Genomic DNA, 123,751 nt, shown 5'->3' on the forward strand with positions numbered 1-123,751 from the left:
AATGTGTTTTAAAGTCATATCATACTAAAGGAAAAACCTGACTTGGCGATTTTCCATGTTCTTTGTGTTTAACATGCTACCATAAAACAATTTTGAAAAAAATTTGGCCCCATTGCGGTCTGACCACCATTGCGTGCATGCTTTTGTCAGAGGTTTCAAAACCAGAATGGCCTTGAGCAGCGAAGCGTGCGATTATACAGTCCACGTCACCAGCATAGCCGTACGAGCCAGGGGGGCAGCCGCCCCTCCTGTTGTTTCAAAACGTCGCGAATTCGGGCAAAATCTTGCAATTATTAGGGCAAAAATTGCTATATGAAAAGCTACAAAATTGCATGAATTAAGAAAAACTATAAATTAATATCTTTTACCTATCAAACTAAGTACAGCCTCTTATTTGCACAAGAAATGTGCCGCAAAATCTTCATTTGGCCACACAATATTGATGTATTGTATTGCATGGTGATCAAACTGTAGTACGAAATGCATTTAACCAACAGCATCATGCCAATTTGGGCAGCCACCAAAATATGTCTCTAATACTTTTGTGAAACTGCCCAAATCAAAACGCAAAATTTGCTATATATATAGCTAATTTTATTAATTTTCACAAATGCATCGTGTTGATTTGGGCAGCTCAAAACATAAAATTATTTGATAAAACTGATTAGTCTGTTTATGCAACTGCCCAAATTAGCGTGAGGCAATTTCCCCAAAATGAACAAATTCATTAATTTAAGGCAGTGGCTTTTTCGTGAACAACCACAGTAATGTAGGTTATATATGATATCGGTCATATAGTGTTTCAGATTGAAAGACTGGAGCCGGTTAAATAGTGTTTCAGATTAAAAGACCAGAGCTGGTTAAATAGTGTTTCAGATTAAAAGACCGGAGCCGGTTAAATAGTGTTTCAGATTAAAAGGCCGGCGCCGGTCAAATAGCCACTGCCTTAATTTTTCCCATTTACATAACTGTATCGTTTAGATTTGGGCAACAAAAAAATATGAAATTATCTGATCATAGTCTATTTATAAAACTGCCCAATTGGCATGATACAGTTGCCTCGCATCAAAATTTACAAAGTCTTTGATTTTTTTTATAATATCTATAAATGCATCATCTTGATTTGGGCCTGGGTTTTTTTTTTCGCTGAGACTTTTCGGTCATTTGTCCGAAATGACTTGAAAAAATTCGGTCATTTTTTATTTATTTCGGTCATTTTTTCTGATGAAAATATTTCCTTTGAAGTAGCTAATACAAACGAAAATTTGCACTTCCTGACTAGTTACAACATTGAGTTTCGCTGAGAAACGTTGTCGTGTTTTATCTGAGAAAAGTTAGAACAGACAAACGTTACTTTCAGTCTTCGAAATTAACATATTTTTATTTTTGCAAAAACATTGTCAAGGCCAAACGGCAAAAGTTGAAATTGCCTCGGCAATTGCATGTGAACGTTTATTACGAAAAAATTGTACCAAAACATGTAAAGCGAAAAGAAAAATATATACTAGAGTAGTCTATCACGACCGCACTGTTTGATTTGTTGTGATGTAATAATACCAAAAACTAGCGATAAAGCGAGCAACGCGATACGCACGCTGTTAAGTAATAAACGTTATATAACTGACGGGGGGGGGGAAAGTAAGTTAATTTTTTGTTGATTCAATGTTCGAGGCAACACAAATCGATTTAATTTTCCCGGCGGGTTATATTGCGTAACAACAGTACCCAATAAGAAATTTACGTTTGTTTTACATTAATTCGACATCTAGTGGCGTTGAATTATCATAAAATAACGTTAATTGCTCAACCAGGTACCAGTAACAAATTAATAGCTCCCTGCGAAAAGATTGCCTCGATTTACGTTTACACTAACATAATTTCGGCACAATTGAGATACTGCGAGCAACACAAAGTCGCGAGGCGCGATAAGGAGTAGATGCTTAGACTAATTTGACGTCTACCATCGTTGAATCAATGCAAATAGGATGATATTTTTATGAAAGATTCAATTCTCTCAGCTGGGCAAGTGTCTAAGCGCCGGCGAAGTAGGAAGTAACCCAAATAAAACATCCAGCAATAATAAGAGTCTGGTGTAGTCCAAGAAAATTATTTTTTTTTTGTAATCTTTTGGTCCTTACAAGCGCTCTTGTGGCCTCAGCATTTTTATTGCCAACGCTAATGCGCCATTCACGCATCTGCGTCGGCAATCACCTCAGCAAGTGCCGATTGCCCACGCTAATTTCGAAGACTGACTTCTGTATTTGCGTTATCACATATAATAAGACATTGGATCAACGTTTAAACACTAAGTCTACGTCTTGTATTTCCGATTGACAAGAAATCGTACAGTGGCGCAAGAAGCTTCTTTGCAATCACTGAAATCGATTTGAGCGCGTACGTATTTTTTCGGACATTTTGACCGAATTGACTATATTTTTTTCGGACATTTTTCTAAAAAATCGGTCAATGACCGATAAATGACCGAAAAAAAAAACCCAGATTTGGGCGACTACAAAATATGAATTTATATAAATCAGGTGAACACTTTTATAAAACAATTCGGGTGGAGAGGTTACAGTACTTTTTCAACCATAAACAGACATAGCTATTAGCTAAGCAACACCACAACATTTAACAAAAAAATGTTATAGCCTATCTGTTAAAAGTAATGTTAAGGTGTAGCTTAGCTTTGTTTGGTTACTTTTATAAAAGGGTCTGCTACGGCACTATTCGGCGATTTTTTGAAAATCCAACGACGCCTTCTGCAAATCCGACGATTGAATATTATTCAATATTCAGACATTGAAAATGTAAATACGAACTGTTAGACTAATTGGGATCTTTGAACCCTACGTCACCGCAGTGTTGCCAGATTTTTAAAAAAAAAAGAGCCCAAAAATGCGCCAAAGCAACTTAAAAGTAGCCCAATTTGCCGTCGCGACGTCGACGGTTGAGCAACGAAGGCGCAGGCTTTCTAGGGGGGTTTTTGGGCATGCCCCCAAGAGTCATGGACAAAGCAACATCTTTGTCCATCATGCTGATTGTGTAGATACAAAATACATACATTAATACAACATACAATAAGTATATACAATGTTCAATATTGAATCAAGCATTGTTCAATAGAAAAAAAACTTAGACGAGCCAATGCTATACAGACTTCATACAAATTCCTATTTTCAAATTCAAGATACAAATGGTTCCATAGTAGATGCTAATGCATAGCATAAGCCCGTCAACTCAGATGAACTACCAAGAATCAACACCCAACAAAATTCTATCATCACTGCTGAAGCTTCATTTTCATATATAGAGCTGTCATGCTTCCGCATTGATGACCGGGGATCAAACAGCATTTTTCCAATTGTTGCAGCAAAGTTCTGATCCTCACAATCGCTGACAAAAGTTGAAGTCCGATACGATTTCGCAGTTTGGTTTTGATTGCAGAAACTCTCGAAAAGGCTCGCTCAACTACCGTAATGCATTGCTGATTGGTATAGGCTACATTGTTAGTGCCAATTGAGCAACTTCTCTAAATTTATACTCCCCTGCAGCATTTCTAAACTCGTACACCTTGGTACAAAAAATACAAAAATCTATCATTGTTTTTTAATCATACAAGGAAGACCAGTTTACATTCAGTAAGTTTCTCCACTGACATTCAATTTTTCCCACTTTAATTTATAGCTTAGACACCAATAAAAGCTTCAAAAATTATGGTACGGTACTAAACCAAGATCATAACTACCCTGTAATTTCCGATATTCGATACAAGTGCAATTTCGCTTTCGCCACTCGCCAGTCAGTCCTTCCATTCTCCCGGATGAAAATGAATACAGCATTGCTGTAACAACAGTTAAAGCTGCTAATGGTCAGCAGTAAAATCAATCCTCATGCCGAATCAAAAAAATAACGTCATTTTTTCCGTAATAAACCGAAACTTTACCAACATTTTCAAAGGCTGGTCGGATTCTACCAATTATTCAGTACTGCCAACTCAAAATTCACTGTCAAACAACTTAAAATTCTGCCAAATTTAGGCGCCGTCTCGCGCCAAATCAGAGACTGAAAGTAGCCCAAAAAAGCGCAAGTCGCAAACCAACATTTTTTGGCGCCAAGCCCAACTAAAAGTAGCCCAATTGCAGATAAATCGCCCAATCTGACAACACTGCGTCACCGTCTGGGTGCAAGTATAGAATCCGCCACCCTGGTCAACATGACGTCACAAAACGGACGCAACTATTATTGGGAGGGTGAAAAAAAGGAAGGTAAAAAGCGGCGGAATGGAGGTGATAAGGCGGAATGGATATGGATTTTTTGACAATTTTACTGTGTTTTTACAATAAAAACATTAAACCAACGTCGAGTGTTGAATATAACTACCTAGAATTCAAACGCAGCCGCTGGGCGACACTTTTTTCCAATGCATTGTAAAGGCGAATCGATCCTTATTCAGAATAAGCCACCCCCTGTTTGCAGTGATCGGTAAATAGTGCTTCCACTAAACTTGCTGTAGTTTTGTCGTTTCTTCTCGGATTTTAACAATTTTACCATCGTTGGAAAGCACGATCATACATCTACACGAATCAATTAAACAGTAGCACAAAATAAGTACTAGCTTTATCTTGTGATAACTTAAACTTCACCAACTTGTAACAATTCTCAGCAACTTAATTTTTACAACAAAATCATTAAATCTTTGCAAACTAAAAGAATATGTCTTGCTTTATGCACCTGGAAAGTTTCAGGTTTATATCTTATCTATAAAACGGGCAATCGTCGTTCAAACGTAGCCGCTCGGCGACACTTTTTTCCAATGCATTGTAAAGGCGAATCGATCTTTATTCACTATACGCCACCCCCTGTTTGCAGTGATCGGTAAATAGTGCTTCTACTAAACTTGCTGTAGTTTTCTCGTTTCTGCTCGGATTTTAACAATTTTGCCATCGTTAGAAAGTACGATTATATATCTACCCGAATCAATTACATGCAAGCACAAAGTAAGTACTAGATTTATCTTGTGATAACTTAAACTTCACCAATTTGTGCAGATTCTCAGCAATTTAATTTTTACAAAAAAATCATTAAATCTTTACAAATTGAAAGAGTATGTTTTGGTTAATTCACCTGAAAAGTTTCAGGTTTGTATCTTATCTACCAAACGAGCAATCGTCGTTCAAACGTAACCGCCCAGCGAAACTTTTTTTCAATGCATTGTAAAGGCGAATCGATCCTTATTCAGTATACGCCACTCCTGTTTGCAGTGATCGGTAAATAGTCCTTCCACTGAAAGTGCTGTAGCTTTCTCATTTCTGCTCGGATTTTAACAATTTTGCTATCGTTGGAAAGCACGATCATACATCTACACGAATCAATTAAACAATAGCACAAAATAAGTACTAACTTTATCTTGTGATAAATTAAACTTCACCAATTTGTAACGATTCTCAGCAACTTAATCTTTGCAATAAAGACATTAAATTTTGGCAAATTAAAAGAATATGTCTTGCTTTATGCACCTGGAAAGTTTCAAGTTTATATCTTATCTACAAAACTGACAATCGTCGTTCAAACGTAGCCGCTCGACGACACTTTTTTTCAATGCATTGTAAAGGCGAATCGATCCTTATTCAGTATACGCCCACCCCCCTGTTTGCTGTGATCGGTAAATAGTGCTTCCACTAAACTTGCTGTAGTTTTCTCGTTTCTGCTCGGATTTTAACAATTTTACCATCGTTGGAAAGCACGATCATACATCTACCCGAATCATTTAAACAGTAGCACAAAGTAAGTACTAGCTTTATCTTGTGACAACTTAAACTTCACCAATTTGTGCCGATTCTCAGCAATTTAATTTATTCAAAAAAATCATTAATCCTTTACAATTTGAAAGAGTATGTCTTGCTTTATTCACCTGAAAAGTTTCAGGTTTATATCTCATCTACCAAACGAACAATCGTCGTTTAAACTTAACCGCTCAGCGAAGCTTTTTTTCAATGCATTGTAAAGGCGAATCGATCCTTATTCAGTATACGCCACCCCCTGTTTGCTGTGATTGGTAAATAGTGCTTCCACTAAACTTGCTGTAATTTTCCCGTTTCTACTTGGATTTTAACAATTTTGCCATCGTTGGAAAGTACGATTATATATCTACCCGAATCAATTACATGCAAGCACAAAGTAAATACTAGATTTATCTTGTGATAACTTAAACTTCACCAATTATTGCCGATTCTCAGCAATTTAATTTATTCAAAAAAATCATTAATCCTTTACAAATTGAAAGAGTATGTCTTGCTTTATTCACCTGAAAAGTTTCAGGTTTATATCTTATCTACCAAACGAGCAATCGTCGTTTAAACTTAACCGCTTAGCGAAGCTTTTTTTCAATGCATTGTAAAGGCGAATCGATCCTTATTCAATATAGGCCACCCCCTGTTTGCTGTGATCGGTAAATAGTGCTTCCACTAAACTTGCTGTAGTTTTCTCGTTTCTGCTCGGATTTTAACAATTTTACCATCGTTGGAAAGCACGATCATACATCTACACGAATCAATTAAACAGTAGCACAAAATAAGTACTAGCTTTATCTTGTGATAACTTAAACTTCACCAACTTGTAACGATTCTCAGCAACTTAGTCTTTGCAATAAAATCATTAAATCTTTGCAAACTAAAAGAATATGTCTTGCTTTATGCACCTGAACAGTTTCAGGTTTATATCTTATCTATAAAACGGGCAATCGTCGTTCAAACGTAGCCGCTTAGCGACACTTTTTTCCAATGCATTGTAAAGGCGAATCGATCCTTATTCAGTATACGCCACCCCCTGTTTGCTGTGATCGGTAAATAGTGCTTCTACTAAACTTGCTGTAGTTTTTTCGTTTCTGCTTGGATTTTAACAATTTTGCCATCGTTGGAAAGCACGATCATACATCTACACGAATCAATTAAACAGTAGCACAAAATAAGTACTAGCTTTATCTTGTGATAAATTAAACTTCACCAACTTGTAACAATTCTCAGCAACTTAATTTTTGCAATACAATCATAAAAACTTTGCAAACTAAAAGAGTATGTCTTGCTTTATGAACATGAAAAGTTTCAAGTTTGTATCTTATCTACAAAACTGACAATTGTCGTTCAAACGTAGGCGCTCAGCAAAGCTTTTTTTCAATGCATTGTAAAGGCGAATCGATCCTTATTCAGTATACGCCACCCCCTGTTTGCTGTGATCGGTAAATAGTGCTTCCACTAAACTTGCTGTAGTTTTCTCGTTTCTGCTCGGATTTTAACAATTTTACCATCGTTGGAAAGCACGATCATACATCTACACGAATCAATTACATGCAAGCACAAAGTAAGTACTAGATTTATCTTGTGATAACTTAAACTTCACCAATTTGTTAACGATTCTCAGCAATTTAATTTTTACAAAAAAATCATTAATCCTTCATAAATTAAAAGAGTATGTCTTGCTTTATGCACATGAAAAGTTTCAAGTTTATATCTTATCTACCAAACTGACAATCGTCGTTCAAACGTAGCCGCTCAGCGACACTTTTTTCCAATGCATTGTAAAGGCGAATCGATCCTTATTCAGTATACGCCACCCCCTGTTTGCTGTGATCGGTAAATAGTGCTTCCACTAAACTTGCTGTAGTTTTCTCGTTTCTGCTCGGATTTTAACAATTTTGCCATCGTTGGAAAGCAAAATCATACATCTACACGAATCAATTGGCTACAAATCCAAAACAAACACCATCTTTTTCTTGTGATAACTTAAACTTCACCAATTTTTACCAATTCTTAGCAATTTAATTTATACAATAAAATTATTAAACTTTTGCAAATTAAAAGAGTATGTCTTGCTTTATGCACATGAAAAGTTTCAGATTTATATCTCATCTACCAAACGAGCAATCGTTGTTCCAACTTAACCGCTCAGCGAAACTTTTTTCCAATGTATTGTAAAGGCGAATCGATCCTTATTCAGTATACGCCACCAGCGGCCACCTCCTGTTTGCAGTGATCGGTAAATAGTCCTTCTACTGAAAGTGCTGTAGCTTTCTCATTTCTACTCGGATTTTAACAATTTTACCATCGTTGGAAAGCACGATCATACATCTACACGAATCAATTAAACAGTAGCACAAAATAAGTACTAGCTTTATCTTGTGATAACTTAAACTTCACCAACTTGTAACAATTCTCAGCAACTTAATTTTTGCAAAACAATCATTAAATTTTTGCAAACTAAAAGAATATGTCTTGCTTTATGCACCTGGAAAGTTTCAGGTTTATATCTTATCTATAAAATGGGCAATCGTCGTTCAAACGTAATACCAATCCAATCGTCGTATCACAAGAAAAATCTAGTACTTATTTTGTGCTACTGTTTAATTGATTCGTGTAGATATATGATCGTGCTTTCCAACGATAGCAAGTTTGTTAAAATCCGATAAGAAACGAGAAAACTACAGCAAGTTTAGTGGAAGCACTATTCACCGATCACTGCAAACAGGGGGTGGCGTATACTGAATAAGAATCGATTCGCCTTTACAATGCATTGAAAAAAAGCTTCGCTGAGCGGTTAAGTTTAAACGACGATTGTTCGTTTGGTAGATGAGATATAAACCTGAAACTTTTCAGGTGAATAAAGCAAAACATACTCTTTCAATTTGTAAAGGATTATTGATTTTTTTGAATAAATTAAATTGCTGAGAATCGGCAATAATTGGTGAAGTTTAAGTTATCACAAGATAAATCTAGTACTTACTTTGTGCTTGCATGTAATTGATTCGAGTAGATATATAATCGTACTTTCCAACGATGGCAAAATTGTTAAAATCCGAGCAGAAACGAGAAAACTACAGCAAGTTTAGTGGAAGCACTATTTACCGATCACAGCAAACAGGGGGTGGCGTATACTGAATAAGGATCGATTCGCCTTTACAATGCATTGAAAAAAAGCTTTGCTGAGAGGTTAAGTTTGAACAACGATTGCTCGTTTGGTAGATAAGATATAAACCTGAAACTTTTCAGGTGAATAAAGCAAGACATATTCTTTCAATTTGTAAAAGATTAATGATTTTTTTGAATAAATTAAATTGCTGAGAATCGGCACAAATTGGTGAAGTTTAAGTTATCACAAGATAAATCTAGTACTTACTTTGTGCTTGCATGTAATTGATTCGGGTAGATATATGATCGTACTTTCCAACGATGGCAAAATTGTTAAAATCCGAGAAGAAACGACAAAACTACAGCAAGTTTAGTAGAAGCACTATTTACCGATCACAGCAAACAGGGGGTGGCGTATACTGAATAAGGATCGATTCGCCTTTATAATGCATTAGGAAAAAGTGTCGCCGAGCCGCTACGTTTGAACGACGATTGCCCGTTTTATAGATAAGATATAAACCTGAAATTTTTCAGGTGCATAAAGCAAGACATATTCTTTTAGTTTGCAAAGATTTAATGATTTTTTTGTAAAAATTAAATTGCTGGGAATCGTTACAAGTTGGTAAAGTTTAAGTTATCACAAGATAAAGCTAGTACTTATTTTGTGCTATTGTTTAATTGATTCGTGTAGATGTATGATCGTGCTTTCCAACGATGGCAAAATTGTTAAAATCCGAGTAGAAACGAGAAAACTACAGCAAGTTTAGTGGAAGCACTATTTACCGATCACTGCAAACAGGGGGTGGGCGTATACTGAATAAGGATCGATTCGCCTTTACAATGCATTGGAAAAAAGTGTCGTCGAGCGGCTACGTTTGAACGACGATTGTCAGTTTTGTAGATAAGATATAAACCTGAAACTTTCCAGGTGCATAAAGCAAGACATACTCTTTTAATTTGTCAAAATTTAATGATTTTATGGCAAAGATTAAGTTGCTGAGAATCGTTACAAGTTGGTGAAGTTTAAGTTATCACAAGATAAAGCTAGTAGCCTACTTATTTTTTGCTACTGTTTAATTGATTCGTGTGGATGTATGATCGTGCTTTCCAACGATGGTAAAATTGTTAAAATCCGAGTAGAAACGAGAAAACTACAGCAAGTTTAGTGGAAGCACTATTTACCGATCACAGCAAACAGGGGGTGGCGTAGGCTATATTGAATAAGGATCGATTCGCCTTTACAATGCATTGGAAAAAAGGGTCGCCCAGCGGCTGCATTTGAATTCTAGGTAGTTATATTCAACACTCGACGTTGGTTTAATGTTTTTATTGTAAAAACACAGTAAAATTGTCAAAAAATCCATATCCATTCCGCCTTATCACCTCCATTCCGCCGCTTTTTACCTTCCTTTTTTTCACCCTCCCATTAATAGTTGCGTCGGTTTTGTGACGTCATGTTGACCAGGGTGGCGGATTCTATACTTGCACCACCGTCTGTATGCAACCTTAGAATACATTAGTTAATTTTTGTCATCAAGTTACCTAGCCTAACTAAATTTTTAGAAGTAGTGCTGCCAGACCTTTTTATTTTTTGTACTAAAATTCGCATCATCAAAACTACTTTAATTGATTTCAGAACAAAGTTTATTTGAACAGAAGTAGTATGTCTGTGTTTTATTACATTTAATTAAATTTCTCTATTGTTATGTACTTTTTTCTGAATCCGTATGGTCACACTGAGCAGGTTTCCTGCAATGTTTATATTTCTGAGTCTTTTATGACATCACAACTGAATATTTAAGTGGGGTTATTTTTTATTTGTGGTGTGTAAAACAATATTTGTTACTCCTATCTACCATGCCAAAGTGCAGAAGCATCGAGCAATGCACATGCACATTGCACAAGCAAGGTATCTTCAAAGAGGAATTCAGTTCTTCTATCTTGATTCCTTTGGTAAGAAATTCTAGGTAGCTGGTGGCGTAGCCAAGAGGGGGGGGGGTTGGGGGTTGCACCCACCCCCCTTTGGCACGTGTGTGACGTCACGATATTGAGAATGATGCTTTCAGTCTATGCCTCTAAAACAAAGTTTGCCTAATTTTAAATGAAATATGCAAAGAGCGAGTTTTGCCATTACCAAACATTCAAATATCTCAGCCAGGAATTAGCAACAAGAAAACATAGAGACTTGTAGCTTTATTTCCGAAAAATGCCGAAGAAAACATGATCTTATCCTTTTGCTATGCCACCGGACAGCACCATTTTACAGGAATATTCATACCCACATTTTTATTGAAAATATTCTCAGAATGCACCAAATTCAAAGTAATTTTTCAAAATTTTCTGGGGGAGGCCCCCCAGACCCCCCGCCGATGGGTGTCGCCATAAGCGAAACACGTCATCAAACCCCCCCCCTTTCAAAATTCCTGGCTACGCCACTGCTGGTGATCTTGTTATGTCAGTTTTTCACTGTTATCATGCACCGCATACATTATGTTTGGGCAATTTCTATAAAAGCGTGCACATTTGGGCAAATTTACGTTCTGCCCCCCCAAAATGGTTTGGTCTCGTACGGCTATGGTCACCAGCGACTAGCAATCAGCTGATCGGGCAACAGTTTTTACTGCGTGAGTTTCAAATGGCAGATCTTGTTCTTCAAACAGTAAATCAGCTTCTTTTACATAGATTCAACGTATTCAGGCCTTCAATCAATGTAAAATGAAAATGTAAAAAAACAAGTTTGACGATTTTAGCCCACTGTCCAAAAATCACCCCCCCGAATTCTAAAAGTGGATAGAGCCTCTGAACACAGCACACACTTGACTTACTGCGGGTTTCAAGCTGTACCTCTCTCACGCAGCTACTGCAGGTTTCAAGCTGTATCTCTCTCACCCAGCTACACGGATCGCAAATCGATCTCATGACGACGACCATGACTCTAATTTCGTCCCACCATACTAGACCACCAGACCTGTGGCGATGCGTTCGATCCCACTTATGTGGGATCGCTATGCCATCTCTGATCGAGCAGCAGCCGCTGAAGCGTCTGCTGCATTGCACGACGTAGGTATGGTAATGGTTAGTGCTGATAAAACTGGTATTATTGATAGAAACAAAGTTCGGAGATCAAGAAGTAGAAATAGAGAAGAATTACAAGAGGCCAGGTCGGACATTTTACACGGTTTGTATTTTGATGGCACAGAAAAGACAAGACACTAAAGATTGAAGTAGACGATCATGGGGTGTCTCATAGAAGATCTGTTGTTGAAGAGCATGTGTGTATTATTAATACCGAACCTGGATCTCAGTATTTTGGCCAGGCAAATCCAACCGCGGGAACAGCCAGAAGCATTGCCGACTCCATAATATCAGCAGTTCATGATAGAGGAACAGACACCAGCTTAATAACAGCCGTGGGGTGTGATGGTACTGTGGTAAATACTGGTCATGCAGGCGGTGTTATCCAACTGTTGAAATTAGAGTTTCGAAAACCGCTGCAATGGTTGGTATGTCAACTCCACGCAAACGAATTACCCCTGCGGCATCTTTTTGAGTTTTTGGATGGCAGTACAACTGGTCCTCGTGGATATTCCGGACAGATTGGAAAGGCTTTACTTACACGTCATAAAATGCCTATCCGACGATTTGAATCAAAAGCCTCCCAAGTAATTTTCCTCATATGAGGGTGACCGATTTAAGCACAGACCAAAGATACATCCGGGACATTTGTCATTGCGTTTGTACAGGAGAAATTCCCAGTTCACTCGCCACAAGAAGTCCAGGTAAGCTTAATCACTCACGCTGGCTAACTGCGGGAAATCGCATTCTGCGGTTGTAAGCTATATAGGGACCACAAAACCCTCTAATAATTTAAAACGCTGGCTACCTTTGTCATGAAGGTATATGCTCCTATGTGGTTTGAAATAAAGTGCAATCTACTCTGTATCAGCGGTGCTTTTCATCAGCAAAACCATCAGCAAATCTTGCTACCTGTCGGATAAACTAAAGGCCATTGTCGACCTTGTTTGTTTGTTTGTTTGTTATATCTTTACCCTGCATTGCGGGAAAGCGGACGAGCGCTATGCATCAGTGTACGCCTTCCGACGTACACCTGACCCACGCTGCAGCCGACGGCAATGTCTGTTTCCGGTTGTCTACTCTACTTATGACTTAAATTTGATACTACCCATTACTCGAAATCGATCACTGAGTAGAGGCAACTATCGTAAAGTTTCTTGCCCAGAGAAACAACAGCAAGTGCGGGTGGCTGGAGTCGAACATGCAGGCTCTCGACTGCGAGCCCAACGCGCTAACCACTCAGCCACTGCTGCCTGTTATTCAAAGAAATAGATTTTTGGCCACAGCGAAAACAGACTTTTATCAATGCTGTTTGACAAAGAATCACATGTGCGTGAGCTGGGAATACGCCGTATACTGCTTGCATGAGAAACTCCCGTTTACACTGAAATCCGGCGCTTTAAACTGCCAAAATTCAATTTTAATGCTGTCAGTTATGTTGATATGATATGCTGGCAAACCGATAACAACAAAATCGAACCTCTAATAACTGTGAAAATGACAACAGAGAACTGTGGTCGTTTAAAAACATCAACACAAGCCAACATTCTCTCAATTTCCCCTGCCACACGCAAGCAGTCGAGCGAGGTGTCAAAGTTGTCATGGAGGCCTCTGTTGCAGTATCTGGTGCCGCTAACCGCGTTGGATTTGTAGGGATTTGACATCATAAGTCGGCTACAGCAGTGGCGGCTCGTCTATAGAAACTGCAGAACTGCACATTTCAGATTTTTTTTTTCTTTTAGTAATTTCACGTTTTTTTTATTTTCTCTATAGATCCTACCGACTAGAAGTTTCATAATTTCTGAATTTTAAAAATTATTATGATTTTTCAAGGTTTATATTTGGAAGCTCTGAACTGCAAACTCTGCAGTTGCGATCTTATAAAAGAAGAACAAACAGGAATGGTGACGTCATATTTGGCTGAGGTTGCTTTAAAACTGCACAATTCCGAACTGCAAATTTTACAGTTGCCTGTCGGGCTAGCTATTGTTGCAAGTATACTTCATCGTTTTCTAGCACAATGTTATTGTTAGGTGGCTGCGACTGATGCTGTTACACGTTAGACTAATGTGCTTTGCTTTCTGCAATAAAAGATAAAGCTTAGACTAGGTTATCATTATCGTTCTTACTAAATTAAATTTAAGCTAGGTTCATTGTTTACTTGCGATAATAAGTTAAGGTCAAAAATCTAGGGGTGTAACTGTAAGAACAACGCAACTTCTTAATTGGCTAGATTTTTATCAGCATTTTGCTGAGCAGGGTCTGCCATATTTACATTAATTCCACATCGCATTGTTATTTTCAGGCTGTGTGTTGATGGTTTATAAGTGCTAGTCTACTTGTGCAGCAAGTTGTAGACTGGTAGAAGGATAGGTTATGACATGGGAGGCTGCAACGTGGTGCTGTCAATGTGAACTTTTATATACGAACAGTTAATAAAGTTCATGAACATTTGGAACCCTTAAAATTCTGCCTTGATGAAATACAGTCTACATCAACTACGGTACTGATCATACCATTTCAGAAGGGGTGCAACCTAATTCGTACCATAAACAATTCGTACCGTCAGTTCGTACCTTGAAAAGATTGAGAGAAAAAATTAAAAAAAGCCGAAGTGGCTGATCGCAATTTCCGCAAACATTTTAAAATTTTCCCTCTGAAAAGATCGAGAGAAAAATAGCACAAAGCCGAAGTCGCTGATCGCAGTTTCCGCAAACAAACAAACTGGAAAGATCGAGAGAAAAAAAATAGAACAAAGTCGAAGTCGCTGATTGAAGTTTCCGTTTTTTCGCAGTTTTCGCAAACATTTTAAAATTTCCAGTAATGATCCTAAGAGTTTGCCGAAGTCGCTAATCGCAGTTTTTGCAAACATTTTAAAAGGGTTAGGGTTAGATCGGGGTTAGGTTAGGTTCTGATCGGAGTTTCCGCAAACAAACAAACTGAAAAGATCGAGAGAACAAAGCCGAAGTCGCTGATCGCAGTTTCCGTTTTTCCGCAGTTTCCGCAAATATCTTAAAATTTCTGGTAATGATTCTAAGAGTTTGCCGAAGTCGCTGATCACAGTTTCCGCAAACATTTTAAAAGGGTTAGGGTTGATCGGAATTTATGCAAACATTTCAAAATTCCCGGTAATGATCCTAAGAGTTTTTGTTTGCTTGCAGAAACTTTGATCATCGACTTCAGCTTTTTTAATTTTTTCTCTCGATCTTTTCAAGGTACGAACTGACGGTACAAATTGTTCATGGTACGAATTAGGTTGCATCCTATTAACAGTGGCTTAATGTTAGTAGTTGCCACTAACTACTTTGTACAGTACGAGTTCTAAAAAAAATGCCTCTATCTAGGAAGTAAAATTCAATTTTAAAGTGATCTTGATCTTACTGTTCTTCAAGATCAAGATCACACAAAAAAAAAGTGATCTTACATCAAGATCACCAAAAAAAAGTGATCTTCAAGATCAAGATCACGCCCATCTCTGGGGGCAAGGATAAACAGGTCACCTTTGACAAGAGTGATTTTTGTGCAGTGATGTTTTAGATTCAAGCAATTTCTGTATGAAATGGGATATAAGGCATTCAAAGATGGAAAGATTGTTATGTGCAAGGTGCAGTCTAGTTCGTACCCTGAAAAGATCGAGAGAAAACATTCAAAAAAGCCGAAGTCGCTGTTCGGAGTTTCCGCAAACAAACAAACTGAAAAGATCAATAGAAAAAAATAAAACAAAGCCGAAGTCGCTGATCGCTGTTTCCGCAAACATTTTAAAATTTCCGCTAATGATCCTAAGAGTTTGCCGAATCTGCAAACATTTTAAAAGGGTTAAGGTTAGGAAAAAATCAAGAGAAAAAATTTTTCAAAGTCGCTGATCGCAGTTTCCGCAAACATTTTAAAAGGGTTAAGGGTTAGGAAAAGTTTAACTAAGGTAGGGTTAGGAAAAGATCGAGAAAAAAAATTAAAAAAAGCCCAAGTCGCTGATCGGAGTTTCCGCAAACAAACAAACTGAAAAGATCGAGAGAAAGAATAGAACAAAGCCTAAGTGGCTGATTGCAGTTTCTGTTTTTCTGCAGTTTCTGCAAATATTTTAAAATTTCCGGTAATGATCCTAAGAGTTTGCTGAAGTCGCTGATTGCAGTTTCCGCAAACATTTTAAAAGGGTTAGGGTTGAGATCGGAGTTTACGCAAACATTTTAAAATTTCCAGTAATGATCTTGAGAGTTTTTTTTTGTTTGTGGAAACTGCGATCAGCGACTTCGGCTTTGTGCTATTTTTTTCTCTCGATCTTTTCAGAAGGAAAAATTTAAAATGTTTGCGGAAACTGCAATCAGCAACTTCGGCTTTTTTTAATTTTTTCTCTCAATCTTTTCAGGGTACGAACTGAGGGTACAAACTGTTCAGGGTACGAACTAGGTTGCATCCCATTGTGCATATACACAGAAAAAAGGACATTCAGAAAGACATTTCAGCAAGTTCACTTAGATTAGGACCCAACATTCAAGAATAGGCAACTCAGGCGTTTAGCTATCAAGGTCGATGACTGTGGTAAGTTCCTGAAACTGTCCAATTATCCAAAATTTGATTTTATAAAATAGACTCACTCATATTTTCCATACACTTGTGCAAGTATGCGTGATGCTTTCAGATTTGTGCGGTGCGGGCGCAGTGTGACATTTTCAGAATTTTTGCGGTGCAGTGTGCGGGCAGACATTTGCATTGCAGTGCGGGTAGCAGGAAGATTTTTCCTGCCCGCGCCATCACTAGTGTCCCGGGAGAAAATTCTTCTGCAGCATGTGGCAAAACTGCCCAAAAACATCTCTTGCAGATTGGCTGTTGGTGGTTTCAAGGCTTCCACTTTTGAGGAAATGTGACTTCAAGCGTGATAAAAGATGAAGTTTATGAGGAAATGAAGAAAAATGAGGAATTGATAAAAGGCAGTGGCTATTTGATTGGCTCCGGTCTTTTAATCTGAAACACTATTTGACCGGTCATGACGTATTCTTTTTCTCTTTCAAAGCAAAAGACGAGAGAAGAAAAAAGTGCCTATACAACTTCTAAATTCAACAATTTTATTCAACTCAGACAGTGGCGTGTGCGATCTTTCTCGAGCTTGTATCCACAAGGTTATGAGTTCGATACTACCCAGAAGCGTTTTATTTCAAACTAAAATTGCCTACTAAAAACACTGCCTAAAAGTTATCTGAACGTTGATGAAACCATTTTTTTAAAGAAGTATTGTCACTGTTTACAGCCACCAAACTAACTTGTTGAGAGCAAAAATGTAATGCGTTGTTCGGCAAAATTGTAATGCGTCATCCTCTTATGACGAACGGAAACTTACCCAGAGAAATTCTCAAATTCCAGCAAATTAAAAATACTCTAACTTTATTACTAATATTTGAAAAGACATAAAAAAGCTACTCAAATTAAAAATTGACCTCAAAAATGGAGCAGCCTAACGATTGAGTCACTTCGGGTCAAAATTTAGTTAAAAAAAGAAACACTACTGGGTAGCACCGAACTCATGCCCTCGGGAACACCAGCCCGAGAAAGATCGCGCACACGCCACCGACTCAGTTGAATAAAATTGTTGAATTTAGAACTTATATAGGCACTTTTTTCTTTTCTTTTGCTTTAAAAGAGAAAAAGAAAAAAGAATACGTCAGATTATAAGACCGGAGCCGGTCAAATAGCCACTGCCTTGAAAAACGCAGGAGAAAATTTGGCTAGAATGGGCAAAAAATAAAATTCTTACCCTTTGTGTACCGTAGCTAGAAATAGAGGAATACTAGCATATTTAGGCTATACAAGGCCTAGTGGCCTACTTCTAAAATATTTTTCATTTCTCAAACATGTTAGAAAATTTTTTTACAGATTTGCTAATACAAGCAAGACTTCTTATCCAGTCAGTTTTTAAACTGGTTTGTTGCTTAGGGGTGGCGACAATGTCGTACCCCCGATGTCGTCCTTCAAACATCGGGACGTGCAATCATTTACGCTGCCAGAAAAAGCTATAAATAATAAATCAACCTGTTTGTCGTTGCTTTTACTTGCCGTTGCCATCAGCACTTTCATCAGATAAATGTTGTAACTAGCGTTCAAAACGATACTTTAATAAACGTATGAATGTGGCAGCATTAAGAAAATAGCAAAACTAGAATCCTTGAATAATACTTATGGTAAAACTATTTTCTTGAAATAAGTAATGGTTAATTTTTGCATCCACTAAACTTACTCGTTAACACCTACAAGCCCCAAAACTTGTTTTGCAATTTTGAAATGTAACAAAAATGATTAATTTTGCAATCACACAAGATGTTTCAAAACACGTTTTCTACTTGTCTCACTGCTAAGTGGCTGCATAAGAATAACCTACTTAATGAAATTAGTGACAGCATTAATTTAAAATACAAAGTTTTTTTTTTAATTAATTCTTTGAGAGGTATTTTATCTATATTCTTGTAGATATGTAACTTGAAAAATATCCTGTATCTGTATGTTTGGTACTTTTAAAGTTTTGTCGAATAATAACCCACTTTTTCAGTCAATAGTATGTATATAATAATTCCATAAGAGGAAATTTAGGGGGAATTTAGTTCTCAAAATAAGGAAATAATGACTTGTTGGTGAGGAAATAGTAATTGAAATTGTGGAAGCCGTGGTTTGCTACTTTGATGCTGGTTGTTTTAATTTGATAATTTAAATGTAGAAGCTTAATATGATCTGATACGCTTGTTCTAATTAAAGACCGCACTCACAGGCTAGACAGATTTACAATGACAACTACAGACTAACAGTTGAATATTTTGATAAGTGAATTTATTAAGCTATATATATATATCTCCTTGGTACTGCTATTTTGCATTCATCAAATGCTGGCATTTGCACAACAATCTAACCTCTTAGTGTAATTTATTAAGTTAAGAATTGATTTCGCTATAGTAATAGCATCTTCAGCTTGTATCCTTGTAATGGTAGCTCACCTTGGGAACAAAATGACCGAATTATTGCTCGTCAATAAACTGTTCATCAAAAATTTGCTTTGTAAATAGTTATGCTTCATCTAACAGCTATCTTACTTGTTTACAGCATACTTAGAAATATTTGCCTTAAAAGTTGTTAATTTGGTTAATCTAACCTATTATTTTTGTGTAATCATGAGTTCCATCCGTGATGCACGCGTTTATGTTGGAAATTTACCACCTGATGTCCGTGAAAAAGATGTGGAAGATCTATTTTGGAAATATGGAAGCATAAAAACTGTCACATTAAAAAACCGCCGCGGCCCACCTTTTGCTTTTGTTGAGTTTGAAGACTTTAGGTAAGTATCAGTCTGTGTAAATTTTATAACCTAAATAATATATATAATATACTTCCAGCTTATATATAACTAAATTTTAGTAGAATAACTTGTGTGCAACCTTATAGCTACAAACAGAAATAACATTTCAATGTTCAGCTTTTTTTGTATCTTCATCATATGCAGGGCCGGATTAAGGGTTTATGGGGAGCTGAGCTGAAAGTGGGGGCCCTTATCAAGTGACATTTTTCGCTACAAAGGTTATCGATCAATGACGCTAAAAGCATTTCTCAGCAGCTGGGGGCTCCGCCTCCAAACTCCGAGTTGTGTGTATTGTGTAGTTGGTACTGTGCTTTTGCTGCGATTAGGATTGAAAAAAGCGATTAAACAGGAACATTATTTTTTGAACAACAAAATGACATAATTCATTTAATGCTGACTTTATTAGAGGGGCGCAAACTCTCAAACTTACCTGAGCGATGCCATTCTCTAGATAGGCTATGCCACTGTTCTTTAGTTGTCTTTTTGAAAGCAAAACCAATCATTTTAGAGCAGATCAACAAACGTATCCGTTTGTGAGATAGGTTATCACTGTTCAAAGTGAACTTGATCCTTTCTCCACAATTTTTAGTGGCAACATTTTCAATACAAATTGCTAATGGGCGATTATTAATATAGGCTACTGTACGATAACGTGTTCATTTTGTGTAATACTGTATTATACTGTTCAAAACAAACAATTTTGCTCCAAGAAAATTGTGAGGAAAAACCTGGTTAATTTTCAACAGTATTTCTTCGGAAAAGATTCATTTTCTGGTTGAAAAGCAAATTTAGGAATGACAATAAACTTTTAGTGCTTGGTGTAAATGGTGTCGAATACTTAAACACAAAACTGTTGAGATACAGAGCGATCAAAGTAAGCTTAATCGTTTCACAAAAAACTAAACGTTTGTTTTTGGCCGCAACTTTATGTATGAACTGTGAATTGTTTGTCAGCTTCACACGATAAAAACAGAATTATATTCGTAGGAGTATAGGCCATAAATCAAAAATGAAACTGCAAACTGGTAGGCGGTACCGGTAGTCATTTTGTTTGCTGCCCTAGAAAATTGTTCATATCCACTCAAAATGGACGCTTTCTTGCTTTTCTCGTGGCAAAATCGCTGATCAATTCTTCAAAATTCAATGATTCCAAAATATCGTGTTCAATGCTTAGAAGCAAAAGATTCGAAACTCGCTCTTGCCGCGAAGAACTTTGTTTTTGATTCTCTTTAATTTTGAAAAAGATCTTGCTACACTGCAGTTAGAGACCATCATACACAAATACATTCGCAGAGCAACGAAGACATTGGGAAAGGTTTCAACGCACCTTTTTTCCCTTAGAAGTAAGAATGTTGAGCTCAACACTGTCTCCTATTTCGTTTTTATCAGGGTTTTCTGAGGCTTCTTTTCCACCATCAGCAGTTTTCACTTTGAAAAATTCTGCAAAATGAACTGTTTCAGTTGGAAAATTGGCTTCGAAATCCATGGGATATTCCTTCATCAATGCAACAGTAGCTTGAGGAATCTCGTTAGGGCTTAGAAGATCTGTCAGTTTTGAAATGAAACCAAACTTACTTTCGACGTCACGGTATGCTTTCAAACGCTTATCCAGTTCTGCAGATAGTTTGTCAATTAAGGCAACATAGCCTACACTTCAACTCTAAATTTATCTCTTGGGGAAAAAATCGTTGACTCTGTAGAGGGCTCATCAAAATGCCTATAACGTTGTGTTTGAATTCGTTTTGAAGAACCTGTTACAGACAATCGTTCCCCAAATCAAACGTCACATAAAACCGTTTTGGTCTACTTAACCTGGTGTCTTACGTAATGGAATATTACTAAAAAATGAGGAGAGATTGCACTGTAATTCTTTTGTAACACCTGTAAAACATTGCACAAACCATTTCAACACCTGTTGGGAATTGCATAATTAATGTTTATCACTGTTACGTCACAGAAGCTGGTTACGTGCATTTGAAATATCTCAAGTCAGTTTCGTCATTTTAGAATATTGTCGTTCGAATGGTTGGTCGAATATTAAAACTGTTTTGCTTGTGCTTACCAACTAGACAAAATTTCCGTCTTTTATCCTAGTAATTTGTATTGTGGTGACAAGTTTTAGTGGGTACGGTGTTGTCCTCCCCTTTTTTCGACAGCCTGTTGGCTATTTTTTGCTGAAATACAATTCTTGAAAGACGTTTTCAGAAGAGTATTTTGTCGGTGTCATCGCATACAGACGAAAGGATCCGGGAATTTTGTGTTAGAACTTTTCCGCGAAGATATTATGGTTTACCGCTGTGACCAGAAACTGCGTAGGTGTTGGATCCACAATCCACATTTCTTCTTACCTTTTTCTTCATACGTTTCAAAGTTAGATCTTTCGCTATTGACAAAGCTCATGAGACTTTGTAACAACTGTACTGCATTTAGAGCTCGACCGATATCACTTTTTCAGGCCGATACCGATATTTATAAAAATTTTAGGCCGATACTGATATATATCAGCTACGAAAAATTTGTTACCAACAAAGTTATTAAGCAACAAACCAGTCCAAGAAAGTTTATGCATTAGTTGCTGTAATGGAAAAATCATTCTTAACACTAATCACAAAAAAAACACCAAACAAAAAAGAAACAACTCAGGACTCGAAATTCGTTTTTGCTGACGGCGGACAAGCGTGTCCGGTCTGAATTCTTCGCCATTAAGAGCTATGGCTACGGTTTGGAAGGGTCTGCTACTATTCGGTGAGTCTGATTCGGTGAGTTCCTAACCTCTAACCCCTAACTCCTAACCCCTAACCCTAAAACGGCAATGATAATTAGGCTACGGTACCCGATAATTTAAAAAAAATTGAAAAAATCCCCCGTTAAGGGATCGGACTCACCGAATCGGACTCACCGAAACGGGCCATTCCGGGTTTGGAAGGCTTTTTAAAATTTCAGCAAAGGCTTTCATCAGACCAACGAGGTGCGCTTGGAGAGTCAAAGTGCCGTGTAGCGCAAGCTGCAATACGCCGCATAACTGATTAACTTCCACCGAACAAGGTCGTGTGGATTTTTGCGTCACAATGCTCTGGGCACGAGTCGGAAAACTTCTACACCACCGCTACTATTTTCTGCTGTGCAAAGTTTCACTGGCCATTTTTCTTTAGGTATATTTTTGCGTGTTATGTGAGCAAAAGTAAATTTTCCATGGGCCTTTTCTTTCTTACTGTAATACCAAAACTTAACAAATTTTGCTGCATCCTGCTGTAATAGCCTACTCGTATAATCTAATTTTGTAATCAACCTTGCCTTATCAATATTACTCGGAGATCAAAGCCAGACATTGTGACGTAAGACTTGAACTAAGTTGCGCGTGCTCCCATCGATTCTTAGCGAAGAATTTACCTTTGTTACGTTGATTCAATGTCATCAATCGTTGAAGCAACGTAAAACTCGAAAGTTTTCCTGCTTGAATGGAAGCTAAGGGATATAACAGTATTAACATTTTCTAGATGCGCGCACTAGAATGGGCGGGAAATTATATTCTCGCAACAATTGTTCGTGCTATGCAAGCACGTTTGAGCAACTTGTGTTTCTTCTAAAGGCATGTATGGCTGGTTTTGAGTGTACTTTTGATGGCCGATGTTTATCGGCGAAAAATAGCCGATACAATATATCGGCTACACCTGATATCGGCCGATACATATCGGCTAACCGATATATCGGTCGAGCTCTAACTGCATTATTCAAACACAATCCACTTTTTTGAAGGGACAGGTTTGTTTTTTGAAACCTTTCTAAAATTGCACTCCACATTTCAAGCAAATAGCTTTCTCCAGTTGTTTCAACTTTTTTACAAATCCTTCTCCTTCGAGTTTGCTCTCTCGAGATTGAGCATCATCAGCGGACAATTCTTCAAGCGCTAAAATGGTCTCACTGTATCCTTTGTTTGTCTAGCTGACCACCTTGTAGGCTATCAGATAATGTCTTTAAAACAAGCAAACCATCTAGGAATTTTCGATGGACTTGCCAACAATGAGTAGACGAGACGAGCCATGAATAAAGGCTTTGCAACAATTCAAAAAGCTCAGTGGCAGAACGGCATGTTTCTACAGCACATTTACCGATTAAATTAAGTGAGGCAAGGCACATAATGAGCTACACTACATTTCTCGCGCATGAGTCATTCCATTATAATTCAACAGATTTTCTTCAAAAAGTCAACCCGCCCCTCTTGGAAATTTTTGTTTTTAAATATGTTGATGTGCATGAAATTCTGAATGCAACAAAAAAAAAATTATGAAAATTGATCAACCGGTTCACTAGATATGCCATTTTGAAATTTGTTGATCACTTGGTGGCGCTGATGAGTTCACAAACATAAAAATGTCATTTGTTGCGCCCCCTGATGATAGAGAGGTGATCAAACATTCGATTTCACTATTTTTAAGGATGAGGATTCCAAAAACGCAAGTGTTTTCTGTGTATTACTATCACAAAAAAAGTTATAGCAACTTCTATTGTTTTTAGGTGGTCGTAAAAAGACGCCCAAAAAGCCTTGTGGGAATCCACGTAGAGTGAAAAATTTTTTTTTGTAAGATAATCAAAGATGTATTTTATTATAAAAAAGAAAAAAATTAGAGGTGTTTTTTGTTATTTTTTTTTTAAGTTTAATTTTAAAGTAAAGTATGGTTTTCACAGAATTTGTCCATTTCCAAGCCTTACATTGTTGCTCTTGTGTCATGTAATAATAGGCACACCAATGACATCATAATGGTTATTATTTCTTAACAATCAGCCTGTTAGTTGAGGTTCAAAATGGCTGCTCTTTTAAACCTGACTGCTTCCCTATTGTGTTTTCTGTCTGAGAACACCCTGTGTAGGTTAGTTAGTGGGTGTTGCAGGGTTGTCGGTATTTTACCCGACCCAAAAAAACCCGGGTGGGTTTTTTTGAAAAAACCCACTTAAAAAAACCCAAAAAAACCCATAAAAAACCCAGAGCATCATATTTGTCCAGTTTTTATTAGTAAATTAAAAAAAATGAACAAAAATACTACAAGGCACTTAAAACAAACTTTAAATTAGGACTTAAGGATGTGATTATGAAGTAAATTTCCAAGAATAAACTGAAAACGCAGTGGATATTGTACAGTACACAAAAATCAAGTAATGCCACTTTGTGTATGTATACTACATTGATTGATTGATTGATTTTTTATCCTCGGACTGGGAAAGCTTCAATGCAGAGCTTAATCCTGGCAGTTTTGCATACTTGTAGAGGCTTTGAATCACTGACGCAGGCCTGGTCACCGAGATTGACAGAGTGAAGTTTCCGATTGTTGAAGTCTTGTTGCCGGGGAACTATTCCATCCATTAGATGCCGCTGAATAGAGAGCAGTCCTTAACATGCGTTGCTCAAGCGCACACCCCGAGAGTCGAACCAGCGCCGCTTGATCTTGAAGCTTCTTCGTTCCAGAAGTGACGCGCTAACCAATTGAGCTATCGGGGCGGACATTAAAACTCATTCATGCAAGAAGGCCTAATAGTTAAACTGGTGAAAGTACTACTCTACTATAGTCTGTATATATGATGTGAAATACAATTTAGGAGGCTATTTACCAATTACAGATTCTGGATTCTAACGCATGGCTGTTTCAGAGCATTCGCCTAAATGGCCACGCAATCGCTCATCCATTACTATATATAATATATATTTAAATGATAAAAAATATTTAAACATGATGGCATAAATGCTCCTTGCCTTCAAATCTAAACAAATGATGCAATAATGTGATTTCTACCACGGTAGCATCAACTTGGTATAGAAATCAGTGGATGATGCAACATCCAACTTGATCTTGAAATTAATGGATGATGCAACATTCAAGCAACAACAGCCCTAGTGCATTATTTTATTGAGTTATGCAAGCATGTACTGTGAGTGAAAGGCACTTCATTCGTAAAATGTAGTTTTGAGGTGAAATAAGCATGAATCTACCTTTTTTTGCATCTTTTTTAAAAAAAAACAATAAAACCCAAAAAAACCCGGGTTTTTTCAAAAAAAAACTCGGGCGGGTTGGGCTTTTTTAAAAAAACCCGGGTTTTTCTCAACCCTGGGGTGTTGTGAGTAGAAGGTATTGAGATGGAGGATTGCACTGTTGGAAAAAAAGTAGTAGTATTATACTTGTCATTTGAAATCAATATTTAATGATTCGAATATTTTTTCAGAAAGTAAGCAAATGATGATTGCAAATTGTTGACATTGGCAGTTCCTCTTTTTCAAGTTCAATCCCAGATCTCCATAGAACTAACTTTGTTTCAGTTTCAGAAAGGTCAGACAAAGCTATGTAGCTGTCCTTACGGCTATACCATTTCAAATGACAAGTACTACTACTTTTTTTTCCAACAGTGCAGTCCTCCATCTCAATACCTTTTACTCACAACACCCACTAACTAACCTACACAGGGTGTTCTCAAGATAGAAAACACAATAGGGAAGCAGTCAGGTTTAAAAGAGCAGCCATTTTGAACCTCAACTAACAGGCTGATTGTTAAGAAATAATAACCATTATGATGTCATTGGTGTGCCTATTATTAGTATTATTACATGACACAAGAACAACAATGTAAGGCTTGGAAATGGACAAATTCTGTGAAAACCATACTTTACTTTAAAATTAAACTTAAAAAAAAAATAACAAAAAACACCTCTAATTTTTTTCTTTTTTATAATAAAATACATCTTTGATTATCTTACAAAAAAAACTTTTCACTCTACGTGGATTCCCACAAGGCTTTTTGGGCGTCTTTTTGCGACCACCTAAAAACAATAGAAGTTGCTATAACTTTTTTTGTGATAGTAATACACAGAAAACACTTGCATTTTTGGAATCCTCACCCTTAAAAATAGTGAAATCGAATGTTTGATCACCTCTCTATCATCAGGGGGCGCAACAAATGACATTTTTATGTTTAAGAGCTCATCAGCGCCACCAAGTGATCAACAAATTTCAAAATGGCATATCTAGTGAACCGGTTGATCAATTTTTTTTTGTTGCATTCAGAATTTCATGCACATCAACATATTTAGAAACAAAAAAATTCCAAGAGGGGCGGGTTGCCTTCACTTGTTGAATTATAATGGAATGACCCGCAGAAGAGTTTGAAGACCGTTATACTTGCCACTCATATTGGCAGCATTATCATAATCTTGACCGTACCATTTCTGGATATGAATGTAGCAAATAAATACGGTACGGTATGTTTTTTGTTAAAAAAAATGAATAACTGTGGCGGGGGTGATGCAGCACATATGGGCGAGCCGCCCCGGCGTATTTGAGATACGAATTAAAGCAGCAATCTTCAGCTGTGCAACTGAAAAAGTTAATATATTTTTTTCTTTGAAGTGGGCCCCCCAAAAGTGGGGGCCCTGGGCTTCAGCCCAGTCCGCCCTCCCCCCTTAATCCGGCACTGATCATAGGATATACCGGTACTGTAGATACCCTGTATGAATTGCAGTCTTATACCATTTTATTTTTAGAGATGCTGAAGATGCAGTGAAAGGCAGAACTGGTTACAACTTTGATGGATATAAACTAAGAGTGGAGCATCCAAAAAGCAATCAAAATTCAGATTATCGATCAAATCATGTATCTTCTTTTCATTCTCGTGGTGGTCCACAGTCTCGAAGAACGAAATATAGAGTTGTAGTATCCGGTGAGTTACTGTACTATAGTATTATATAGAGATTTGAGTGGATTAGACCTAACTGTTTTCAAGGATTATTATGTAACAGTACTACTTATCCAATGTTTGATGCAGTGTATTTTGAAGAATTTGCTGGAATTAATTTTGCAGCTTATCTTTACAGTTTTTGTATTTTAATGCTATCTCAACCAATTTGTTCACTCATTGCTTTCCACTATTGTACTTTCCTCTTACAAAGTTGTTTTTCATGTTTAAAAACTCAGCCAGAGACTATCACTGAATATGTTTCTATATATACAGTACGGTACTTTACAAGCTAAACTCTGTCATAGTTTCAGGTAAGTACTTAAGTAGTCGTACATGTACGACTGTACGTACATACCCTACAGCTGTTTAGAGAACAAGTGAAAAATGGTGTCTTTGATTTTGCTGAAATCACTCAAAGCCTGTGTCTTAAAACTATTTTTATCTTTGTAAATTTATTTGTGCAGTAAATTCTGATATTAAAAATGTCAAGTGCTTCTATCTTGGATAGGCTATGTTAACTAACAAGTAGGAATGGTACTAAAAAGTAAATGTTTTACCATTGTTGATAGGTCTTCCTGCGACAGGGAGCTGGCAGGATTTGAAAGATCACATGCGAGAAGCTGGGGATGTTTGTTATGCCGATGTTTACAGAGATGGAAGTGGAGTTGTTGAATACGTTAATAAAGATGATATGAAATTTGCAGTTCGTAAATTGGACAACACAAAATTTAAATCACATGAGGTATGGAATTACTATGGCTTTTTCTCGATTCAGTTGTTTGTACTACCCACTTCTGCTGCAAACTAGAATACAATTGACTATCAGGATGTCAGTGTATCTTTGCATAGCCTTTGGGATGCCATGAGTTCACGCAGTCTATTTTACTATTAATTATGCAATTCTTGAATAATGCCGGAGTTGGGGAACGTTCAAATATTACGTAACGCCTTCGAGGGGGAGGGGGGGGGGTTTATGCAAAGCGTTACGTTAGCGTCACATCGGGGGGGGAGGGGGTTCAAGCAAAACGTTACGTAACGCTTTCGAGTATGGAATGGTAGTTTTTTGTGCTAAATTTGTAGTGAAAAAGCGTTACATGGGGGAGGGGGGGTCAAAAATTCGGAAAAAAAGCGTTACGTAATATTTGAACGTTCCCTTGTTCAAAATTGTACATAACTACATATTTGCAAATGTAAGCAATTGTAGGCTAAACTCAGGTCATGCAAGGACTTCTAAAGAGTTTTTTTTTCAGAGGAGATTGTGTTTTTTCATCGGTTTTAATCTTTTCATAAACTTACTATTGCTGGCAAATTTCCCAACGTTTACCATCTTCCCGACTCTTCAGGGAGAAACTTCTTATCTGCGAGTTAAATCAGATTCTGCATCCCCTGGACGATCTCGATCCCGGTCGAGGAGCAGGCACCGAAGATCGCCATCTTACTCGCCTCACACCTCCCGATCACGGTCAAGTTCGCGTTCCAGCTCGCCGTATCGTTCAAGACGTTCCTCTCGTTCCCGGTACCGATCAAGAGATTCTTAACTTCCTGTGTGTTTTTTTTGCATAACAATTCAGATAGTGTGTGCACCGCGAGCTGGCAATTTATGGTAACAATGTTCATATAAAGACTTTTGGAACAATGTTCAATCTTTTGTATTTTGATGACGTTACAGCATTTATACTAAAATTTACGGTGATCACACACACGTCTTACACTTAGGCTGAGTGATGCCACGGAAAAGCCTGAAAACTTGCAGTAAAGTTTACCGAGAACATTGTACTTTTGACAACAGCGATGCACGAGCTCACAGACATTGTTTAATAATTTTCAACTTTGGCTTCGTCTAGCACTCTGGCTGGATAGAACAACTGATCAAAATGCTCATGTTTGTCATTGTACTATTTTGTCTGAAGCATGGCATACTTTCATACGAACAAAACTATTATAACACTGTAATGCTAGCAAAATGTGTTTGCAGTTTTTATGCTATTGGTGCTTTTTTAAGCGAAATTTTACTGCTCCACTGTTTGCTGTAAAGATCTATAAACTGCCACTTCTCTTTAAAAACGCTAATCAAGAATTCCACGGTATGTTTTTGAAAAGTTTTGTTTCACAAAAATGTTTGAATGTGGAGATTTCGTGGATAATTCTTTGTCCGGTCTCGTCAATTTATAATTTCACCTCTTGAACATTCCCGGAACCAACGCTCGTTATGTTGTTAAGGTATCTGTATTGTGAGATGTTTTCATGTGATGTGAAAACATTTCATCGACTTTTACAAATAAGAATATGTTCTTTTCATACTAAATAGACTTGTTATTGTTTTATCAGCATTGCTGAAGGTGCTTTGGACTAGGATATAAGGACTAAAAATACTGATCTCGGAGAAACCCCACAACAGAGAAGGGTCTTCTTTTGGAACTCTTAAGGACTAACTGGATTCACGGTTAGCATATACAAAACTTCGTTAGCATCAGTAACCAAATCTCTCAATTTTTTAGCGAAAAGTGATTTTAGTTGAAGATTAATATTGAAAATTTATATCTATATAAGGCAAGCGAAGAAAGCCAATCTTCGTATCTACTTTTCAGGCATACCTTTAAGTGTCCTGCCGAAGACACAGTCGCGTGCTCTTGAGCGGTGTCGCACCGACGTCCTTACTCGTCCATGCAGCCGACGTTTTAATGATGACTCAGTGTTTTTATTGTTGAATTTTAAAAGTGCTGGTCATCGTCCTACCTGGATTATTCTTCGCGTACATTGTAGTCTAGTGAACTTTTTTGTTTGCTTGTTTACACCTTTTAAAAACATGATCTATTTCTGTGAGGTAATTTGTTTTGTGTTGTTTTTTGACTTCGAGTTTGTTGTATTTGTATTGGTTAATAAACTGTTTCGACTTCTTTGAGAATTTGTTTTAAATAACATTCTATTAGCTCATTTAGCTGAAGGTTTGATAAAGAACAGATATTAAGTAGAACATGTTGGTGGTGCAGATAATTCCATGCACCTCCAATCATAGGTCAATTACGATGCTTGGGGAAAAAATTCGACCTAACATACAGAAAATCTTTAACGCATCAACTTTTCTTCAAAACTTTCACTCGTTAACCATCAAAATTGTCTGTAGTGCATGAAATATTGGCTGTTTTCACATGTCTATGGGGTCAAGACCACAAAACAGTTGGAATAGAAATGTACAATGAAGCCATACATTTTCCAATGTGGTCTTTACCTCATTGCTTTGTTGAAAATATCACAACTTCCAGTTATATGCAAGCGCGCATACATATCTTAAAATTCTTTGCTGTACGTGATCCAAGCAGACTTACAGCAGGTGACAGCCTAAACATCACGGGCGAATGTTTGTCTTAGTTTCGGCGTCAGCCTACATGTTCCAAAACAGTATATTTCAATCTTCGAATTTTGTGTTGACAACGTCATCTTTTTTCATGGAATAACATGATTTTAATTTGCAGCAACATCACCAGACTTCGCTCTATCCGGCCGGAGAAGGAGTTTACTTGGTAGCCTGCCCGCAGCTGGCATACCGGCTGAGTGTTGCCACACAGGGGTGAAGTTGTTGATACAATAATAAATGACACCAAAGTGGGACCTGCTGACTCGATTCCTAACTCAATTTAGTTAGTTATGACGCCATGAAGATGTGGGGCAACACTCTGTTGCATAGTAAAGGGCGGCCTAACTGCACCTCTTTGTATGTGGTTGGTTGAACTTCAGGAAACATATCGTTTTTTTATTGCACCTAAACTGTTGATGTCAAAATAGTTGTAGCGAAACAGCATACTTAAACTTTATCCAAAGAATTGGTATCCCCCAAGAAAGTACCGAAAACTGTTTGACAGAATTTCAATACCCGTAAGAGTAGTATTGCAACGCAATTTTTGTTTCACACGCACCAAAAAGGAAGTTTGTGATAAGCCTATTGGTTGCAGAAAGAAGACTAAACGAAAAACCTTGTTGCTCTAGCACTACCATCGTGATTTCATTGCAAAATAATTTTTTTTATAAACGCATGACTCAGGACTATAATCATAGACGCTTGGCTTTTAATCGATTTGGGACAAAATCAATGTGCGTGGATAAATGTAGCATATCAAAATCGATGAGCACTGCCCTTGAAGCAAACTTATTCGATAACTCTTCTCGAGCTCACCAAGAATGGAACTTGCAGCACAACATTGCATTATCTCGATTACTTTTGAAACGTGGCGCACAAGATTGAATACAATCGGTTTCTTCATCCATATCTCCCATGCATGTTGGAGCGTAACTTCCATGTAGTGTATTTGCAAATTTTTTAAACAACGATTGTTAAAACATCATTAGATGATTTTCATCAACGAATTGAAGCAGTAAAGAAAAACAGGTTTATAAGGTACAATGATCTGCTGCGTCGACATTGAAGAAATAGTCTAGTACTGCAACATATAGAAACAAAATATACGAAACTGCACTTTCGGTGCCACTGTGGCATCAGGAATCCACTCAGTGCAGAGGTTCTCAACCTGGGAAAATTTTGTACATTATGTAAGTGATCAGAATTAGTTTCTAAACCAAGTCATTTTTCAATTGCAACGTAGATACAACCTAAGATCACTTGATCGTAATGGAGACCCATAGCGCCATTATGAAAGACCGCCGCTGGCTGCAGCATCGCTATGATTGTCAATAACAATAATACAAACGTGAATCCAGATTAATGAACATAAACATTCATAAAAGATCCACGTCTACGGTCGTTTGTTGAAAAACCTTCTGATAGAAACCCAAAGCCGATTCTTGCGCAAGAGAATTATGTGATGAAAAATCGATCATTGAATATTGGCCATCTATGCGATTCCTATTCTAATGTGGCAGAGAAAGATGCCAGGTATATATATTTTTTTTATATTATTGTCGTTACCACATATCGTATGCGAATATGGTTTCTGAACTCTCTTGCAAATGAAGACAAAACAGAAATAGACTGGTTGTGAAAGACTACAGAAGTTGTGCCTTTTACTCTTTTAAACACACATGGATATTGGATAGTAAAGGCAAATCACAAGTGTTCCACTGACCTTTAAATGTCAATAAGTTTTTGTGTTATGAATTCATTCTTTTCATTTAAATATTATTCAGCAAAGTTAATTACTAATTTATGTACCTAGCTTCTGGCTAAAAAGCTTACCAATTATTGTGAAAACGTTACGGTATATCTCTTTTTAGAGCACAAATGTAAAAGTGTTTTTCACTAACTAACTTTCTTAGGGAAGATTTTCAGATTTGATTAGCAGTTAAAGAGGTCACCGGGATATTAAAGGTTGAGAACCACTAACACAGTGGATAACTAATCGCTAGTGACTCACATGATTTTCAATGCAGAATAGTAGTATCGTGCGCAATAACCAACATTATCTCTTCATCTTGATGAGTATTACTTTGTGCGTATTATAAATTCAACAATAAAATGCAGAAACATGATTTGAATCAGGAATCGTTCACGATAACAGCTGCTCCAATTTTTAGTTTGAAATTGTTCGTGTCTGTGGCTAAATAGACGCCAAAATTATTGCGGTGTGAAGAATGTCTGTGATTCTTGACGGAGTCGTGGTGAGTAGGTGGGAGCTTTCCAAGGGTCCTAAGCGGTTCTACACTGCGTTCTCCTGTTGCCTGGTCGACGCTGACAGCGCTGCAGCGGTTGCATAGCCCTGCACAGTGAAAGTGGACGGAGCCATTTTTACCGTCACCGGTCTCATTAACAGTCTCGATAAACACATCTGACCAATGCTCTTCGGTGAACGGCTTCGTTCCTGCTACTAAGAAATTGCATCGGAACCTACCGACAATGGCATCTGCGTTCAGCGTGGGTGTTAATGCCGTGATACTTTGATCTTCAACATGTAAATAATCTTGCGAGACGTCAAGTTCTACCATGACTTGTTGCAAACGCTCCACGGTGTTGAACGAGACCAGCAGAAACTGTGCCTCGTTGGCAAGCGCTAGCGATGGCAGCTTGTCATGATGATTTTCGGTTGAACAATGTGGTCCAGGCTGAGATTTCCTCTTCTGTTTCACGAACCTAGGAGCGTCAGACCGTTTTCGAATCAGAGATGCAGGTTGTCCGAGAACTTCAGTCAGCCAGCGTTTAGCTTCTTTACCGCAGTCGGTGCCCAGTATTCTAATCAAACAAATAATACACTTTTTCAGCAGTAGTTGCACTGTTCAATTTCACCCAGCTTTTCCTTTCTTGTACATCAGATGAACAGTGCAACTATTGCTAAAAATGTAAATAATCTGAACTGAACTTTTTAGTATTCAGAACAAATATCTATTTACTGATACAATTATTTCTGGTTGCTCTCATATGATTTTGAAGTTTAATTCTTCAATGAAATGAGTTGCACCTTTTTGGGAACCGATGAAACAACATCAAAGTATTCTTTGAACAAAATTAGAATACGAAATCGTCATCAAAGAGATGTGGTGATCACTTAGTGTACGCTACCTGTCCCCGCAGACCTTTGTGTGGTAAGCTTCGCTATCGTTCCTTATTCTTTCTTCTGTCGGAATAGTCACGGAGCCAAAACCTTCAGCTCTGTAAGAAAGAATAAGTTTTCTGGAATATTTTCATTGTTTTTGCACAACCATACAAAACTAATATTATTGCAAGATGCAACGCACAGTGCTGTGCCACATAACAAAGCTACAAGCTACGTTCTTTTTAACATTAAGCAAAATCATTTTCAGCAACTTTAATATCAAATGTGATAAGTATTGAAGTTTAAAGACCTATCCTTTGTTACTAACTTGAGAGACAGAGTCATGTTCTTCAGGTTGATAAAAGGTTGAATAAATGTCAATCTACGTTCTCTTTTCAGAGTCAGGCACACACCATGCGCATTCACCACCATCCACAAGCGATCATACTTCAGGCCGGTTTCACAAACCATCCATTCAGAGACCTGCGTTATATTCGTCGTCGTCATCTTTAAAGTTATTTCTTAGTATTCATTGAGTGATAAAAAATCTGCACCAATACAAAATTGTCATATTAGCCAAACAACAGCACAAATCTAACATATTATGTAACATTGAAAAACATCAATCATTCGAGTTATGATTTCGGCAATTTTTTTTTTATATGGCTGTATGACATGTGTATCAAAAATATTTTAATTAGTTTTCAAATTTTACTCAAGAAATATATCCCAGGCAGCAAGTGAGCTCTTTTTTGCAGTGATTCATCATCTGTAAACGTTGAAGCAATGTAAAAAGGGGCTGATTAACTGCAAGATGACGTAGAAAAACACCACTCAAGAACAGTGATGATGTCATATGCTATGCTAGGGCATTTGGAGGTACAATGTTTACCCAGTTACAATAATGAAATTACAATTAATGAAAGTTACAATGCAGTCGTTGGAATGGGAAACGGAAAAAGTTTGCTGTTTGAAACAATGACAAGTGCAGTTTAAACATTAAAGGCCAAAGAAAGAAAGTTAATATTCTTTGATCATCGCAATTCCATACAAAATCGTTGAGCAAGCGTATGCGTGAAGGTTATTCTAGTAACTAGTGGAAGGAAGTGTTGCCAGGCTGTGCTCAAGGCAAAAAAACACGGCGTGTGATGCAGAAAAATAACTTACATGTCTTGGGAATGTACCCACAAGTAAATATGTGCTTACGTAGAAAGTAATTTTGGCTACTGCTTTGTGATTACACACCTTCATAGCTCGACAAGACTTGACTGGGTAAACAAAGATTTCTTTCAGATAAATTTCTTGATCAGTGGGAATACGTGGCAAAGGACTGTACAAAACTGTGGGATCAATATCATCCACCTACAAGTACAAAATTAGAGTCACCTTTTTTTCAACACTGGTGTTGGTCGTTTGAAACACAACTGGGGTTTGTGTGACTCACCAGCCTGCACCTGTGGTGAACCCTAGAACAGCACATCCTTATGCAGTCTTTCAACCTACAGGACATGTGGATGTCACAGACCTTATCACTGAGAGAGCTACTGACAGAGCAACCAGTGCACTAAGAGGTGTTGCTTAAATTGCTGCCTCATAAGCAAGAAAAAGAATATTCAGTAAAGTTACTATGCCACTAACGGTTGAGATTCAATAACCATTACTTTTAAATACACCAAATATAGTTTACTTTTAAAATTAACGGTAAAAATTTCAATAAAGCTGGATTAATATTGCCAGTACCATTAAAAAGCAGTCCTTGACAAATTGAATGAGGGCATCCACATCATCCCGTGTGCTCATATAGCCAAGTGAAGCACGGATTGCACCAAGAGGATTTCCGTTCATCAAATCGATGTTGCCACCGCACGAATGACCTTCCTGCACGAAAGTGCAAAAGCAACTGCTTGAAACTAACAAACAGCCGACGAAAGTTTGACTTTTTTGTGAGAAAATTCATCATCAATGACACAGCCGCAACAAAGCAGAGCCTTAATTATTGCTTAAGGTAGAGTTAATCATTTCAACGTTTGCAGACGTTAAATTAATGTTAAAATGGTCTGATTTGTTGACGTGAAAATTACATATTTTGTGCCTTCCACCAGATGTTGTTGATAATTATGTTAATATCTTCACAGCGAAAAGAACGCAAACAAGCAAACATACCTTGTATGCTTTCTTCAAATCGTTTGTGTCCAGATGTAGCATGGATGCACAGCTTCCGACGTTGCAGAAACATCCAGCGCGCAGGTGGATGTTGCAAGAGGATGCGAGATAGAGAACATGGTTGAAACCTACAAAACTACCACCGTAGGTGGTAGAAATATCGGAACGCTTCATTGGAAAACACCATTAGACTGCGTGGCCGAGCAGTGAAAGGTTCGACTCCCACCGAAAATACACATCTGCGTCTTGGCGATACAGTTTAAAGATTTTCTTGAAGATTCGACACTTGTCTTCATCTACATCATTCAAGCCTTCAACCAGCACCAGGGTTGGTTGGGAAAAACCTCCGTAAAACCTCTGGGAGGTTTTTCCCAGTTTCCCCCGGGTAAAACTGAGGGAAACCCTTAAAACTTCTAAATGTGTTGTTTGTGGAATTTCTTATGCAATATAATGACTAGCCAGCTGTTTAGCTCTTATCTCATGATGTTTTCCATCTGAATTGCATCAATACTTAGATAAAATAGATAAAGCTTCGGATCATCACAGAGTGATATGGACACTTTCTCAATGCGTACTGACTCACTGTCTGCCGGCAGTACCAAACTACCAATTTAGTTTAAATTGCAGCTTGCAAACCAACTGATTTCTTCCAGCACTTTGCCGGAAAGCAGTAGAGGTCGTCCACATAGCCTTCCCAGTCCGAGTCCCTCAGTGGTAAGCACTTTTCTAAAACGCTTCCTCCCACAGAAAAAAAAGAAAAGCCTCAAAAACGATGTCTAGTGTGCTACTCTCATGGAAGGAGAAAAGTGAGAAGAAAAATGAAGGAGAAAATGTTGATCAGTTTCAAAAATATATGACTTTGTCTGCAGATGAGAAAAGAAACTGCACGCAACTTTGTTTTTGAAAAAGACGACAATTTCATTCTCGTAGCCTACTGGCAAGATATGAAACTAAGGATACATCTATTTTTTCAAACATCTCTTTTATCAAATCAATGAAAAAATTGTCACCACTTAAATATTGGCAATACATAAGAAAAGTTGCAAACAATGAGCCAGTAGAGAAGTGTTGTTCATTGATGACGGCAATATCATCATGCCCACCATCCAGTGCTGGAATAGAACGCTTGTTCAGTAGCATGGCTTTAATCCACACAAAGCAAAGAAATAGACTGGGCAATGAGAGGGTTGCCAAATTAGTGCATGTTTAATTGTTTATAGACACTTTGGATGGAAAGAATCTGAAACCCCAGATGAAGAGATGTTCAATGTGGACAATGAAGACTGTTGACATGTTATCAATGACTGAGATTATATTATACCGGCTCTTAATCTTTCCTTTTGGCTTTTGTTGTTCAACGTTTACAATTTTGTTCGCTGACTGCATGTTAGGCACAGGAAAGCATCTGACTTGATAACATACTGATATGTTCATCTATGTAAAGTAATGATTGGACATATCTATTATTAGATATTAGTAAATCACAGTATTTTTCTTTTTTTGTAGGATGAGCACAGGAAATCTTATGTGTTCATTCAAAATATGATGGTAATAAACATTAACTATGAAGAGTAATCATTATTTCATTCACATTTGCAAATTTTAACAACTCAAGTTTTTCCCAGGGTTTGACCCGGGTAAAACTAAAGTGGGGGAAACCTCCTTGGCCAACCCTGACCAGCACGCATAATGCTATACGACAAACGGCTTCAAACCATAGTAGCCTACTCTTTCTCATAGTGTATATACATTCAATTTTCTTAAGGATGGAACTAAAAACAGTTTCAAAACAATGTTTAATTGCAACGTAATAAAACGTTTACCTTCCGTTTGATTGCTTCACGTTAAAAGTGACGATTGGGCCTTGCATGTTGCTATCAGCGTAGTTTGAATAACTGTACACTTGAACAACGCTAGATCCATTGCTGTATCTTAGACTAGTTAACCCTTCGTACAACCTGCTCTCAACAATACATCAATTATTACTTTTCGATTGTTTGAAGAAACTTTGGATGGAGCGCTATTGAAACAAAATAGATTGATTTAAATTGTCTCATTTTTTGTAACCTGAATTGACATCCAAGTTTAATTTTTATAACGTAGTAGAAAAACTATAATACAAATCCATGGTAAATTATAGCACATAAATGACAACATTGTTAACGATGAGAAAAACGCAAGCTGTTAGTTCATATACACCTGCCTTCGAGCCAGTGAGAAAGTGTGATCTTGCACTGCGGTCATGGAATTGTTGATGATTCTGTTCATTGAGTCAAATCCATGTTTTAAAGCCAAAATATCCAAAAACGGCAAAGTCCCATCTTCTAAACTAACAAGTAAAACGTCGAGAACAGACCAGAAAATAAAGCTGCTTACTGAATAGAATGCAATTCAATCATGCGTAAGCCAGAAGGTCTACTTTACATTGCCATACCGAATGAACCCAAGTTACAATCTTTGCTTTATCAATATGCAATTTTAAAAAACTGTCAATACCGATCGTGTAAAGTTGTTTTTGGTTTATAAAAGTCTTCACGAGCAAGGTAGCCGGCTGCAGTTCCACCTCCAAAATACGTTTTATTTGAAAGTTGTTCAACGGCATCTTGCTTCACCAACAACGCCCCAAGACCTAAGTGAATTCAGTAGATAATAAAATATTTATACAGCGGAGGTATGTCTACTTGGTACATGGTACCAAATATTAAAAATAGTGTAACTTATACTGTATAGGCAGGATATGGTATATGTCTGTTTATGGTATGTATAGGCAGAAGACAAAAAATACTGTAGAAGAAATAAAACAATCAAAAATATATTTGATAACTGTAGAGTTTTCTACTTAAAAAATAACGCGTAAGAATTCACAGAACTACGAACGTTGTACAGCTTTATTTAGATTTACGACAACATGTTGTTTACATTTAAAAATACCGGTACCACAATGAAATATTCACTTTGAGACATAGCCCACTGTTTAAGGTACCTGTTGGAAAACCAAATAACTTGTAAAACGAGACACATACAAAATCGGGAGAATATTTTCGCAAATCAAGAGGAGAAGATACAGCAAAACTTGCAGCATCGAGCAACACTGACCACCTTGTTAGATTTGTTGGCGCAGGTGAATCTAATTGAAAAAGCGGATAAGTGAGAAACGTTTCTAAAAGAACTCGAAGCACTGTCACACCTTGTCATGTGTACGTCAACTGCAGTCACATTTAGTAAGAACGATACCGGTAGTTTCAACAATTCATCACTTCACCATAACAAAAGTGAGATTATTTCCACGTTTAAGGGGGCAGTTCTACTTAGAAAAAAAAAATTCAAATTTATTTTATTTTATTGATATACAGTATATTGAAAAATTATCGTAGATTCCAAACATGCAGTCAGTTTTTAGCTATTTGCCCTCATTAGGCTTCAAACGGAAGGTTTTCCGAACGCACCTCAGTTTAAAATGTGAATAAAAATTTGCATTTTTGTGAGAATGTTAGTTGCAAGATGTTTTGTATTTTTCCTTACAAAATCTAATAATGAATAAGCTAAATAGCGTCACTTTTTCAAAAGGTTAACCAAGTTTATTGAGAACACAAGAGAAAAAAAGTCGCATTTAAAGTCAAAGGCATAAATTTACCTAAATATATTTTTCAAACGCGATTTACTCAAATCATGTTTTTGTGCACTAAAAATGTTTCTTCTAGAAAACTACTTGTCAGAATTGGCTAAAATTTTTAACAGATGTACACTTGTACAGTAGGCCCTTACGGACATAATGATTGAGTTTTGTTTCAATATTCTGAGTAATAAATACTTTATTACCAAATCCTGAAGTCAAATTTGCTTTTGATGCATAGCAATTATGAAATTTTTTATATTTAAAAAAATAAAAGAGTTAAAAGAAACCCCCTCTATCAATTTATGGCTAGGATACCCTACTAGATCACCATGCAGTTTGAAGTCCCTACCTCTAGCCATTTTCGAGTTTTTAGGGCTGCAATGGAGACAATCGGTTGATTTTATGTACAAATTCAAAATGGTATAAACCCTTAATGGATTGCCCCAGCCTAACAAAGTAAATATTTTTGGATAGCTTGTTTCTTCCTTTTTCCAGCAATACGTGGTTTGTGGATGAACTTTTGTGTGTAGATTGTTATTAAATGACAAGTACGAAAAATGCGATTTTATGTAGAACTGCGTCCTTAAAAGTATTTAGACTGTTGACCGATCCTTTGGTACTTAGACAGTGCAGACAGACCAACTAAGTTAGTAATGGACAAAGGATCGTCGCAGCATAGTAGCCGCTCAGATAGTCAGGCAGATCTCCTCCATCAGTTTACTACTAGAGAACTTCAAAGACATGCCTCCTTAAACAACGAGTTCGGTTTGTAAAAGCAAGCCAACAACTTACGTACCAACTAGCTGAGGTATTCCATTGGAAGCAACCTCATCTATCCAGCTCAAAGGATACTTGCAGCCAGAGAAGTTGCTCTGTGCAGGATATGCAAACAAATGATTGACTCTACAAAATAAAGCACAAGTGGTACGAAGTAAAGGCAGCCGAGAGAAAGGAACTGGCCACCCTACTCTCATTAATGCCTAAGGCTCAGTATGGATGGTGAGAACTTTATCTTCTCATTCCTGAGACACAGTAACTGAGAGTCACAATGGGACCTTAACCTTTACTTGAGGCAGGTTGTGATACATTAGTAGGCCTATAATGTCGGGAAAAATGCTCATGATAGTTTTCCAAACAAAATGTATTTGTTTAGGTATGATAATAATTTATTGGGGTAATACTTAAATATGTATGAAGTCCTTGTGTTCGTTTTTTTCCCAGCAGCTACCATTACGATAGGAATTATACCTTTTTGAAAAAAATAAAGTTGCTGGGGCCTATAACATGTATCCTTATAATGATACGAAGTTTGTAGCTAGTATGGCAGCTGTTACCTTTCACTGCACTCTTCAGTATTTTGTGCATCATAGTCCTTTACAGAAATGGCTTTGAAGGATGAAAGTTGTAAGCGTCCATCAGCTTCACAAGGTCTAGTAATATAGAAAGAACAATTTCTTAAATTGCGTAAAGTAGGCTAGTGTTGGCCAACCGTCTATTTGCAATAGCTTATCATTAGGTCAAAACAACACAACATAAAATCCACAAGGTTTAGGTAGGTAAAGGTTGGAAAGGTGAGTCCCATACTTGAATCCAAGCATCGGGGGATGAGGAGATAAAGTTCTTATTATACTAAGCCTTCGGCACTAGCAAGAGTAGGGTGGCCAGTTCCTTTCTCTCGGCTGCCTTTACTTCAGCAACTACGCTTACCCAATTTATTACACCCTGGATAGAGGTGTTTGTCAACAACCAGCATAAGCAGGAAGTCGAACCAGGATTGCATGCATGATTGGAAAGCGAGCACTTTACCCACTACGCCATCCCAGGTTTAGGTAGTGTGTATAAATTCTAATAAACGACAAACAATTATGCATACTCAACAAATCAACTGGTCCACATGACAAAATTAAGAAGAATTACAATGAGCTGGTAAGGCAAAGTGAAGAAGCAACATGTCTTGCAGCAACTTCCCGAATTCCAACAACAGATGTGTGATTGTCTTCCAAGTACACAAACTTTGACTTACCTGAAAACATGGCAATAATATCACTTTACATAGCCTAGGCTACTAAACAGTTTTTGATAAACAGTTGCGAATTTCGAGGGTTCATTCTCGAGAAGCAAAACATATTCACTGAAGTTCACAGACAGTTGCAAAATACTGTTAAATCAAATTTTTATGTGATGAACAAGGTGTTTTTAAATATCATTTTGCAGGGAGCAAGTCTTTTAGGCGCAGACAGTTAGGCACCGGCCAAATAGGCGCGCACACTGTGGCATCAGAATATTTAGGTGCAGATCACTGTGGGGCCCGTTCATTTAGGTGCTATTCTGTTCATTTGGGTTTTGTGGTCGTGCAAACTACTGATACATAGCCTACTACATAATTTTTCATTCAGGCACGTTTTAAACCTTTCAAGGTTTTGCCACCTTTTCCTGTTCATTAACTTGCTGGTAGGTCTATATCAATTTTTGTAGTTAGTATCTTTTTCGTCCCAGATGCTTTAATGACAAAAAATAAAATGATTGATATTCCTAGTAGTCTGCAGATTGTATTAGCTTGGCAGGTAGGGCAATGCTCTTCACACAAAATGTTATATAGAACAGAAAAATATATTGTTTTGTTAATACGTGTGCATTTATTTGCTGTTAGTCATGGCTTCAGTGAGTGAAGCTGCTTTATCCGACAATGCTTTTCACACAAAATGTTGTATTGAACAGAAAAATATGTCATGGCTTCCGTGAGTTGAACTGCTTAAATTGGCAATGCTTTTCACACAAAATATTATATTAAACAGAAAAATATATTGTTTTTTTAACGCGTGATTGCGCGTGTTCGGCAATTCTTTGTTGTTAGTCCAGGTTTGCGTCAGCGAAAGCTTTGTCAATAAATTATTCAAGTTTCCGAACATGACTGAGTTCACTTTTAGTTAAGTCAAATAATGACTACATTAAACATCAGTAAAAATATACTGTAATCTACATTCAAGCAGGTGGCTTGAGTGAAGAGCAACTTAGTTTTCCGTCAAAACCTAGGTTAGACTAGGTTTTGCCAAAGCTGAGCTGATACAATCTGCAGGCTTTACTAGGAATAGCACCTAAATGAACAGGCGCCACAGTGCTCCGCACCTAAATATCCTGACGCCACAATGTGTGCGCCTATTTGACCGGCGCCTAACCGTCTGCGCCAAAAAGACGTGGACCCATTTTGCATGTGTTGAAAATGTGAACATCGTTTTAACATTGCAAAATAAAAATTTGAGACCTTCCTCCACTTGTGGGTGCAAGCAGTAAGTACAGTACTATTTCAATTTAATTTACTTAAATATAGAAAAGCACACATATTTTCATTTTTCAGAACTGATTGTAAAAAAAACTTTATGATGACAATTATTAGTCACAGTTGGTATGCCCCTTCCTGTTCTCAATGACTTGTTTAACTTACTTTGGCATTGTACCAATAAATTTTACTCAAATTTTCTTGATTTATTAAAATTATATATAGCTATGGCATTATAATCTTAGTGATGCAGTCATGCTCCTGGACATTTCTTTTCATTATAGCCACAAATTTGTGATTGGATTCAAACAGGCAAAGCTATCAGAAAAAATGCTTTTCATATACAGATATTGTTTAAGGAATAATATGGAACAAATACAGGCAAATAATAATAAATCACCAATGCACTTTTCTGAGACTATAGAGTAATAAATATAACAATAAGCACCATCAGTAGGCTACTACATAATAGTACTTAATGTGCACAGTCACAAAAAAAAATATCAAAATCAAATATAGTTATTATTCTCATCATAAAAACCTTTAAAAACTAAGGTTTTGAGGTGAATACCAACATATTTGAGTAATAAATATATGTTGATCAGAACCTGGTGTCCACACAAAAGAGTCAGCTAATATCTTCAATGCTTCAGTTGAGCCTGATACAAATACTACATCATATTCGTCTGATGTAACATTGAAGTGAGATAAAACCACACAACGAACCTAAACACATAGCAACCAACATAATGATAGAGCAAAAAACACTTTAAATGGTATATTGCCTACCTAAATTATACAAGCCACACAAACAGTTTTATTAGTCATGTAGCAATGCACAAGCACAGAAAACTATGCAACCCTGTTTTCCCAACAAAACCAAAAAAAAACTTATAGAAATCGCTTTACAAATAGCTTATATGCTTAAATATGCAAACAGTTAAGATCTTGCTAACACTGAAATGTATCAAGATTTAATTAAGACTGTCCAAAATAGGTCACATTAACATGAAATGATCATCATTAAAAATTAAGTAGAATAAATTTTACAACCTGATGAATGGTGTCAGACATGAGATTGCTGCTTATGTTAGCACTATGGGGATTTCCATAAAGATTTTCTTGTAAGTCACTTGTGTATTCATTAATCTGACTTTTGCTGTAAAGTGTGCTTCCAGCATGATCAAGATAAACTGCATCTGAAAGTTAACATATCAATAGATATAAAAATATTACTTATGAATAATATTACTTATGAATATAATATTACTTATATTACTATTTTCCAAATTAAATAATTTAGTATCAATTGATTATGCTCCATACCTTTTATTCTGCCGAATTCAATTTTTCTGATATCTTTTAAATTTTCTGGATAACTTTTCAACATACCTTCAGTTTTGTTTAATTTACTAAAAAATACAAATAACTTTTATTGTCTGACAGATATTTGTTACACAGTAGGCTAGGCTATACATGAAGAGCTTGTTTCCAAAACCGCTTAGGCGCCATTTTACCAAAATTGAGTTTAGAGTGTCATTAGGTAGAGTATTACCATAGTAATAGAACATGAGGATGAATACTATCCAATCCTTTTTTTCCAAAACCTTCTCTTTCTGCTTCAAATTCGACACTAAAATTTGCGTTTTCTTCCAAAACGACTTACGCGCATAAACGTTTTTCGTGGTTTTCTTGAAATCACGAAAGTGGATGTAAGCGGTTTTGGAAACAAGCTCTTCACATGTTCACAGAACTTTGCTTTTTCTACCCTGAAATTTTGCAAAAATGGTAGGCTATCCATTATCCAACAACACTCTTGCATGCACAATTTTCGTCCTAGATAAAAAGAAAAAAAAAAAAAAACGGAAATTAGCCTAAGTTACTGCAACTGTTTGTGGACTATGTCTGAGTGACACTTGACTGATATTCTGTAGATTTGACAGCAGGCGCCTGTAACCAAAAAGGAAAAAAAAAATTGTCATAACGTCATACCATGCTAAAAATGAGAGCAGTCCACACTCCACATTGCCTATTTGCTTTCTCTCAGAGTCAGTTCATCAACCAGTTTTCATTCACTCTGTTCCTGTTATCTTTTAAATGTTTGTTTTGTATTGAATGATTGCAAGGTTGCCAGACTAGGATTGATGGATGGTACCGTAATTTTATTTTTGTTGGATGCAAAACGTACAGTGCGCATTGCGCAAACTGCGCATCCAATGAGAGAGTGCGAAAGACCGTAGCCCTGAAGGCGTAAAGAGATCGTCGAGTCTGCACTCTCTCATTCAAATTCAAACAGTTATAGCCTACGCAAGAAAGCATTGCGTTTTGAAATAACAAATTGACACAAAAAAGAAAAAGAAGAAAGGAAGAACAGAAAAAAACAAAAAAAAACAAACACGGACGCAAGAAATACAAAAAAATAATATTAATAATGATGGACATAAAGTCAGGTGGTGAATGTCGCTTCTATAGCTCTTGATTATTGAAGAAGTGTTTTTTACATGTTTTACTGAACAAAGTGTAGCCTTTTTTATGTTTTTCCCCATATTTTGGGGTAAATTGTATCATACTTTGATCAGAGCCACTATGTATACAGTGACTGTATGAGATTTTACGCCCTTTATTTTTTATTATTGTTCCGTAGTTGCGGTTACCACATTTTAGTTGTCGTTTGCTGCTGCGAAACCTTCCGAAGTTTACCATGACAGAATTGTTTTGTAAGCAAGTTAGCTAATATTTTTTTATGTGCAGTTTTTTATCTGTAAATATCAGCAGCCGATTTGAGGTAGTAAGGGAATTCTTAAGTTTATAGTGAACTTATTTTACAGTAGTTTTGTTAGTGAAACCCGTGTGTGTTCGGTTTCAGTGCACTGTACAGTTAGCCTAATTATTTTGTATTCTATTCTTTGAAAGACAATTAGGCTGTGAATTGTGATGTGATTCAATGTGATCAGTACGTGTGGAGCACATAAAAGTTTGGTAAGTGCACTGGCATGTTTGGTGGTAACCGCTTAATTCGTTGTTTTATGTATTTATGTTCGTTGTATTATTATTCCACAGTAAACGTCCTGCAAAAATCTACTGAGTGTGTCCAGTGTTGCCAGGTCGCGTTTACTCACAAAAAAGGAAAATCTTGTCAGAACGCGAGCGTCACGCTCCACGGCGCTGTGCGCGAAGCTGATACAGTGACCCTGCTTTGATTCCCATGCATTTTAAACTTTTTTTTAAAATAATCGGGTAATTGCCTGTTGAGGAGGAAATAAAGCGAATTGGAGTTTGAGCGTCGGGTGTTATAGCCTATGAATGCATAGTTGATACATGTGTAAAGAAAGTTTTGAAGTTTTCTGGTTAGTTTGCTATCACAAAATTTGAAGATAAATTTGCTTATTTCTAATTTATAAGTGGAATTTACAGTTAGTAGCCTATTCCATTATCTTGATAGAGTGGCAGTAATTTTGTTTTCATTTTAAATGCTCCTGTAGCCTACGGTAACGATTTTAATTATCTTATTTTGTCTAACTAGGATTCTATATTCAAGTATTTTGTGGGTGCGCATCCTCAGTTGATAATTCCATATTGTAGGTGAGAGTATACACTGTACAATGCTATAATAAACAATGTTGTACGCGTCAATGAAATAAATTGACGGCGTCAGCGCAAATTGCCTAAAAACTTGACGGCGTAAAGTAGGCTACTGCGTCAGCTCTTAAAGAAATTGAGGCGTCAGCGCTATTTTAGACAGTGTTTCACAAAACGGAAGTAGAGTATTTCAACCAAGTTTAGGCTAACAATAGCTATAAATAAAGGTTTTATGTATTGAGACTGTATTGTAATTAGCTGCTTAGCTTATTAGTTAGCCTATTTCCTTGATCCTTGTAGATAGGCTACACAAGCATTTCAAAACGTTGGTCCGACAATCTGCTGCGTTTGGTATGCATTAGTGATGCAAGCCGCGCAGCGTACGCGGCCGCTTTTGACCTTTTCGCCGCGCCGCGTGGAAGGTTGAAATGACAAAGCCGCGCCGCTTGCCGCGTAAACTTTCAAGATGTTAAACTTTCGTAAACGTAAACTTTCAACTTTTCAAGAAAATCAGTTATAAAACTTCAAATTTAAATTGGAAACACGGATCAGTTTTTTTTCTTTTGGAAACCCTAAGCTGGATAGCTATGCAAATGGCTTGTTGCAGTTGACATGGTTTTGGCTTGTAAGGGAAGTTGTACCAGTGTTTTTGGTTAATAGCCTAGCTGATTAGCTCAGTTACCAGGCTATAGGCCTAGCGCAACTACCGCATTAGTTACTATAACAGTTAGCCCAGTGAGTTCAGGCTATAAGTTTTACTCTTGTGTGTCTGTGTAGGTAGTTCATACAACCACTGACATTAAAATTGATTTATTGCTTGCAAAAAATGTTCAAAAGTCCTGATACTGGATCCAGAAACATTCTATTTGAAAAAGCATGATGTCTTAGAACTTAGATGCATTGCTGATAAGAGAATATGATCTGGTTAGCCTAGTCAATTAGTGCACAACTGTACTGGTAGGTTGCCAGTTACGGTATATATATGCCATGGATGCTTTTTGCCACAATTGACTTTCTAAAAAAAAACGCGTTAAAATATTTTGTGAAAATTTTGTAATTTGCGGTGTGCGGTGCAGTGTCAAAGTTCCAAATAAATTGCGGTGTGCGCATAGGCGATTCAGTTGCGGTGCGGTGTGCGGATAAAAATTTTGGGTTTGTTGCATCTCTAGTAGGCCTATGCATAATGTCCTTTCCAAGTGAAAACATGCGTTCCACAGTAACGCTGAATGGTAATGGTATGTTTTATTTCAAAAACAAGTCTTGAAAATGTTTACTCGAAAGGTATCACTGTTCCAATTAAGCGTGCTGTGATGGCTTAGCATAATATATAAATCTTTTAACGAGGTCCACTGCATCAACATCGCTATTTTCAGGGGCATAGAGCTCTTGAAATAAAGTAGGCTTCTACAACTACCGGTAGGTACATCTTAAATTTTTTTACATCTTAAATTTTTCTGAAGGTGTTGCGACCGTGCCAAATTTTTTTCAACTCAATAACTTACTTTGGTCACAAGCACGTTTTAACGTTCGCGTTTTGTCGCTTCTACCTTTTTCTCGACCTTTGCTATGTTGACGTGTATTGTTTTTGATATGATGGTCAGAAATAAAAACAACTGAACTGAACTGATAGGCTATCTTCAACCTCCGCAATGACATTCATTGATTTTTTACTTTTTCTCTTTGATCCCTCGTTCTCGATACTGCTCACGTTTGATACTGCTCGATACTGCTCTGATACTGCTCGATACTGCTCGATACTTTGCTCACGTTCGACACGTTCGATACTGCTTGATACTGCTCACGATATAAGTGATCTCGATACTGCTCACGATAGAGAATGCAGACTCGACGACCTCCTACGCCTTCAGGGCTACGGTCTTTCGCACTCTCTCATTGGATGCACACTGTCAGTTTTTGTTTTATGTATGTTTCGGCGTTTCGCATCCAAACAACAAAAAAAATGACCATCCATCCATCACCATTTGGCGAACTTCTTCCGCTTGTATTCCAGGTAGCCATTCCAACCAACGCAAAAGCCGGTATCGTAATTCGGATGAGTCGCGCTGGCCAGAATACATTGTGAAATTCTCATTGTTACAGGCTTGCCAGATTGGCCCTTTTGGGGCTAAATTTCACAAATTTGGCCCTTTTTAGAGGCAGTTGGCGCAAAAAAAATTGTTTGGCCCTTTGTTTTCAATATTTGGATTTTTTTAGAAGCAGTTGGCACATGCTATCAAACTAGCTATTTAAATAAATGTCTTTCGGAAATTGAGACGGAAAAGAGTTATTACGATTTTTTAGACAGTGTTTAGCTGACAATGTTTATGCCAATGCCAAAGATTCGAGTGGAAATAAATATTATTATTAACGTTATTGGACAATTTGGCTGTTTTTACCCAGTTTGGCCCTTTTTTCGACATTGTTTGACTCTTTTTCTCAAAAGCTGTCTGACAACCCTAGGGATTTAGACAACCCTGATTGTGAAACGAGATTTTCCATGAAAATAAAAAATGACGCATAGAGAGTGACACTTAAAATTGGCAAAATAGTTGACGGCGCTATCACCAGAGTCACTCACTTCCATCAACTAAAAAATAAACTGACGGCGCTAGCTTTAGCGTCAACAAAAAGTTGACGCCATCAAATTGGCGTCAACGTACAACGCTGATAATAAATATTTATGAAAATATGGCACTGTCGCAACACCTTATAGAATATTAAAAATTGGGAAAAACAGTGATTTTGGTAGGCACTTTAACGTATTCCACTTTCCCAAAGCAATATCGTAGATTATGTCACGCATGATTGCGTTGTTGTTTTGGGAAAGTAAAATACGTTAAATTGCCTACCTAAAATTTTCTCAAAAAAGATCTTCACTTTCCAAGACGCTTATTTGGGCGTCTTTAAATGTCGCAAACCTTGTACAGCTGAATTTATAGCTATGAAGGTTTCTCAGCCTCATAGAATAAATAAGCTAGGTTGTATTGGTGATTGTAAAATGCTATTGTTGCAGCATTGAAGTTTTCTTAGCCTGCAAAGATTAGAAAGGCCAGGCTAGTGTTATGAAGTTGTAAAAAGGCTCCTGTTTTGGCAGATAGAATTTTTATAGATTAAAGGTAATCAAGCTAAGGTTATGCTTGAGACCTTAGCTATAAAAACCCTTCTATCAGAGCACATTTTCACATAACTAATTAACTAATTACTAAGAACTAATTTACAACATGTGTGCTTCTCTCTGTTTTTGTTTTATTTTTTGCTATTTGTTTTTTTGGGTTTTGTAGCCGTGCTAACTACTGATATATAGCCTACTACATAATTTTTCATTCAGGCACGTTTTAAACCTTTCAAGGTTTTGCCACCTTTTCCCGTTCGTTAACGTACTAGTAGGTTTATATCGATTTTTGTAGTTAGTATCTTTTTCGTCCCAGACGCGTTACTGACGAAAAATAAAATGATTGATTGAACTATCAATTCAGCTGTACAAAGTTTGCTAGGTTTGCAGATCTGTGCAGGTCGATAACCCTAACCAGAAAGTACGGTAAGGTTCGGTAGGTTTATCAAAATAACCCTAACCCGAAATTTGGTTTATCAACTATTATTTCAAGATACTTAGCATGGTCTTGAAATAATAGTTGCATTAACTGCTTTGACAACTCCAATCAGCAACTTCGGCTCTTGTGTATTTTTTCTCTCGATCTTTTCATGGGAAAAATTTTGAAATGTTTACGGCACCTCCGATCAGCGACTTTGGCTCAGTTATACTTTTTTCTTGATTTTTTCAGGAGACGAAATAGGTTGCACCCGTGCAGGTCTCGCCACAATTAACAGATTTTTTTGTAAATAACATCTGTTTAGTTCAGTTTGTGTTTATTTCTGACCATCACAATAAAAAACAAATAAATGCCAAACATAGCAGAGGTTTACAAAAAGGTAGAAGCGATAAAATGTGAACGTTGACGGCATAATTTTGCAAGTTTGTGTTGCACCCTTACATACGGTACCCTTTCATAGTGGTGTACCTCTTGTTTGTTTTGGTGCGGGAGCAAGTCTTTTAGGCGCAGACAGTTAGGCACCGGTCAAATAGGCGCGCACACTGTGGCGTCTGGATATTTAGGTGCGGAGCCCTGTAGCGCCCGTTCATTTAGGTGCTATTTCTAGTAAAGTCTGCAGATTGTATCAGCTTGGCAGGTAGGGCAATGCTTTTCACACAAAATGTTATATTGAACAGAAAATATGTTGTTTTGTTAATGCGCATGCATTTATTTGTTGTTAGTCATGGCTTCAGTGAGTGAAGCTGCTTTATCTGGCAATGCTTTTAACACAAAACGTTGTATTCAGGGCTGCGATTTTTGCCTTTTTCGGTGACGAGGTCACTCGACACGCGCCATCACTATTCGACAAACGCCGTGCCTTACAAATAAAAAGAAAAACGAAAATAAAAATGAAAAAAAGCTGAGAGAGGACTAAACGTCGTCAGGTCGAGGAACAATCGGGGGGGGGCATCACGTGATGCAATCATAACAGTGCTGACTTATGTAAACTTTCATGCGCCAGGTAGGCCTACTTCAAAGCAAGGTCTAATAGCGACGCTTCACACGAGAAACTCCCAAGGCGTCAGCGCCGCCATTTTGACCACTGCGGGAGAATGCTTTGATCGAAGTTCCAACGCCTGGCATCAAACATTTCGCCACACACGTTTTGTGCTATTCGACACAACGGGTTTCTTTTATACATAAAATAACCGAAATAGGCTACTTTAATTGTCAATGTCAACGTGTTTGCAAATTGCAAGTTTGTATTTATGTCAGACTTATGCACTTGTTCCAAGATTGCAGAAATGTTTTGCAATGTGAATAAAGAATAGTATACAGATAAATACGGTTGCAACTTGACTTCCAAGGGTTTCTGTGATTACGTAATGGGCGATTTTGCATTCACAAAAGCACACAACCCAGCTGGCAAAACCCGTCATTTTTACATTGATTCAACGTCTGCAGACGTTGAATCGAAAAAACGAAAAGAATATACTAGAGTAGTCTATCACGAGTCACGACCGCACTGTTTGATTTGTAGTGATGTAATAATACCAAAAGTAGCGATACGCACGCTGTTATCACGTTAAACATCTCAGGGGGAAAAGTAAGTTAATTTTGGGTTGATTCAACGTTCGAGTCAGCACAAATCTATTTAATTTTCCTGGCAGGTTACATTGCGTACCCAGACAGCAAAAATCATCATTTTTACATTGATTCAACGTCTACAGACGTGAAGTCAATGCAAAAATGACGAATTTTGCTGCCTGCGTAACAATGCCCAAGAAGAAATTTACGTTTGTTTTACATTAATTCGACATCTAGCGACTTTGAATTATCATAAAATAACGTTAATTGTTCAACCAGGTACCGGTAACAAATTAATATCTCACTGCGAGATGATTGCCTCGATTTACGTTTACACTAACATAATTTCGGCACAATTGAGATACTGCGAACAAACACGAGTCTGTTTGATAAAGAACTAGCTGTCAGAATCGGAATCATAAGACGCTGTATGGAGGATGAAGCTGTCGCATCGTCACTGGAATACTTGAAGACGCGAAACTGCCCGTTCATGAACGCGCAATGCCATATGATCAGAAGCATTATTTTTCTTTTCTGCCGAAGAACCGTTTATCCAATTTTGTACTACTTTTTTAACTTGACTCGGTAGCTTATCTAATTCCGATTTGTTTCCGTCATAAAATTCTTTACAAATTTTGCAAAATACCACACTAGCTTTTCCTTCTGTTTGATAATCTATAGCAGGTAAATTCCACTTTTTAACTGTAGGGTCATTTCATTATAATTTTAAGAGAATTCATGATTTTTTCCACAGGGTTCTTTAATATTCATTATTTTTTTATATGTTAATCAGTGCAAAAAATGATGAACTATAAAAAAAATTTTTTTGAAATTTGTTGAGTGGTTTTCGAGATATAGTCGTTGGAAGTTTTCACCACTAGGTGGCGATTTTATGACCGAGCGAGGTGGTCCAGCAAGTCTTTTTGTTAATATATGATATGTTAGTGACATTTTGAAGTGTAAATATATGTATCCCCCTATTTTTGGGGTCAAGGAATCCAATTCTGAGGTCTAAAATGCATTTAGATCAACCCAAGTGGGTCTAAATAGCATTTCAAAATCAATTTCCAGACTTTGCATATGCCGAACTTCTGGAGCCCTTTTTGGCATGTTTGGAAAAGTTTGGGAATTTATTTTTTTTTTAATCATGATCTATTAATCCTATTCTATTAGGAAATACATGATTTATAATTTAGTATTGACCATAGAGAAAGTTAAGAGTCTTACAAGTATTCTTGTAAATTTCATGCAAAATTTATACAAGTATCATATAATTAACAGATGGATTACTTTTTAACATTGTTAAGAAATAATTTTTTTTTTATTAACTTATCAAATTTATAGGCTATTGCATGAATGATGTACCTGATGCCTTATTCACTATTTAATCATTAATTAAATTATTGTGACAGTATATATAATATTGTATTTTTCTAGAATTTAAGTCTTACATGATACATGAATTAATTTATATATAATATATATTCTGTTATTCTGTATTAAATTGTGTTGCAAACGTCAGTTTGAGGAAGATGGAACCCTGCAGTCTTGGAGTTATATTGGACGATGAAAATTGTCACAAAATGAGCTATGTGAGGAAAATGGAATTAAAAGCATTTGCCGAGTATGGGGATAGTGACAAAAAATTAATTTTGTGGAGATCTGAACTCAGATACACTCACAAAGAGTCAGACCTATCAACAATTTGTCTCCATCATGAAAAATTATTTCTTGGAATTGTCTTCGAAAGAAAGTTTTCTAAATGTTGTAATATACTTAATGCACACAAAAACAAAGCAAAAGGAACCCACAAAATATCAATAAAAATTGCTGAAAAAATGGAACAGAAAAACTTATTTGTCATACCAGGATGGAGAATGTGTGCGTCTTGTTACAAGACCATTTCAGCACTGGAAATACCACGTGTAGCTTCATCAGATGATGACAAGAGCATAACCTCAGACGATTCAGTGGATGCTGAATACTCCAGTGAATTGAAAAAGATAGTCAGTAAGGCTAAGGTTAACAATACGTTGGATGCACTTGACTTATCACCAATGCATAGCTCACATGGTCTCTCAAAACGCCGTAGAACAGATCAAGGGATAGAAAAAATAAACACAGTTAAGAAGAAGCTAGGGGATTTGTACAGTGGATTGCTTGAGGTAGAAGAGATTTCAATGGAGGAAGATAGTGTCATTAACATGAAAGAACTTGCCCTGTTGAAGAAAAAGGCTGCTGCACATGATAGATTAAATGAACTGATAAGAGATAAATTACAAGCCACCAAATCTTACAATGAGCAAAAACACATTCTCACATTAATACCGGAAAACTGGACAATTTCTGAAGCTGCAATTTATTTTAAAGTTTCTGAATATCTAATCAGAGAAGCAAATTTATTACGAAAAGAGCATGGCATACTGGGACATCCAACACGCAAAACAAGGTTTGGAATTGATGATGAAACGGTGAAAGCTGTATTGAAGTTTTACCAAGATGATGAGAATAGCAGGATAATGCCTGGAAAAAAAGACTGTGTTAGCATTGGTAAAAATATCTATGAACAAAAACGTTTGCTTCTTTGCAATGTGAAGGAACTGCATGCCAAATTTTTGGAAAAGCATCCCTTCAAACAAATAGGAATTACCAAATTTTTTCCCTGAGACCAAAGTGGTGTGTTAATGTTTCGTCCAGTGGAACGCATTCAGTATGTGTATGTGTACATCATCAGAATGCTTTGCTATTAGCTAATGCTGCACACACATCAGGTAACGATGACTACAAGTCCTTAATGGCAAAGATAGTGTGTAATGTTGATAATAGAGTTTGCATGATGCATCGGTGTGACAACTGCCCTGGAAAGGAATGTCTTCGAGAATATTTGGAACAGGTCACACCACTTGCCAAAGATTCTGATGAAGAACAAGAGATTAAGTTCCAAAGGTGGCAATCAACAGACAGATGTAGCCTTGATACACTAATTCTGCCTCGTTCTAACTTCCTTGATTCATTAGTGACTGCAATAGATGACTTAACTTCCCATTCGTTTCTGGCAAAATGCCAAGCAAGATTTCTCAAAAAACAGAAGGAGGAACTTGATGACAAATCTGCAATTCTTTTGTTAGATTTTGCTGAAAATTATCAATTTGTGATACAAGATGAAATACAATCGTATCACTGGAATCAAAGTCAGTGTACACTACATCTGGTGGCTATGTATTATTTGGAAAATGGTGAGATTAAACAACAATCCCTGTGTATTATATCTGATGATTTGGATCATGATGTCGTATTTGTGTATCAATTGATGGAGAAATTGTCAACTTATGTTGCCACGCAATTTCATAACAAGGTCAAAGTTCTGAAATATTTCTCTGATGGATGTGGTGGACAGTACAAAAACTATAAAAATATGATGAATCTCTGTTTTCACAAATCAGATTTCAAAGTTGAGGCAACTTGGAGCTTTTTTGCCACAAGTCACGGCAAATCTCCTTGTGATGGGATAGGAGGTACTGTTAAGCGTACGGCCGCCAGAGCAAGTTTACAACGTCCATGTCATAACCAAATTTTAACTGCAGAATCATTGTTTAAATACTGCAAATCACACATGACAGGAATAACTTTCTTTTTCTTTGAGCATTTTACTTTGAAAAAACAACGTATTGTAATGGCCAAGCGTTTTGAACTTGGATCAACAATTCCTGGTACCCGTTCCTTTCATCATTTTCAACCCCTTTCTTGTTCTTCTATTGGATACAAGAGAACAAGTGAGGATGAACATTTTGCTGGAGTGCACACATTTAATGCTGTACCAAATGTTATTAATATATTGGATACAAATGTCAATGATTATGTTGCTTGTAAGTTTGATGGTCAATGGTGGATAGGTCTTGTTGACGAAATTAATCAAGAAGAAATGGATGCACACGTTATGTTCATGCATCCACCTGGACCAAGTTTAGATTTCAAATGGCCGACTGATAAAGACCAATGTTGGGTTCCATTTACAGAAATTATCTGCATAATTTCAATACCATTTGCAGCAACTTCAACAGGACGTACCTTTCGAATCAGTGACAGTGACCGGAGTAACATTGTTGCTAATTTTGATTAATTTGCACCTTGTCAAAATAATAACAATTTCTTCATTTGTCTGCTTGAACCGGGACCTTGTATTAGTTATTTGTTTCAAGATCATTGATTTACAGTGGCTTACAGCTACACTCGCAGTTTCCGCAAACGTTTTTCCGCAGTTTCCGCTAACCGCAGTTTCCGCTTACCCTAACTCTAACCATCGAGTAATCTATGCTCTAACCCTAACAGATATCTAATAGGTATGAAACTCATTATGACAATAGTAAAATGTTTTAACATTTCATATTCAGCTGTGTGCTTTTTAAGATAGCAGAAATGAAAATAAGACATTATTTGTATTTTCAGTTAGTATTTGATGACCGCTATTTACACAAAACCTTGGTATTATCACAATAATTTAATTAATGATTAAATAGTGAATAAAGCATATAGTGCATACATAAGGCATATAAGGCATTAAATAGTGAATATATACTGTCACAATAATTTAATTAATGATTAAATAGTGAATAAGGCATCAGGTACATCATTCATGCAATAGCCTATAAATTTGATAAGTTAATAAAAAAAAAATTATTTCTTAACAATGTTAAAAAGTAATCCATCTGTTAATTATACAGTATGATACTTGTATAAATTTTGCATGAAATTTACAAGATTACTTGTAAGACTCTTAACTTTCTCTATGGTCAATACTAAATTATAAATCATGTATTTCCTAATAGAATAGGATTAATAGATCATGATTAAAAAAAAAATAAATTCCCAAACTTTTCCAAACATGCCAAAAAGGGCTCCAGAAGTTTGGCATATGCAAAGTCTGGAAATTGATTTTGAAATGCTATTTAGACCCACTTAGGTTGATCTAAATGCATTTTAGACCTCAGAATTGGATTCCTTGACCCCAAAAATAGGGAGATACATATATTTACACTTCAAAATGTCACTAACATATCATATATTAACAAAAAGACTTGCTGGACCACCTCGCTCGGTCATAAAATCGCCACCTAGTGGTGAAAACTTCCAACGACTATATCTCGAAAACCACTCAACAAATTTCAAAAAATTTTTTTTTATTGTTCATCATTTTTCACACTGATTAGCATATATAAAAAAGAGAAATTTTTGAGGACCCTGTATTTTCTCTCTTAAAATTATAATGAAATGACCCTGTATCTTCTTTCACGACGATTTATATTCGCAACGACACCGGTAAACAACAAGCATTCGATGAAAGAATAACTTTTGCGAAACAATAAGCCGATATTTATAAGGTTGCAAACTTTTTACAGTTCACAAGAGCATTGTCAGCGCATAAAATAGCTTGCGTGATGCTCTGGGCTACCTACTGCCGTGTGACACGCGATAAAGAAGCGCATAAAATTTCGTTTGCTTAAACATTAAAGCATACGGCAATTGTTGCAGCAATCCAAGGTGTGTTGATTTGGCGACGGCAATGTTTTTGCCGCCGTAGATGGAATCACTCAACCAGCGTGCGATTAAAAAACTTAAAGTAAGTGACTCTAATACCACACAACTTGTGCGGTAACTCGCGGTCAAACGCTTATAATCTGACTCGTGTGACGTCATATTACTATTCGACAAACAAGCGTAGAATTTTTGGTCGTTCGACAAGAAAGAAAAAATCGCAGCCCTGGTTGTATTGAACAAAAAAATATGTCATGGCTTCCGTGAGTGAAGCTGCTTAAACCAGCAATGCTTTTCACACAAAATCTGATATTGAACAGAAAAATATATTGTTTTTTAATGGGCGTGTTCGGCATTTATTTGTTGTTAGTCCAGGTTTGCGTTGGCGAAAGCTTTATCAATAAATTATTCAAGTTTCCGAACATGACTGAGTTCACTTTTAGTTATATAAGTCAAATAATAACTACACTAAACATCAGTAAAAAATATACCGTAGCCTATATTCAAGCGGTTGGTAGGCTTGACGCTTGAGTGAAGAGTAACTTACTTTTCCATTAAAACCCCGACTAGGTTTTGCCAAAGCTGAGCTGATACAATCTGCAGACTTTACTAGGAGTAGCACCTAAATGAACGGGCGCCACAGTGCTCCGCACCTAAATATCCAGACGCCACAGTGCCGGCGCCTATTTGACCAGCGCCTAATAGACGTGAACCCTTTGGTGCATTATGCACACCGATTGAAGAGCATTGGGTTTGATCCATCAAGTCATCTTTTTTGGGGGTTTTGTTTTTTTGTCACGTTGCCGTTATTGGTTAGGTGTCATTACTTACGGGTGACAATTGATTTTTTAGAGAAAGAATAAGTGTTATTTATCTTTTTTAAGACAAGCTGCAACTTGCAAACTATTTCAAGGTCTTAATTTTCACATCATGTCAACCTAATTTTGGGTTTCAGAACAGATGTTCATTAATGGCATTGAAATAATGCATGAAACAGATTTACACAAACTGTTTGACCACAATGTGCTCTGTTATTATGAATAAAAAACTATATAATATATAACAGATGTTTATCGTCAGCTTGGAGAATTAGAAACATTGTAAGTTTGACTGCGGAAATATCTTCTTGGCTTGCAATCTTTGTCATTGTCAACTTCAGTGACGGTTGATGAAAAACTGCGTGCACACCATTTTCCTGAAATTAATTACATACATAAAGGGTATGTAGCTGTAGATCGTATGTTACACATGAATATGTACAGGGTGATGTACAGGGTGATCAAACCAAGTGTAGACAAATATTTATTGAAATAACAGTAGACTACATCCAAATAGGAAATAATTTACACATACAAAGAAAAATACGGGTGCAACCTAATTCGTACCATGAACAATTTGTACCATCAGTTCGTACCTTGAAAAGATCGAGAGAAAAAATTAAAAAAAGCCAAAGTCGCTGATCGAAATTTTTCAAGGTTAGGGTATCGGTAGTTAGGGTATCGGAGTATCGGTATCCGCCGCAAACAAACAAACTGAAAAGATCGAGAGAAAAAAATAGCACATCGCAGTTTCCGTTTTTCCGCAGTTTCCGCAAACATTTTAAAATTTCTGGTAATGATCCTAAGAGTTTGCCGAAGTCGCTGATCGCAGTTTCCGCAAACAAACAAACTGAAAAGATCGAGAGAAAAAAATAGAACAAAGCCGAAGTCGCTGATTGCAGTTTCCGCAAACATTTTATCTATTTTAAAATTTCCGGTAATGATCCTAAGAGTTTGCCGATCTCGCTGATCGCAGCTTCCGCAAACATTTTAAAAGGGTTAGGGTTGATCGGAGTTTCCGCAAATATTTTAAAAAGATTAGGGGTTAGGGTTGATCAGAGTTTTCGCAAACATTTTTAAATTTCTGGTAATAATATAAATGTTGGTAATCAAACATTTATAAATTTCTGGTAAGCAACAAACAAAGAGTTTTTGTTTGTTTGCGGAAAATTTTAATATGTTTGCGGAAACTGCAATCAGCGACTTCGGCTTTTTTTAATTTTTTCACTCGATCTTTTCAAGGTACAAACTGACGATACGAATTGTTCATGGTACAAATTAGGTTGCATCCGAAAAGTACAAGGAAAAGTATAAACAAAATGTACTCTTATTTTTCAATATATCCTCTTTTTGCCTTCACCAAATGCCTTAGTCTGTTGTGCACTTGACTGCATGAGGCATGTATGGTGTGTGATGATATTTTTTCCCAACAAGTGCGCAATTTTACCTTCAAAGCTGCAATGTAATGCAGTTGAATGATTTGAAGAACAGGCTTCACTCCAAGATACTCCATATTGCAAAGTCCATTGGGTTTAAATCAGGAGAGGATCATCATCAACCAATTTTGATTATACAGGCCATGAATTAATCCTAATGTCGAGGGTGTGGCCTGTCTGTCGAGAACAAAGTCTTCCCCTCCACACCTCGTGATTTATTGGGTAGGCAGAGTCCATGTTCAGGGCTACAATGGAGGCCATAATTATTTTGACCAAAACCCTGCCATATTATCCTTACACCAGTCCTGGACAAGATTCGTTGTGTGGGACGTAGTCCCGTCTAGTTGAAAAGTTATTCTGTCTTCTCCAAATGTTGCATTGATCCAGGGAATCAATTTCTCCAACATTTTCAAATAAACATGTTAATTAACTTATACTCCTTCTTCAATGAAGAGGAGGGGAGTTTTTTCACCAGTTGAAGTTACCCCACCCCAAACCATCACAGAGACTGGTTTTCTGTCTCCTGAACAACAGCCTTTCATTCAGTGGAATATCTTCTTTATTCTTTGCATACATTCTGATAAGTGATGACTATGCCATGCACTTGCAGTCAGTGCCAGACTATGCAGACTATGCCATGCACGGGTCTGCTACTATTCGGTGAGTCCGATTCGGTGAGTCCGATTCGGTGAGTTCAATTCGGTGAGTTCCTAACTCCTAACCCCTAACCCTAAAAGGGCAATGGTAATTAGGCTACGGTACCCAATAATTTAAAAAAAAAATTCAAAAAATCACCGAATAGGGAATCGGACTCACCGAATTGGACTCACCGAATCGAACTCACCGAAACGGGCCATTCCGCCATGCACAATGCACTTGCAGTCATTGCACAGCCTGGACACTGGACAGTGAATAACTTTTCGTCTGTCCGAAGGGCTGGTGACTGCTTGCCTCATGCAGTCAAGTGCACAACGGACTAAGGCATTGGGTGAAGGCAAAGCGATACCGTATGTGTACTAGGCATAGGCGTCAATTTTTTCTTAGAAGAGGGAAATTCTGGGTGGGCGAGAGTTTTCAAACAGATTTCATTGAATGTGTATGTTCGCAAATTCGCAATGGCTAGTCTTTAAAAAGCGACCTAAAAAGCGCGTCTCGTGACCTGTTATCTTTAAAGTGGCACCTTCGGATTTGCCGCATTTTGATTTGTAAAAACAAAAAAACAGTGTTGTACACGTCAATGAAATATATTGACAGCGTCAGCCTGAATTGCCTAAAAACTTTACGGCGTAAAGTGCTGCGTCAGCGCTATTTTAGCCAGGGTCTCACAAAACGGAAGCATTTCAACCAAGTTTAGGCTAACAATAGCTATAAATAAAGAGCAGGTATTATGTTTTGATACTGTATTGTAATTAGCTGCTTAGCTTATTAGTTATTTCCTTGTAGAAACACAAGCATTTCAAAACGTTTGTCTGACAATCTGCTACGTTTGGGACACATAATGTCCTTTCCAAGTGAAAACATGCATTCCACAGCAGCGCTGGATGGTGTTGTATTTCAAAAACAAGTCTTGAAAACGTTTATTCGGAAAGGTAGCGTATCACTGTTCCAAGCGTGCTGTGATGGCTTAGCATATACATATACATTTTTTAACGAGGTCCACTGCACCAGCATCGCTCTTTTCAGGGGCATAAAACAAATAAAGTATCTTCAACCTCCGCGATGACATTCATTGATTTTTCGCTTTCTCTCACTGATCCCTCGTTCTCGATAGCCTACTGCTCACAATATGAGTGATCAACATTTGGCGAACTTCTTCCGCTTGTATTCCAGATAACTATTCCAACCAACGTGAAAGCGGGTAATTCGGATGAGTCGCGCTGGCCAGAATACATTGTGAAACAAGATTTTCCATGAAAACAAAAAATGACGCATAGCGCGTGACGCTTAAAATCGGCAAAATATTTGACGGCGCTATCACTTCCGTCAACTAAAAAATAAACTGACGGCGCTAGCCTCAGCGTCAACAAAAAGTTGACGCCGTCAACGTACAACACTGGTAAAAAGCAAAGATTTGTAAAAAGCAATTGTTTCAGTGCGTCTTTAGTTTGTATCGGTTATTTTATTGTCATGTTCATTATGATGTCATATTCATATTCCCTTACGCTAATCTGGAACTGAAGTTTGACTGTGACGTAACGAAAGTGAGACCATTCGCAAAAAAGATCAAACGTAGCTTGTTTAACATGATGCTTGTTTAACAAAATGTTTAACATCGGACATTTATTTCATTTTTCACAACCTTGTTGTTTAAGTGTACGACAGATAACCAAATGATTACATTTTATCATAGAAGATTAGTATTTTCCATTACATTATAACTATATACCAGTTTCTTCCTTTCAAGGAAAATCATAAGAAAGTATTGTAAGAAGATGTGTATTGTCTTTTTTCATTCTGACCCATCCTGTGCCATAGGAAATTACAAGTTGATAATTGCTGCTAACAGAGATGAGTTCTTGAGTAGACCAAGCTTGCCTGCCCACTTTCTACCACAAGATCCAAATGTACTTTGTGGTGTAGATGTTGAGAGTGATGGGACATGGCTTGGAGTAACAAAAACTGGTAGATTTGGATTTGTGACAAATTATTTATCACCGAACCATAAAGAGCCAGGAAATTCTCGTGGATCAATTGTAAAAGATTTTTTGAAGTCTGACATTTCTATTGAAAAATACATTGAAAACAAATTTACCAACAAAGTTTACAGGCCATTTAACTTCATTGGGGGAGAGGTAACATCTACAACCATCAATGCAAGTTACTATTCTAACAAAGATCCTTCTTCACCTTATCAGTTAACTAAGAATAATTATACTTTGGCTTGTAGTAGGCTTGGTTCAGAATGGAATAAAGTAAAGTATGGTTCTTCAAAGTTTGAGGAAATTATTGCTGATCATTCTTTAACACACACTGAATTGACGAGCTCTTTGGTTGATAGCTTACTTTCTGATTTGACACCATTGCATCCTGATGAATTAATCATGGAACAATGTAACTCCAGACTAAATACAACTGTGCTGCGCTCTTATTGCTCAGTTATGATTGGAGGGCTTCCTACTTATGGTACACGCACTCAAACTGTTGTTTTACTTGATAAAAATAATCACTTGTATTTTTGTGAAAAAAACTTAACATTTGATGCAGATATGTTGTCACCAAAGTGGCAATATGAAAATTTTGATTTTTCTCTTCAGTTGCAATAAAATAAGTTTTGCACTAAAATTGTATTAATTTGTTTTTGTGCTATTACTTGTGTTTAGATATAATAGTTGTACATAGATATTATCATCTTGCAATAATATATATAGTTATATACTGAATAATGAATATACATCACAATTTTGCTTAAGTAACTAACAATACCTCATGATCGTACCGTTAGAAACTTACTCGAAGTGAAGTCTCATTGTAATTAGTATCCAGTATGCACTACCTTTACAAGCTGTGCAGTGTTGTAACAATGCTTGAAAAACATATACGTTTTATACCAGTAATTTCCAAAACATAAAGCAAGCACTTATTTGCATCCGGTAGCCTTTTTGACAAAGCAACTATAAAATCGGAAACATCAAGTGCAGTTACAAAGTTTAAGATATGAAAGTGCTGAGTAAAATTTCATACACAAAAAGGCTAACTACACACCACTAAAACTTGGTTGTTCGATCACATGATAGATACTTTAAACAAAAGGTGCTTCCCTTATGGCCATTCTGTTTAAGTTAATTTTGATGATTCAATTAAAGTGTCTTGAGTGTGGAAACAATGCTAGGATAAAACGGGTCTGCTACTATTCGGTGAGTCCGATTCGGTGAGTTCCTAACCTTTCACCCCTAACCCTAAAACGGCAATGATAAATAGGCTACGGTACCCGATAATTAAAAAAAAAAATTGAAAAAATCCCCCGTTAAGGGATCGGACTCACCAAATCGGATTCACCGAAACGGGCCATTCCGATCCGGGATAAAACATCACGTGTGATGTTATCTGGTTAGCAGATAAAGTTATAGTTGTCCTGTTTTTTAAATTTTGCTTAGGAATCTTGTCGAAAATTCCCTTGCATACCTTCAAGTTATTCTACTGTATGTTTGAACATTTATCACAGCTGGTTAAGACAATAGGGCCATAGTTTAATAATACAAACATTGAAGCACTTGAAAAACCATGGTGTGACTCCGAGCATCATAATTTATTATACTGTAAAATTTTATCTGTGTATTGTTATCAGTCAACAACAGCAGCCGATTGTTTGTAGAGTCGCTTAAAATGCATATGCAAATTTAATTCAACTTTTTGCACTCAATTCGTCTTATCAGTTGTGGGATTGATTTTTTTAATGTGTTCTCTTTGTTTACGTTTTGGGATTCGGTTTGCTATTTTAAACTATTTTGACCTCAGATCACCATTTTAAGTGAAGTTTATTTTATTGAGTTGATGGTTAGCGCAGCAGCACGTTCGTTTTACTGATGGACAGGCCTTGTACGGGCATATTGAGGTTGAAAAAGTAGAAAAGTTTTTTCAGGAAGGCTCTTTGCTGTGTTTGAATAGTCGTGTACTGATGTATGTTTTTTCTATGTTGTAGTTTAGAAATACGGTAATTGCTTAAGTGACCAACCTTCCGGAAATAAATCGTTGTCTTGCCGGATCAGCTCGTATTTGTTTTACGTTGTGCTGGTTTCAAGTAGTCTGTAGGAATTGCTTTGCTCGTCAATCTGTATCATCTATTTTCTGGTGATTTAAGTACGTCACGTGGCAGTTCTCTACGCATTAAAAATTTTAAGTTCAGCTCTGATTTAGGCTACAACATTCTAAGACCCATAGAAAAAAACTGATATTTTCGACCACAACCTATAATAATGACTGGATGCTGATAAAATTTCATTTCAAACTCTAGGCTGAATGTATGTACTCTATTTCTTTGAAATTCAAGTAAATTGACTCTTGGAAATTATATGTATAGAAAGTGAAATTGCCAAAGTGCATGTTTGCATGCCTTGTGTAAATAGATCGTTTTGCTTTTTACTGTGCATACATGTTTGAAAGTAGCATAATTTATGTAAAAATATTGATAATTGTGTTATCGCGATAATAGTACAAGCACACATACTATATCCTATCTATACAAGGGTTTTTAATTCCGCATGAATTCCTTGCTTCTTGGTATATTGCATCTATTAAGGAAGCAAATTTCCTGAAGCCGGAAAATGGCTTGTATGATAAGTTTTCAGGTTTTGAATCAGAAATAGCTGGTGTCGACACACACAATGTCTCACAAGGCGAAAGATAAAGGTTGAGAACGTCTGGTCAATAAGCTGCAACTTGTTATGTGACAAGCTTCATCCCTTTTGGCATCACGCTTTCAAAGAATCTGTTTAATTTTATATTGAGTGTTTTTCTTTATCAGTCTACTTTAAATTTATGGAATCATGCGGCAAGTTCTTTAGAATCGCTGCCTGTTTGTAGTTGATGGGTGGTATCAATTCCAGTCAAACTGAATGTATGTATCGCACATGGTTTTTCGTTTTGAACACTAATAAGAGCTACAGCATCAACCCCTCAAATCTGTCTACTGTTTTTGAAGTGTTTTGTTAGAATGATAGGTGTTCCTATCTTGGTGTTCCTGGGTGAAATTATCGCAAAACAATTTTTTGTTAATTATTGTTAGGCAATTAGTTATGTAAAAATATATCTACCGTTGTGGTTTAGTCTACTGTCAGCATTAATATTTACTGTAAGTGAGAACGGTCTTCGTTGTTTGTTTTTATTCTTGCATTTTTTTCGGTTTTAGGCTCAATCTTTCAATGTTAAAATAATATAATTAAGTTACCTCATTTCACTTTCGTTACTTTGTTGTGTGATGAATATTTCCTGTTGCGGCAAGAAATAAAAGCAAACCAAATGGACTCGATGTTGAATTTCAGTTTTGAAGTTTGCCGGATTTAACGGCTAAATAATGAACTCGTGTTGTCCTGAGCATGTGTTTGGCGCTCATTCATGCTATAAACGTCGCACTGTGACCGGATGTCCGTGTCCCACACTGAACAATCGTATTCGTTCAGGCATTCAACTCACAGGGCCGTTGGCAGGATTTCTCGGGCCCGGTACCAATTTATTTTCGGGCTCCCTCATCGACAAAGTTATGAATATAAAAGTTGTGTACAAACTTTTATTGATGTCGTTTAAGTATGGTCATTTAACAAATCTTGCGCAATCTTAAAATTTCTTGAACCGCAAAACTTACTAGGCTATCTCTATCTAGCGGTTGCTTTCTTGAACTTTTATTTGTCACATGGCGCTAGAGTATTACTTCCCGATTCCATTGATGTTTCACTGGTCATTCTGGGCTCACCAGAAGAGAATTTACAGCACTGTAGACAGTCAGAAAGTTTTCAATTTGATTTTGGAAAGGTGTTTGGGCCTACGTCAAACATTTGCTGATTGCTGTAATCGGAAAAGTGGTTTTGGTCTAATTTTACCACCAGAAAGCTGAAGTGGGCCCGGTACTTTACCATCTGACGGCTGAAAGGGCTGTTTTAACCTCTGATGGCAATTCCTTTAGATCTGATTATATTAAGATCTTGATAATGTTTGAAGTCGCGGGGAATTTTTTAAATCCGGGTCCAAAAGTACCACCTAGTCCCCCCTGTCAACGCCCCTGCCAACTCATATCGATACGAACGAGTCGCTCCGGTTCTACTCGAAAATTTACGCTTCATCAAGCGAGCGCTGCCTTTTATCTAAATCAAGACACTTACTCGCATAGGTGTACGAGCAGGGGGTGCAATCGCACCCCCAATCTGTCGAGAATTTGGGCAATTTTTCATATTTGGGCAAGATTTTATACCTATCTATCCTAAAAGGAGAATAGATAGGTGTGAAATCTTGCCCAAATATGAAAAATTGCCCAAATTCTCTCCTTAGTCTTCAAAAGGAGAATTTTCGGAAGATACAAATAATGCCAACCAACAAAGCTTGAAGTTGATATCTGAATTCTACACCTTGGAACAGGATTTCCTGGAATCGGAATATCAACTTTTTCACCAACTCACTCGCAACAGAGAAATCAAAACTGCTGTACAATGTACAAAATTCCTAATTTCAAATGGATTAGATAAAACTATGCCCCACTTTTCCAAAGCAGCAAAAATTCTAGCAACAGTTCTTGCAACTTCATGTTCAGCTGAGAGGTCTTTTTCCGGATTACGACGATTGAAAACATATCTGAGATCAACAGTTCAGTTCAGTTGTTTTTTTTTTATTTCTGATCATCATATCAAAAAAAATGGGCCAAACACGACTGTCAAACTTAGCTTTGTTGCACTTGGAAAGACCAACAACAATTAAAGTGGATGTCAATCGCATTGTAGATATATTTGGACAACGAAGTGGACAAAACAAATACTTCTTTTAAATTTGTGTAGCCTATACCACCAGTCTACCACTAATCAGTACTTTTTAGTTCAGTTTGCAGTTTTAGCTTTGCAGTTTTAGAGCCATGTACCGGTAGTACTGCATTCTACTGGTTCGTTAGTGTAGTGTCAATTAGCCTACTCCCTTCAATTGTCTTTTGATGAATTTGTTGTTTTGCAAATTTGCAGAATGGTATACCGTAGAGGAAGGCGGGGCAAGTTGTGCAACGGGCCCGGGGCAAGTTGTGCAAGTCCCCGTTTGAAAGGAAATAAATAGCGTAATGAACCTTTAACGCCATTATTATATTTTACCTATAACGCCTTTGAAGCACGTGAATCGCAGTTATCAGTTTTTTGGGCAGGTTAGGCTTGATCAACGATAGGCTATAAGGTGTTTAGGTCTTAGGATCTAAATTTGGATGCAAACGAAATTTTGATTTTTTGGATGCACAATAGTACTAGTCAAACTTTAGGAGTAGGCTAGGGGTCAGTAGACATATGATGTAGTTGTATTTTCGCAAGTAAAATTTTTTCGTACATTTGTTAGTTTTCTTGAAATTTTTTGTTCTTTAAAAAAAGTGTGAATGGGGCGAGTTGTGCAATTGATGACGGGGCAAGTTGTGCAACTGTTCCTGTAAACCGCCTTTGTTAATTTACAAATGTTCTAGCCTATTAGCCATTTTTACATAGTTTCAAAGTCTTCCACGTGGATGAATGTAAAAAATGACTAGTGAATGAATGTAAAAATAGCTGATTTGTTAAATTGTCTGTACTTTTGCTGGCCGTAATATGTTGCTCAACTTGCCCCTAGTCAAAACGAACGATTGTTGTTGCTCAACTTACCCCATGTGCTACACAGCTTACCCCATGGTGCTGCACAACTTGCCCCGGAAAAATAATCCGGGGCAAGTTGTGCAATCGTTACTTAAACTTGAATACAGTGCAAAATAATAAATAAAACCAACCAGTTTTTGTCTAAAAACTTGGCTTATTAGCATGTTTTTGAAATGCAATAGCCTACTGTCTGTACTTGAGTCTTCGAAAAAGTTAGTGAAATAAAAAAAAAAAAGATTTAACAAAAAACCTGCTCAACTTGCCCCGCCTTCCCCCTACTTATCATACCAGTGGCTTTGTAGAAGGCTTGTCAGTTGATGCCTCATGCTGTTTTTTTTAAGGCTATATTATTGCTTTTTCTTACATGTGTAGTACTTTTGTTTAGGCCAGTTGATTATATTTGGGCAAGAATTCTTTTGCACCACCAAAAAATATGCTTCCCGTACACCTATGCTTACTCGTGCCAGTCGACCAACGTTTTTTCAGCTAAGATAATAAAGTCCTTTATTTAAAACGCTTAGGCTACACCTCCCACCTGTTCTATCAGCTTGTATTCACAGAAGTAGGCGCGTGCATCTCAACCGTTTTTGCAGGAGCCCCATCTTGATAATGCAACATGGTTGCGGCTGGTTCGCATGTTATGGAAGCACAGAAAAAAAATGCGATCTTCAAGTTGACTCCATAAATTCAAATATATTTAAGCGATAAAAGATCTACGCACTGCATCCTGTTGTTGGACCACCGGAAGTGTTAGGCTACATCTGCGCGACGTTGAGTGGGCTGATTGTCGCCAAAAAAAAAATTACGTCGTGTCAATAATCAATATTTGTAGGCTACAACATACATTTGGTGAAAAAAAGTTTAAATCAATAAATTACAGTAGCCTATAGCCTAATTTGTTTTGCTTTTTACGTTCATAGCGATTATTTGTTCAGCTAAAAAAAATATTGGTAGCCTAGTTGGCAAATGGTTGCCTCTCGACAAAAGGTCCACGACGACGTTTGCGACCTTTGGTCAAAAAGCAGTCGAGCCGACTTTAATTAAGGTATTTGCTGTTCGGAGAGTAGTAGGTTACCCTAACCCTTGCCTCGCTACAAACTCCAAACACACACAGGACAGACATCAAGGTGAAAACGAAACACTCAAAAGCAATCGCTCTCACGCTCTACCAGCCCACAAAAAGTATTGAAGTTGCACTGAAACAAGACCACAGATGTAAGGCCTATAGGTCTTCTAGCTCCAACTCACGAGGATCGCCTATACTATAAGCTACTTAAACCTTAGAAAAATACTGCTGTTAATCTTTAGCTTAAATTTAGCCTATAGTTTTTGGGCTAACTTGGAGCATAGGCTATAGCCTATAATGCAGAAATCACAATATTTTCAGATGGAAGATTTCTATGATGGGATAGAAAAAATATCAGGATGGAAGATGAAATAAACGTCTTCTATTCCGTGCCCTGGCGACGGGACGTAGACCTATAGGCCTATTCATCGAGTTATTTAGCTTCTCTAGTAATTTTTAACATGCCATGAAGTGACAATCTGAAAAACACCACCTTCTTCGTAGTATGAGCTTACGGTGCCGAAGGTCTATGCCAACAGTGCGGTGGGTGTTCGCCAATAACTTATGTTTTTGTGGTTCTTCTAGCTTAGTAGCAATATCCCAAGCAAATGGAAGAGTTCAATCATCTTGGTTCGACAATCGATGAGAAGGGAACAAACGACAGAAAGGTGACGATACGCCAGGCAGGGAACAAAATAACAGGAGTCATGTGTGACAGAAAGGTGCCAAAAAAGGTGAATGGAAAACTATATAAAACAATGTTCAGACCAGCAATCTTGTAGGCGATACACGGCGCTGGTTCGACTCTCGGGGTGTGCGCTTGAGCAACGCATTTCAGGACTGCTCTCCATTCAGCGGCACCTAGTGAATGGAATAATTTCTCGGCAACAAGACTTCAACAATCGGAAAACTTCACTCTGCCAATCTCGGTAACCGGCCCTGCGTCAAGTGCCTCTACAAGTATGCGAACAAGTACCAGGAATAACCTATCAAGGCTTTGTCAGTCCGAGGATAAAGATTCAAAACCAAACCAAACCAAACCAATGCAGGCATTAGCTCTGACACGCTGACATCAAACATGCTGTAACTTCCAAGTTTTGTCACTTCTACCTTTTTCTAGACCTCTGCTATGTTTGGCATATATCGTTTTACGTTGGGATTGTCAGAAATAAAAACAAACTAAACCGACTTTTTGAGGAATTTGTTCCAATTCATAGGAGCAAAATGGTTGGAACGCCTGGTTAATCTAATCAAAAAATAAAGAGCCCAAAATGTAGATACCAAACTCATGTTCAGCGAACAAACGTTTCGAAAACTATACTGTCTTCATCTTCAGTGTTATTAGCTTCAATATTTATAAAATATAAATAAACATTTATAACACTGAAGATGAAGACAGTATAGTTTTCGAAACGTTTGTTTGCTGAACATGAGTTTGGTATCTACATTTTGGGCTCTTTATTTTTTGATTTGTTTCAGTTCGTTGAGGAAAATCGCTTGTTGTCATCTGGCAACACTATAGCTTGGACAATATGGGACACTGGGACAGTGGGAGTGGGAACTGGGAATCACAAATCAGGTAGGCCTATAATAAAGCTCAGGCTGCTCAGCCTCAGCTGCTGCTGCTCTACTGGTTTCGGTTTGTGATTGAAGGAAAGTGAGTCAGTGAGTGGGAACAGTTTCTAAATCTAAGGAGGATAACTTTGAACAAATTCTGTTTTACTCTAGCCTAAAGCAATACCGTATCTACAGATATTAAATCAATAGGCTACAAAAATAACAGATTTTGCCAGCCATGTGTGTATGAGGTTTACCTTATGCATTTTTTTAAATTTTTATTGTGTGGTAGGAACTTCAATTGTTTTTTCTAAAACAATCGGCTTTCTGAGAAACGACTCTACTCATTACAGTTCCTTAAAGTGAAACTTGTTCCTTAAAGTTGTCTTGTTGAAAAGTAAAGTAGTTCCAACAGTTTAGGATTCACTTATGGTATTCTAAATTGCCTACCCCAGTATGATACAAGTTTTTGCATTATTGCTCCACTGCAGCCATAGCTGAGGTCGAATTAATGAACCTCATTTCAGTAATCTCATATTAAAATAAATCAATTCAACAAACTTAAACAATTAAACATTTAGAAAATGATTATTCAATAGAAGATTTACTTGATAGCCTACTTGTTGCCTACAGTTATGTCTGACGAGCTAAAGTTTGACGGGACACATATGTCCCACGTAACTGTGATGGAAAAATTTAATTGGACACATATGTCCAGCCCTCTAAGCTCCTTTATTTTTCCAGCGACCAAGCATGACTTACTAGAGCTTTTTTCCGCCGGAAAATTTTTGCGCTCGGCAGCCAAAGTAAATAATCTGTTAAAAATTTGTTTTTATAAAAATCTGTTAATTACTAGGCTGTCATGCTTTTGCGTTCATTCGGGTAACAACGCAAACAAGGCTCTGAAACATATTTGCAGTTTTATTTAAGTGTACTGCTTCCCAAGTAGGTGTAGAATTAACCTTTGAGTTTTTATAGTTCTACACAGCCTTTTTGCCAAACTTTAATCAACAATATTTCGGAGCTGGTATACAAGTCCCCCCCCCCCCCCCCCCCCTTTGGTAACTCATGACAAAGAGGAATTGACCAAAACATGTGGATTGAAGTGTATGAACAGTAAAGCAAAGGTAAAGTAGTTTCACCCTATATGTTTGGTCGAGTCCTGTCTTTGTCATGAATTACCAAGTGGGGAGGGGGGGACTTGTATACCAGCTCCAATATTTCTTGTCGGACTTTGCTAATGTTTCTGTAAAAGACTTTGCCTTGTTTATGAAAAGGTTGCGAATGCGAGTGAAGAGTAAATAGTTTCACAATTAAATGCGGGTGGAGATGTTTTTAGTACTAACTGAGTGGAGAAATGTTGGCTTGTGGAAACTGGCGACCAAACATGGATGCAACCTAATTCGTACCATGAACAATTCATACCGTCAGTTCGTACCTTGAAAAGATTGAGAGAAAAAATTAAAAAAAGCCGAAGTCGCTGATCGCAGTTTCCGCAAACATTTTAAAATTTTCCGCAAACAAAGAAAAACTCTTAGGATCATTACCAGAAATTTTAAAATGTTTGCGGAAACTCCAATCAACCCTAACCCCTAACCCTTTTAAAATATTTGCGGAAACTCTGATCAGCCCTAACCCTTTTAAAATGTTTGCAGAAACTGCGATCAGCGACTTCGGCAAACTCTTAGGATCATTACCGGAAATTTTAAACTGTTTGCGTAAAAACGGAAACTGCCAGCAGCGACTTCGGCTTTGTTCTATTTTTTTCTCTCGATCTTTTCAGTTTGTTAGAGGAAACACCCTAACCCTTTTAAAATGTTTGCGGAAACTACGATTAGCGACTTCGGCAAACTCTTAAGATCATTACCAGAAATTTTGAAATGTTTGCGGAAAAACGGAAACTGCGATGTTCTATTTTTTTCTCTCGATCTTTTCAGTTTGTTTGTTTGCGGATACCAATACTTCGATACCCTAACCCTTTTAAAATGTTTGCGGAAACTGCGATCAGCGACTTCGGCTTTTTTTTAATTTTTTCTCTTGATCTTTTCAAGGTACAAACTGACGGTACGAATTAGGTTGCACCCACCAAATATGGCCTACTGACGCAGTAGTTTCGAAGGCCATTTGTTGACTTCTCGGCGGCCATGGCTGCCGGGAGCTTAGAATCGTGTATGTCCTACAGTACACTTTACTACAAAATAAATAGAAAAACTTTTACAGACAGAGAGATTTGGTGTGCCAGTCATGTATTTCACGATTTTTGTGCTACTGCAAAAATGTATGTTTGAAAAAAAATCATCTTGAAAGGGTTAAATAAAAAAAAATTGTGATTTTTTCAACCCTGCAAAATGCTTTAGCTGTAATCTCATACCTAGTGTCATGGTCTATGTGTAACTCTTTCAGCAGCATACAACCTGTTTTATAAATTTTTTACCTCACACTTTCATCATTGTTTTTGTGATATATATATTAAATAATTTGAAAAATTTAGGAAGACTGACATTACACAATATAAATGAAGTGATTAAAAAGTTTGAGCACATTTTGTGTTTCTTTATGTGACATGTCACGTCATGAGGGTAAGTACCAGTATGGCTTTTCAATCAAACTTTATTTTTTTTCAACTATTTTACATAGTAGCCTAGCCTAGTATATAAAATTCCCGTATATAAAAAAATGTTATATATACCCGCTAAGGTTACTTTGTTTTATTTCTCTATGGTTCAACAAAGCAAACTCTCTACTAAAGCTTTATATAAAATTCATACCATATAATTTTTGTTTCACTTCTTGTGTAAGATTTTTGGTAACTTGTGTGCATTCTTGTGTTTTTACGTCTGTATGCAATGTAATAAAGTTGTGGTAGAAATGGTGTACAAAAATCTAAATATATATACATATTATATATTATATGGTCTTTTAGATGTTCCAGATAGAATTTTAGTGAATCGCCAAGCAAGCCGTGTGGCGTGTACTGTTCACATATTATAAAGTACTGTTCACATATCACACATAATATTTTGACATCCATGGCCTGTTTTCTTTTTAGGTGTGAGCTGTGACAGCTGCCTAGCAAATGATTTTGGTGGCAAAAGGTTTAAATGCTTAATATGCTATGACTACGATCTATGTGAAAACTGCCATTATCAAAAAGCTTCAACTCAGTGTCATTCATCGTCGCATGCCATGCAATGCATTTTGACAAGAAAAGATTTTGGTACATTTTTACAATAAAAGTTTAATTTCAATTGTACTACTATGACTTTGAAACTACGTTTTAAGAAAGATTTTCTATATATACTGTCATCAAATAGTGGCTACACCTACAGCAATTAAACATTTTGAAATTGTATTATTCAGTAGCAACTGCTGAATAATTTTATTACTTTTGCGTTAATATTCCGCCTTTTTCTGAAAGTTTATATAGCTATGATATGTTAATCTGGTGCACGGTCGATTGGTCGACAGACATTTGGTCGACAGGACAATTGGTCGACAGGACGTTAGGTCGACGACGATTCATTTTAGGGTTAGAGTTAGAGTTAGGTTAGGCTTAAGGTTAGTTAACTAACCCTAAAATGAATCGTTCTGTCGACGTAACGTCCTGTCGACCAACTGTCTTGTCGACCAATTGTCTGTCAACCAATTGTCCTGTCGACCAACTGACCGGGTACCGTTAATCCTTTGTTTCTGAAGACGATAAATGAATCTGAATCAAGATTTAATGTGTGGTTGGCATGCAGTGTAAAGACGGAATGGCCCGTTTCGGTGAGTCCGATTCGGTGAGTCCGATCCCTTAAAGGGGGATTTTTTTTTAAAATTATCGGGTACCGTAGCCTAATTATCATTGTCGTTTTAGGGTTTGGGGTTAGGGTTAAGGGTTAGAGGTTAGGAACTCACCGAATCGGACTCACCGAATCGGACTCACCGAATAGTAGCAGACCCGTGTAAAGATGTATGTTGAGTCCTCTGCTCCCTGTCTCTGTTGCAGGATAAACATGAGAAAGATGGTTGGTCGGGGTTCTTATTCAAGGTTTTGACCTCAGGGTTGATTGGTTTAAACCGGGGCGGTTTAAACCGCCCGGTTAAAACCTGGTTTAAACCAGGCAGTTTTGACCACCTATTGCTGGTCAAAACCCCTTTAGTGTATGAATCAAGTTGCTTTTCAATTGAATTAAAAGTATTACCCTCCATGTTATTAGTAATGATGTTCAACTATATTTTGTTTTGATCAACAATAACCTAAATGCTGGATTTGGAACAAAAAATATTCAACTTCTCTGTTTGTTTTTGATATTTCAATCAGTTGGTTATTTTAATCATTGAGAAAATTCAAATTCTAAAAATAAGTTTCTGATGAACCAAAAAATGCTTGGTAGAACGATGAACAATTTGCACAGCCAACTGAAGTACAAGAATTTATTCCAACAATTTGTTTTTATGAAAAACATTTGCCATCAAATTTTATCCAGTTAAAATAAAACAATGCGAATGCATATTCTAAGATGCTTTAAAAATTAAAGACAGGATAGTTTATGATTCGTTCTTTGAAGCAAAGTACACGTCAAGCCAAGAAAGGATTATCGGAAAAGGAACAAGTTGTGATGCCTTATGCCTATCTACTTTATGCAAGTTAGAACACCTCAATTGAACAATTGGAATTAACAAGTCTCTCCAGTATATTCAAATGCTTCATTCACCAGTCAATTTCATCTTTTCCTTCTCCCTCACCTTCTCCCTCCTCCCTCACCTTCTACCATCTCCCTCACGTTTTCAGTGATTTTCTGGCGAACACGATCAAGCAACTCATTACGGGGTTTTGACCAGTTAGGTCAGGGTTTTGACCGGTTTAAACCTAGTTTTGACCGGTTAAAACCAGGTTTGAACCGCTTAGTGGTCAAAACCCAGTTTTGACCACTTAAAGATCAACCCTGTTTGACCTGGTACTGTTTTCCGCCTATGATAACTTTATTAACTACAGTAGTTAGCATAATTTCAATGTCTTGTGGTAGCTTAACTTGCAGTCAACAGTCAGTTTAACCTGAGGAATGAAAGAAAGTATTTTATAGTATGGTAGAGCTGCAAAGAAAAAGATCTTCTAATGTGTCATTACAATTTACAACTACTGTATTAATGATCTGAAACTATTAACAGGGCTATTGTGGTAGAATAAGATTAATACTCTGAAAAGTATTCAAAAGAATGCAAGGTAAAGATTTTTAAAATTGTTGAATGCAAAACTACCTGTTCAGACCTGCACGGTTAAATAACAATTATTTTTTTAATATCCCATCGGAAATACTAAGCTTGGCTGTATCAAAACTTCACCAATAATTGTTTGTTCAATCTATTTAAAATTTTGAAAAACTCTACAAATTTATTTTGGAGCAACTCATGTTACTACTGGCAAAATTGTGTTAGATCTGTTAGTTAATATAAAACATTCTGTGTAAGCCATGAATTGACTATTGTTGGTCATGATTACTATTCTGCATTTAAACGGAAAGATATGCGGCCAGCTGAAAGCATTTCGTAATTCACTTGGCCTGGGACACTGGGACAGTAAAGAGATTCATCACTAATGAAACACTATCAGTAGTGACAAGAGTAAGAATTAAGATAAGAAATTTATATTTCAGTTTGTCATAATTTTAAATGAGGTTTAGTTAGTGCCTTGTTTTCAGGCTGCAAACACATTCTAGTGTTTTTTGCAGGTATACATGAAACTCACCCAACACAAGCAAATAGTAGAAAGTTTTTATTGCATAACCTTCTTGTTAACTATTGTCGAGCATTGGTCTTGCATATTGTGTTGCTGATTTTTACAGACTTACCCATATTCATTGATTTAGTTCAATTTGCGCTGAAGCAGGCCTTTTTCAGTGTATATTACTTGCAGGATTGTAGTTGTATGCTAACCTAGAATATTTTTTAAGTGAGGTTTATGAAATCTTATGTTTATTAAGCTCCATTTGGAAAGTTAGTAAAAGTGAAATGAATTTCGATCAGAGTTTGTTTTTCTATGTAGACGACTGCATGTTTTTTTTCAAATTTTTTGTTACTAAGGATAACAACATTTCCCACTGTCTATTTTACTTACAATAGTCTTCATTTTTATTGCTGCCATTTCCATCTCCATTTTGTATACGATGTCTTTTTTTGTAATCTTGCCTCGTTTTGCACAGCTTATTTAGCATATTTTTTCATAGCAATTTTTATTCTTATCTGAAATACATTTTTCCAGAACTTTATTATGGAGGTGAAACAATATCTCCAGAATCTCCTCCTTCGTTTGTCTGTCCTTTTTGTTCCAAACTTGGCTTCACTGAAGTATCATTGCAAGAACACGTCACCAAAGAGCATGGAGATCAACACACAGAAGTTGTAAGTACGCATTTTAGATCGAGTTTAGCAATAGTCTAATTAGCAATATTCATGGAGGGATTTGAAAGCAAAGCCACAGACTCTTAAGCGCATTTTTAAATTGTAATATCTTGTTATAACATCAAAAATTTTCTTTTATGATCAAGCTTCACTGCCTTAAATTGATGCGATACTTGCTTTCGATGTTTGATATTTTTTTAGCACACCTGACTTAGTCAGTTACTTGCTTTACGAGTTAAAAGGTTTGTCAAGAAACCGACACTACCAAAGTACCAACCTTCAGGAAGACATTGCTTTTTTTCTTTGGCATTCCCATTGTGTTTCCACATGTCGAAACGAATACATAAAGTTTGCATTTTAATTTCATATTAATCAATGGAGCAATGGTTGTTGTTGCAGTGCTGGCAAATGTAGATACCTTCAAACCTTTTAATTTTTATTACCTTTCTAAATCGAACATTTTATTTTGCTTCTGTCGCCACAAACGCACTATTAATTATTGTGAGTCCTTTTTCGTTTTCCAACATTTGAAATGTGGTACCATAGTAGTGGCTAGAATTGCTTACATCTTTGCGCTATAGGTGTGTCCTGTTTGTTCTTCCCAACCTTCTGGAGAGCCTAACCATGTCACAGATGACCTTGCTCATCATTTGTCTACACAGCATCGAGCATCACGTGATGTTGATGGTCCAATAGGAGGTCGTCATATTCGCCGTAAGAATTTGTGTTTTTATGGGATTCCTTTCGTTGTATAATTATGCGTTGCGCGGTGATTTTCAACCATGCGAGCTTCATAACTTTTCTGCGCGTGCAACAGCCTTTATCATGTTTGTTACATTCTCATTAGACGTTATTTCATTTTCCTCGTTGTGGTGTCTGTGACGGAGAAGAAAGTAGCCTACCAGCTGCTGTGAATTAGCCTACCACCCTTAAACAAGCAAGCATTCCAAAGTAGTTGTTGCTATCTTAGCTCTTACAGGCTTCCACTCGAGGCAAAGAAATTCGACTACAATTAACAGTCGTAGCTGAACTGTGAATTTTTTTTACCACTTTTGATAAAATTTTGTGGACTTTTCATTTATTTAACGATAAAATTAAAAAGTACGGCGCTCTATTAAATGCAGTCGTCTCAAAGTCACCTTTGAGCCAAATTATTTGGTCATTCTTGGCGTATTGTATGCAACGAACTGTCGAAATGTGTTGAACAAAAAATTGTTTTTTGAGAGACAGTATTTTAGTTTTGCAAACCCAAGTTTCTTAACGTGACCTCGTAACGTTCAGGTATGTTGTATCCAGGACGGGGCATGCGTTCACGAAACCACAGAAGTATGCATTTTTCTAACAGTCCCATTGCCACGTCCGCAATCACATCATCATCGGTTGTCGCGAGTAACAACAACGCGTCATCTCCTGCCAGAGAATTGATGGATCCAATTGCAGGTAGAAAATTACAAGGATTGGTGTCCAACCAATGGTTCGGTGACGAAAGCAGTCGGAAAAGAAAATTCATCATATGATTTTTAATATCGAGTTTTGTGAGGATATTCAATTTAAGCAAAGTTCGGAAACTTTAAGAAGCCAAACGATTCTAACTTCTCAGTTTTATTATTTAGATTACTACGGTATGGTTATTACTGTTATTTACAGAACTACTTTCGCAACTGAGCGGTGTTCGGAGAAGGACTCAGCAAAATGGATCTACAGCTTCTCAGTTGAATGAGCTCCACTCACAACTGCAACAAGAAAGACAAAGAGCTGCTGAAATACGGAACCAGGTATACTTTGATGTTGAATTTTTCGCAACTGATAATTAACTAATGTGTACTCGCATGGATATTGTTTGTGACGCTCATGCTCACGAGACAATAGCGGTGAGTGGATTTTACTCCGTTCAGCAAAAGCTGTCATTTTTACAGGCTGGGGTGTCATAAATTTAGGTTAATGCGATTAGTGCCTTTTGACCACGATCTTACAATTTGTATTGTCGGACTTGAAGTCAGTATTATCATACATTTGTCTTTTTCTGTACCATATTGTTTTATTTATTTTATTGTACAATCAAACTAGGCTACCTTAGTCGATACGGTCCTTCGCTTAACACGACTTTTTGAAAGTGACCATGCGCTAAAATAATTGCCCACCTTTGTACTAAAAGATTATCCATTGCTAAGGGTAAGTAGATCCATCCCGTTCCGAACTTTACTATTGTAGGTTTGATCGTTTAATATAGGCGCAGTCTGTTTAGTATAGTACTAGTTTACTTTGCTCAAGGGGCTTGCGAGACCTTCATTTCTGCGCAGGTTGGCCATTCTGTATTGTCGTTGTTCGTTTTAACTTTTTGACGCCTTGTTCCCACTCTGGCATTATTACTTTTAATGAACAAGCTTGAATATTGCTTTGATGAATAGTTTCAAATTTAACTTCGGTTTTAACGGTTTTAGAAAGTCGAAAATTTTAAATCTTTTTTTTTCTAAGTCTAAAGTTATAAAGTGACATGACATCACAATGACTATGGCATCACAATGGTCATTGCAGAAATCAGCATTTGGTGTTTGAGAAATATTTGTTTTAGTGTCATGGTTTTAATTTATGTTATAACGTGTTACTCTTTGCTGTTCAATGTACGAAGTGTTGTTGCCAAGATCCCGTTGAATGTTTAGAGTCAGAATGCAATATGTCAATGCGAAAGCGAAAACTTCAATGTCCTGCCGCATCACGGCACGCTGGAAACAGGTGTAAAACCGATTTGGTGACTTCGCCAGCTCAAGTAGCAGACCCCAATGAACTGTACAGAACCGTTTTGATAACTATCATCGACCATCCAAGATTAGCGACCAGTGTGGGACCTGAGCATGCCAATCTTCTTCATATCCCCGAAATTCCCCGTTGTGATGATGCAAGCAAACCTCCAATCAATGGTGGTCTCATCAGAGCTGGCCAACCGAGTACCGCCATTCCTTTACCGCCACCATTGCCAGATAACAATTTGAATGCTGCAGGAATATTAGCAGAATTGATAACATTGAGAGGGTGCCAGGTCAGCTCTTCGGAACAGATTAAAGGTAAACAAAAGGATCTAGATAAAACCACGGGATGTGACATTCGAGAACGTAGCACGTCTGCAGCAGTGGTAAGTACAGGTTATCTTCAAGTACGAAGGACGTGATCGAGTTTTTTCCAATCTTTATAACTTTGCTACATCAACAGGAATTTGTTTGATTTTTTTCTGCAATGACAGAGCTTTGGTGGACAGTTTACTTTCGTGAAACCACAAGCATGGAAAATTTAATTAATGTCACAACTTTAATCAGACGACAAAAAAAAAACTACATTTAAAAGCAATTAACATTAATTGTCTGAATAAAAGAGTATTATTGTTGCTTGGTTTTATACCTTCACCCCACATTCCACAAGTTTAGAGCTAAACTCGAAGAAAAGAAGTTACCGGTAATACATTTTCAAGAAGCTGATTTTTTAATGGCTTAGTACTGGATCTGCTCTTATTGTATTCCTGGTACTGGGCTAGTCTCTGATAATAGGCTACCCCATTCTCACCTACATGCATTCGGCTGCATAGCCAAGAGGTGAGAGCCCTAGATCGGTTTTCTTACCCTCTCGTCTATGTAACTAAAATTTTCAATGTGAGCCTGATACGACCAAAAACAACATTTTGCCTCATGGCTTGATTGGTACGGTGCTTCCACAAGCGGGAATCTCTTCGGTAGCGTAGCGGCACGTATTGGTTAACACGACTTCTTGGTGCTGATGCTTTCATAAGAATTTTCCAGCACCGTCTATTGTGTTTTCTTTTACAGTGGCAGACTGGTTATTACAGATTAAGTGGGAAGGTTCTCTTCCAGTCGTGTGTGATGTTTGTATCATGTGTCGCCTAAAAATAAATCAATCATATCAACTAAAACATTATTATTGATATTATCCAACCGTCTGTTACACAAATAGCAACTTTTCCTACCTTGTGTTGACAAATCGTCTTACTGCAGTAAGCTGCCTTTTGCACATGGCGGCAGTCTGTAGAGAAAAGTCTTTGTGATTTCCTTGATATGACTGCTCCTTAACATGATGTATTTTCTCATGCACCCCCAATTTATATCTTTTGCCAGATGTGGCAATTGTGCATTGAGTTATAGCTGTAAAGTGAAAAGATTTAACAATAGTGATTACATGTCAGTAGTTAATATGACGTTTTGCGTCCACAGCTTGAAAAGTTTCCCAGTAAACCGCAATCAGGCAACGGCACGTCACAAAGCGCAAACGTTCATCCGTCTGGTGGCGTAATCGTGGCATCACGAGGTGCGGTAACTAGCAAGAAACTTCCACCTTCTTACTCTGATCAGGAAGATGACTCAAGATACCTTTTGGCAAAGTATGATGTTGTATAGCAACTTTACAATCTGCCATATTTTCAAAACATTTTCTCAAGTTGTTTCAGAAATTGCAGCTGGGGCAATGGGTATGGTGCGATTTGAGATAATGAAATAGTTTTATATGCTTGTATTGATTATGTACACGCTTGCTGCAATCGGAAACTACTTTGTAAGCGGTTTGCTTATCAGAAAACATTTGATGTTTCAGGTTGGATGACATCAATCTGTCTGATGACGAACAACAAAGAAGGCATCACGAAGACATCGACCGAAGTCATTTTGCTCAAGAATTAATGTTGTCGATGCTTGCTTCCGATCGTACACACTACCCAAATGATTTCAAAAATAACGAACGGTCAAAGCCCGCTTTGGAAAGTGCTGTGGCCATCCAATGCCAACTATCATCTTCAACACTGAAGAGCAACAGTGCTGATCCAAGCAGTAGTCGCGATGTTCAACTTAACGTACCATCTGAAACGGCGTCCGCTCAATACAGTAATCAACCTTCCTATTCAAATAGAATCACTGATGACTCTTCGTCTCGCAGCGTTGACGGGCCTAGGTATTTCCTTTCCGATAACAGCACATGCTCGCCTGTTGATGTTTCATTATCTGTAACTGACCACGATCAGGTCGGCGACAGGTTCGGTGACTCAGCTGCAGTGTCTTCCAGATCGGCGCCCGCTTTGGGACCAGAGCAATGTGCATTGCCGGAAACGGCCGCTCAGTGGCGTTACCATGGTTCGATTAACGAAAATGAGAAAGACAGTGATGATGAAAAACCCCCATCACCGATACTGCAGAACCAACCACATGGACTACGCTTTCAAAATCATGTTTTTCCATCAGGATCTGTCCGGATGGCTGGCGGTCTGTCAAATCCTGCTCCCATCGCTGACTATGGCAGGGAGGATGTCTCCACTGGAAGCCCAAGTAAGAACGTTCGCTGATGAAAACAGTGACATCGTGGTTTTCAATGACGTCCGTGTGTAATTGAGCGTGTCAACATTATGTAATAAATTGAGGGCAATTTTAGCTGTATCCAAATTGGATGCAGTGATATTTTTTCCATTTTATTAGCCGACCAGCTTTGCCGTATCGTACGCGATAGCATATGTACCTTGCCTGTGTAGGTGGAACGCATCTGAAAACAAAAATTTTCTAATTCCACCTACGCAGCGTTTTCTTTTCTGTGCTACAACGCCATTTACACGTGCACATTAGCTTTTAGTTACTTGCAGAAAGTTTGGCAACTATATGAGAATAACTGACGCTTGAACTAAGGTCGCCACCTGAGAGGCTTTGTTTATTCTGTGCCAGTTTTGAATATCCCACCTGATAGTAATACAAAAATAATAGTTTTAAGATTGTTGCATGTGAAATACTAAACGGTTGAGCACTAACTTTTGTGTTCTTTTGCTTGAAAAATAAGATTTTTGCAAAATCCTAGTGGTGCAATACTTAAATGTTGCGCTCTGTCATAAAGCTTGCTTGGTGATTTCTGGGTAACCGGGTATTAAGCCGATCGTTTTCGACTGTAGAGGCAAATCAGCTCGCTTTTGTCTGAAATGAGACGATATAAAACAATATTTTATGGCATTTTGGAAAATAGAATGTGATTGTGTTATTTATTGAATGTGTTATAATCAAAGCTGTAGTTGCGATGAATCTTCTATTTAATTCAGTCTTCTGCTGTCGTTGCTTGTAATACACGAGAACTCTCAGTTCCCTATAGCCTATTTGTAGTTTATTTCAATACACAAGTTTTGTTTGTCTTTCTGTGTGATTTTCCACGCAACACGAGGATTGGGATGTTGTTTTTTTATTTTTTTTTTATTCAAGGCAGAAATGCATTGCACTTAAAATGAAAGAACACAATCTAACATGCACATTGCACATATTTGATCTATATAGAAAGTGAAACGGTCTGCTATTAAAGTCGGCCAGTTTACTGAAGACGGAATATGCGGTTTAGAAAATTGTCTACTGAGAGCAACACAAACTCCAGATCCGTCAAATTCAGCTTTGCTAAAAATGCAACCAGTGCATTATGCAACTCATTTCAAATCTATAAAAACGATCACTTGAGACTGTAAAGACTTGTTTTCTCTAGGTAGAAGAACAGCGATTAAATGGTAAAGTTTCAATGCGGCAAAATCTCGTGACAAAGATCTAACTTAGTGACCAAACGAAATGAAAACCAGGTGACAACAGTTACTGAAGATAAAAAAATGGCAGGGAATGCAAAGAGAAACAGTTTCGCTTTCATATCGTGTAATCCAAGTGCTATTTTCCTAAATTTTGAGGTTTACAAACAAAAGAAAATGGCTTGAGAGCCGTTGATCCAAACCAAAGAATATTTTTTTACAAAAAATACATCAAAAGTGATTATAAAATAGCAACAAGTCTCGCGCTGATTAATTGAGACGTCAATAGAAAGAAATAAAATATGCGATGTGGAAACAAAACACATTGTACAAAGTAGATTTTTTTACATGAACGGAAAAATATTTACCCTTATCAAAAATCTACGATACTGGTATGTTTTATTTGGTGTATAGACAGACAAGCACTCCCGTGACAGGATTGATCTGAATGACATGGAACCACTTTAAGTCTCCCTAGCTAGAAAAGTTGCTCTTTTTATGGTGATGGTGATTACATCGTTTCAGCATCGACAAATATGAAAAAGGCAACATTAGCTAGTTGGGTTATGTAAGATCTTGGATGAATGAATGATAACACTATACATTTGTACAATCACAGTACAGGGCGGGTGTCAATACAATAAAAAGCAAAAAAAATGACGATGATTATTTCCAGTGACGCAATGAACTAGCTATGTTGCGCTTCAGATATAATTATTTGTGATAAAACTGATTAAATGTTGCCAACATCCGGGAGAGTGTTTTGATTTTTTTTAAAGCAAGTGGGCAGGAACATGTTGGCACGCATCCATGATGACACACTTTGACTTCTGTTGTGCGATACCGTTGAATCACGGCAGGTGTTGGAAGACAAGGCGCATCTCCTATCAATCGATAATGGCAGGGCAAGCACAACTTCAAATTGAATACAACTCAAGTATATTGCCAGTAGCTCTGGGCTTGAACTACAAAATATCACAGTGCAGAGAGGTTTCGCCTGAAAACCGTGGTTCTTATCCCAGCCAGAAAACGAGTCTTTTTTAATCAACATATGCTCACATAAAAATGGTTAGCTGGCTGGGATTCTATTGTGTCCTCTTGCTGAGAACAAAAGTAAAAATACTTGCCACAATATCAAAAAGAACGCTTGGCACAAAAAGAATGGCTTAGCAATCAATGTAGATTTCGTGCTCTGCCACAATTAACTTCCATGTTTGATCAGACAATGCATGAATTTCAAGCTCCCATTGGTGTTCATGAAACAAATCTCGTTGCGGCAACAGATATCTCACCCAGAAACGATTCAGGGCGCTGATTGCTGGCGGCTGCTTACAGCGCTAAGTGATTCTAACCTGTTAATACAAAACCGAAGGTTAACAAACAAATTTTCCACGCAAATCCGTGACATCGACGCAACATTTTCTTTAAGAAAAAGTTACATGTCGTGACATTTAGGCATATGCTTGGTGGTGGAACCTGAATGAGGAGGCAAGGAAGCTAATCGTCGTCCATCTTCAAGCATACGGTACGTCCCAGTGGTTGTCGAATCAGCGTTAGCTCATACTGTTGTGTTGGTGCCTTTACAATACGTCACAACTCGGTCATTTCGCCTATGCAAAGATCATTACAGACGTTTGTACGGGGACACGTCAACTAAAACCATGCTGCATAATAATTGGCGGTAATCGTGTGGCGTACATGCCACTGCAAAGTTATTGGTAACAAAACAACACGCAAAAAGTGAACTAACTTTCGAAGAAGATCTGAGCCAGTCTTTACTTCGCTTTTCACTTCCGATAAACGATTTTTTGCTTCGATAAGTCCTTGTTTCAGCTCACGAAAGCATCGTTGTTGTGTTAAGGCATCGGGAGTCGCAGCAGTTGAAGTTAAAGGCGAAGAATTGTCTGTCGAGACGTCTGCAGCACCGTCACTGGTGCTCGGCGAACACGAGCTCTGAGGTCTGCGTGATGCACAATCGTTGTGAGGTTACGGCAACCAAAATAATCTTTAGACCAATCTGTCACTGATTTAAAACCCCATTTGTATTCCCATACCTTGCCGCAGCTTCTCTCAGTATCGTCTCTACCAGGGAGAGCTTATCTCTGTACTTCCTCTGCAAGGACCGGACCGATTTCGCTTCCTGCACGCACGCATTACTGAGCACTTGTATTCGCATTTCACATTGTTGGATTTCTTTGAAAAATTTGTTCATATCACTGCAGAAAACATTGGGCAATTGATGCAGGTTGTGTGAGAAACATGAGCACTAATATTATTATTGTTAATATGAGCTCTCATGATGCAGCAAGGTGCGACAATTCATCGAACGAACTTTTGTGTTAACACAGCCAATATGATGCTTGTCATCAATCCCTTCTCATAACATTAACACCAGTAAGTTGTAGTATGATGAATTGTTGTAATATCTGAAGGCACTTCACGGCTACGCCTAATAAAACCAAGGTCAAAAGCTTTTTATTTTATTTCTTTCGTCAACCGCTCTTTTAAGACGAAATTTAATGAAGATTTTGTAGATGTAAATATTTTACTGAATGTCAAACGCATTTGTGCAATAAAACTAGTTTTTCTTACCGTCAGTAGCGATCGCAAAACTCTAAAAAAATTATCATTGGCATTTTTGAACTGATTATTGACTTGTGGTAAGCAAGCCTCTTATCACATTCACTTTTCAAAATAACTTGATTGGGTGCATACCATTTATGTTATAAATATTTTCGTTTGACTTTAAGGCTAGCTAATTCGCTTATTCGTTATTACTTCATGAAACTTTTGCTTTTATCTAATAGAGCATTTTGAAATCTTTTCAAAAACGTACGAGTTGTTGGGGTTTCAACAACATCTTGTTTGATTTGGACCTATTTATCCACACTATCAAAATATTTTGCAAGCACTAGTATTGTCGCTTTAAAGAAACCGCGCTAAACCAGTCAGTTGGTGAAGTATTACAGTACATTCAAATGCATCGCACAACGGCATTTAAAGGCATACTAAAGGAAAATTTCAAACCGGAATTAAGCATTAAAATGAGTAAACTGAACATTTAAGAATACATTTCAAAAACAATTACCCAAAAAAATTTGTTTTCAATGGCGCTGGCAAGGCCCAAAGTCCAGTGTTTCATTTATTTTCATTTTTTTCAAAATGACCAAAACGTGCAAACACAGCTCAAGAATACGTCATAAAGTCCAGCAATAACAAAAGCCACGTTACCAATCTGATGTTTTGAGCAAACTGTCTGCTGTTTTGATGTTAAAATGTGCTGTTTTGATGTAAATACATACATAGCCTACAGTCAAATCGCCCGCAGTAACAATTATTGCGTGATCGGTTGATTGCTAGACTTTATGACGTAGACTTTATGACGTTCTTTACAGTCGCACGCTTCGTTGCTCAGGCCAATCTCGTTTTGAAAGCTCTGACAAAAGCACGCGCACAATGGTGGTCAGACCGCAATGGGGCAAAATTTTATTGAAAATCGTTTTATGGTAGCATGTTAAACACAAAGAACGTGGAAAATCGCCAAGTCAGGTTTTTCCTTTAATACCCCTTTAAGTACATTTTGTACGCAGGCTGTCTGCAGATGGCGATTGGTGAATCAAAGAAAAATGATGTGCTGATGGGTAATAGAATAGAAAAGCAAACTAATGCATAGCTACCTGAACCACCTCCTTGAACTCTTGTGAAGACGCTTGCATGGTGGTACACAGCTGTCCGTGAACAATTTGATTGAGGCTTCACAGATTTCGGCGAGTCTTTGCTTTTCAAATTTGTGAACTTGTTCTTCCGCATCACTCAGATCTGAAAGGGACAAGTTAGCAACCAGGTTTAAAAATGAAAAAATGGATTATTTGCTACAACATCATATGTCGGGTTAAGGACACTCTTCCCTTCAATAACACTTGGTGATTGTAGTAAACACGACAGACAAAACTTTTTGGCCAAATCATAAGGAAGGAAAAATTAGAACACACTGCTTTTTGTAGAAAGATCAAAAGAAAACGAGCACGTGGAAAACAGCGTCTCACTGTTCTCAATAACCACAAGGATCACCTTCGTGTTTCAAACAGAACAATCTTTAATACAGTCAAATGCCGAGAAAATAAAAAGAAGGGTGTATGAACGCTTAAGCTCGGAACAGGCATGGTACACGAAGAAGCGAACACCAATAGATGGTTCTTACAAGAGACAATCCCACTGATGTCATGTAATATATAAAAAGCCTGAAACCAGTTGAAAAGGTTCAATGTCCTAAAGACCTAAACAACTGGCAATTAATCATTTGACTTGATTATTATCGATCGAAAACTTACAAGAGTCACATTGAGTTTTCAAATAAGAAATAAAATATGAAGTTGACACGACAGAGCACGCCGGTAACTCACGCTTGGAAAACTTTTGTTTTAGGAAAAGACGATAGATCTCCCGCGTGCGGTCACAACGAGCTTGCATCAATTCGGTGAGTTTGTCCTCGGGGTGTGTGCCTTGGTCTACAAACACTGACAGGGGAGTTTTGTCTTTGACTATTGTCTGACCAAGCCTCTTCACTTTGTCGCTTATCCGCTTGAATTCAGTTCTTATCTGCAGCAGCAACAATGCGCTTAGACTAGCGGCCTACCTCGAAGATGACGTAATAATTAATTGCGATCTATATTCAAACTGAAATGGAAGAGAATGCTAAAAATACGGGAAAAATGCGCAATAGTCTTAAAAATGTTTTGTTACGATGGAATATATAATCAAGACAATCATTAAAAAATTAGTTTCGATTTGAACAGAGAAAATTTGGTGCTGGTTTGATATATAATCACAACGTTATAATATTAGTTTTGTTTTCGATCTCATTTGCTCACTGTGATCTTGTCCAAGATCCTGATCTACTTGAGTAAAGTTTTGAGTGCCCTTTGAAATGTAAGAAAAATAATCGTATCAAGAAAAGTGTAAATCATACAATACCTTTCTGAGGTGTTTCGTTTTTTCAGTGATTTGCGTGAAATACAACTTGAGTTCGTTCACTTCGGGCGGGGTCGATAACAGCATTGACGTGACTCGGAGCAGCGCAGTTTCCCGCTGGTAACTGCAACAAAGCGAATTACATTAAGATATCTCAATGCTTGGCCACCCCACGTTTGACGTGTGCAAAATCTGCATTTATTAAAGACAGATAAAAATCGGAGTCACATCGCTTATCAACAACTTCTCGAGACCACATATCATCACATTCTGTTCGGTGTACATTCTACAACCACTCTTCTTAGCTCAGTTTAAGAAAAAGGTGTAACACCAACATGAAAGAATTTGCAACTGTTTAGGTCGGCACCACAACGATTGAAATTTTAAAGCTATATGAGACTAACTTGGAAACTAAAAAAAGATACCGGTACCTACTAATTGAATGATTAATTATGGAATTTACAAAAAAATAAAAATAGTTCCAAACTATACGACATGCATTGAAAACTAAAATCATTGAGCGTTGTTCAAATATCATACGATGACGTCGACATACTTTTTTCTTATGCGACTCCAAATATGGTGCGTGTCGTCAGCTTATATAATGCAATAAAGGTTTTGTCAAAACACATTTAAAAAAATATGACGTAAGAACGACGTACTGTTCTTCAAATATTTCCAAAGACATTTTTAAGCTTCCAACCCGTCTTTGCAGATCATTGCAGAGCAATTCGATTTTGACGATTCGGTTTTGCAAATACAACCTGCAAAGAATGTAGCAATGACGTTGTAAATCAGTAGCCTATCATTTAAAAACTCTTCAATTGAAAAGGCAAAAGCATTCATTTTGTCTTGTAACACAACAGTCACATAAATCTACAACACTATTGTGAAGAAGGGGGCGTTCTTCCTTGCTATCAGCACAAGGCTGAGCACTCACTAGTACAGCGAGCAATTGCGACTCGTTAGCCATAACTGTGTAGTGTGTAGCTTCCACACCCAACCTCATGGGCGTAACACGGTGTTTATCGCTGTCAATTCTTGCTACAATCGGCTGCCGAGAAACCTACAACAACACTGTGTTGCTTTTCAGTGCATATTCTGCAAGCAAGTGATTGTCGTACTATGACTGCTACGGGTAATTCAGATAAACAAAGCCTACAATGGGAGGCAACCTCAGGTCAACGTATAAAGAGTGCGCTACTGCGCTATCGTAACAGATCGAGGAACTAGAGGTGGAAGTCAATCTTAGCATTTAAATGCTAACAGGCATTGGTTGTTCCATTCAGGCCGCCATGACACGATCTCCACTCCGTCGTATGAAGTACCTCGGTCATATTACCATACAAGTTTTCATATTTAAGCATTTTCCTAAAACAAATTTACACTAGGCGCAAAATGGCTGGTCAATCTAATAAAAAAAATAAAGAGCCCAAAATTTTATGTAAATAATTTTCATTTAATAGCACTGAAGAGTGAAGATGGTAACAGTTTAATTTTCAAAACGTTTGCTGAACCATGGCTACTTAAAGATACGGCCTGATTTGTCACAATTTGCAAAAATTTCCAGATTTTGCTAACTTTTGGCGATTGTTTAAATGAATTTTTTTTAAATTATATTTTTACTCCTTCTTTACTGTTTTCCCCAGATGATACAATAGGTTTTAACATCCTCATATTATGTTGAAAAACAAAGACAATTTGATTTCGAAAATTTTAGTCAGACTGTCAATTTTTCAATAACAGCTGATTGAGCGATTTTCAACATATTTTTTTCTCATTTGCTACTGCTTCCCCAAGGCAACATAAAGCTTTTATATCATTAGGAGAATACAAAAAGTAAAAAAATCTTAGAAACTGTCAGTCAAACACTAGCAGTAGCTGTTATCAAATCTGCAAAATGTGGCAAATCATCTCCAGGTGGCCATGGCTGAACGTCAAAAGTATAGTATCTACATTTTGGGCTCTTTGCTTTTCAATTAAATTTACCTTAACTGGCATAAACCTGCCTTCGCACGAGATTTTAGCACTGATCATAAATCAAAATAAGTAGCCGAAGTACAACAGTACACTTACACAAACCATTTCACTCCAAGCCGTATCAGTTGTTGAACAAGCAAAAGATATTTCACAGATGTTGCAATGTCGAACAAAGTGCAGGAACAAACTTTAGCGAAACTTGAATCATTTTTAATCGATATGGACAAATTCACCTCGGGTGGTTTAGCTGAAACCATTATGCAATTGCATTTTAAAAAAAAACTTCGAAAGGAAAGAAGCCGGTTTCAACACAAATTCAAGACTTTTAATGCCCTTTTTTTAGTTTGCATGATATCAAAATATAGCATTCCGATGATAACTACTGAATCAACTAATAGAGTTTATTTAGTGTTTTTTTACCATAGACAGAGAAGACAAAACAACACAACAGGTTTGCAGGCTAAGCCCCCGTCAAATGGCCTCCAAAACTGCTGCGCCAGTAAGCCATGTTTGGTTGCCGGCTTCCGCAAGCCAACATTTCTCCACTCCGGTGGTATTTGAAACTTTTTTTCGGCACTCACATTTGTGTCAAACGTTTTTCCTTTCACCCGTCTTTGCAACCTTTGTTAAGAAATAAGATAGTCCCTCACACGCCGACAAGAAATATTGCTGATAAAAGTTTGGCAAAAAGGCTGAACATCGACGTATAAAAACTCGAAGACTAGCTCAACACCCAGGCTCACTTGGGAAGCAGTGCATTTAAATACAACTGCAAGTATGTTTCAGGGCCTTGTTTGCGTTGTTCTTATCTGAATGAACGCAAAAACACGATATTACAGTGATCAACCGATTTTTAAAAACATTAATTTTTTTAGAATTTTTTATTTTGGCTGCCGAGCGCAATAATTTGGCCGCCGGGAAGAAGCTCTGGCAGACGATGCTTGGTCGCCGGGAAAAATAAAGGAGTTTAGAGACCTGGGTTTGAGCAATAGCATCATAAGAATATAGTTTACATATTTCCAAATAGTTTTCACAATCGAACGTTTTCGGCTTAACTTTAGCCCTCATCAGGAATCTGAAAATTTTGTAAGAAAACTAATAAATTTCAACTTCTCAAACGTAACTAGGTACTGACTAAACAACGAGTACTTCTGATGAGGCCTTAAGTTAAGCTGAAAACGTTCGGTTGTTAAAATTATTTGTAAATATGTCAAATCTATTCTCAAAATGCTCAACGCTGTTGTGTTGTTGTGCCTTGCCTGTTGCAGTACAAAAAAGCAAACTCTCTCCCAAAACTATATTTAATATTTTTACTTACTTCGTCATAGTCAACTAACTTAACAACTTCAACTATTTGTTTCTGTGACCAGGCTAAAATCAGCGGGTTTTCCGCACATCACTTACATGTGGAAGGTATCAAAACAGGCCGAAAATCATTTATATCATCGGTAAACAAGGCAATCGGGCATTTAGTAGACGTTTTTGGATAGTCCTTTATTGGCTTGAATGCTTCGATGTCAAACTGTGCTCCTTCATAGAGCAGAAGCTGTTTGCTCGAAGGTATGTCGGTCAACTGCGCCAAGTGTTCTTGAAACGAAGCGAGTCTATGAATAACACGTATAGCCGTTATTGTAGAAGGCATAGAAAATAAAAACAATTTTTTCATAACAGGAATTGAATACATGGTAAAATAAAAAGCAAAAGAAAGCCTTACTATTAATTAAATACATATTTTAAATTTATCAAATTAAAAAAAAAACGAACTGACTTCAAAGCGTATTTTGCACGTATCCGCTAATAAGAACTCTCAGTTGGAGCAAACTGCACAAATTTTAGATCAATTGCTTCAACAAGATCAACTTATGATAAACCAAACGAGCTTACAACCTCCAAAGGCAACGGCACAACGTAATACAAACTAAGACTAACGTCTTTTCTGGCGAGATGTACACTTTGTGTAACACAGCTGATGGGATGCTGAACACATCAATCACTGTTTTGTTTAGGATCGCATCGACTTCAGCAAAGTAGCGTTCAAATGTCCAAATTTTATGAGGATCACATTCAAGAATACCAGAAAGTACTGGAGTGAACAAGATTTTGAAGCCACTGAAAATAAAACTCAGTGTCAACGCAAATCGTCATTGAAAGGATACTTTTGACGATAAATGTATTCTTTGATTAAGAAGCCAACATTTTTCTTGGGCTATGTTTCCTTGAACCAGGGGCGGATCCACAAGTAGCTTTATGGGGACGGAATTTCAACAAAATACAATGATGTGCAGATCTATGTTTACCACACTTTGCAAATACATCGTGAATATAGTTACTTTTCTATGTGGGGGCGCGATCGGCAATCGCGCCCCTGGATCCGCCACTGCCTTGAATACGGTTTGTTATTTACTGATATGATAGATAAAATTTTGGTAAAAAGGTGATTTTCTTGAACCATTTGTCTATGATATGATTGAGAAATTTACTCTGATAAGCGACATGTCTTCGGTAGCTCTCCACACCATTCGATTGCCCCATCTTCCGAAGATTGAACACCAGATATAGCACCTGCTGGCTTGTTTGTGGTGATATGATACCTGGAGACATTCAAAAATATAAATAAAACATAGCTACAGCCTAGACTTACAATCACTTTCTAAAAGCACTTTTTTAAATGTTGTAAACAACTAAGCCTCGTAACTTCCGCATGACATTAAAAGTCCAGTTCAAAGTCATTTCCCGTTAATTCAATAAATTGATCACAAAAATAAATGAGATGACTTAGAATTACATCATTTGTTTGTTTTTTCGAGGACCACCGTGTGGACGAAACGGAAGATGCCCAGTCGCAACATGAAACAAAGTGACACCCAAACTCCAAAGATCTACAGAAGCTGAAAACTTCTTTCCAAGCGGTTTTTTCAACACTGCTCTTTCATAGATGTCAGGATGCTGTAAAAAAAATATATCTAAAACACTTTCAAAGCCGCCCTGTTAGCTCAATGGTTAAGCGCCCGACTCAAACTTACGCGGCGCTGGTTCGGCTCTCGGGGTGTGCGCTTGAGCAACGCATTTCAAGACTGCTCTCCATTCAGCGGCGGAATGATTCCCCGGCAACAACACTTCAGCAACAATGGAAAAACTTCACTCTGTCTATCACGGTAACCGGCCCCACGTCAAGAGCCTCTACAAAAATCCGAAACTACCAGGAATAACCTATCAAGGCTTTGTCAGTCCGAGACCATAAAGATTTAAAAACAAACCATTCTGATTCAAAGCCTGCTTAAAATAATCTAATGTGATGTTGTCAACCGACCTCTGGTTTGAAAAATTCCACGAAATTTAACACGCATTTGATGCAGTACCAGTGTACCACCTTTGTGTTATCGGAGGTTAAAATTTTTTCCTCATCCTAAATTTTACCACTACCTACATGAAAGTGGAACATATGCACAGGGAATGACTGACCAGATATTCTTCTGTTCCGTAGAGAGATTGAAACTGTTCGTTATCTCCGAGTTCCCTTGCCGCGCCGAAGTCAGTCAGTTTATAGACCGAAGTGCCGTCCTCCGCAAAGCTTCGCATGATGTTGCCTGGCTTCACGTCGCGATGAACTATTTCCAAGTCGTGCAGGTGTTTCATTCCGGCAGCTGAAACGAAAATGTCCATTCAAAAGTACATAATAAACCACAATTATGGAAAATGTGACACTGACACGCAGAAAAAAAAAAACACTAAGTACATTTTTTAAGACATAAAGCCGAAAAATCATTTTGGACAAGAACTTGTTTATTCACAGTACACGCGAAATAAATACATAATCCTGACCTTTGTTGCTTGGTAAAGTTTCGTATTTGCTTTTCTTCACTAAACTGAGGCAATTTCTTAAGATGGACTTTCCATGATAATGTATTTTTGTCACAAATAGCATGTGATAAACTCAAAGCTTCTTTCACAAACCCTTTCACTGTGTGCCAGCAACCCGGTGTCGTGCGAAGTTACTCTTTTTGATTTCAAATTTCACAGGTTATAAAGTTTTGAAACCAGTTTATTGGCTAGATTTTATTTAACTTGTATGCATTTGATATGAATTAATCAAAACATAGCTGCATGACTAATATCTCAATGACAAACGGAAAAGAAAGCTTACTTATATGGCTCAATACACGTAGGAATTCTTTGTCGTCGTGAAACCCGTAGAGGTATTCAGGATCATCATTGACTATCGTAAACAAACTCCCCGCAGAACATAATTCCATTATAATAACCTCTTGCTTGGTTGACACCTTGGATTAAATTATTATTTAGCTACATCAGAAAATTGATTTATATTTACATGCAAAACAAGGCACAACATTAAAAAGATAATTGTAACATTCCAAACAAAACGGACGTTATATGTGAATTTGGAAGGTCATAATTTGTAGTGTGAAAATTATACAGTCACAATCCCTTTCTTAAAGTTAGTGAACTTCTAATTTTCTGCATTTAGTTTTCAGCTCTTCTGCATTGAAGTAAAAGTGCAAACAAGGCAAACTTTTTAACAAGTTATGAAAACATGACTTCCACAAACTTGTTACGTATTTTCAATTTTTTTTACATCCATAATGTTCTAACATAATATGTGTTAGTTTACCATGATAGTGGATTATTAAATTCACAGTTATACACATACTTGAAAGTAACAATTAATATAAAAACCAGTGTCCCGGAAGCGAATAAATATTTCAAAGCATAATTACCTCTTCCTCCACATCACAAAGATGAACAACATTGGGATGATTGATTTTTTTTAACACTTCAAATTCACGTTTTCTAACTTCTGCCGGTCGGGATAATACACTGATAGAGTTAAATACTTTAACAGCATATTCCTTGCCACTTTTCTATAAAAATCATAAATATTTGGCTAAACGGAAGAATGACATGTGTGATAATAATATATTATATAGGTTTATCATTCAAGTGAATGTTTGCTTGAACCAGATCTTTAACAAAGATTTTAAAATTAGCAGAAAAGGGTTTTGCTTCAAAAATTCTAAGCCTTTCAAATGGCAAGAGCACCACATGATGACATGATTGAGATGTGGTTGAGAGGGACACATGCTTAAAATCTGCAATTTGAAAACTGCATTGATTGGAAATGAAACACTAATAGAGAATAGTAACTACAAAACCGATACTGTGATAAACCAAATTTCACTTGATCAACACATACAGAATGAAGCATTATGTTTTTTAAACATATTATAGGCCCTCAGTATGCACCACACCAAGAAAACAAGACACAAAACATAAAAAGTTACTTTTTCTCTGCCCTTGAACACACACCCAGTTGCTCCCTGCCCAAGGACATCAGCCGTCGACCATTCATAGTTGGCTGTATTGCATATCGATGTGGAATTATTACTGGCAGAGTGAAGAATCATTATATCTTAAAAAAATTAATATCATGAATTGAAATCACTAAAAAATTGTAAAAGTAGTTGTAATTGTATAATAAATGAAAAAGACTTTGTGTTGTCATTGCCATGATCTGAATAAAAAAGAAAGTTCTAGTTACAATAAATGATATACTGTATCAACAAGCTAACAAATGGAAAGTAGTGACAAAACCTTTAAAAGGATTAAAACATGTATGAATAAATAAAACAATAAATGCTATTAATAGGCTAGCCTACTACAAAAAGCCAAGCAGAGAGAATTACGTCTAAATAAGTTATTACTGGTAGGCCTAGTTCACTAAAAACCTTAATAGCCTGTTTCACCTCAATAGGATCTTAAGAAACTTATTCAAATAGAATGTTTTACCACAATAGGATCATCAAAAGGAACTTATTCTATTTGAAAAGATTGCTTCTAATGATCTTATTGAGGTGAAACACTCTATTTGAATAAGTTTCTTCTGATGAACCTATTGAGGTGAAACAGGCTGTCAAGGTTTTTATAGTGAACAATAACTAATTTTGATGTAAGAATAAATAATAATTAATGATTGTTTAGTTAGCTTGGCCAGTAGGCCCACCAAACGCAAAAGTAAACAATTCCAAAATTATTTAAAAATAAACAACCATACAGAAACACAATTAATAGATTGTGGCATGTTGTCAATTAAAGTGAAATGTAAGACATGATTAATATCCAACTCTTTCTGTGTTTAAGCTATATATATATCAACTAGATAAAAAGATTCATTTTCAGTGCACTGATTACTATCAATAAAAAAATTCATTGCACATTGTTAAATTCACCACCGCAGCAATTAGGCTACATGTTCATTTTCTATTTGTATCATTTGTTCTTATATATTATACATACTGTGATTTTTGTATCTTTTGAATGATTTTTAAAGGACAGAAAATTATCAAAACAATCAAAGGGTCAACCATACAGAATTTTTGGAAAAGTTTAGGAACTGCTGCACCATGTGATACAGTATATTCCAAATCAGCTCCTATTGCACCAGATGCCATTTTATTTAAATATTGTTATCTGAGTTACATGAGCAAGTGAAGTTACACAAACAAATTTTGACACAGTTTGTTTCAATGAAATTAGGCATAATACCAGTCATCAATGTCACATGTACTTGCCACACACAACTCATATACTTACTTCTTAAAAATCATGACTTAGAAAGACATAGCTGTGCAGAGCAAAGTTTTCAATAAAGTTCAAAATTGCTGCAATTATAAAATATAATTAAGCAAATAATAATTGGGAACAGGACATTCTGTCGCAGCCAAAATGTCAAGACACAACTGACAGCAGCCCACTTGTCACAGGGACACCGCATATCATCTCAATTTGGCATTATTACGGAATGTTGTACAATAGCCTATAGATGCCAAGACCAGATTTCCATCTTTTCTACACCAGCATTTGTTCTTCCATGTTTCTTGGAAAAATAAAAGAAAAAAGTCAAAACGCTAAAAATATATATACATTGATAAAATGAACAATAGACGTAGACTCGTAGAGTATGTAGGATTGATGGAATCTCTATCCTCGGACTGGGAAAGCTTCTTGCAGAGCTTAATCCTGGCAGTTTCGCATACTTGTAAAGGCTTTGAATCACTGACACAGGCCGGGTCACCGAGATTGACAGAGTACAGTTTTCGATTGTTGAAGTCTTGTTGCCGGGCAGTTATTCCATCTATTAGATGACGCTGAATGGAAAGCAATCCTTAACATGCGTTGTTCAAGCATGCACCCAGAGAGTCGAACCAGTGCCGCTTGATCTTGAAGCTTCTTTGTTCACAAAGTCAAGCGCTAACCAACTGAGCTATCGGATTCAACCAACACTAGTCGATACATGGTCCGTAGCCTATACTATCAGAATATTCAGCATATTTTTTTATTTAAAGTTCAGATTCGAAAGCAACTGTCCAGTTGTTTTACTTTATTAGACTATGGGGAGCTGGCATACAAATCCCCCTCCCCCCCTTGGTAACTCATGACAAAGAGGAATTGACCAAAACATGTGGATTGAAGTGTGTGAACAGTAAAGCAAAGGTAAAGTAGTTTCACCCTATATGTTTGGTCGAGTCCTGTCTTTGTCATGAGTTACCAAGGGGGGGGGGGGGACTTGTAGGTATACCAGCTCCGACTATGGTTCTCTTTTTTCAGGTTTTGCAAGTGCACCAAATTTTATGCTAATTATTCTATTTCAGCCTCAAGTACGTTACCACATTTACGTATTGCAGCTTCTACCTTTTTATAGACCTCTGCTATGTTTGGTATGTATTGTTTCTGTTGTGACAGTCAGAAATGATAATTAAGAACTGGAATTAACTTAACCCGAATTCGAGAAATCGACAACTCCTGTTCACTGTTGCCACTCTCTTGTCATGGAAAAGTACTAGATTTGACTGAAAAAAACACTAGATTCACAAAAAAAACACTAGAATCATAAATATTATACACGATCATTTACATGCACAATGTACAAAAATGACAGCCAATGGCGTTAGTGAGTGCTAAAAGTCCTTAAAATTTCAAAATAGAACTGAATTTCCTTGAAAGTGAGAGCCCTGAAGTCATAGCCGTAGGGGAGTAAAACATTTTGGGGGGCGAACAAAATTTTCCAAAATTTGGCCTTTGCAAATATATTGTCAAAAACGCAGTATTACTCACAATCATCTCTGTGGTAGTGTAGTCTAAGAACTCCACACTCATCAAATGTAAGCTGACAAAATGCAAGCCTACTATAAGGTAGGCTACGCTACCTACTTTAGTCTACTTTGAACACTTTTCACAGTCATTTGTGTGTATTTCTTAAAGTATTCATGCTAAATATCTCAAATTTGGTCATAATTGAGTGTAACTAAACAAAAAACTCAAGTCCACTTTGAAAAGCACTACAAACACATTGATGCAGCCAAACAACAATAGGTGATGGCTACTTTGAACACTGTCCAAACTTATGCACACCAACATAGCGGTAAATCGCTAAAAAAACACTAGATAGCAGAAAAAAACACTAGAACACTACATGCAACCCAAAAACACTAGATTTAGTGGAAAAACACTAGGAGTGGCAACACTGCTCCTGTTCATAAATTAGGGTTGCCAGAGGTTAATATAAAAAAAGAACCCAAGCTAATGCAAAGAGTAGCCCAATTTTTTTGAGAGTTCTAAAATGGAACCCAAGCAAAGAGATAAGCTATTATACAAAATTCTTCTAAAGTGCTTGATTATCAGTGCCAAATCATAAGTGTTTTTCCAGTTCTTCACATCTTTAGACAGATTGGCAACCACTCAACTGTTTGTTAAAATAACTACAAAGAAGTACCAGTACCTGAACACAAAAAAATGGTTTAATTGCTTTTTGTGATGAGTTAACGCATCAAGAGTGTTCCCCTCAAGAGTCAAGACCATCAACAGTTTTGATAACCCACCAAGGTCGATCAACGTAGAAACTATCTTTTTGTCTTGTTGTTTTGTTTTTACTCATATAAATTGTTACAAAAAAATCACTAGCCTTTTTTTTCTCATCTTTCTACATTTGTAAAAACTTTATTAACGTGTTGCAACCATGCCATATTGATTGTCCTGCTTTGGCATCGTGCACGTTATAGCGTCCGTGTTTTGTCGCTTCTACCTTTTTCTAGACCCCTGCTATGTTTAACATTTTTTATATTGTTTTTCGTTGTGATGGTCAGAAAAAACAAAACAAACTGAAGTGATGCCCACCCCCAACTGCATTTTATGAAAACCGAGATCACTTAAGTTGCCAAGATTGCCAGATATCAAAGCCTAAACATGCACATTTTTAAAAATTGGCATTTTTATACCAAATTGGTAACCCTGCCTGATCGAGGCCTCCAAAAACGGGTAGGCATTTTAACATGCAGATATCCAATCCAGCACGAACCAATCAGAAGCTACGCTTTTCATGACGTCATCAAGATTGCGTTTGGGAAGAATAAAAGAAAAACGCAAATTCTAGCTAAATTAAATCATCGCTTTGCCATCGGTTGGCTTGGCGCATTGGGTTAGGGCGGTAGTAGTCATTACAATGACGTGGGTTTGATTCCCACTTCTGCTATAGCTCTTTTTTCTTCTGTAATTACCAAACAAAGTTCAAAGTAATTATTAATTCTCTGGCTGAATGCTGGAATGGTCACAATAACAGATAACGTAGCATCTCATTGGTTCGTGGTTGGATTGGATACGCGCGTGGATTATTAGAAATCTGCTTGTTAAAGTGCCTACCCCAAAAACGCTGCTCCTCAATGAAATAACTACGAATTAGGTAAAAATCTTAAACATGACACAATTTTTATATAAAAAGTTATATTATATTAAAAAAAAAAAAGTAGCCCAACTGGGCGCCAGCCAAAAAAGCGCGCCCAACGGGAATTTTTGGCGCCTGGAGAAATCAAAAGTAGCCCAATTGGGCGTAAATGCGCCCAATCTGGCAATTCTATCATAAATCACTTAACCTTGTGTCAGTGTTGTTCAGGATCCGGATTTTTGGAGTCTGATCCTGCCGGATTTGAAGAAATTTTTTGGATCCGGATTGGATTGGATTCAATTTTTCCCAAGCTGGATCCGGAGCCGGATTATCCGAATCCGAATCTGTTTAACTTTGTTTAGTTACGTTTTAATAAATTGAATGACATAAATTTCATGTAGTTGCTGTTCTTCGTTTCAGGGAAGCTAGCCTCCGTAGATCTGGCAGTACTAGTCTGATACCGATGTACGGTACTCGCAGAGTCGCAGTCAGCAGAAGCAAGCCAGCAACTAAGCAAAGGCAGGCATGCCACGCTAAGAGGTTGATGAAAGTAGCCTACCTCGGTACTAGAAAGTGCTGGCCGGTGCCCAGCAGAAGCTAAAAAGTTTGCCATAGTAGATCTCCTGTTGCTGTGCAGTATACTATTATGCTTTTAACTTGACATTTTAGATTGTATTCACATTATCAACTGTTGATGCTTTACTTGTACTCAACTCTGTGTTTAGGTCTGAGGAAGAATAGTTTTCTGAACGACTTACATTTCTGTATGGTTCATGGAAGTTAGCATGTGATTAGTGACAATTTATTATACACTGATCTTATAATGACATTTGTATCATTAGGCTATATTCAAAAACAGTATGCTTTTGATAAGTGTGTGCAATTGTGCATGCTTACACTGCTATTTTCTTTGTTTTGTTATTGTCGTTTATTGTTGTGTTTCAGATTGATTACTGGTAGGCTGAGTGCTACTTTAATATCAGTATAAATTCATTATGCTGCAATTGAGACAAGGATGGTAGGGTAAGAAAAAAATGTTAGTGTAACATATGTCTGCTATAGGGTCTGCTACTATTCGGTGAGTCCGATTCGGTGCGTCCGATTCGGTGAGTTCGATTCGGTGAGTTCCTAACCTCTAACCCCTAACCCTAAAACGGCAATGATAATTAGGTTACGGTACCCGATAATTACAAAAAAAAATTGAAAAAATCCCCCATTAAGGGATCGGACTCACCGAAACGGGCCATTCCGTCTGCTATAAGTATAATGCTAGTTTTCGGATATTCGGATCTGGATTGGATATTGCTTTTCCTATTATTTTTGGATCAGGATTGGATTCGGATATTTCTAAAAAATTTCGGATTGGATTGGATTATCAAATTTCAATATCCGCACAACACTGCCTTGTGTTGCCAGATTCCTTTGTGTTGCCAGAAGTGAATTTCCCAGCATTGCCCCAAAATGTATCCACGGTCTGACTTCCTAAACCTCAACAGCACCGAGTTTTTTTCCAAACAAGTCCTTTATCTGAGACCGTGTTTTTGTTAAAAAAATCATAGGCTCCGTAACCACTAACTCCTCTTCTGAGCTAAATTATTTCTAGTTTCGGAATTTTGCTCTCATTTTTGTGTTTAGTCTCATTGTTCATCCGAAGACTTTCGATCATGAAATTGGTGCGCAAAAAACTATCTGCGCGCGTTGCACTTTTGAGGCGGCTGGCGGGTTCCGGCTGGGGAGCTGATGCGAAAACCCTTCGCACAGCTATCTTGGCCCTCGTCCATTCTACCGCTGAGTACTGCGCACCAGTGTGGTGCCGCAGCTCTCACACCCGCCACATTGACGCACTGTGACTGGATGTCTGCGTCCCACTCCAACGGGCTGCCTTCCCATCCTTGCAGGAACATGGAGTGGCAAAACAACACCTCCCGACTCCGTGATTTCCTACCCGACGTCGATCCCCACCCTCCGGGAATGTCCCTTGCAAGACTTGCGTGGGTCCGGCTTAACCGCATACGAACCGGCGTCGGTCGCTTTCGTTCAGACATGTGCAGATGGCGCCTGGCTCCCTCACCGGGATGCGAGTGTGGCGCCACAGACCAGACAGTAGATCATGTCGTCCATGACTGCCCAATCCATCAACCACCACATGGAACGCTTGGACTGAAGGCCCTGGCTGATGACATCATGCCCAAACATATAGTCCGGAAGAACAGCTCATACGACGAAGAATGAAATTGGTGAGTAATTAATCCAAAGTGAGAAAGATTTTTCAAGGGTAAACGACAGCAAGGGGGTAAAAGAGAGGTGAATGATATTTTTGAAATAGGAAATAAAAGTTTAGATTAAAGAGTTAGAGACAGTCATTTTTTCAAAATGGCGACAATTGGTTGTCCTTGTCTGTATTGTTGCTAATTGAAAAGATGAGTGGCTAGCACTGGCTACGCTTCACTTACAGTGATTGGTAAACTTTTGTGACCAAACGAGCACTTTCGGTGCGATGTGGGTTACGTACAGTATGTGGCGTTGACTAGCTTATGTATCTCAACAGAGCACATTAGGCTGTAGAATGACAATTATAATGTGTCTTTTTTGCAGCGCAGATATGAGTTGCAGTGAGCGTTTCACAAAGCAGGCAGATTCATTGCATCCGTACAGAGAATCAACTCAGCCCCTGAGCCCCGAGTACATTATCAACCTAAATCAATTCCTCTTCTGAGTCCCAAGCAGAAATGAGAATTAGTAGCTACTGTAGCCTTTCAGTTTTAAAACGTCGTTAATTTATAATCCGACAGGGTGTCAGCAAACCAATGTTTATTGATTTGGAGCCAGATATTCTAACGGTTGAGATTTCTGTAAGTTTTAAAAAAAATTGAAAAGGTGGCGTTCCAATATGCAGGTTTTATACAGTATATAAGAAAACTCTTATTCCCTTTCACAAACGCTCAGAAATAAAAGCTAAATCGCGTTCGGATAACAAACTTTTTCCGACGTCATTATTCTTCTGCTCATATTCTTGTCTTCAGTGATTGATTGAATCTTTATCCTCGGACTGCGAAAGCCAGGGGCTCTATCCACTTTTAGAATTCGGGGGGGTGATTTTTGGACAGTGGGCTAAAATCGTCATAGGCTAGTCATTTCAACTTCTGGGGGGCTACGCCCCCCAGACCCCCCATTGCAGCATCAGCTTCTTTCTGATCGAAGCATAGGGTTTCCAAATCGTTTCACAAAGTATGTTTCGGAAAGGGCATTTTTGGGTAAGCAAACTGGTAGTCACTTAACAAGAAATATTTCTCGCACTGCAAATGAAAACTCGAACCAATCATAAACTACGTTTTTCGTGACGTGAAAAAGGGCGAAAAGAAGATGATACAAAGCAAATCAAGTGCTGGATTTTCTATCAGCTGTTTGTTTGTTTGTTTATTTGTTTTTCATATTTTTACCCTGCATTGCGAGAAAGCGGACTTGAGCGCTATGCATCGGTGTAGGCCTTCTGACGTATACCTGACCCACGCTGCAGCCGACGGCAATGTCTGTTTCCGGTTGTCTACTCTACTTATGACTTAAATTTGGTACTACATTACTCGAAATCGATCACTGAGTAGAGGCAATTATACTCATAGTGAAGTTTCTTCCCCAGAGAAACAACAGCAAGTGCGGGGGGGGGGGGAGGTGGAGTCGAACATGCAGGCTCTCGACTGCGAGCCCAACGCGCTAACCACTCGGCCACTGCTGCCGACTAAGTTGGCAACTGGTTGGCTTTTTAGGGGTTAGGGTTAGAAAGTAGTCATTTCATTGACGTGGGTTCGACTGCTATTGCTCTTTTTTCTTCTGTAATTACCAAATAAACTTCAAAGCAAAGATTAACTCTCTGGCTAAGTGCGAGGAAGTCACAATTGGACGGTAGCCTCTTATAACATGTTCTGATTGGTTGGCGGTGTCATTCTAGTCATTTGCAGTGGCAGAATTTTTTCTTGTTAAAGTGGCTACCAAGCAAGCTAAGTTAAAACACAATGTAAACGCCTGGCTTGTAGTTCAGGGTTGCCAAACCAAAAAATCATATTGAAATGAAATATATATTCATATTGATAAAAAATTCAAAATGTGCCAACAGCGAAAATATATTTTTCAAAATTTGATTAATAAAATAGCACAAAACCTTTTCAAAGCCAAATGAGTGGGGGGGTGATTTTGCATTGATCACCCCCCCTTGGATAGAGCCCATGGCGAAAGCTTCATCCTGGAAGTTTCGCATACTTGTAGAGGCTTTGACTCACTGACGCAGGCCGGTCACCGAAATTGACAAGAGTGAAGTTTCCGATTGTTGCCGGGGAATTATTCCATCCATTAGATGCCGCTGTTTCAGACAATTGTTCACCTAATCAAACGTCATATAAAAACCGTTCAGGTCTACTGAATCTTAGCGTATTACGTCATGGAATTTTTCCTAAAAATGAGCCAAATTGCACCATCGTTCGTAAGACTTGTGTCAAACCTGTTTAAACATGAAACATGGCATCACCACCTTTGAATTGCGTGACAATGTCTTTACGTCACAGTACTACGTACGTGAGTTTGAGATATTGATATCTATTCTGGTCATTCGTAAAATTGTTGCTTGAAGTTAGTCGCAAATTTAACTGTTTCGCTTAGTGCTGCTAGCTGGACAAAATTTCCGTCTTTTATCCAAGTAGTTTGTTCTGTAGTGACAGGTTTTAGTGGCGTACCGTGTTGCGTCCCATTTTCGATAGCCGCGGGCTAATTTTACAGAAATACAATTTTGAATAGACGTTTCAGAAGAGTGTTTCTCTTTCGGTCATTACATACAGACGAACGGATTCCGGAATCTTATGTTACAAGTTTCCCACGAAGAGATTATGGTTTACCGCTGTGACCATAAAGAATAAAGACGTGGCTTGTTAGCTGGTAGGCCAAGAAGCACAAAGAAAGAATAAAAGACGTGACTTGTTAGCTGGTAGGCCAAGAAGCACAGCCGCTGAATGGAGAGCAGTCCTTAACGTGCGTTGCTCAAGCGCACACCCCGAGAGTCGAACCAGCGCAGCTTGATCTTGAAGCTTCTTCGTTCTAAAAGTGACGGGCTAACCAATTGAGCTACCGGGGCGGGTGCAATATGAATGAAACCGTCGATCAAATATAGTAGAATGGAGTTATAACCGTGCGTGAGTCACAAACTTGTTTATAAAACAGATTGTTGATACCGTACATCTCATTTCTGGTATCATAGCCTACTTCTCAAAAAACGTGTAGCCTACAGTAGCTTAGTCTTGGCCTACTTCTGAAACTACACCCTTCCACCTCCCAACAGGCTTAGTTTACAATGTCCAAGCTCTGCATAGACAAGCTATCCAAAGTCTCTCGTCGTCTCATTTCCCCTCATTACCATAATTTTAGAAGTCAACAACCAATTACACATTTTCTATAAATGCACACTAATTTTCTGAAAGCCATCATAGCATCAACCAGACCGGAAAAAACAAAAAGGTAAATAATAGAACAACTTCGCCATTAAAACAGATAGAAGCTAATTTTAAAACTGACAAAATACAATCGAGACTTTACCCTTTACACCAAAAAATGTTAACGTCACTTCTCATCAAATCAAAACCACTTCGTGACCGCATCGTTGCCACCGTAGCGCATTGCATTAAAGTTAAAACATAAAACGAAGAAGGTTGCATTTTACGGAGCAAAGTAAGCAAAGTGAAGCCCAAAAGAAAAATGCATTAACACAAAGTTAAGACATTGACAGCAACTTTGCTAGTGTTGAGTAAAAGAATACTCGCTGGTTTTCTTTTTATCCTCTTTGCTGAGTTGGTTCTATCTTTATTCATGGGAAACAATATCTTTGTGTAAATTAGCAAGTGACATTGGTTTATAAGCTATATGGGGTAATACAATTTTTAATATGAGTAAAATAGCGTGAAAAGTATTTTAATAAGAGTATTTAAATAATTGTTAACTAATTAGGACCAGTCAGTAGCGTAGCCAGGAATTTTGAAAGGGGGGTTTTGACGACCCAGCGGCGGGGGGTTTGGGGGGCCTCCCCGAGAAAATTTTGAAAAATTACTTTGAATTTGGTGCATTCTGAGAGCATTTTCAACAAAAATGTAGGTATGAATATTTCTGTAAAATGGTGCCGTCCGGTGACATAGAAAAAGGATAAGATCATGTTTTCTTCGGCATTTTTCGGAAATAAAGCTAAGTCTCTATGTTTTCTTGTTGCTAATTCCTGGCTGAGATGTTTGAATGTTTGGTATTGGCAAAGCTCGCTCTTTTAATGCAGTTTCGTTTAAAATTAGGCAATTTTTTTAGACTGAAAGCATTATTCTCAAGCATAAAGAGACTGAAAGCACCATTCTCAATATCATGACGTCACACGCGTGCCAAAGGGGGGTTGTAACCCCCAACTCCCCGCCTTGGCTACGCCACTGGGACCAGTTAAAATGCCCGAAATGTCATATTGCGTTACGTAAGTTGACCACAAACATCATATAGATGAAAAATAAAGGGTGAAGGAAACGTCAGATGATGCTTGAACATTGAACAGTCCTATATAAATCAGAATACTACAATTCAGCAAATGTTGTTTTTTACAGGCAACAAAGATTTATATAATATTAATGAAAAATTACAGCAGAGCCAATTGGTGTTTATTTTAAATTGAAAAATGTGGCCATGTTTTTTTCTTTGTTTTGGAGCAGCAGCTGAAGTCCGCAAAGATGCACGACAAAATAATAAACAGTACACTGCTAACACAATAATGTTTAAAGCTGCAGAAAAGGACGAATATTACCTACACTCAGAAAGTTGTAAGCCAGAATAACGGGAAAATCACCCTAAAAGACAATCATTATGCCAAATGATGAAAAGTTTTCGGCCAATTGCTCGAACAAATGAATTAAATAAAAATGGCGTCAAGTTTTTAAAAACACAAGTTAAAAAAGGATACGGTATTGACAGGTTTAAAATCCGGCAAAAAACGCTTCATGCGCGCTGCAGCAGCGTCGTGCCCATGACATAAAATCATGGTGCAAGCACCACGTCGCGAATGAAGCAGCCACAATAAGTCGTCACAGCGAAAAGTCAACTTGCTAACATAAAGTTCGCTCAAATGCTCACACGAAAAGCATTACTCTCTTGCTCCTTGTATTGGCGAAAATCCGTAGGAATCGCAAACAACTACGTCATAATTGATTGAAACGGCACACTTTCGTACGTCACGTCTTCATTAACATAAAAAATGCCTGAAAATAAAAGTTGCAATTATGAAGGTGAGCAAATGAATGAGTGCACAGACTCTGCATAAACACGTTGCAGTAAGAAACAAAGATTACTCTATCAGTAATTGTGCAAGTGTCCTTACCTTTACGTAAGAGCGGAAAGAACGGTTGTCGTACGAACGCAATGCTTGGCAGTATTCCTGCAAAAAACAGTTAAATTTATTAAAGCGCTCGAGCACAATTAAAAACGTTTTTGTGCAGCATATGCAAGTTACTGTATAACGATCTGGCTTAGTCAAAACACAAAGAACGACAACAATTACAGCATTGTATCACTCTCCAAGTTATTATGTTTTCATCAAGAACTCCAAAGGTACAGTTTTCTTTCGGCAATTGCCACCATCCGCTTAGATTTTTAAAAAGCAAATTACTATTTTATGACTTGGCAAATGTTAACTCAATGCCTCCTGGAGCACAACATTTTGTTCTGACAACCTCATCTACAGAGTAAATAGAAAGTCCTTGGACTTTTTTTCATTTTATGGTTGAAAAATTAAACAAATGTCACTCAACTTACATGCTTTTTAATATGCTAAATATCTCGCTAAACTCTGTAAAATTTAGGTCTAATTGTAAGGTCTAAAATGAGCCAAAGAGAAGCTATCATTCAGCTCCATCGCGCGAAGAAAACCGTCTCTGAGATCATTAAGCTCTTAAAAGTTGCCATATCCATCGTTTACCAAGTTGTTGAAGAAGAAGACCATGTTGTGAATAGATTTAAGAAAGTTGGAACACCTGAAGCTCGTCCTATAGTGGAAGACCTCGCACTGCTCGAACAAAGAAAGTGGTTAAGGCTGTCTGATAAAGGGAGAGGAGAAACACAAACAGACCCATCGGTCAAAAGACATGAACGTGACACTTCAATGAGAGCCATTGTGGAAAAGGATCTTCAGTTGTCTCCTTACTAGATGAGAAAACGGCAGTTCCTTACATCTCTCCAAACGTAAAAGAGACTTGAAAGAGCACAGATCCTCAGAGAACTGAAGGCAGGCATGGCTTTGATTCATGAGATCGATTTTTCAGACGAAAAGCTCTTCACAATTGAAGCTCAGTTCAATAATCAGAATGACAGAATTTATGCAAAGTCTTCAGCAGATATTAAAGGTTCTGTGAGAACAGTTTACCGTCGACAAAAACCGTCTTTTGTCATGGTGTGGGCCGCCGTCTCCAAAACTTGGGAGTCTCCTCTGATTTTTGTGGAACAAGGGATTAAAATTAATTCAAATCGCTACATCAACGATATTTTGTTTCAGTCCTTGAAGAGATGAAGAAACTCTACAAAGATCAGCCATTCACATTCCAACAAGATGGTGCACCATCCCACACCTCAAGACTGATGCTCATGTCAACTTCCAAGATTCTGGAGCAAGTAAATGTGGCCTCCCTCATCGCCTGATTTGAATCCCATGGACTTTTGTGTGTGGCGGGTATTGGAGACAAAGGCCTGTTCCGTTGTCACCCAAGTGTTGATGCTCTGAAGCAATCACTCTTGCGGGAATGGGCAAAAATACCCCAGGATGAGCTACGGGCCTCGGTCGAAAACTTCAGACAAAGAATTGAGAGAGTTATCCAAGTGAAGGGAGGCTGCATGAAAAATACATAAAGAAATTTATTCCTAGTATTGTAAGTTGTCATTGTGATTGTGATAGCTTTTTGATAAAATTTTATTTATTTTCTATTAATAAATAGTTTATAAGTTGATCCAAGGACTTTCTGTTCACTCTGCAATTTGCTTGCAACCGCAAGCTGAAATACTTGTTGATTCTAAGATACATCAAAGAAACCCTGCCGAAAAGCCCCTTGTTACCTCTGCCTTATCTTGTGGAATGTTCAATGAAGGAAAATACTGCTGCAGCAAAAACATTTCCAGTTCTTCACCCTGGATAGACAAATGTTGACGATTAAGTCGTAATATAAGCACCGAACTTCGTCGACAGACAGTTACCAAACGAAAAATGTAACAATTTCAACGGAAGTTGCGTCACCCATTAGGTCACCACACAAATTTTGTTTAAAATTTATATGAAGCAAACAAGTGCCTGAATAGGCTTTTTCTTTAAAGTTGCGTTCACTTCTCAATTGCTAGCAACAGAGCTGCATACTCCACTGGTTGAGAACTGCTCAAAGTGGATAACACCCTTACTATCAAAGAAGGATTTGCGATACTCACATTTCAGAAAAGGTAGAAGTAATATATAAGGGTATAAATTGAATAATTAATGTCTACTAGTAAATTTCTATGAAACAATTGGTTTAAAGTGGACATCAATCAATAACTGGTAGTTTTCGAGTAAATTAAAATCTACATCGACTTTTTGGACGACTTTATCATTTAGTGTTCTAGTTGTTTTTGGTGTAGTTGTCACAAACCTTCTTCTTATGAATGGCTTTCAATAAATAGGACGATTCATTTAAAGTAAGAACTGTCTGGGCATCGGTGAGGTCAAAGGTTACGTTGAGTGGTGCCGCGAAACACGTAGGAACCAAACTCTGTCGAGCAAAATCCATGAGAGACACGTCGTTGTCCATGTCTGAAAGGTATGAATTAAATAAAAACACACACCGTACGACTCTTTCTGCCAAATTGTTGTCACTGTATAAGTCGAAACATCCGAAATTGCACTGAGAATGCCTTGGCAAAACTGTCTGAAGATAGTGCAATTCACTTTATCGTCAATGCGTTCCCATTGCTAAATCACCATTACAATTTTACTATGTCATAAGCAACATCCCACTCCCACACAGCAAAATGTCTACATTGGGACGTCGCACGTCACTCACCCCAAGCTTGCACCAGTTTGGTGAGAACACTGAAGCAAAGTTTCTGCGCCACGGTGTCTTGTACTTCCACAGCTCCTTGTAGCAGTGTTGACAAGACCAACTCCACATCCGAGCGATCTTGAGGTTGAGAAAATATTGTAAAAAACGGCTGGATACTCGTTAAGAATGCATGATCATTTTTGCTTTCATGTCAAACGATCTCACGAATACTTTGGATTTTCAAACCAGCGCCACAGCAACCAGTCGAGTAGAAAGTCTTCATAAATCCACCAACACATAGCTACCACATAGGTCCGAACGAGAATAGAGAAACTAACATCTGAATGCTCTGCTTGAGCACGGGAATGTAAAACAAGAAGTTGAATTCAAATCTCACCTTGAAGCAAAATCACACTTGCAACGTCATTGGTGACAAGCGCCAAGAGAAACTGGAAGTATGTTCGGCGAATTAACTTGGCTTCATCGTTGCCTGTTTGCGTGTTGTCGCCGCTTTGACGTAACAGCATGTCGAATATAGCGCGTACCACAAGCATGAAGACTTCCCGTAGAAAAGGTTCGATCGTTTTCTACCAAATGATCACACGCTTACAATCAGCGCAAAGCAACACCACAACATCAGGGTCTGCTACTATTCGGCGAGTCCGATTCGGCGAGTTCCCTATTGGGCGATTTTTTGAAAATCCAACGATTGAATAATTCAATATTCAGACATTAAATCAATGTAAACACGAACTATTAGGCTAATTGGGTTCTTTGAACAAATCGAATGGCTTTTGTAAATGTTTCTCAGGTACAACCTAGTCCTACACGCTACACTCTCACGTACAACGGTACATCCACCTTCTTTGCGTCATGTTTATGTCATTCGTCACGTCATTCATTTTTTAAATAAGCTATTTGTTGATTTTATATGATATTTCAAATATATTTTACATCAAAACAACCTTTTTCACAAAACGATGCTGTAACTCAAAACAGTCAAAGAATTTTTGATGTCAAAAGAACTTTTGAATGTAATGTAAAGGCAATTACATCGTTTTAACGTCGCCAGACGTTGAAAGCGTGTACAAAAGGGAATTTTTGCTGACCAGGTATAGGTTGAACCCAATTGAAATAACCCAATTAGCCTAACAGTTCGTATATACATTGATTCAATGTCTAAATATTGAATAGTCAATCGTTGGATTTACAGAAGGCGTTGTTGGATTTTCAAAAAATCGCCGAATAGGGAAATCGCCGAATCGGACTCGCCGAAACGGGCCATTCCGCAACATCATGTGTGCCTGTGTGGTAATGTTTTCAAAAATGAAGTATTTTCTGTCTTCGAAGGATCGCAAAACTAATATATCTACAATATCACATTCACAGAACAGTTACAGTAGACCAGATGATATTGGTCGCACTACATTGTTAGACCAGGCTTTAAAAAAACAATGCGATATAAATACTACTAAAGTAATAAAGTATAATAAAAGATCTTGCCAGAAAGCGAACTATAGCAATCACTCATTCACTCCAGTCAATGTACATTGTACATCTAGTACGCCAAATTATTGTCAATGTGATAACTGATCCTAATTTCATCAAACCTTAAACTTATTGACTACTTGATTGAGAAGAGGAATGAAATCGTGGAGGGATTTTGACTCTTGGTTGGAGAGAAGATGACGGACTGTGAGAGGAACAAATGGGAGAACCTCCTCCTCCAAACAAATCACCATCCGATGGAGATATTGGCGCACTCCTGAAAGATCGTAGAGATATCTACTTGTATTCAATAAATCTTATATGAGGAATCAGGTGTTCATTGCGTGGATGAATACACCGTAACCTGCCGAGTATGATGCAAAAATACAAGAGTTCGTGTCAGTGAATATCACTCGATATTTACCAGTGTGGAGGATGGTTCTGTAAGCTTCAGTGTCGAGAGCTTGCAAGAAAACCTTGAGAGCATCGGTGTATATCAGAGCGCATCCTGACTGGCTCATTGTCTGCTTGTTGCTGAATGCTTTGCTCGATCGACTGAAAAATAAACGACACATTGATAAGATCGGACGTCAATTTAAGAAATTGAAATTTTGAAACCAAACCACTCAGAAGTTCAACGTAATACGCTCACTGCAATGGTGAGTGCTAAATGTTTGTGCTGATAACCAGAAATAAAGAGAATTCCTCTCCTTCTGGTCTTTTTGGTTAATGCTCTGCTATTGCAACTAGCCAGGTATGACAACAGTGGAGAAAGAAATAGGGCACAGCAATGGATTGGGGAATACCGCTTGAGAAGTACTCATTTCAAACCATACAAGCCTTACCTTGCATAGGACATCATGTAGTTGAGGGCAACGGCGCACAATTCACTAGGTTTTTTAACTTTTTCGGATGTAGCTTGAGAAATGCCGCCTTCTTCTGCGACCAAAGCTTTCATCTTCTGCAAAAGTGGTTGAAAACCTTCCACCAGGGGGCGCAAAAGAGAGGTCATCAGAACAGTTTTCTTGTCGGAATCAAAATTGCTGTTGACGATCAAGTTGCCGGCGAGCTCATAAATAAACAACTGGTCGTCGTTGGACAATGCTCGATCCTGGGAGGCTACCTGTCATGAATGAAACAAGAGCTCTTTGCGTTTGATCACGACATATAATAATAAATAATGCGTGAGTTTGCACACTGCACAGTGATATATTACATAAACGTGAGATCAGCCCGTTGCAACAATTGAACTACGAAAATCCCCAAGTTCAACTTAAACCGTATAATCTGACACACCATAGAAAATATATTGTGAAATTCTATTTGAATAAGCTGGAGACGCTATTATTATAAGGGTATCGATTCTTCAAGAAGTTATACAACTTTGGTAAAGAGGTGATTTCCTTGAACCATAAATAACAATTGAAACAAACTGGCTCCGTGGTTCAGTAAATTATGTTAAGAGATTAGATTGTTGTTCAAATACCAGCATTCGATGAATGCAAATTATCAGTACTACTGCTATAAAAATGATTGAACTTCAGTTCCGTTCATACTGATCACTCACTGGACTTAAAACGAGCAAATCCTGGATTCCAACAAGAATTTCTTCAGCAAATGGACTAAGCAGTTTTCCAAGAGTCTTCACAAACCTTAAAAACAGAAAGAAAACTAACTCGCTTGCTTCAACTTTCAACACAATAAACAAGTTTAAATGCTTCGCTTCTAGAGTTTTTAAAATGTTGCCACAAAATTTGCGTAAAGTTTGTGCTGTTGTGCGTCATCGCTTAGTCGTACAGTGGCGGTTTCTTTGAGTCAGTTGAGTCACCACTACGACAGATGACGACAATTCGACATTTTTATATTGAACCTAATTGAAAACACGTCGGCTTATAGCAAGGTCAAACAAAAAACGTCTAGTTAAAATTGTCACAACGGAGATTAAATTTACGAGAAATTCAAATCTCGTTACAAAATGCTTCCCGAATTCAACCATAGACTGACCTGGACATTAAATAAGCGCACCGGCTTCGTACTTTCGGTTCGTTAGACTGAAGACCGCGATGGTCGAAAAACGCTTGAATGGTCGAAGCAAGAATGGACGATTGCTGTTGGTCGATGCCGGCCACCGCGGGAAAGTAACGATCGTAGCGAGTCACTGTCTCGAAGAACTGCAGCCGGACAGCAGAGTGGGGGTGGTTGCTGACTCCGCTGGCCACCAGCTGTCGTCATAGTCAGTCATAGAAGTTAAACGTGATTACCAAAGTCAACTTTGCATTACAAGCAAGACAGTCGCTGGCGCTAGGGTATGGCTTTCATTCACCTACGTTCTTCTGCGAACTTGGCTTGTGCGATCACAACCAATGCGAAAGTGGCATGACGGATATTTTGCAAAAGCGTTTCCATCACAATGAGGTACAAACGAATCGAGACTACAGATGCATTAAATTTGATCGTGGCACTTACCAGGGCCATCATGCCGTGAAGAGGCGAGGTTTTGTTCTTGTCAGGAGAAAACTGAGTGCTCAGGTTGGAAGGGATTGACTCGCCAAGCATGTAAAGCAACCTGGAAATATTTTATGAACAAAGCTTAGATGAAAATCTGAAGCAAACATTGTATAGTATATGGACAACAGGTCAACAGCAACAGAATAAAAGTTTTAGACTTAAACGACCAAAAAAGCACAAGAAAAATTAACCTGATGGAAACTTCAACATCATTGAAAGGTGCAGTTTCCCACTGCGACAGAGTGTTGCTCAGGATAGTGTGGACACTGCTGATGACAAGCTGTGGTGAAAGCATGGCGAGGTTGTCGTAGATCACTTTAATATTTCGTAAATATTCATCAAATTCCGCTTCGTCTTCACCCTACGAATTGTAGAAAACAAAATTTATACAATTATAAAGGCCATTCCATAGCATGTTGAGCAAACGTCAGCAAATTGTAAGTCATTGAAATGCCTGAAGGCGTTGCTTTGCTCGTGGCAAACGATTACTGCAATTAGCAAACTACTTGAATGGCTTCGCTCCTACGCTTGTTTTTCTTCACCAAAGTATTAGGGAGCGAGCGACCTTACTCTGAATGATAATATTCTTACCAAGGCGGCCTTTGCTTGTAGAAGAAATGCAGCTACAAATTTTGCCAACTCTGGCATGAATCTTACCTCGTTGTCAAACTTATAATCTTCGTCATACTTCAGTTTTTCCACAATGACATAAAAAAGTTTTTTTGTCATTTCTTCTTTTGCTTCAGGTAACCTTCAACACAAAACATATGTTTCCCAAGCTGGCAAACACAACGTATGGACAAGAGGTTTTGATGGATGATGAACGCACTGAAATAAAAACATGTAAAAGGCAACTTACGGAAGGTTTCGCTTAAGCATGTCAAGGTAATCTCTCATCAGGTCAAAGCATTGAAATGACACGTCGTCATCGCTGTGTCCAAAGAATCGCAAGCATACTGGCATCTTGGCGTGGACGGAAGCGTCGATAACCGCCACCGTCTTGTCATCTTGAGTGATGTTGTTTGGTGGCTTCGTCAACCTGGAACAAGAAATCACATGTTTCTATCCAGTCTTAAAAATCTTTTTTCACGTACACTCGTACAGCCAGGTTTTATTTTGTTGGCTGCGGAAGTCGAGTGGTGAGAACACTTGTACGAATGTACGACACCTATCAAGAGCATGCGGCTGTCTTTGAAGACCATTAAGACATGCTTGAAGGTGGACACAAAGATTGGCCTCACAGACGATTGTTCAAACATTTGAGTCCAATCAGTTTCAGGCAAAAGCAGAGCACATAACTTACTTGTTCCAGGCAAAAATTAAAGTTGATGACATAGAAGAAATGAGACGAGAAAGTTTGATAATAAATTCAATTTCAGCATCATCCTGTAAATCAAGCAAGACTTAATCAATATAGAACGAGACAACGGATAATTTGGTCAAAAGTCCCTTTCATTTTGCACTTATATCAAATAAACACCCGTATACTGTATCACAAAACGTATTTAGAATTTCATATTTAAAATAAGGAAAAGTAGCCTCAAGACACGGCCAACTAGAACACGGCCAAATATGTTGCTATTTGAGGAAATTTCTAAGAGTCTGAATTGTTACAATCATAGCAATGACAAACCTGTCATCTTCCCATTTCCAGAAGTATATAAGTTAAATAAGCAAAGTTTGCACCTAGACATATGTTTGGCTTGTTTAACCGGAGATTAAGTTTTTATGTTAAGCACAACTTATGCAATAACAATGTAAAATATGTCAGATTTTCCAACTGCATCCTGGAGGTAGTATCGTTTGGTGTGTCGCTTTTGGTGCAATTGCATGTTCCATTTAAAATATCAAGGATTTTTTGTGAATTCTATGTTGTAAGCGGTTCATTTGATGTGCCAATTAAAATTTTAGTTCGTTTTGTTTTTCACCAAGTTTAATTTTGCAAGTAAAATGTGGTTATTGGCAAAATATCCTGCTATACAAAAAACCTAACGACTATATGATGAGACTACCTCCAGGATGCAGTTGGAAAATCGTACATATTTTACATTATTATTGCATGAGTTGTGCTTAACATACATATCTAATCTCCAGTAAAACAAGCCAAAAATATGTCTAGATGCAAATACTGCTCATTTTACTTACTTTTGGAAATGGGAAGATGACAGGTTTGTCATAGCTATGATTGTAACAATTCAGACTCTTAGAAATTTCCTCAAATAGCAACATATTTGGCCGTGTTCTAGTAGGCTGTGCTCAAGACCTTTCCAAGCTTGGAAAGCTACTTACGTCAAGTACTGATAGTATACCAGAGGACTGCAAGGCATGCCATAAACTTTCAACCAACTTCAATTTATCCTGAGGTAGCATTCCTTTTATGGCAACCTCCCGCATACAGTCGCAAGTACACTCACGGACAACCAACGGTTGGGTTTTACCGAATCGTTCGAAAATTAGCGGCATAAATCTAAAACGAAACACATTAGGTAAATTTAAAAAAACAAATAAAATTCTGAATGGAAACAAAAAACATTGAGCCCAATTAACAGAAAGTGAGTTGTTTTTCTAAAGCAGAAAACGGTGTCATCAAATAAATACATTGACGCTGCAGAGAAAATTTTACCAGTTTATGAAATACAAATTCTAAGAAATCAGCTCATATTATTATTCTTGTCAACCAGTTCGAAAATAAAGTGGGATAAAAACTTTGACAACAGTGAACAAACAGCTGTTTTGGTTATATGTGCATTACCGATACTTTTAACCATTTCTTTCAAACACAATAAACAACAACTTCCTGAAAAACATCAGAAGCATTCTACTTACTGATCATTAGCAATTAAGTTGATGTCAATCCATGCCACGTATGCTCCTATTACTTGCAAACACAACGACACATTTTCCTCTGAAGCAGTGGTACAGGCTAACATGAAATACCAAGATTTGACCATTTCTTGCACACAAGTTTCTCTCATTCGATCTTTAATCAGCTGGTTGTGACTTTGCTCCTACAATGATATACATAAAATGATGTGTGGGCTACAGTCAAACACTGTGATTGACTTGCATTTGCAGGTAGAGCACAATGTTTTGCATATTTAAGGAAAAGACTGTACAAAACAAAGTCAGTTTTGTTCAGATCTTACATCAACTTACAGTACACAACTTGTAGGTGGATCTCTATGATTCTTGGCTACTTGTAAGTTAATGCACCCAAGCAAAATCATAAAAAAGTTTATCTAACAGTAAACAAGGTTTTGTGTTAAACACCATGAGCTTTAAAACCTGCTGCAACTTGTTGGAGAGCGAATCAAAAAGTATTTGCTTTTATGCCAAAAATAATGTTGGCTGGTTGTTAAAAGTAACCAAAAATAATATTGAATTGAAATATACTTTTCAAGTAAGTTTATTTTACAATGCTTTTGTTTTCAAAACCTCTATTTGGAATAACAATATTATTCAACAATTCTAAGAGAGTAATAACTGGCTTAATACCTTATTACAAAGAAAAGCAATCTCATGAATAAAGCACTGTTTGTCCAACAAACTTAACTACATCATCATTGCCACAAAACTATAAAAGTGTCACTTACTTCTGCTGTATGATCAATGCTTCTGTCCACTACTTCCGAGTCGATTGCAAGTAAGATTTTGAGATACATGTTTGCACCAAAATCAGGAGTGCAATTGTTACATATATTTTCTCCAATAGTTGCAAGCATTATGTCTTGAATAAAGTTTGGCCATCCCACAAGAAATTCTTGTGAAAATACAAGAGCAAAGACTTGTGCTGCTTTGTTTCTTAGGTATGCTTTCAGTACACTTGAAGCTGCATTGCTCTAAAAAACACCAGTTTGTAAAGACATATTTTTCTTTACCATTTTTGTTTACAACGCTAGTTTAAAACACAAAACAAAAATGCCTCTTACGTGGTTTTGCAGCCATGTTATCAGAGTAGAGCGCACCCCCAACTTCACGTTAACTGGTAATTGAGCATATCGATGCTTGACTTGATGCTCCAATACCTAAACAGATTTAAAAAAATAATTAATAGGATTACCCTATTTACCCGTAGTCTAAAACTGTTTCAATAAATTTTACCCTAAAAAAAACTTTAAGGTTACCCTGAGTAGAAATTTGTTTGCAATAAATTGAGTTTTGCTTTTAGCAGCATGATCGTTGCTTACCTCAAAATATAGATACTAATGACCTGTTTTAGCCTGATGCTGCAAGTTTGCGATGGTAGTAGAGTTTTGCACAAGTTTTCAAAACACATTTCCCTAGTCATGTGCTATGACAAATGGTGTTAGAATCAGTGTGTTGTTTTATGCGCTCTTTTCTTTTGGAAAGCCAAATAAAAGAGCCGCATAAAACAACAACACAATGACTCTAACACCATTCGTCACAGAACATGACTAGGGGGCTGTGTTCTAAAAACTAGTGCAAACCGCTACTACCGCAGCATCTGGTCAAAACAGGTTGTTAGTATCTATTTTATATTGTGAAGTAAGATATTTTTCAGCTAACAAGATATATTATATATTTAATAACATTACGTTGCAAACACTATAAAAAAATTCAGCACATGCAAGCACAATGCTAGACTGAACAATCATAAAATATATGAATCAATTTAAACATGTAAGTGATTGAACAATAAATGTTCACTAACCTGCCATAAAAAGAAATTGACATGATCTTCTTGATGCTGACCTTGTGCTAATGCAGTAGCACAGTATTCTAAACCTTGATTTGTTGATTTCACTTGTTCAAAATATGCAATTGCCTAAAACACATGATTTTTGCCATATGAGATGCGTGTGCACACAACTCGCATATAAAAAGACAGTATCTTACCATTTGATTAGTAACCTTTTGATTGATTCCACTAACTAAACAGGTTAGCATGCATGTTTTGGAAAAGTATATCAATGTAAAAACACATAGAATATCTCAGTTTCTAACATACAGATATTATTCTCTCAGCCAGTTTTTTTTACAAACACAGAGATGTCCAACTATTACTTTGCATATATAGGACACGATTTGTTCAGCTATCACCAAAATCAGTGTACATTGTTGGCGATAAAATCAACAGCAACGTTGTTTGAGACATACTTCTATCTAACTACAAATTTAAAAAATCAAGATAGCTTACATATGACTATTTAAAACAAATGATTTTTACTTTTTCTTGTTATGCTAAGAGCATCAAAGCAAATACTGAATATCAAATTTTGGCACTAACAACTTACTTTGGAATGAGTATGTTGGTCTGCTAATGGTCCCAAACCTTTAATTACATCTGGCTCCATGGTGAGTTGCAACATCCTTTGTCATCTACTAAGGCATGCATCAATTTCGTCGCTTATGGCATTTGTATGATATAGTCTACCTGTCAATATTTTCTAAGTTAAGCACAATATATACATAAGTAACATTTTGATAACACTTTCTAAACAGCAAATTCCTTGCTACTTCAACAGCCAAAAAACCTGTCTTGGTAGGTCAGTGGATAAACACCAGACTACTAAACAAAGAACTGAAAGGTCAAGCTAGAATGATGGTTCAAGAAAAGAAATACCGCATGTGCTTTAGCAATGCACTTCAAGAACATTTTTACCAAACTTCAAAACAAAACAAAAAAATCTATTAACAAATTTTTCAAACACTTAGCTGACTAATTGCTGACACATCAAGCAGCATATTTTATTGAGTCTACCATCTAATTGCAACTATTTTTAAAAGTTCAATTCAATTTATTTTTCTTTGTCAGAATGCAAAACAAATGATATTGTGAAAAAGAAATACAGTAACAAAACTAGCAAAAGGAAAAGGTGGCAAATCCTGAATGGTTTAAGACGTGCATGAAAAGATCTAATATTGCGGTAGCCTACGGTATATGTATCGATAAATATAGTTGAGCATGGCCACCAAACCTGATACTTTAAAACAAGTAGATGAATTAGTTAAGAATCAGTCGCCTCCTCACTAGCAGGCCATTAACAGCTAGCCTACCATGCTGTAAATTTTACAGAAAACGCTGTTGATAAGATACAGTACGGTACAACAAAATATTTTCATAGCTTCAGATTTTAATCACTGTGCAACGAAGCTCTGCCTGGTCTTGCTATTTCTCCATGCACAACGTCGGGGGCCCAATCGCTTCTTTTGGGAAACATCGGAGGAACTGCAAACCGTAGTCTAAACTTTTACACAACTGAGGGGCAATTCACCAACCAAATTAGCCAAAATCCCAAAGTAAAGCATTTCAACCAACGTGACTTAGTGACGCAACACAGTACAAGACGTCACGCATTACTGACGGAGGCATTCGTGCGTGTGTCAATAATTCCCTTGTTATTTTTTTCAAAAATCTTTATTTTTCACAACTTGTTTGTTTGTTTGTTTATCTTTATCCTGCATTGCGGGAAAGCGGACTTGAGCGCTATGCATCGGTGTACGCCTTCCGACGTACACCTGACCCACGCTGCAGCCGACGGCAATGTCTGTTTCCGGTTGTCTACTCTATTTATGACTTAAATTTGGTACTACCCATTACTCGAAATCGATCACTGGGTGGAGGCAATTATCGTAAAGTTTCTTGCCCAGAGAAACAACAGCAAGTGCGTGTGGCTGGAGTCGAACACGCAGGCTCTCGACTGCGAGCCCAACGCGCTAACCACTCGGCCATTGCTGCCGACACTCGGCCATTGCTGCCGACACTCGGCCATTGCTTGCTGACAACTGGAGTTATAGTTTTCCCTTCGAGTTAAACTTACCAAACAATTAAAAAAGTTTTGCCTGATTCATTTAAAAAATGTATATGTTATAAAAATTTAATTCACGTTTCAGCAAAAGCGGTAAGGTTTAACTTAATGTTGTTTTTAACGATTTGAATATTTGTTATAGAGCAAATGACGATGCTGGTTCAAACGAATGATGTTAAAAGTGTGTAACATAAACATGTGTGGTTAAGGCGTATATAAACAAAAAATTTTTGGTTGGTTGGTTTGAATCCAATACCCTCAGAATTGGAAAACCCTCTGAAAAGTTATTGCACTTAATTTCACACACTTATGGAAGCGTTAAATCAGATCATGATTAGATGCAGACTAGGTTAGCGAAATTAGCAGAGTGAAGTGAAGAATCAACTGGGCTAACATCCACAGAATTCGTAGACATTTACATCACCATTGATCAGAGAGTTTCTGCTAAAAAGTAAAAAAAAGATCACTATAACGACTAACGAGCGTTTGACCAAAACATCTATTTTTTGCGCAGGGGTGGATCTACCGGGTGGGCCTGATTGGTACAAGCCCACCCAGTTTGACAATGGGCCCACCCAAAATCAGATTCATGAAAAAAAACATATTGGTGTTTAACACAAGAACAACCAAGTGGGACTGAATTGTCTGTGACATCACTATTTCACAGCATTTGTAAGAGATATTCCGTAACACTAAGTTTTGGTATTGTTAACAAAGGAGTGAGAGGGAGAACAAATATTACGTGTCAACTGTACTAGGTGCAACTAAAGAATGAATACACTGAACGCAGAACTAAGAACACGACGCCTACCAATTATGACGTCACACAATTTACGTTGTTGCTTGAGGTTCCATCAACATCCTTCTTTCTTTTAAGAATAGTGAATTACGTTTCCAAAATTATGAGGAATACAAGCAATGCAATAAACATACAAAATAACATTAATAATACACATAATCAGCAAATCTTGCGGGAGGTTTTCGACTTCTCCGAGGACGCTCTCGGACAGACTCCATCTGCTGTTCATGTTGTTGTGGCTTGCAAGGCTCACCATGTTGACTGGCTTCTGGTAGTGGATAGTAATAATACGAAGATTCATCACACGTCTTTTTGCAATGATTAGAGCGCACATGAACTCTGTTTCTCCTGTAAGTGGCGCCATCACTCGTGATGATCAAATACGTACGATCAAATAATTGTTTTATTACAGTTCCTTTAAACCAGCCAGGCTTATCCGGATGTTGGAAATAAACGGATTGATTTGGATAGAGGACACTTAAATCCTTTGCATTTTTGTCGTAGGATTGTTTCACCTGCTTTTGACGGTTCATCCTTTTCGAAGGATCAAAAGTACATTGGGTAGAGTTAACAGAAGGAATGATAGAGCGAGTTGCTCGACCAAACACAAGTTCAGCGGGGCTACAATTAGTACTTTGTTGTGGAGTATTTCTAAATTCAAGAAATGCCAAATAAGGGTCTGAATTATCACGAATACACTTTTTAATCAAGTTTTTTACAATTTTCACAGACGATTCAGCTTTCCCATTGCTTGTTGATGTCCTGGAGATGAGGTGTTGTGTGTGATACCCCATTCTTTCGTAAATTTAAGAAATTCATAGGAAGTAAACTGAGTACCAGAGTGGCTTATTACACATTTAGGTATACCATAACGAGCAAACGATTTCTTCATACATGCAATCACTTGACTACTAGTTAAGTTTGGTAAAACATCAACTTCAAAAAAATTGCTGAAATAATCAACAGTGATTAAGTAATAAAAGTATGGTGAACAGTCTCTCTCTGTTTTTACTACCATTAGAAGAAAATATGGCAAGTGATTAAGTAGTTTTTGTTTTGATAGTGACAAATGTCTACACCAACTTTTTCAAACGGCGTTTTACCTTCGGCATGTTGAATTAACGTTTCTTTTTGATTTTTTGGCTTAAATTCTTGACAAACATCACATGAATTAGCAATTTCAGAAATTTCTTTACACATGCCTTTCCAAAAAATGGTGTTTCGAGCACGGCGCATCATACTGTCACATCCTAAGTGTGCTTTATGAAGGCGCTGCTTCATTTCGTGTCTGAGAGTTTTTGGTATTAAAAGTCTCTGTCCTTTTAGGACAATGCCTTCGTGGCAACTTAGAGTGTCTCTTAAAGAAAGGTATGGTCGTATAGATACCTCGAGTTCATTTTGGTGATCTGGCCATCCGCTTTGAATAACTTCTAATAGTTTCTGGATGTCCGGATCTTCATTGGAAGCTTTTCTTACTTCTTCTACCAGAAGATCGGGTATATCTCCAAATCCGTCGACTGATATCGAGTTGACATTGACGAGAGGAATATCTAAGTAAGCTCGACTTAACGTGTCAGCTAAAATAAGTTGTTTTCCTGGAACATACTGAAAAGTAAAATTATATCTGTGCAGCCGTAGCATCAATGCTTGTAATCTTCTTGGGGCTTGACTTAGAGGCTTGTTTAGGATGATTTTCAAAGGCTTGTGATCATTTTCCACCAGAATCGTATTGCCATAAGTGTATTGGTCAAATCGTTCCAAACCAAATACTACAGCAAGAGCTTCTTTTTCTATTTGAGCCCAATTACGTTCTGCGGATGTTAAGCATCTTGAGGCATACTCAATAGGTTTACCTTCTTGCATCAGTACGGCTCCTAAACCATCTTTGCTGCTATCTACCTGAAGACAAAGTTCTTTTTCGGGATCGAAGTAAGCTAACAGTGATGTTTCAGACACTTTCTTTTTGATTGTTTGAAAAGCTTCTTCGGCCTCACTTGACCAATTCCATTCTGCACCTTTTCTTACGAGGGCTCTGATTGGTTCCAGGTCATTCGCCAAGTTAGGCATAAATCTTGCCAAGTATTGAATCATACCGGTAAATCTTTTCACACCGTGTATATCTGTTGGGGCAGGCATTTTCATGATTGCTTCAACTTTTGCTTTATCGGCTGAAATGCCTTCTTTAGTTATTCGGTGACCCATAAAAGTGATTTCTTCTTGCTTGATTACAGCTTTTTCATTATTGAGAATGATGTTTTGCTCTTGACAACGTTTTTGCAGTTTCTTGATGTTGGTTTCATGATCAACTTCAGCTTGTTCACTCGTGTTACCACAACCTACTACAACAATGTCATCGGCTACCGTTATCACACCGGAGAGATCAACAAGGGCATGATTGAGACGTTTTTGAAAGATTTCGCTACTCACTTTTAGTCCGAAAGGTAATCTATTCCATTGATATCGTCCAAATGGAGTGATCATGGTTGTGAGATTTCTTGACTCTTCATCCAGCTTGATGTGCCAATAAGCTTCTTTTACATCTAGTTTGCTGAATA

The 123,751-nt window shown here is 37.5% G+C and overlaps 6 protein-coding genes across 13 annotated transcripts; 3 read left to right on the forward strand and 3 right to left on the reverse strand.

The window, feature by feature from the left end:
- The first annotated feature begins 19,063 nt into the window (after positions 1–19,063).
- LOC145778854 (serine/arginine-rich splicing factor 1B-like) lies at positions 19,064–31,168 on the forward strand. Of its 2 annotated transcripts, XR_014290478.1 has the most exons (6): positions 19,064–19,290; positions 26,837–27,012; positions 27,600–27,772; positions 28,374–28,546; positions 29,359–29,473; positions 30,504–31,168. XR_014290478.1 is itself a non-coding variant. In XM_082590440.1 (5 exons), the coding sequence occupies exons 1-5, from the start codon at positions 19,127–19,129 to the stop codon at positions 29,381–29,383; spliced, it is 711 nt and encodes a 236-aa protein (XP_082446566.1). In that variant the 5' UTR covers positions 19,064–19,126; the 3' UTR covers positions 29,384–30,093. The 2 variants fall into 2 exon arrangements, 1 of the variants encoding a protein (XP_082446566.1); XM_082590440.1 differs by lacking the exon at positions 30,504–31,168 and having other exon boundaries at positions 29,359–30,093.
- A 147-nt stretch (positions 31,169–31,315) lies between these two features.
- LOC145778852 (molybdenum cofactor sulfurase-like) lies at positions 31,316–44,663 on the reverse strand. 3 transcript variants are annotated; one of them, XM_082590439.1, is made up of 16 exons: positions 44,558–44,663; positions 43,619–43,764; positions 43,174–43,291; positions 41,206–41,311; positions 40,623–40,718; positions 40,085–40,191; positions 38,656–38,799; positions 38,169–38,301; positions 37,876–38,001; positions 37,496–37,630; positions 35,673–35,808; positions 35,250–35,387; positions 34,755–34,871; positions 33,838–33,992; positions 33,536–33,625; positions 31,316–33,208 (listed from the first exon to the last, which is right to left on the reverse strand). In XM_082590439.1, exons 2-16 carry the CDS (start codon positions 43,637–43,639, stop codon positions 32,518–32,520), a joined length of 2,313 nt encoding a protein of 770 aa, XP_082446565.1. In that variant the 5' UTR covers positions 43,640–43,764; positions 44,558–44,663; the 3' UTR covers positions 31,316–32,517. The 3 variants fall into 3 exon arrangements, with proteins under 3 accessions (XP_082446565.1, XP_082446564.1, XP_082446563.1); XM_082590438.1 differs by lacking the exon at positions 44,558–44,663 and adding an exon at positions 44,121–44,166; XM_082590437.1 differs by lacking the exon at positions 44,558–44,663 and adding an exon at positions 43,892–43,973.
- Positions 44,664–61,482: 16,819 nt separating this feature from the next.
- LOC145778183 (transport and Golgi organization 2 homolog) lies at positions 61,483–65,001 on the forward strand. The gene has a single exon (XM_082589621.1). It carries the CDS (start codon positions 61,483–61,485, stop codon positions 62,311–62,313), a length of 831 nt encoding a protein of 276 aa, XP_082445747.1. The 3' UTR covers positions 62,314–65,001.
- Positions 65,002–72,463: 7,462 nt separating this feature from the next.
- LOC145779137 (E3 ubiquitin-protein ligase KCMF1-like) lies at positions 72,464–82,517 on the forward strand. Of its 3 annotated transcripts, none has more exons than XM_082590712.1 (8): positions 72,464–72,552; positions 73,023–73,190; positions 76,218–76,357; positions 76,939–77,071; positions 77,639–77,797; positions 78,005–78,132; positions 80,575–80,741; positions 80,951–82,517. In XM_082590712.1, the coding sequence occupies exons 1-8, from the start codon at positions 72,537–72,539 to the stop codon at positions 81,690–81,692; spliced, it is 1,653 nt and encodes a 550-aa protein (XP_082446838.1). In that variant the 5' UTR covers positions 72,464–72,536; the 3' UTR covers positions 81,693–82,517. The 3 variants fall into 3 exon arrangements, with proteins under 3 accessions (XP_082446838.1, XP_082446839.1, XP_082446840.1); XM_082590713.1 differs by having other exon boundaries at positions 77,654–77,797; XM_082590714.1 differs by lacking the exons at positions 72,464–72,552; positions 73,023–73,190; positions 76,218–76,357; ... (1 more) ...; positions 77,639–77,797; positions 78,005–78,132 and adding an exon at positions 78,893–79,487.
- Positions 82,518–82,564: 47 nt separating this feature from the next.
- On the reverse strand, positions 82,565–96,663 carry LOC145779135 (serine/threonine-protein kinase TBK1-like). 3 transcript variants are annotated; one of them, XM_082590711.1, is made up of 17 exons: positions 96,450–96,663; positions 95,141–95,268; positions 94,577–94,720; positions 93,985–94,120; positions 93,303–93,484; positions 92,626–92,786; positions 92,321–92,431; positions 91,770–91,949; positions 91,245–91,444; positions 89,937–90,087; positions 88,523–88,624; positions 87,864–87,984; positions 87,293–87,488; positions 86,567–86,708; positions 84,944–85,105; positions 84,640–84,819; positions 82,565–84,241 (listed from the first exon to the last, which is right to left on the reverse strand). In XM_082590711.1, exons 2-17 carry the CDS (start codon positions 95,261–95,263, stop codon positions 84,193–84,195), a joined length of 2,340 nt encoding a protein of 779 aa, XP_082446837.1. In that variant the 5' UTR covers positions 95,264–95,268; positions 96,450–96,663; the 3' UTR covers positions 82,565–84,192. The 3 variants fall into 3 exon arrangements, with proteins under 3 accessions (XP_082446837.1, XP_082446835.1, XP_082446836.1); XM_082590709.1 differs by having other exon boundaries at positions 84,640–84,849; XM_082590710.1 differs by lacking the exon at positions 96,450–96,663 and having other exon boundaries at positions 84,640–84,849; positions 95,141–95,360.
- An 8,398-nt stretch (positions 96,664–105,061) lies between these two features.
- Positions 105,062–119,017, reverse strand: LOC145778102 (exportin-T-like). The gene is made up of 22 exons (XM_082589516.1): positions 118,883–119,017; positions 118,300–118,413; positions 117,557–117,652; positions 117,221–117,466; positions 116,454–116,635; positions 115,917–116,094; positions 114,931–115,013; positions 114,487–114,666; positions 114,285–114,378; positions 113,819–113,988; positions 113,586–113,685; positions 113,124–113,341; positions 112,687–112,771; positions 111,965–112,242; positions 111,544–111,674; positions 111,242–111,396; positions 110,029–110,218; positions 109,653–109,769; positions 109,242–109,402; positions 108,679–108,750; positions 106,955–107,011; positions 105,062–106,835 (listed from the first exon to the last, which is right to left on the reverse strand). The coding sequence occupies exons 1-22, from the start codon at positions 118,955–118,957 to the stop codon at positions 106,809–106,811; spliced, it is 3,009 nt and encodes a 1,002-aa protein (XP_082445642.1). The 5' UTR covers positions 118,958–119,017; the 3' UTR covers positions 105,062–106,808.
- Between the last annotated feature and the right edge of the window lie 4,734 nt (positions 119,018–123,751).

The sequence above is a fragment of the Aplidium turbinatum genome, chromosome 10, assembly GCF_918807975.1.
Source record: "Aplidium turbinatum chromosome 10, kaAplTurb1.1, whole genome shotgun sequence".
NCBI classification, from domain to species: Eukaryota; Metazoa; Chordata; class Ascidiacea; order Aplousobranchia; family Polyclinidae; genus Aplidium; species Aplidium turbinatum.

Coding starts and splice junctions, on each gene's coding strand:
- LOC145778854 (XM_082590440.1), top strand. CDS start 19,127: ATGAGTTCCATCCGTGATGCACGCGTTTATGTTGGAAATTTACCACCT. Junction 27,013..27,599: donor ATATAGAGTTGTAGTATCCG/GTGAGTTACTGT, acceptor CATTGTTGATAG/GTCTTCCTGCGACAGGGAGC. Junction 27,773..28,373: donor CAAAATTTAAATCACATGAG/GTATGGAATTAC, acceptor CCGACTCTTCAG/GGAGAAACTTCTTATCTGCG.
- LOC145778852 (XM_082590437.1), bottom strand. CDS start 43,955: ATGTTGAAAAGTTATCCAGAAAATTTAAAAGATATCAGAAAAATTGAA. Junction 43,292..43,618: donor TGTCTGACACCATTCATCAG/GTTGTAAAATTT, acceptor CTATGTGTTTAG/GTTCGTTGTGTGGTTTTATC. Junction 38,002..38,168: donor AAAACAACTTTACACGATCG/GTATTGACAGTT, acceptor TTTACTTGTTAG/TTTAGAAGATGGGACTTTGC.
- LOC145779135 (XM_082590709.1), bottom strand. CDS start 95,263: ATGATTCTTCACTCTGCCAGTAATAATTCCACATCGATATGCAATACA. Junction 94,121..94,576: donor TTTGTGATGTGGAGGAAGAG/GTAATTATGCTT, acceptor ATTTAATCCAAG/GTGTCAACCAAGCAAGAGGT. Junction 84,850..84,943: donor CTGAGAGAAGCTGCGGCAAG/GTATGGGAATAC, acceptor TGCATCACGCAG/ACCTCAGAGCTCGTGTTCGC.
- LOC145778102 (XM_082589516.1), bottom strand. CDS start 118,957: ATGTTGCAACTCACCATGGAGCCAGATGTAATTAAAGGTTTGGGACCA. Junction 111,397..111,543: donor CAGAACCATCCTCCACACTG/GTAAATATCGAG, acceptor ACGATCTTTCAG/GAGTGCGCCAATATCTCCAT. Junction 109,403..109,652: donor CAAACTGGTGCAAGCTTGGG/GTGAGTGACGTG, acceptor CATACCTTTCAG/ACATGGACAACGACGTGTCT.
- LOC145778183 (XM_082589621.1), top strand. CDS start 61,483: ATGTGTATTGTCTTTTTTCATTCTGACCCATCCTGTGCCATAGGAAAT.
- LOC145779137 (XM_082590712.1), top strand. Junction 76,358..76,938: donor GAGATCAACACACAGAAGTT/GTAAGTACGCAT, acceptor TTTGCGCTATAG/GTGTGTCCTGTTTGTTCTTC. Junction 77,072..77,638: donor AGGAGGTCGTCATATTCGCC/GTAAGAATTTGT, acceptor CGTAACGTTCAG/GTATGTTGTATCCAGGACGG.